We start from the raw sequence: 137,600 nt of genomic DNA on the forward strand, positions 1-137,600 counted from the left end.
CCCCGTTATACCATGAAGAGGCTGGATTGGAACTTCTCTGGTTTTCTCTGTGTTGGAACTTGAGCTGTCTTTGCATCTGTCCAAGTGGGGTGTAGACAGGGAGTTCACAAAGCGGGAAGGGGGTGCCTGGTGGTCCCTGCTAAGAAGAAATCTCCAGAACTCCAGGCCCCCCCGGAACGGTGGCAGTTTGAGGGAAACGGCAGGATGGTCCTGGAAACTAAAATTAGACCTGAGAAGGGTTTCTCCAAAAATATATCCGTTTAATCATCATCCAAATCCATTCTAGGAAGCCTGAGGAATGAAGGCCCCAGGCCTCTACACACCGAGAGCAGAGGTCAAGTGTCCAGAAGGGAGCAATCATCGGAGGAAGCCAGCCGTCAAGCAGGTGAATGTGGGGACCAGCAGGGCGGGCAGAGGCAAGGGCAGCAGCTGTCCTGGGGCCTGAGACTTGAACACGAGGCGCTGCCCCTGTTGCTGCAAGGGCCTGACATTTTCTGTCATTCTCAGTTTCTGCTCCTTATCATAGTACAGCTTCTGGGAGAAGGTGAGGATCTGTGGAAGGGATGGGACTCAGCAGGAAGTGAGGAGCAAGCAGAGCTGTGCTCCCTGCTGTGTGACCCCAGGCCATTCACCTTGCCTCTCTGAGCCCTCTTTAGTAAAGGGGCTCAGAATCCCTAGCTCTTGGATTTTTGTTTGTTTGTCTGTTTGTTTTTGGGTCCCCCCCGCCCCCAGCTCTCAGGTTTTTGTGCAGACGAAAAGAATAAGGGATGTAGAGTGCTTGGCACTGGTGGGGGCTTAGTTCCCATTAGCTTCCCTTAGCCAGGTGGACACACAGCTCACAGTTTTGAGGGCCCATAATCACTGATCACTGCTGTATTACCGCTGTTACTACAGAAGAGTGGTTCTCAGACTTGAGTGCATTAGCATCATGGCGGGGTGGGGGTGGGGAGGCTTGTTGGGCCCCACTTTCCTGGCCCCACCCCCAGAGCAGTTTCTGATTCAGTAGGACTGGGGTGAGATCCCAGAATTCAAATGTCTAGCAAGTTCCCAGATGATGTTGATGCCACTGGACCAGGGACCACACTTTGAGAGCCACTGTTCTGCAATGCAGGTATCACTGGGGCAGGGATATTGGCCCTTGGGTTCACGGCTATATCCCTGGAGCCTAGTGCGTTATAAGGCCTTGAGTACCATTGTTGAATGAATGGACTGTTTTCCTACTGTGGCTACACTGCCCCTCTCTCAGCTGCCATTGGCCAGCTCCAGCCCCTCCCCCTTGCTGACCCCTCCTCCCCCAGGACACCAGCTCCCTGCCCTCAGCTGGAAAAGTCCCACCTGCTTGCAGGGGGCAGTGTGGAAGCCTTTTCTTACAGCTCTTGCCACAGCCACCCCTCCATCCCTCAAACCAGGGAGGGAATAAGCAAGACCTTTCTTTTTTATCTGCCCCACGGAATGTCTATGGATTCAACCAACAGGACCTCAGCTCCCTGGGGTGCCCCATCCCCACCCCAGCCTGGGGGGCCTCCATGAGGATCCAGAGGAATGGTTTCTAGGTCATTGGGCAGTTGGAGGCCGCACCCTTGGCTGGGCCGGATGTACCTGATCCTTGTGGAGCTGAATGCGCTCCTGGAACACCGTCCAGACGACCTCCTCCTGGCAGTCTGGAGTGGTAAGTGAGCCCAGGTAGCGGTAGTAATGCCTCAGTTTCTCCTTCTTGGGCAGCAGGTCGAACAGGCTGATGCTCTCTTTCATCTCGGTGGTCATCTCTGGGGCGGGGATATGTACAGAGGATACTGTCAGTTGGTGGGGGAAGCAGGGGATCCCCGAGAGCCCAGGCCACTACATCATCCCAGCCCTTCCTCTGTAGGAAGAGGTCTCCTCCCCTCTCCTTCCTCCCAGCCACTCACCAGGTCTGGGGACATAAGACAGTGCCTCCACCAGGGGCTGGAAGCCATCATTCTCCTCAGATCCAGCCTGGAACAGAAGGGAAGGGGGCTTGAGAGGGACTTGTGGAGAGCCAGGAGTGACCACCAGTCCATTCTCCTCGTCTGGGGTAGGGAGGGCAGGCAGCTTCTGGGACTGAGGCCCCAAGAGGCTCTGGGCTCCTCACCTAGGGGTATACAAGTCGCTGAGAAACCGAGGGGAAGTTGGGGTCCCCCATCCCCTCCTGCCTTGCTGGAATCCCAGATCTCTGGATCCTAAGAAGCAGGCTCTTAGACCCTAGGGGATGAGGGTCCCACCTCCACCAGGAAGGCCAGCACTGCAAATTCATCTTTGGAATCCTGGGCCTCTTTCGCATTCCTCGATGTCCCTTTCTCTTTCTCGTGTACTATGTGCATCTGGTGGTGGGAAGAGGAATGGAGAGAGGACCTGTGAGGGGGCTGGAGCACCCTTCTTGCCCAAGGCAGGTCCACCCAGAGCCCAACCACGCACCAGCCTGGAAAAGGGCCCTCACCTCCATGGCAAAGCGACCCCCATCGAGGGCGTGCTCTGAGCCCTCATTCAGCTTCTCGGACCAGTGCAGGTGCAGCTGTACAGCCCGGTACTGGGCAGCCAGTCCTCCTCCAGCAATGGAGGCCTCGTCCTCCAGCAGCACCATCACTGGAGGGCACAAGAGGGGGCCGAGTCCTCGCACCTGCTCCCCTAGCCTCTCCCAGCACCCCCTCCTCCCAGCCCCACCCACACAGAAGCTTCTCCCCTGCCTCCCATCCTTCACAGGCAACAGCCCTGGGCCTTCAGGGACAGGATGGGATCGGACAGGTGGTACAGCCCAGACCTGTCCCTGGCCACACACTGCCCCCCACAGCCTGCCTCTCCCTCTGCACACCCCCGCTAGCCCATACATGTACCTCAGCCCAGTCCCGCCCCTGCTTCAAGCCCTCCCCTCATTCCCAGGCCTTCTCAAGGGAATATCCAAACTCCTCAGCCCTGGGGTCAGTGACTTACCCCGGGCCCAGTTCAGCTGCTCCTGGCTTGACTCTGGCCCATCCTAGTTCTGCCCTCTACCTCCATGCACACGGTGCCGCACACGGTGCCACACACAATTTTCTGAACACGCCAAGCCACTTCATAACTCTGCGCCTTTGCCACATTGTTCCTTTTTCCTAGCATGCTGCCCTCCTTTACCCAGACTGCTCCGATGAAAGTACTGAAGGTACTGTGAAGTGTTCCCTCCCTTCCAAAGCCCGTCCTGTTTCCCCGACCCTCCCACCCCTGGGCTTTGCAGCCCCTCCACAGCAAAGGTGAACCTGGAGGACCCCCCCCCCACCGCCCAGGTCCCCACCTCCCACCCGCCCGACACCCACCTGAATGCCCACTGTTTTGGACTTTCCACTTTTGCTTCTTGTCATAGCCAGAGAAGGAGAAGGGTCCCAGGTCTGGATCTACCTGTGCCTTTGTAGTGACAATGTTGATGGGGGATTGGCTGTTCTTCTGGCAGTCTCCACCCCACTGGCTAGGTCCTGAGCAGGGAGGAAGGGTCAGCTGAGAGTCAGGGGCACAGGGCACCTCCTCAAGTTCAAGGAGGGGAAGGGGACAGTGCTTGGAAGCTGTGAGTGGCATCCCCTGGAAGGGGACATAGGAAAAGACACCCTAACAGCATTATCTGAGGGCTTGGAGGCGGAGAAGGAGCCCTTGGAAGATGCTGATTCCCTGAACATGGGTGGCTGGGGCATGGGGAGGGGACAGCACGGTTCAGTCACTGAAACATGGCACAGGCAGCAGGACAGCAGACTGCAGGGAAACTGATCAACAGTGGAAAAAAAATAAATGCAAAGGACAAGCTCCCAGGTCCACCCGAAGAGGTGTCACTGGAATAGAACCAACTCTCCATTTTGTTATAAAAGCAAAATGTGGAGCGCCTGGCTGGCTCAGTTGGTGGAGCATGTGCCTCTCGATCTCAGGGTTGTGAGTTCAAGCCTCATGTTGGGCAGGGAGCCTACTTAAAAAAAAAAAAAAGTAAAATGTGTCTCTATATCTGATGGTACGTTGATTTGTTTGATAGAACACTTCCCCTCTTAGTGACAGTGACAGCAGATGCCAGGGAAGACTCGGGTCACTCTACCTTCCCTGTCCTCAGAGCACCAGGACTGTGTGTGTGTGTGTGTGTGTGTGTGTGTGTGTGTGTGTGTTTGAGGAACTGCTATCTGGCTGGGGGGCCATCATTACCCTTATCCTTCCCACCCTCCCTGGGTTTTCATTTTGACTTGGGCAGTCCCCACCATGCAGAAAAGCCTGTCCCCAAGACTTTCTGTACTCACCCAAGCAGGTATAGTTGGAGGCCCTGGCTTGAATGTCGTAGCACCAGTGTGACTCTGGAGTAGAGAGAGGAAGGATATGAGACCTGTGTTGGTGTATTTGTGCACACATGTGTCTAGGAATAGACTTGAGCTGTGTGCACATAAGCAACACTCGTGTGTGTGTGTGTGTGTGTGTGTGTGTGTGTGTGTGTGTGTGTGTATACAGTGGGCCAGAGACTAGGAATATCCCTGGAGTCAGAGACCCCCTTGGGTTGGGATGGAGCATTCCTGGAGTCTGGGACAGAGGCCCAAAAGGAGACTTGAGAAAATATAAGGATGATATAGGGATGGGGCCAGAAGTGGTAGAAGCAGCCAGGCGCCAGGTGTCCTGACCCATGGCTGACCACCTGGTCATCGTGCCCAGGGCACTGGTCGTCAGGCAAAGCAGCCACTCCTGAGAGGCCTGGGGAGGCCTTCTGAGGCCCTCACCTCCACCCCAGGAGCTGGCCTTGACACTGTCCTCCAGCCGCTATCAGCCTCCTCCTCCTCCTCCCTTGTATCTCCCACCCCAAACCTGGAAGGGAGGTTCTGGCAAGAGGACAGGAGGAGGATTAGGCCCAGTCTCCCCTCCTGGGACAAGAGAGCCAAGTTCAGCTTGGCTGCCTTCCCAGACTTGATCCGGGATGATGGAGGAGATTAGACTAACCCTTCCCTGGAACACACGCTCTTGCGTGAGTAAGACCCATTCTGGACTAAACTCTTACAGCCCACCAGGGAAGGCAGTCAGGCCTTTTCCCCTGTCCCACCACCCCGCAATCCTGGTATGTGGGCCAGATTCAGGTTCTAATCCCAGCTCTGGTTCCGGGCAGTAGAACCAGCATCTCTGAAAAGAGGCTGCCCTGCAAACATACTACACTAAATGCAGGATATTACCCAATGGGGGAGACTGGGAGGGCAGGGCACCTTGGAACTTTCTGTGTTTTCTGCTCAGTTTTTCTGTAAACCTAAAACTGCTCTACAATTATAGTCTATTGATTAAAAAAAAAAAAAAAAGGCTGCAGCAGTAAGGTGGACAAAACATTTGATCCAGAGCTGGAATTCTGGCTGGGCCACTTAGGGGCAAGTCACCTTCATCTCTCTGAACCTCAGTTTTCTCATCTGTCAAATGGAGCTAATAGCATCCACCTCACTGGGCTGTGGGAGGATTAAATGAGAGACAGTAGAGTAGTCCAGGCAGCCAAGAGCATAGTAAAGTCCCCAGTGGGTCTTCCTCTCCCTGGCCTCCCTCCCGCTGGCCTCAGATCAATGTGCAGATGGCCAAAGCCCAGTCTGGGCAGAAAGGAGAGAAATGAAGTGAGCTGGAAAGAACTCAGGGATGAGAAAATTCCTAAGAAAAGCACGGCTTCCCACTCAGCCTGAGCTGAGGCCTCTGAGCACATCCGCCCCCTTCTCAAGGGGCTGCCTCCATCCACCCCACCTTCTCTGGGGTCTCTGGAATGAGGCCAGGGTGGGAAGGGAGCCAGGAGGAGGTCAGGTTCTCAGTAGGGGAGGGGATGAGGGGCTCCAAGCCAGGAGAGTGAGCATCCCCAGAAAACGGGGCACCTCACTTCAGGCCCCTCAGAGCCAGCTAAGGCTTTGCGTTTCCTGACTGTGGGTCGGAGGCTTAGCCTGCCGCCTGCCCTGCTGGTCCGGCCTCTCTCAGAGTCTGCTGGTTCCTGCAGTGTCTTCCCCATGGCAGTCCATCCCCTGCCCTGGACAGGGCTTTGCTGCCCCCCTCCCCCGGGGAATTGCTGCATCCAAGGAACCCCCCATGGGGATCAGCTCTGCAAGGGGCAGTGGCCACTTCCCACCCAGGCCCCTCTTTGCAGGTGGCCAGAGCGCTGAAGTTGGAGCCTGCTCACCTGATCCAGTCCCGGCTCTGGCTCTTGCTTAATCTCTACAGGAGAATTCATTAACTTTCCTGAGCCCTCCATTCTACCTCAGGCAGAATGAACTGCCACCAAACGGGACTTTGGTAAGTGTCTGAGGAGACGATGGATGGAGCTCATTTGCAACCGTGAAAGCCTTCTTGTTATATTTCACCTCTGTCTTTCCCTCTCAAAGGTCCTGAAGGCAGAAGGGGCCTCCAAGGTTGACCGGGGAAGCCTTGCTGAATCCAGAGTCCTGAAGGGCGGACCCTCCTCTCACCCTCCCAGGGCCCATCTGGTTCAGGCTGAGCCATTCTCAGGAATGTGCTCTTCCCTGACTCTGGCTACAGCTCCTGGTTTTGTAATGGTGACCTCTGATCCACTGTCTTAATCATGGAGACTTCTGACCTGTGTGGCTGAATGCTCTTGTAACTACCCTCTTCGGGAGGCAAGAACCAGGAAAACAATGATGGTGAGGCCAGGGGTCAGGTCTATGTCCATGGGCTGAGGTGGCAGAGTCACAAACCAGATCAGGTTCCTGTATTCATTCGTGAGAGGGCTGCCCTTGCAAGTAATGACAAGCCTGCAGCCTCGGGCCATCTCCAGAGAGCCTGGGAAGGAGGGGGGCTCCCCACAGACAGATCTGGGCTCCAAGCTCCAGGTTCTACCAAGGTGACCTGCCCTGACCAGGGATGCAGTCACAGACCGCACAACCATCACCAATCACCCAGCCTCTGTCCCCCACCCTCAACTTGCCCCCCACCCACCCCCTTTCTTTGGAAGTGACCCAGGAAGTTCTCTGATGGACCTTGCTCACTCTACCCTCCCACTCTGTAGGGAAGAAGGAATCCTGGAAACCAGCTCAGCAAAACCCAAGTATGCCCTGGCAAAGTCTCAACCACTCCTGGCCAGGGTTCTGGGGCCCCGAAGAGGCCTGTGGTCCTCTCCCCTCCTCCTCCCTCCACGGCAGCAGGTGCTGTGGGTCGTCTGATGTGTATCCTGGTCACTCACCAGCCGCAAGCGTCCCAGGGATGAAACGGGTGGAGGAAGACAGATCCTGAGACAGTTTCTAGTCCGAAAGCCCCAGTGCTTTCGGGAGCAGAGCTTTTAGGAGGGGGCAGCTGAGATAGAGTCCTGGCTGGCTGGTAGAGCCGTGACAGGGATCACACATGGGGTGTCTGCCATGCGCCTCTCAGGTTCCGCACTAAGCACTCACACCCACTAGCTCACCTGAATCCTCAAAACACCTGAAGTCAGGATAACTATCTCTATGTTGTGAGAAAACAGGTGAAGTGCCTTACCCAGGGCCACACCATTACAAAGCAACCGAATTAATTGCAAAGTGTAATCTCTTTCCTCTGCCTACTGAGCCCATCCCCTTAGGTAGGTTTCAAATTCCAACTTTACATACACATTTTTTCATATCCGTCTTTCCTCCTCTCCTAGGAAGAAGCCAGTAGTTTCTGCAAGATTCCCCTCATCCCCTCCACCACCACCCCCCCACACACACAACCCCCCAGCTAAATCTTTCCTGCATAGGGCACATACTCTCTCCTCTGCTGCTGAGGGCACCCTCACCCCTCACTCCATGACTCCAAGAATGGAACATCTAGCTTTGGAGAGGAAGTGAGGCCAGCTGGACCCCAACGGGGGACCATCCGAGGGGTAGCTGAGCTGGGACTGGCAGATGGGGGCTTCCTGCAGAGTAGATGGTCCCCTGTGGGGTCGCAGAAGAGATGTCTCCCCGGATCCCTGTGCCAAGCCGTGGGGTTGGAAGCGCTTTCAACTCCTTATCAAATATTAACACACAACTCCTGCCACTTCCCACCTAGGCGAATAATTAAGAGCTCGGCCACATCATTAATCTTTAAACGAAAATCAACCTGGCCAGAAAGACCGGCTCCGCCAGGGCCTTGGGTCTCCTAGTGTTCCCCCCCCCCCCCCACCGGCCGCAGGCTCCTAACTGGACGCTGGGGGCTGGGGAGGGGAAGGGGACCCGCAGCCTCGGACGACAAGGAACCCAGGGTGAGAAGCAGAAAAGCCAGGGCCCCACCACCCCCAGTCTGTTGCCCGTGCTCTGGGCAGGGAGCAGCCACTCAGCACCGAGCCCCGGCGGGACGGACAGCGACCCCAGGACAGGCTGAGGACCAAAGGCGCGCGCAACGCCAAGGGGCGAGAACCGCTGCATGCGTCGAGGCGTGTCGGAGAAGCATCCACCCGGCAGAGCGCCGCGGGGCCCCGCAAGCCCTGCAGCCGCGCACACAGCGCTCCGCCGCCGCACGTGGCCGTTCGGGTGCTCCCACGGGCTCGCGCCCGTCGCGTCCGCCCGCCCGCCCCATCGCCGCCGCGATGCCCAAGCAGCCCGAGCCCCGCGCGCACTGGGGCTGGGGGCGCCGAGGGGCCGCCCGCCGAGGCGCCGGACGGGAGCCCGCGCTGTCACCTGCGCTGGCCGAGGGCCGGGCGGCGGCGAGGGCCAGGAGCGCAGGTAGCAGCCGCATCCCGCACAAGAGCAAAGACGCCGCCGGGCCGGGGGTCGCGTGCCGAGGAGGCCTCCGGGGGTGCCGCGATCATGCCGGTCCCGGTTTTATAGCGGAGCTGCGACGGGAGGGAGCCCCGACAGCGGGACGCGGGTAGCGGCTCCTCCCCCTGGCGGAGCCTCCCCTCCCCGCGTCGTGTCCCTGCGCTGAAATCCTCCGCTCCCCTCCTTGCGCTCCCACCCCTTGCCGGGCCACCTTGTGCCTCGTGCCCGCACCACCACCACCCCGCCCCCGCCGCCAGCTCCGCTCCTCTCCGCTCGGTGGCAGCGCCCTGCCTCCGAGATCCGCCCGCCCCATCTCACACCTGGTCGCTGGTTTGGGAACGGGGTGGTGACCTCGCGAGGTACTTGATCGATACAAGGGTGGGTGCCTGGATTCCTGCCTTCGATCATTTTGCCCTGGACCCCCGGCGCAGCCCTCTCGCTCCCTCCAGTCCGCCGGGGCCTTGGAATAGGCTTAGGTTGGAGGTGGACCGGGAGAGAGAGCCTCCCGAGGATGGTGCAGTTCAGGGATGTGCGCTGGTGTTTCTTGAATCCGGTATCCCCAGAACGAGGGCTTGCTTTTCTCGCTCAGGTTGTGGTCGCTGATTCTCTGGGTCTCTCTTCTGTTTCCTCCCAGGCTGCTCCAAACTTCTAAGCAGAACGAAGACCCCTCTTCCAACACGGAGTGAAGACTCCTCTAAATTGCTGTGCGAGCGTTTCTGTGATGGCCGGAGCAGGGAGGGGGCGGGGGGCTGGCGGCGGTGAGGGGCAGAACTGAGAAATAGATCCCAAGGGGCTCAGTGAGAGAGGAGAAGCTTATGGGGTCAGAGGGAGGGGGCTGGCACCTGTTGAGTCCCCCAGACCCCTGAGATGAGATGGGAAGAGAAGAGACAGGGGTCTGAATGGACCCCTAGTTCTCTCATCTGCCGGGATCTTCAGAGGGGTCCAGGGAAAGGAAAATTTCCTTGAAGGAAGCCCTAGCATTTGGGAAAACGGGACTGAGGAATCTGCCTTTGGTCTCATGGGGGTACTCCGCCCCCCTGCTGCCGTGCCTCCAGACTCTTTCATGATGGCTCTAGGTACCTGAGTCCCACATCAGGTGGGGGCTTCCGTGGGGGGTTGGAAAGCTTAGACTTGGGTAGGGAAGAGGGACAGGGAACCAGGCAGTGGGCCTGGGCCCCCTTCATCAACAGGAAGCCCCTGTTTTCTGGTCTAGTCGCTTCCCCATCCGTTGCCAACCTCTTTGCTCCCACTGGCCTTTGAACCTAGGCTAGGGACCTCTGAAGAAGGATTGCCTTCCCTAGAACTCTCCAGGCAAAGGGGCTTCCTCCTTGGTGAGAGTCCTGGCTCTAATCACCCCCTCCACACACACACCTCCTGGCCCAGGATCACAGCCTCAAGGAGCAGCTTTGATCCTACAGAGAGGGGAGGGGGCGTCCACATTGGGCTTAGGGCTCTATTGTCTACACTGCTTTTGAATTTAATCAGCAACTGAGACTACTGGCAGTCAGGGAAGGGATTCCACACCCTACAGGTTTTTCTGGGGAGTGGATTTATGTCCACAGGGCTATAAAAATATATCTTTCAGGACTGAGGAGTGGAGTGGGGAGGAGCCCTATTCCTGGGAATGAAATGTACTTCCAGGGGTCCGTGTGACCCCAGGCCAGCCCCCTGACTGGCAGGAGAGAATGAAAACCTTTGGTGGGGTTAAGGGGCTACCGATGGGTGACCTTAGGATCCACTTCAAAGTCCATCCCCTTGGGGCCTCCCAGGGCAGAAGAATGTGGGAGATGGAGCTGCCCCCTAGGTAATCCCACTCCACACCTGTGAGCATGCCCCCTAGTACGCTGGGGCCAGCGAGATGGGGGAGAACCAAGCTCTGTGTGGTGTCCCCCTGAGGCACGGGGCATGCATGGGAGGAGGTTAAGGATGGGCACGTCTTCACAAATGTGCCTTCTTCGGGGGCTCCACAGAGACTGTACGTGGGCTATGCGGGAGGTCAGGGCATGGCTCCTGCTCTGTATATCATCTCCCCAAGGTTACACGGGCCAAGAGGCTCCCCACTTCTAGTCTTAACATTCCCAGCCTTATCTCCCAGCCTAGCCCACCTGTCCTGGCTTGCCATAAACTAGTCCCTGTCACTGTCTAGGCCCGGGGCCCCACTCCCCTGGAGGGGACAAAGCCCTCATTCAAACAGGGATCATTAGAGCAGGGATGGGCCCTGTCGTGTCTCAGTGACTTACAGGGCCCATAAAGCTGCCAGCCCAGGCCCACTGGCCCCAGCCCTGGCGCGGGCTCCCCAAATGTCCTGCATTCAAGTCTCTGCTCTTCCTCTAACTCAGGGATGCCCTTGGGCAACTTGCCTACTCCTCTGTGATTGCAACTTCCTCATCTATAAAGTGGCGACGGCCATCCCTGCCCTCTGCCAATAAACAGTTACTGGGAACCAGCTGTGAGCCAGCACCTGCCCAGCCCTGACTTTCACAACGTGCCTCATGGTTCCTGGGTGCAGCCACTGACCCACAGCAGTCGCAAAGATGAATCACACTTCTCATCCTCTGGGGCTAGTCACCCACATGGCCCTGTCTGGAGCGGGACGGAGGCAGCGGCAAAGCTGAAGGGCTTTGAGGACAGACCACCCTGGGATCACTTCTGGTTCCATCCTCGTGCTCTGTGAGGGCAGCCGAGCCTCGGTTTCCCTCATCTGCAAAATGAAAATCATACCCCTATCTTCCTCGTAGGCTGTTGTGAGAATTCCGTGACCCACGCTTGAGGTGGGCTGGCCCAGGCTGGCACATTAGCACATTGTCACCATGACCTCCAAATGGAGGTCCCTTTACCTGGATTAAACCTGACCCTGGGCAGGTGTGGATGTGGCCTCAGGTGGGAGGGACACTGGGCTAGGCCCCAGAAAGGCTCTTCCTGGACTCCCAAGGCCTAGGGAGGAGTGACGAAGGCTGAGGAGCGAGGCGAGGGGCCCCAACTGCATGGACACAAGAATGTGAGATTCTGATTCAGCCCTTGCTGGGACTCTGGTGTGCGGTGGTTCCCGGTGTTCACAGGTCAGAGGAAGGCTGAGCGCGTATCCCTAAACAGAAAACCATCGCACCTGTGTTCAGACGGCAAGTGGGCAGACAGGGTATAAGGCAGAAGCTTAGAAATGGCTTTGGAGCAACACTGCTCAGGGTTGGCAGCCCAACCCCACCACTCACCCTTTACCTCCCTCAGGCTCAATGTCCTGATCAGGAAAATGGGGATAAAGACAGCACCTCCCTCCCATGGTTAGGCTCCAACTATGTGACGCTGGTAAAGGGCCTGACAGAGGTCTAGGCGCTCTGTAAGTGCTCGTTTAGCCTCAGCTGTAATTACTAGCCATTAAGGGCAAAAATGGCACATGGCCTTGATTGTATAGGAGCCCAGAGGAGTGGTGCCTAACCCAGCCTTGGAGAAGGTTTCCCGGAGGAGATGAGATCCAAGCCGAATATTAGAAGACAAGTAGATGTTAACCTGAAAAGGGAAGGGAAATCCAGCCAGAGGGAACAGAATGAGAAGAGCCATAGAGTGCGGTGGCTATTCACCAAGTGAGAGGTAAGGGTGCTGAGAGGTGGGGAGGTATTTGGCATCAGATGGATGGGACCTGTTTGTTGGGGTTAGAAGGTTGGACTGGTATTTCCTTTGATGAGGGGTAAATCTCAGGAGCCTGACTTTCTAGGTCAGGAAACCTCTTCAGAGAGGGTCGCTTGGCCCTAGAAAGGACAGGGATCCTTAATTACTTCTTTGAGTGACAAAAGAGGAAGCTGAGGCTCAGAGAGAGCAGTGATTCATCCAAGTTGCCCAGCAGAGAGCAGAGCTGAGATTTGAACCCTGGTCTCCTCCTCCCCTTCCCGTACTCTTTCCATGCCGTCTCATCCCCTCCCCCAAACACACACACCTCCCTCCCATCCGGACCCAGAGCCTCCATCTCCCATTGCTTTCTGCCCCCTCAGGGACTCCTCAGATTAGCAGATAATTCAAGGAAATGTTTGCAGAGACTCCAGGTTTGTGTTGCTGGTCCTTAAGATGAAACCCACATGCAGAACAAGGTTTAATCAATATTCTCCTCTCCACCACTTCCCGACCTGGCTCTCTGCCATGTTCTAGCAAAGGCAAGAAAGCTCCTTTCCTGCCAGCGTCTGTGAGAGCTGCGGGCCCTCTTCCCTTGTCTTCACGCCTCCCCTGTTTCTCTGGTCTATGGGGAGAGTCCTGGGGGAGAAGAGAGAGGGGGTAGAAAGAGTTGGAGGCTCTCATGAGGGCAAGATAGGGGCCTCCTGAGTAGAGGGGTTCGTGGAAAGTTCTGGCCCTGAACATTTTGAAATAATAACAGCTGTAAGAAGCATGGGAAATGATGCAGCAGTAGGGATGACACATGTTCTGTTCCTGCCCTGCGGAGAGTTTAGGAAAACTCCCCCAGGCTGTCCCCTCTCCTCTCAGTGTCTCAGCCACAGGAATCCAGGCTCACACCAGCAGGAGGCTGGGAGCAGAGCTGCTTTGGATTTTCGGAGTTACTCACGTACCTTCTGGTTTTGTGGCAGAAGATCCTCTGAAGAGGATGTCGAGGGTGGAACCGGGGAGAAAAAGGCAGCCTTGGGGGGAGGGGGAACATTCCCTCCTCAAGTCATGACACAGCCACATGAAGAGAAGGGGCTCTTTAAGGGGTGTGCGTGTGTGTGTGCGTGTGTGTGTGTGTGTGTGAGAACTTCTTTTTCTCTGATTATCCAGATAACACTTACTCATTATAGAATATTTGGAAAGAAGCAGGGGGAAAAAATCACCAAAAACCTTATCTCTCAGAGGCAACTATTCTACAATTGGACATATTTTTAAGAAAAAAAAAAAAAGTAAAACAATCACCTCCCCACCTTAATCTGTTTAATTTTTCTGTCTTCTTTTTTGGTCTTTATCTCTATGCAGAACCCTGTTGACATAGTGAACAGCTCAGTGTCACGCTTCTTCGCCTTCCCATTTCGGTGTGAACAGGAGCCCACCTTACCTCAGGCCTTTGCAACTGTCATTTTGTGGTTCCACGGTGTACCCAGGCCGTGTCCTCAGCTGACTTCCCATGGTAAATAACACTTGCAGGGACATCTTCCCACTGGAGGGGCAGAACCGTAGGCTGGGGAAAGAGACCAGGCGCCCCAGTGCCTTCCCCCAGCTCCTCATTGAACAGAACTGCCATCTGTTCAGGAGAGCAATTTGGAGGTGGGAGAAGGGAGAAGGCAAAAGATTTGTGAGCCCCCCCCCCCCACCGCACCAAGGGACCCTCAGAGGCCAACTGGAGAATCTGAGCCTGGAGTCTAACTCTTTGCCTTCTGGTGTGGCTGTAGGAGAGGGAATGTGGGAGGAGGGTGTGAAGATGGGGTGGGGGTGTTCTGTGTAGATCTGCAGGGAAGAGAGGCTGTGAGGAAAAGTGTGCCCCTGGGTGTGTTTGCACAGCAACGGCGCCCTCTGCTGTCCCTTTGCTTCCAACCCATCTGGGCCTTTTACAGTTCGAAGTTCTTCCCACCCACCGTCTAACTACATCAGTCTGTCCCGCCCTGGTGTTTCTTTTTCAGTTCAGCGGGGGGCATCATTTACTGACCGTGAAAGAGCATGCAGAGAGTTGGAAACCAACTCTTTAGAGCCACCCCATACCTGATTCCCAGAACTTTAGCTCCCTTCAAGAGTCTTCCCACCACGACCACCAAGAGCAACCTCATTTCACACCTCAACTACTCTCACATATCAGAAGGGAAACTGAGACAAGTAATTGAGAATGTGTCAGCAAGTGCCCCGCCCTAGCTCCTTCCTTCAGGTGTGGCCCTGGCTCCCCCGTGCCCCAGGGACATGATGAAGGTGTCAGAGCCACACATAGAAGCTGAGATTTAGCAAGGCTGCTTAGATTGCTCACCTCCTGCTTCTGGTGAGAGCTACGTGTGGGTACATATGGAATGGTTAGAATAACCTGCCCTGCCTCCTCCCTTATTCTGGCAGCCAAGGGAGGTGGGGGGCAAGTGGCTGCTGTAGTCAGTAACCTCAAAGTTAACTCTGAAATGTAGTTAAAGTTCAATGAGACCTATGTGAGATGGGAATGGGCAGGGCTGGCTTCATGGGTGCGGGACTTGGGTAGACACGGAGGGGCCGCACTTGTTTGAATATTCCACCGTTGCCCTCTTGATGTTCTCTCTCTCTTTTTAAAAGATTTTATTTATTTATTTATTTGACACAGAGAGTGGGGGGCAGAAAGCAAGCACAAGCAGGGGGTGCGGAAGGTAGAGGGAGAAGCAGACTCCCCGCCGAGCAGGGAACCCCGACGCAGGACTTGATCCCAGGACCCTGGGATTATGACCTGAGCTGAAGGCAGACACTTAACCGACTGAGCCACCCAGGCGCCCCCTCCTTGACATTCTTGACAGTTTTTGAATGGGGTGCTCTGCATTTCCATTTTGTAGCAGTTATGGGGTGGGGGTGGGGTAGATAGAGGGTGGTATGCAGTCTTCTGGCTGGATCTGCACCCTCCTAGGGCTGGCCAGGAAGCAGGCAGTGGTGCCTCAGAGAACCCATGCACCAGCAGCCCCTTGTGGAGCCCTCAGCTGGGTCACATTCTGCTTTCTTGAAGCTTGGACTCCGCGTGCTCCCGATTCAAACCAGCGATGGTTTGAACTGTTGAAGCAGAGGATGATCCATGCAGGTTATTGGACAGTGTGAATGTGTCCTAGAGTTCGGGTCGGATTCTGAATGGAGGCTACAGTGGGGGATGTGGCTCCCAGGAGGGATGGGAATAGCAGCTTCAGCACTGTGAGATGGACAGCACCCTTGAGATGCTAACTGAAGTCCTATAGAGTAGGTGACAGCCCCACTCCACCCACCGTGAGTTTTACCCTGGGAAGCGAGGCAGAGGAGTGGGCCCACTGGGCCAAGCCACAAGCCCCAGAGGCTGGATGGCACTCGGAGCCTGTGCTCAGGGCATCAGCCAGAGTTTGAGGTCAGGGATGAAGGGGAAGGAGGGAGCGGAAGAAGCTTGAACTGAGCTAGTCTGGCGAGGCTGGTGTTCCAGGGGGGCTGAGCTGGAGGCAGAGACCTGGTCACACCCTTGGGGCCTCTTGTCTGTTCGCTTGGAATCCTAGTATAGACTCTGGTTCCAGGGCTTGTTGTGACAAACCCGCGGGCCCAGGTGTGCAGCCTCTACCTCACACCCCGAGTGAAAAGGAAAGATAAGGAGACCTCTGAGGAGAAATGGAGGTGGAGAAGGGCTGTTTCGGGGGAGGGAGGCAGAGAGGTCCAGCTGCGCTGACTCGGTGACAGTGAGGGACGTTGTGGACTGTTTTGAGGAAACAGGCAAATGACCCTTTGTAGGGTTCAGATTCTGTGTCTCATGGAAGGGGAGCAGAGCAGCACCCCAGCCAGGGCCTCCTTCCAGCAGCCACACTGTCCCCAGAGCCTCCATGGCTGGTCATGGGGCACCCCCGGTCAGAAGGGGGAAATGAGCAGACAAAGGCTGAGGGGAGACACTTGAGGGCAGCAATTTATGGTCATGGGAGGACAAGCACAGTTGGTGTGCCCTGGACAGGTCACCCATCCCCACCCCAGGATCAGGATGAGGTCCTGGACTTCCATTAAACGCAACCCCATCTATACCCAAGGCCTCCCCTCCTGAGCTCCCATGCACCCAACCTGTCCTGCTCATCTCTGCGCATGGCCACTCCCCCAGGCAGTCCGCCAGCGCCAGTCCAGGGGCCACCTCCTAGCCATCTCAGTCTCCTGGAATTTCTGATTTCCGTCTACCCACAACACACTTCCCGATCAAGCTCGTACATCCCCTCAGGCCTGAAGTGTCCCAACACCTCCACTTGGGTGGTGTCTCCCTAGCTTGGGGCCCTTGGCCCAGGCTTCCTACTCTCGTGGCAGATGTCACTGGGTGTGGTCCTCTTGTCTTTTCCCTGATCAGTCTCTCCCAAACCCGAGGCCCTGAGCTCAGCCGGGTCAGGGACCAGAATGGCTTCTCCCACAGCAGAGCTACATAGTAGGAGCTCCGCAAACATGTGTCAGTGAACCAGACTTGTCTTGCTTTACTCGTAGTGGGTGGTCTAAGGAAAAGTGGGTCCCTATAGGCCAGTGGCTCAGGATCGCCCCAGGAGCGTTTCTGGGAAATGCCTGTGCCAGGACCCAGCTGCTGGGACCAATCCAGGTTCATCCAGTTGCAAGATGTATTGGCAATGTTATGAAAATAGATCTCAGGGCATTCCGAATTTATTTTACAGCTAGGGCTACAGGCCCAGAGAGGGGGCTATAATTTGCCCTGTCCCACAGCGAGGTAGGTAGACCCAGGCAATCAGAGGGAGGCTCCTCACCCCCTCCCCTGTTCTTGGAATGTGCATTCAGCTGCTTGCCTTTCCCACACTAGAAGGTGCCCAGGACACAGCCTTGAGAAAGTAAGGTGTTGTTGAGACCATCTTGATAGTGTATGTGACTGAACCCAGTTAAGGCCTTTATATAAACCCTTAAGATTCTGTCAATGGGTGCGGAGATAGACTCACCTTGCTGCCGGCCAAGACAAGCCTCATATGTAAGTTCCCTTGCTTATCAAACCTGCCACCTACCCACGGAATGCTTTGCCTCTTTCTCCCTCTCTCTCTGCCCCCTGCCTAGGGGGGCTGATTTCAGATTACACTGGGGAAGCTCCAGAAGCTTCAATTTAACAATGTCAGAGTTTTCCTTTCCTTTCCTTTCCTTTCCTTTCCTTTCCTTTCCTTTCCTTTCCTCTCCTCTCCTCTCCTCTCCTCTCCTCTCCTCTCCTCCCCTCCCCTCCCCTCCCCTCCTCTTCCCTTCCCCTCTTCTCTTTTTTCTTTTCTTTTTCTTGTCTCTTTCTTTTCTCTTCTCTTTCTTTTCTTTTCTTTTTTTAAACAATGTCAGAGTTTTTCTAAGACACCAATGGATTGGGGAAAATCACTTTTCACACCCCCCCCCGAAAATTTGATCCTTTAGCAACCCAGGAGACAGCCAGAAAACACAGTTCCCAAACTTAGCTCTAGTCTGCAGGTCCTGGTGTTGATCAAGTGCAACCATGCTTTACTCCCAAGGACTTGAGGAACATCAGGATTGCTCTATTGCTATGCTGGCCATGGGATGGGGGGTGCTGAGCACAGACTGGTTCTGTGCCCTCCGCCCCATACGTGAAAGTCTTACACCAGCGGAAAGGGTGCTGGAGAGGACCAGGCATGGGTAGCAAGCACACCATCAGCATGCGCTGGGGGAAACACATATATGGCTGGCATGGCCTCAAAAGCTTAATCATGGACTTACCATGGGACCCAGCAATTCCACTCCTAAGTCTTTACCCAAGAGAAGTAAAACACATGTTCAAGCGAAAACTTGTACGTACATGACTGTTCATACCAGAATGATTCATAGTAGCCACAAAGTGGAAATAACCCAATGTTCATCAACTGACGAATGGATAAGTAAAAGGTGGTATATCCATTTAGTGGAATATTATTCAGCCATAGAAAGACAATTCTAATATTTGCTACAACATGGATAAAACTTGAAAATGTTTAGCTAAAGAGAGGTCACAAAAGATCACACACTGCATCATTCCATTAATAGAAAATGTCCAGAACTGGCAAATCCGGAGAGACAGAAAGTGGATTAGTGACAGCCTATGGCTGGCCGTGTTAGGGGGAAATGGAAGTGACTGCTAATGGGTATGGGGTTTTTTGGAGGGTTTTTTTGTTTGTTTTTGTCATGGTCTCTGTGGGAGGGCTCACCCACTCCAGTCAGACACAGAGCCTGTGAATGGTTTGAGAGGGTGAGCCCAAGTGCCAGCCACTCTGTTGGGGCTACCACAGAGCTCTCTCTGCCCTCGCAAAGCTCAGAGTCTAGTGGGTCATGGTGGCCATGCCTGGGATTGGCACCAGGGCATGCACAGGGCACTAACTGAACCAAGGTGTCTTGAGAGGTCCTTCTGTAGCAGCTGATGATAAAGCTGAGGTTATAAGGAGAACGAATAAACAGAGAAAGTGATGTGGATGGTGGGACTGAGGATCGAGTTGCATGGTTGAAAAGCATGCCACACACACACACACACACACACACACACAAGGCATTCCAGAAGGTGAACAGCATGTACCTGGGAAGGCTCGGGGCAAAGGAGAGAGGGTGGGATATTGGAAGAAGCCACAGACCAGTTCTGGCTCAAGGTAGAGATTAGGGAGGTACCTGGGAAGTAGGAACAGGCCAGATCACAGAGGCTCTTGTGATGAGTACCTCCCCATGACCATGCCACCTGCAGTGGGCGAGGGGCCCTCACCGTGTGTCGCCCGCAGCCCCTGACGTCACTTACACCTAATGATCTATTTGCATGTTTCCTGTGTCTGGATGTCTGGATGGGCCTTGGTGCCCTGGGCTGCCCCTACACCCCGTTGGGCGTTTCTGCCTGCTCTGGGCTCACAGAGGGGGCAGAGGAGCCCATGGTACCACCTGGGTGTGTGTTCAGAGACGAGGTTATTGCTCTGTTCACCCACCGCCAGCATCGCGTTCCCCAACCTTGGCCTCAGGTCGTGGGTTTCTTCTGGTTCACGATGGTCGTATGTAGACGCTTAGGCTGCCAGTCATTTGATTTGGCGGGAGAGCTCCGACCCCGGCCTTCAGGAAAACCCTCTCCTGGGGGTCCCTCAGTTGCCCTCATTCTGCCAGGCCTGCTGGAGGTGTTTGGATTCACGTTTGTCCCAAGAAGGACTTGGCACAGCTGTGGCTCAACTCCCGCAATGAGAAGCCGAAGACGTGTTCTTGGCTCCCAGCCGGAGGGCCCAGCAGGTGTGCGAGGCACGTGCGCTTCCTCCAGGCCCCTCAAGCCGCCGCGGGGGCTGACTGGCAGTCTCCCTTCCTCACGGGGTGTCGTGCGTGTGCTTGCGGTGGCTGGCAGGCCAGCCAAAGAGGGGGGGCATAAAAGTCCTCCTGCCCCCGCCAGGAGGATTCTGTTGTTGACGACCTGGAGTGGTTGTTAATGACCCCGACAAGCAGAGCTGTTCGGATCTGACAGAGGGGATAAGATCTGCTCCTCCATGAAGTAGATGGAGAGCGAGCTACAGTGGGGAGGGTGTCGCAGGGAGCCGAACACCACAGGTTGGTCCTTGGGCTTTCTCTGGGGCTTTGGTGACAGCCCCATGCCATCTCTTGCCCCTCTGTCTTCCCATCTGCCTCATGGGTTTGTTAATCTCCACTTTGCCTTTTGGAGTCACTCACTATGTCACCCAGCAGGACACTTGTCCCCCTGTGCTATGCCAAACGGACAGAGGAAACTCAGGTCCTGGTGGGTGAGACTTGCCCAAGGCAGAGGCAGGACCTGAACCCAGGCCTTCTCTGTCTCAGTCCACACAGCCCCACGTGGGACAGATCACTGTATAAACCCTCTGACTTTTCTCTCATCTGTAAAACAGGGATACTGCTGTTTGCCTCCCCAGAGATGGGGTGAGGAGTAACGTCCGTGGTTTCATCAAGGGCATCGCATTCCAGATTTCACCCTCGGGCTTCCCCCTCCAGCCCCAGCAATGCTGGCCCTTTTGCAGACAGGACGGGCCCTGCTCCCTGGCAGTGTGACCAAACCTGAGCCCAGGCCCCTACCCCGTCCTCACATGTGGCGTCGCCCCTCAGTTGGCAGGGCTGGGCTTCGTCCTCAGAGTCGGCAAAGCGGACGTTGCCGAGGTGCAGCAGTCCGGCCAGGACCTGAGCGGGCAGGAGAGGACGCGGGGTGAGCGCTTTCTCAAGGGCTGGAGCCTCGCCCGGGAAGGGCCCCTCTCCCTGAGCAGAGTCCCGGTAACAGAATAGTAAGACAAGCTCCTAACTGAGGCCCCTGGACTACGAGACCCTGCCAGGCACAATGCAAGCAACTTGTATGCATCACTGGCGAGCAGCCTCTCGCAAGCTGGGGGTGCGGGGGCTGTGACAGTGCCTGCTGCACAGAGGGGTCGGGGGCAGTTCATTCAGTGGCGCAGACCCCACAGGAGGAAGAGCTAGGATTTGAACCTAGGACAGCCTGACTTCAGATGCTCTCCTGGCCTTCCAGCTAGTCTTCCTGGTGGGGCTTTGGTGCTCAGTAAGGCATGGCCTGCCTGGTCACCTCAAGACACACTTCCACCAAGAACCCCAGCAGGGTGGCAAGCCTGGGTGGGCAGGTCAGGTACCGAAGGTGGTCAGGTGCATTCTGGCTGACTCTGGCTGAGTGGGGCTCCCCCCAAACTTCCCTCTCAGGGTTGATCAGCCAGGAGAAGGTAGTTCCTGTGGGAAGGTGCCACGGGAGCCTCTGGTCAACAATGGTTCCTTGTAGGTCTGTGGATGGGAGAGAGCCAGTGGCAGACCGAGGGGAGACCAGGCCCACAAGGCCTAAAATTGTATAGATAATGTATGGGGAGCATTCTGGAAGTGTCTGTAGAGTAATCAGGGTGGACACGGTAGAGAAAGAAGCATATAGAGCTTTGGGGTTTCCAACCTCCTTCCTGGTGACAGCAGCCTGGATTAAGAGCACAACTCCCACCCTGGGGAGGTCACGGTCTGATGGGGGAGGTATGGCCCTTCACTGGTAGTGCAAGGACCACCCCGGTTTCTCCCTGGGCACCCAGCACCATGCCAGGGCCAGATACAGGAGCACAATATTTGCCAATGAGCAAGCCCCATTTTTTCCCTCTATGCCTCAGTTTCCCCAGAGATGTTGTCCTGAGCTGGAGAAAACCTGGCTGCATGTGTTACTGCTCGAAGAGCTTCAGCTGGCCGTGGCCAAGGTGAGACTACTGACATCAGCCGAGAGGAGGACTGCTCTGATCTTGAGTTTGCACTGCCAGGATGAACGAGGGACCATACTGCTCTGAACTATTCTTGTTGTACAGGTGGAGCAAAAGATCCAGACAGAGTAGATGACTTGCCCCAAGCCACACTGTGAGGTGGGAAGGTGGGGGGAATGGCCTCTGGGCACGGCCAGGGATGGTGTTCTAGGAACTGAACTGTTCGAGAACAACTTCCTTCCACAGCACGGAATCTCGACCTCCCAACGACCCAGGAGGCAACCAGAGGGCAAGGTCCTCCAACTTAGCAGGGATCCCTCCTTGGGGCCCAGGACCTCCCACCCATCGAATGCGCGACGCTCTGCTTCTAGGTCTCGAAGACTAAGCAGGACAATCGATTGGTTTTCCCCTCCAGGCGTTGCCGAGCGCGGATTGGCTCTGCTTTGGAAACACGGAAAAGACCCGGAGAGGGGAGAGCAGGTGGAGGCGGGTCACGAGGATGCCGGGCGTCGCGCAGCCCCAGCGCCGACGTCTGCGGGAGGTACTCGAAACCCAAACGCGGGGTCTTGTCGCGAGGGCCGGGGGTCCCCTCCCTCCCCACTGCCCTTGGTTCGAAGTCTGGTCAAGTCCGCACTTTACGTCGCCCCTGGCCGTGCCCAGAGGCCCTGTGGTCTCCTGCTCAATGGTTTCCGTAGGGAAAACTCATTAGTCTTACCCGCTCCTGCGGCCCCCGTTTTGAAGCACTGGTTTTCAAAACAAATCACAGCAAGCGGCCCTCTGTGCCCAAAGCAGGGTTGGGGGGGGGGCGTCTAGGTTCCTGAGCACCTGTCTGCACGCATGGCGGTCTTGGAACATTCACTGCCCTCCCCCCGAACTCCCCCGCCCCCGTCACCATTTCTTCAGCTGGGAAGGGAGATAGATCAGAGGGATAAGATTTGAAAAAACAAATCGCAACACCCCAAAACCATGTTACGTAACGCAGTGCCATTTGACAGAACAAGCTGTCAACAAAAATAGGACTAGTTAATTCTCTGGAAGCGAAATTAATTAAAAATTCACAGGCGATGCCAGAACACTTCTCTGGGAGGTTTTAAGAAGTAATGGGACTCTGGAAAATTCCTAGCTGTGTGGATACAAATCATCCAAAGCTACAACCCCGAAGTGCAGGCTTCTGCCAGAGTTCGGGGGCGCTCGTCCCAGCTTTCGTCTCACTTCCGCTGCGGGCTGCCTGGCCCGTACAGGGGCTGAGTGGGGCCGGAAGCTCTGGTGGGGCGTTCTCTCCCGCGGTAGAGTCGTATCATGGATAAGTTCAACGGAGGATTGGCAAGCAAAAAAAAAAAAAAAAAAAAAAAAGAGAGAGAGAGAGAGAAAGAGAGAGAGACAGAGAGAGAGACGCACACACACATACAGAGAGAAGTCATTTCAAAGTTCAGGCAATTCATTCTCTTCCATTCCAGAGCTGAGCCTGAGGCGGGAGGAGAAGGGGTTGGGCCCCCAGCCAGACTCCCCTCCTGCTACTTCCTGAAGTGAAGGCATTTCTCCAGGCTTAAGGGCAGTTGGAGGTGTGTGTTTGTTTGTTTTTAAATACCTTTCGAGGGGCACCTGAGTGGCTCAGTTGGTTAAGCATTCGACTTGATCTCAGGTTCATGAGTTCAGGCCCCACGTTGGGCTCCACCCTGGGTGCGGAGCCTACTTAACAAAAAAATAAAAAAAATAAAAACCTTTTGCTGTTTGTGCTGAGTATAGAATGTAACTTTGTGAGGAAGCATAGCACAGCCTTCATAGAAAAGAATATTGTATTACTTCAGTGTCTGGATCATCTGGTACGTGTATGTTTTCCATTTTAAGAAACCGTGGGACTCTTTTCCAGAGTGGTTGTACCATTTTACATTCCCACCAACAGCATAGGAAGGTTCCATCTCCTTGTGTGAGGATTTATAACTTGTACTTTTGTATTTTCTGCATTTTGTTTTTACGTCAAAATGAGAAAATACTACTGGTGATTACAGAAGACTCAGTAGGTCGGCATTTATAGATGACCTTAAAAACCACCTATAACCTCACCGCCCCCCCATGCTTTTGCTGTATTTTTCTGCAGGATTTTTTCTGAACACCCACAAGCCTAATGAAGGGTATATCATGATTGAGTCATTCCTCTGCTTTTAGGTATTTGGATTGTTTCTGGCTTTTTTAAAAGTTTTTTTTTTTTTTAAGATTTTATTTATTTGACAGAGAGACAGCCAGTGAGAGAGGGAACACAAGCAGGGGGAGTGGGAGAGGAAGAAGCAGGCTCCCAGCGGAGGAGCCTGATGTGGGACTCGATCCCATAACGCCGGGATCACGCCCTGAGCCGAAGGCAGACGCTTAACGACTGTGCCACCCAGGCGCCCCTTTTTTAGTTTTTAAAATAATATTGCTATGAGCATGATGCTAAATAAAGCCTTTCGATTTAGTTATTTCATTAGGAGTGGAATCAGTTCATTCTTAGGAGTAGAATTATTGGGGGCAAAGGCATGAAGGTTAAGCTTCTTGGTGCACACGGCCGTGGAGCCAGGATGGTATATATGCACACATGCATATACGCATATGTGTGTGTGTGTCCCGGTCAGGCTGACATATGAAATTAGCCATCGCAGGAGTGAATTACTGATGCACTGTTACAACAGGCATAAAACTTGAAAATATGATGCTAAATGAAAGAGGGCAGTCACAAAGGACCACATATTGTATGATTCCATTTATATGAGATGTCCAGATTAGGCAAATCTATAGAGATAGAAAGATTAGTGGTTGCCTAGGGGATGGGAGGATTTGAAAGTGATGACTAAGGGGTGCAGGGTTTCTTTTTGGGGTAATAGAAATGTTCTAAATTTGCCACAGTGGTGGTTGCACAACTCTGTGAATATAATTAAAGCCACTGAATTGTACACTTTATTTTTTTTAATTTTTAATGTAAGCTCTCTGCCCAGCATGGAGCTTAAACTCATGACCCCGAGATCAAGAGTTACATACTTTACCAACTGAGCCAGCCAGGTGCTCTGAATTGTACACTTTATTTATTTATTTATTTTTAAAGATTTTATTTATTTATTTGACAGAGATAGAGACAGCCAGCGAGAGAGGGAACACAAGCAGGGGGAGTGGGAGAGGAAGAAGCAGGCTTATAGCGGAGGAGCCTGATGTGGGGCTCGATCCCATAATGCCACGATCACGCCCTGAGCCGAAGGCAGATGCTTAACCGCTGTGCCACCCAGGCACCCCCGAATTGTACACTTTAAGTGGATGAATTATATAGTATGTGAATTATATCTCAATAAAGCTGCTAAAAGGGATGCTGGGTGGCTAAGTCAGTTAAGCATCTGCCTTCAGCTCAGGCCATGTTCCCAGCGTCCTGGGATCAAGTCCTGCATCAGGCTCCTTGCTCAGTGGGGAGCTTGCTTCTCCCTCTGCCTGCCGCTCCCCCTGCTTCTGTTCTCTCTCTCCCTCTCTCTCTGACAAATAAATAAATAAAACCTTAAAAAAAATAAAGCTGCTAAAAATATATCAGTCACTCATTGTAGCCAATGGAGTGGTATGTTTGGTATTCAGTGGGTATCAGCTCAGTGACCTTATTTTTGTCCATGCTTAAAAATTATGAAGTGGCTTTATTTTGTCTCATTTTATCATGGTCTCAGAGTTACCTTACCTGAGGTGGGTGTTGTTGATGGCTTATGTCCAAAAAGAGAAGAAAATGACTTGGCTGTCATTTTCAGTTGGTGGCAACGCTGAGGTCTAACCATGAATGTCAAATCAGTTGTGAATGTCAGCGGACACTGGGAACCTCGGTGGGAGCCTCAGGGACCCACGGGAATGCAAGTTAACACACTTGGGAGGGCCACAGAAGCTCTGGTCCCAGCCTCCTGCTGGTGTGACCTTGGGCTTGTGTGCGTGGGACCTTGGGAGGGGGGCCACAAGGCTGGAAGAGAACGTGTACCATCTGTGTTGTAAGGACTTTTTGTACTTCTTACGTCTGCTGCTATTTCAGAGTATTTAAAGGCAAAATGTTCCTTCACTCGCTCTGCCAAGGAGGCCCCGTCATACACCAGTGACTACCTCTAGCCATCTCCCTGCTTTGTTCCCTCTCCTAGGATTCCTTCAATAGCCCAGGGAGCACTTGTAGGGTTGGGGTGAAGGGGAAGGGAGGGGAGCAACAGCTTTTTCAGGCCTGACAAGAAGAGAGCTTTTCCTGTCTTTGCTCTCCATTGCTATTGATTAAGCCTTATTTTGTGTTGGGTTTAGTCTCAACAGATACCTAGGGGCACTGAGAGTCCTTGCAGACCCTTCCTGTATCACTGCCTATCAGAGGATGCAGAGGAGAGGGTCCGGTAGAGGTTGGGGGTCCCAGTGAGAAGAAGGCAGGGGGATGGCATAGAAGGAGTACTGGGAGGGGGCTTCAAATTCTAGCTCTGGTTCACTAGCATGTGTGGGAGGCGGTCAAATCTGGAAGACATCTGCGCTTCCTCCAGGCCCCCCACCCTTCCCCAAGGTCTGCCCAGCATCATCTTCTTTGGGTGCTATTTGAGTCCTTGCCTTGCCTGTGGGGCCAGCCAACGGGTGGCATGTTGGCCCTCAGGCGACATGGCCCTCCTCCTGTCCCTCTAGGATTATGTTGTTGAGAGCCTAGAGTGGCTGTTTGTTAATTTCCATGTAACCAGAGCAGTTAGGATCTGATGGAGGGGAACCTCCATTACCATCAACTTCTTGATGGATGAAGTGAAGAGCAGAGGACAGGAAGGAGAGTGTTATGGTGAGCTGAACACCAGAAGTTGGTCTTTAGGCTTTCTTTGGGGCATGGTGACTGTTCCATGCCTTCTCTTGACCCCTGTCTTCCCATCTGCCTAATGGGCTTGCTAATATCCACTTTGTCTACCTCTTGGGGTCCTTATGATGCCCAGGCTGACATTAGTTACTATCCGTTGCCAAAGGCCACAATATGGAGCCCATGTGTTGGTGGGGGGGATTGACCTTCTTATCTCCTGATTGACTGTCCACTTCATCCCACACAAGTGTGTGTCTTCAGTGGGCTGAGCAGCACTGCCCATCTTTTGACACCCACCCAGGGTGTACTAGCAAGCACCCTGGATAAGAGAGGGGCAGGTTTCAAGAATCAAGCAACATGATTCACTATGCAGCACAGTAATCAATTTTAGGAATCCTCATTCTTGGTCGGTTCAACAATCGTGAGGCCACTGCCTTTCCTTCCCCCTGGTGTGAATTCATCCCTGCACTAGTACATGGTTCCCTGTGCAAGCTATGTCCAGCCAGAATGCTCTCTGTACCCTGGAGAGCCTTAAACTGGAGTCCTGGTATTTATAGGCATGGGACCTGGGTCCTTTCATGAATCTCTGAAGAGCAGGACATGACATTTACTTCTGCCAAATGAGTGCTGACCACATGCTCAGCTCCTCTGGAGTGTTCTCTCAAAACCCTTTTGCCTCAACTGGTACTTCATCTCTCTTCCAGCCTGAACTGAGGCCAGCTGATGCTAAGGAGGTATGGCTGGGCCCTGGACTGCCATGAGGGTTGCCCATGGGATCCTGGGGCAAGCCAGGGCATATATGGGGTTGGTCATGAGCACCGGTGCAGTCATCTGACTGCTCCTTCTAGTGTCCTATCAGGCCTCTTCTCTGGACTAGTTTCTACCCTAGGAGCTATACACAGCTTCTTCATGCTGCCCAACCTTACTGCCATCATGATTATGCTGGGCAACTGTGCCATTTACTCCTCTGAGGACAAGATTCTAGACTCTAAGTTGCAGAGCCCTTCAGTGGGAACACCTGGTCTCCCCTGCCTGCCTGGACATTGGGTGGGCCGGGGGAGGGGTTGTGGGCATCCACAAAAGGTGGGGGTCATCCAGAGTGGAGGGAGAAGCATCTTCACTGCAGGGAATGTGTACAGGAGAAATTCCAGGGACTGTCTCGCCTTATCCTCTTCAGGTAGCAGGGCCTACTGGGTTTGGATGCAGGTGGGAAGAATTGAGTTCCCGTCCCCTGGGCCCAGTCTCCCTGCACAACTCATAGGACAAGTGGGGAGAGGGCAGTGGAGATGCCCGTGATGTGTGAATGCCTATTCATTCCAGAATGGAGCATGGGAATTGAGTACTGTCCACTTTCCTGTGCTGAGTGGCCCTTGGAAAACTGGCCTTCCCTTGGCCCCTCTGGAATGCTCATACCTCCAAGGGGATTCCCTTTAAACCTGCCGAGGCAGACTAGCGTCCTTGTGGATTATTGGGCCAGTGTGAATAAGGCCTGGACTCTGCTGGGTTGGGAATGGTGGCTGTAGTCAGGGACTATTCTCTGTTCTCTGGCGGCAGGGCCCAGCACATTTCAGCACCGTGGGATGGACAGCGCCTTTCAGGGCGAGCGGGTGGCGCCCGGCAGGGACAACTGTCCTCACCTCTTTAACCAGACCTTCTCACGGAAGGAACTGGACGGAGTTTCTGGGGTGGTCCCTGAGCCCACGGGGTTGGGGTGAGGGGCAGGGTGTCCTTGTCCCAGCACTGCGAGGCAGGTGTCACATGACCCAGCGCCACCAATGCGCATTAGCCAGTGCCTGAATTTACGGCATTATGCAAATGCAAGAAGCGGCTCCGCGGGGATGCTGGATCCCTGCCTAGGAAGCCACCCTTTCTAGCAAACCCTGAGACCAGCGACTGGCCCAGAGAGGGCATGAGAATCGCCCCAAGCCACACAGTGTGGCAGGGGAAGGCCAGCGCTAGGTAGGACCTGAAACATGGGGAAAACCTCATTCCAGCTCAAACCTGTGAGAAAAATCACCAAATAAGCAGCCCCGAATTTGCCCTCCTTCTATGGGAGTGTGGACCGTTGGTCTGTGTCATCTCTCCACTAACTGCCTTTGTCACAGCATCATGCAGCTGAGCCAGAACCTCCAAACATGCTCTCAAGGTCCTGGAAGCCTTGTGTACCTTCTTGGACAGTGTTCTGGGGTCTCCTGTTCCCAGAAAGCCAGCCATGAGGCAGCGAGACTGGTTCTCAGGCCACAGCTGTCCTCTCCAGTCCCCATAAGTGGAGAATGTGACTTGAGAGAGTGGTCATTTGCCAGCTAGCAGGAGAACTGGAGCTGTTTGGATCTGATGGGGAGGAAGAAGTGCAGATATCAGCTGTCTGCAAGTGTTCCTTCCCGGGGTAGCAGAGGAATCAGGTGGGGGTGGATGGTACTGAGCCATCAGTAGAGGCCTATGGGCAGCATGGTTCCAGCCTGTTTGTATGAGAGGAAAGGTCCGGAGGAGACCCTGATGCGGGAGAGGGCACTTTTTAAAAGCTATGCTAACTTTTAAGCTTCTTATTTTGAAATACTTTGAAACTTACTGGAGAAGGTGGTACACAGAACTTCAGTAAACCCATCACTCATATTCATCACTCATATTCAGTTAATATTTTGCCAAGTTTCTACTATTCTTTTTTTTTAAGGGTTTTATTTATTTGAGAAAGAGTGAGTGAGAGAGAACAAGTGGGGGCGAGGGGCACAGAGAGAGAGGGAGAAGCAGACTCCCCACTGAGCAGGGAGCCTGACATGGGGCTCGATCCCAGGACCCTGGGACCATGACCCAAGCTGAAGACAGACACTTAACCAACTGAGCCATCCAGGTGCCCCAGATACCTAACAGTTCTAATGACATTTTAATTTTTTTCCTTTTTCTGTTTGAAGCTGAAATTATTAGCAGCTAGTTCCTGGCTAACCCAGAAACACATCTGGAGGCTGCAGGTGGCTGCTGCTTTCTCCAACAACGCACAGCACAGTGAGTACCTGACTGCCCAGCCCAGGCAGGGAGGCGGACTTGGCCGCAGACGGCCCTGAGTTGGAAGGCTGGCTCTGCCACTAAAAGCTGGGTGACTTCAGGGGAGGCATTGAAGCTCTCGGGCTTCACGTTTCTCCTGTATGTGGGATACACCCGCCTTGCAGCCTTCCCTCTGGGAGTTGTCTTGGGCCGCAGGGCTCCCAGGACCTGTGCTCAGGCTGCGTCTCTTCCTGGCCTCTGTCCACGCCCATTACAGGCTGTGTCCCCTGAGCGTCAGCCGCACCATCCCTGAGCTCAAAGCCGAAAGTGGGAGTGGATTTATCAAATCAAATCCTGCTTGGAAAATACAGGTTCGTTCAATGGAGATCCACTCTAGCCAGAGACTTTTCATGGGGTCATTTTAATTAGAATTTCTTCAAATGTTTAGATGAGTTAGGGGATAATTGGCATTTTTAGTACAGGGGATTAGCATTCCATTACTTAGGTACTCTTTGAAGTTTTTCTAATTGTTGGGTAATTTCCTCCATGACATTTTCTGATAGTATTTTTACAGATTCCCCCTGAGCTTTTTGGAAGAGAACAGTGCGATCACCCAGGGAAGGCCAGAGTGAAATGTGACTGGAAATTTTGGCTGGGGAGGAAGTAGGGATTTGGCACATAGTTACTTTGGAAAGGGAACCAAACCTTAGTCTTTAATAAAGAAAACTTTGCCAAACGATATAATCTCTTATGGGGTCTACCTGAATTATGCCAAGAGCCAAATGTTTAAATACAACCATTTGGCAGTTAGTGAATGTCATGTCAAGTTTTCTTTCCACGAGGAATTTGAGCACCTCCATGTGTCTGTGGAGATGAAGGTGAAGGCTTGAGTGACTAAAGCATTTCAAGGAGTGCAGGTCTCTAGCAAACTTCAACAGGTTCTTGCCTCGGAACCGATTCCCTTTTTTCTAGGCCCTTTGAGAGATACACACGCTTTTCTCCTTAGTTCCTCTGACCCCTATTCATTTCTTGGGCTGATATCTCTTAGGAAAGTATCACACCAGAATTTCTCCCAAAAGGGAGAATTTGATGGTAGTGATCAAAAGAGCCAACCAGGGGAATTAAATGGCCCTTCGCCATCTTTTATTTGCTTCATCTCTGATGGCACTATACCTGAGTCTGGGACACGATCATTTATTCCTGTTGGATCAGCTACCGTCCTCTTTACAGGCAAAAACCTCAACTGATATTGACAGAATTCCCAGTGCACCTCCCATCAAGATTCAAATAGATTCCTCCAAACCTTTCTCCAGAATTAATCAATACCCTATAAATAGCAAACACCTTTAAGGGATCAAGCCCATCACAGAAGATGACAAGCCTCAAGGCCTCATTATCCCCTGCACTAGTCCCTGGAACACCCTTATTTCACCTGTGAGAAAACCCCGTGCCTGAGGATGGAGGTTTGTTCAGAACCTCCGAGCAATAAATAGTGTTGCTGTCTCTTGCCCCCCTGTTGTTCCCAAACCCCACATGCTGCTCACATCCATTCCCACGGAAAGCAGACTTTTCATGGTGACTGATGTATGCAGTGCGTTTTCAGCATGCCAGTTGATAAGGAGAGTCAATATCTTTCTGCTTTCACTTGGGAAGAACGGAAATACACCCGGAGAGTAAGGCCCCAGGGTTTCACAGGGTCCTTTTTACTTTTCACAAATCTTAGAAGCTGATTTGGCTGATAGAAGGATTTCTGCAGCCTCTCCTTGGTCACCGTGAGTAGATGATTTGCTTCGCTGTTCCCCTTCTCGATCCTCTTTAAAAGGAAGACAGCGTCCACCTGTTAAAATTTTTGACCTTAAAGGGACATAAAGTCTCCAAAGAAAACTACAAAGTTTGCTCAAATTCGGGTTCAGTACTTAGGGCATCTGATCTGGGAATGAGGACGACATTTGGACCCAGATGAAACCCTCACAACTTCTTAACAATGGCACATTACCTTTGACTCCCCATAGAAATTTACAGAAAACTCTAACAGATGCAGAGTATTCATAGTTTACCGATGGTTCTTATTTAAAGGATGAAAATGGTGCATTTTGTACTGAGTCTGCTATTGCATCTCCTTTTGAAGTCACTGAGTACCTTTCACTACTTCCGCCCAACAGGCCGAATTATCTGCCCTTACTCAAGCCTGTACCATAGCCAAGGGTAAAACCGCCACCATTTATACTGATCACTGGTATGCCTTTGGGGTAGCTCATGACTTTGGAATATTATGGAAACAACAAGATATCATTTTCTCCAATGGGAATAGAATTAAAAAATGGCTCCTATGTCCAAAGAATTTATTAGATGCCATCTTTTTCTGGCTGCTCCAGCTATTATGAAGGTTCCTGGGCATTCCAGATGTGACTCCGTGGGGGCCAAAGTAATCTACCTTCCACCAAAAATGCTGCTGTCAAGGAAGTCAATAGCCAAACCTCGGTCATGGTTCAAAGGGATGGTCTCCCAAATGATAATTTGGAAAGTTGACAAGAAATACCTGACAATTGTCCCAGAGAGGGAAAAATTTAATTGGAAATTCAATAATTATTGGCTCACTAAAAGAGAACTCTGGTTTGGACCAAATAGCAATCTGGGCCTACCAGAAATTCTAAAATTCCCACTACTTGCCACTGTACGTGCATTGAACCATTGGTCTCCTGACAAAATGATAGAATTCATAAACCAGTATTTATGAGGAAAAGTTAGGCCACAGAAAGTTCCCACTTCACTTGTCCCACCTGTCCAGAGTCGAACCCGGCAAAACCTGTTTGCACAAATGGATTTCATACAACTTCTCTTCCCATTATGTTTCATGATATGTTGAATAAAATGTTTTAGTCATGGTTTGTATGTGTTCTCACTGGGCCAAAGCTTCCTCTTGTAGACAGGCCAACGCTTCTTCTGTTGGAAAAGATTATCCCTGTCTGGGGAACCCCTCTCAGACTTTATGGTGATTAGGGAACCTATTTTATCGGTCAGGTGCCTTGACAAGTCGGTGCTACTTGGCCACTTTTACAACATATTTTTGTTTAGTTTTGTTTTAAGTAGGCTCCTTGTCCAGGACGGGGCTTGAACTCACGACCCTGAGATCAAGAGTCACATGCTCTCCTGACTGAGCCAGCCGGGTGCCCCTGCATTTCCATCGTGCATACCATCCTCAATCCTCACAGTTATTTGAACACGCTAAAGGCACTACTAAGACTCAATTGGCAAAATTTGTAAAGCCCCTCCAAATACCCTGGCCAAAAGCCTTGCCATTGGTCCTTCTAAATCTCAGATCTACTGCTTGGAACAGGATGTCCCATACACTTGACCCCTGCCTCCTTTGACCCACTGTTGATCAAGGAGATATATTTCAACATTGTAAAGTCTTAATTGCTTCTATTAAAAATAACCATGCTTTGGGCCGCCTGGTTGGCACAGTCGGGAGAGCATGCAACTCTTGATCTCGGGGTTGTGAGTTTGAGCCCCGTGTTGAGTGTAGGAATTACTTAAAAAAAAAAATTCTGTTTAAAAAAATTAAAAGAAAAGAAAAGCCACCTCCAGAAAGACTCTTCCACTTGCTGGAAGGGCCCTTTTCAGGAACTGCTTACCAACTTTTGTGCCACCAAAGTCCGGGGAACAGACTCATGGATTCACATGACACGCCTAAAAAAAGCACCAAACTTGGACTGGACCCGCACGCCATCTGAGGACCTGACAGTAAAGATTTCCAGGAATTGAAGCCGACGACACAGCTTTGCCAAGATGTCCAGACTAGGCCTGTATACCTTTTTCTCACTGTTGCTTCTCCTGCCTCTTCTGTGGCAAGAAAATGCCCTCATCCACGTTTCCCAAACTTTCACGAAACAGGGCACCCTCTTCTGTGACTATGGCCTTTTGGACACAGTCTCATCATGATCCTGTGACAAAGGAATTTTTCACTTGCTTTTTTTGAAGGGTTAGAAAGTTCCGAATTCACAAACGTCTTCTTTCATCTGAACTATTATCTCACTCTGGATTCTTATTCAAATTCATGGTTTCTGAATTTACATCTTTACAGACTGTTTTATTGAAAATATGTTTGGTTCTAAACAGTTATTTTGAGATAACAATAGTGTTTTAAAACGTCCTTGAAGTTTTGCTGTTTTGCAAGAAGTTCCTTAAATGTCGCTCCATGTTTATACCTGCCCCGAATCTTCCCAGGCGCACCTGGTTAGTTCTTTCAGTTCAGCACATTCACTGGTCACTGCCGTCGGGGCTGCTTTAGGCAGAGACCGCAGGAGGCATATGGGGCGCCAGGTCTGCTCTCCCGGGACGGACCTGCCCCCCTCAGTCTGAATAAGTGCCAGTGAATGTGTCCATGCGTTGCTTCCAGCCCGAGAGTCCTGGTACAGAACCCTGATACAATTTGGAACTGTTATGTGACTTCTTCCATTATGCATAATTGTTTTAAGTTTTGTATTTTGTTGCCTGTCACACTGTAAAAAAAACCAACAATGTACCCAATAAGGGGATGCTGGCTCAGTGCTTCAAGATGACCTCTGACACCGCCAACCTTGAGAAGATACGGAGTTTAGATGGGAAGTACCTGGGAGTTCTCCCTCCTGATCTTCCCTGTTACTCAAATGTGGCCTTAAGTGGCTGGACACTTTCCCTCTGATGTAGGACATGACGACCAGGAGAGGTCCTTCCTGGTGCTGAGGGACAAACCACTAAGTATGGAGAACCTTACTCTCGATCAGTGATGCTTTCAAAGAAAGATCTTGATCAAAAGGGGAAAACGTGAAAATTAATAAAAGGAAACCTTGTTTAGAATGCAGTGGCGAGGGGCACCTGGGTGGCTCAGTTGGTTCAGCGTCTGCCTTCGGCTCGGGTCATGATCTCCAGGTCCTGGGATCGAGTCCCACATCAGGCTCCCTGCTCAGTGGGGAGCCTGCTTCTCCCTCTCCCTCTGCTGCTTCCCTTGCTTGTGCTCTCTTTCCCAAATAAATAAATAAACTTTTAAAAAATAAAAAAGTAATAAAAAAGAAAGAAATGACTTAAAGGTAGAATTGCCAAGCAAAAAAGAGCTGAACTTAAAGATTCTCAGCTTACACATACTGCAAAAAATGACACAGTAGTGGGTTGACCAAGTAACCATCAGAGCAGGAGATTAACAGAAGCCAGGCACTCTTCTTCAAAATACGATGGGACAGTGGGAGGATGGGCCCAAATGCGATTCAGAGGTCAGCAGGCTGCCATGCCCACCACGGGCCCAGAGTACACGCCCGTAGACGGAGCAGTTTTCAAAGGGTGGGACTGCCTCCCTAGTTCAGGGGGGCCGGGATGCTCCCAGCCAGTGCCTCAGGGTGTCCTCCTACCCCACAGAGAGCCTCGGGCAGAGCATCAGCCAAAGGGGATATTCTTCAGTCTGAAAGTTTAATGTTTGCCCTGTTAGATTTTGGACTTTCTTGGGACCTGTTACTCCTTCTTTCCTATTTTTCCCTTTTGGGAGTGCATCAGCTCTGCCTTCTTTGGCCTTTGCCAGTCTCTTTCCCTTACAGTGGTCCTGATTTTAATCTTCGATATTCTTCCAAATCTTACCCCATACATGCGCTTCTCGCCTAGATGCTGGCGTGGTGGAGAAGCGCGGCCTTGTCACTAATGTGGAGGTAATAAGTGCCTGAGATTTGTGTTTCTTTCAGAGCAGTGCAACCCTAAATCTCCTTCGCCTATTGAGAAAAAAGTCAGTTCAGCTGATACCGCAGAAAGCTGAGATAGCGTCCATACGCAAGGTCCATCTCTTCCTGTTAGGTCTGCAATTGATGGTGAGTGATAGGGCCTGAGAGCTTTCCCTGCCAGCGTCCCTACTCCATTCTGTTTTTTTTAAAGATTGTATTTATTTGAGAGAGAGAGAGAGGAAGCACAAGCGGGCGGAGGGGCAGAGGGAAAGGGAGAAGCAGGCTCCCCACCGAGCAGGGAGCCTGATGCACGGCTCGATCCTAGGACCCTGGGATCATGAACTGGGCCGAAGGCAGATGCTTAACTGACTGAGCCAGCCAGCTTCTTTGAACCAATTCTGTCTTAGTCCACTTGGGCTGCTGTCACAAAAATACCAGAGACTGGGTGGCTTAAACAACCAATGTTTATTTATCTCTCACCGTTCTGGAGGCTGGGAAGTCCGCCATCAAGGCGCAAAAGGATATAGCGTCTGGTGAGAACCCGCTTCCTGTGTCACAGGCCGCCATCTTGCCACTGTGTCCTCACATGGTGGAAGGTGGGCAAGAGAGCTCTCTGTCTGGGGTCTCTTTTACAAAGCCCAGTCCTATTCATGAGGGCTGCATCCTCATGACCTTATCACCTCCCAAAGCCCTACCTCCCGATACCATCACATTGAGTGGTAGGATTTCAGCATATGAATTTGGTTGGGGGGGGCACAAACCTCTTTGTTTCTTTGCTCGCTAGCACTTGGTATTGGCAGTCTTTTTAATTTTAGCCATTCTACGTGGTGTGTGGTGGTATCATTTCTATCTGGTATTATTCACCTTTGGCCTGAGTAACTTTCTGGTACATATCGGCTAGTGAAGAATTCTCATGGTTTTTGTTTGTCTGGAGTCTTTATTTTGTCTTTAGTTTTAAGAGAGGGGGGAAGGCAATTTGGGGTCTCCGTTCCTCCTACCTGCTCCTCACTGAGCAGAGTTCCTGTGCATCTCCGCCACATGGCTAAGACGTTTGTGCAGAGCCCCAGACAGACTCCCCGTCCCACAGGGGACCCTGGGAGCCTTCTTGGAGAATCTGACTGGGAAGTCCTGATTCCTTTGACCTCTGTTTGTCCTAGGGAATAAAAGGTGGGATCTCTGTGGATTTGCAAGTGGGAGAGGGTGTGAAAAAAGAAAAGTGTTGGGTTTGGGTGGTAGGGTGAGTGTGTTCGTGAAACAACGGTGACTTCTTTTGTCTGTGCCTTCCCCACAGCTCTGGGACTGGGGACAGTGCAATTATTCTTTATCCCTTTTGCGGTTTGGAAGTTCTCCTTGAAGTCTAATTGTAAGTGAGACTGTTATTGTCTAGAAATTGGGAAAGAATATCACTTCACTGCTATAAAATAACATGCAGAGTCAGAAACCGATTACTCCACTCCACCCGAACCTCAGGCCTCCTTAATTTGATACCCGCCAGCAACCCCACTCACTTTAACATCTGAACTACCTAGATACCAGAGGAGAGATAGAAGTGTTAGGGCTGTAGCAAGAAGCTGAGATTTGAGGGGCACCTGGGTGGCTCAGTCGGTTAGGCATCTGCCTTCTAGTTAGTAGGGTTATGATCCCAGGGTCCTGGGATCAAGCCCCGCATCAGGCTCCTTGCTCAGCAGGGAGCCTACATCTCCCTCTCCCTCTGCCTGCTGCTCCTGCTGCTTGTGCTCTTTTTTTGTCAATTAAATAAATAAAATCTTAAAAAAAAAAAAAGCAAGCTGAGATTTGAAGGCAGTAGAGAGCCCAACCTTATGAACCTCCCGCCTCTGATAACCGGAACATGTGGCTCAAGTTGAGTGATCAGATCCCTTGGTCCACCCCATCATGGCACCGAGGAAGATGTAGGGAAGTGGCTCAGGCCCTAGTTAGTAACCCCATACTCCCCAAGTACTGTTAAACTTTTTATCAGCTAATGTGGGTGTCCAGCTTGCTGCTGGATCCCCACCCCTTGGGAATGCCAGGAAGCGTTGGGCGATAAGCATCAGGGAGTTGGCCCTGGACTGCCAGTTGCAGTTGGAGCCCTCTGCTGATACGGGTCTTGCTTTCGTGGAGGAGACACTCCTGCCCATCCTGTCGCCGGCTTCAGCACCGCGCCCTCCACGAGCTCTTTCCTGCCACTTAGCGATGTCCGGATGTCCGAGGTACGGGCCAACGCCTGGGTTTATCCTCCCCTGCTCAGTGAGACAGCCTTGGCTCTGACACGGAGTGGGGTGGGGTTTACTCGTGTCCAGCTTGAGCTCGGCTGCACCAGGCCAATCTGGACCTGGAGCGCCCTCTGGCGGTGCTGGGCGGTGGGCCTGGACGCCCACAAGCTGCGCCAGGCTTTGGGCTTGGTCCCCGGAAGGCGCTGGACAGCGCCTGCCCGGTGGCGGAGCTCTGAAAATCATTCTGCCTTGATTATTGCCTCTCGTCTCTCCAGGTCCGGCTCAGGGAGGCACGACACAGCCTTAGACAGCTGCTAGGATGGCTTTGGCGGGGGGGGGGGGCTCTCCAAGGAGAACCAGGGTGCTGCTAAGGGTGGCTACATCAGTGTGGACATGCCATTGCTGGGTCTGGAGTCATACCTGTCGTTTTTCTCTGAGCTCGCCACTGCCAAGAAGATCCCTACTGGCTTACTTAGCCTTTTGATGTTTCCCAACCTCATCACCACCGCTGAGCCACCTCCTTTCTTGGACATTGGAACAGGAGGGGTGCAGCTGTTTCGGGCCACTGGGTGTCTCCCAGAGTAGAGGAAAGGCTGTTTTTACTGTGTGGAATGTGCGTGGGAGGAATTCCAGAAACTTCTTCTTTTCACTGATGTCACCATCTCTGGACCCAAAGGTAGAGTAATCAGCATGGTTTGGATGTGGATGAGGTGGGGTTGAGCCCTGAAAATTGTGGAGACTCTCCATGACCTCAGCCTCCAAACACAACTGCTCTGGAGTGGGCAGTGGTGATGTTCACAGTCAGAAAATTTCTACTGGGTGCCAGACAGGGCGCAGGATTCAAGTGTGGCATCACTGACCTTCTCTGGCCTTCCCAGGTAAGCGTGGACCTTCTGGGACGGTTCTGGGGTGGTCACAACTGTCGGAGAATACAGGGAATGCTGCTGATTATTGGGTCAGTGTGAACATGTCTTAGATTTCAGGCCGGTCCTTGTTTACCCAGGGGAGGTCGGGATATATGCCACTTCAGCACTAAGGACTGGACAGCTTCCTCGGGACAGTTTGGCAAAGCCAAAGCAGGGATGGATGGTGGCTTACACCCACCGAGTGTGGCCCATAGAGGCTGACGACAGAACCCTTTTCGAGGGGCCTGAGATTTGGGACCCCAGCCTTGAGGGACTTGGGGCCTGACACCTGCACTCATAGGGCTGGGACCTGAGCTCCAGGAGTTACAGACTTTGGGTATCAAATAACCCCCTGTAGTGCTTCAAATTACAAACTTTAAAAAAAAAAATCAGTCCATTGATTTATGTATATTCTACATAAGTTACAAGTCCTCCCTTCTGCCATTCTGCTAGAACTTTTCCAGAAAAGCCTCCATTTCTTCCTTGATCCTGTTTTCTACCAGTAGTGGGAAGTTACTGTCTGTGTTTTGAAGGTTATAGCTGACAAATACCTGTTTGTAGGTCTTCCTGGCTAAGCGCTAGGCAAGGCCAGTGGAGACTGTGTCAGAAGTGTCTTCGAGGAGGGACATAGACACGGGGATGGAATCGTAGCGGTTGCACATGGCCACCGCGAGGTTGTGCAGGTGCGGCGTGGCCCCCACCCACAGGAAGAGCAAGTCCATCAGCTGCATGACATGGAAGTGGACAAGCTGCTCCCCCAGCCTCCCAGGAAGTTGTGTAGAAAGACGTCCCTGCCCGCGGCAGCCTGCGGCCCCTCCATGCCATCCAGCGGGCCCCTGGCCCACAAGCATCAAGACTCTGGCTCCTCTCAAATTACATACATTTTTGCACATGGTCTTTTCTCTGCTTCTCAATAGCTCAGGAAAGCAGGCCTGCACATCCACACTAATAGGTGAGAGACCTCAGAGAGGGTAGAAGTCACCCAGGGAGGGGTTTGAGCCAAGACTCGAACAATTGCCTTGTTCCTAGCAGATTTATCCACAAAAACAATGACAATCGTGTGGAGCCCCTATAGAAGTGGGATCCTGAGGGCTGATGGGCTCAACACAAGAGAGGAGGGACTTGGGAGTGAGAATGACTTATGGCCCTAGGTGGGCACTGCGCATGTGGGGTGGGAGCCCTGGTTTGGCTAGGCATTGCTTAGAGCTTCAAGGAGGCACAGGCTGCTAATGAAACATGACCGTTCCTAAAGCCTGAGGTGCCACTCAAGTCCCACCATGGTTCATCTATCCAGACTCATTAGGCCAGGATCCCTTCCTTTGGGCCAGAGCTCACTCATCTGCTCCCTGACCAAGCTATCCCACCCAGGGCTGGGACTAGGGTGAGTCAAGTGAGGAGCCTCGGGTGCAAGATTTGAAGAGGCACTCACTCTCAGGGCCGTGTAAGTGCAGGCTAGCACCGGCGGGACCCTGAGACAGAGTCTTCTCTCCCCTCTCTCCGTCCTGCTTTCAGTCTAAGCTTTGAGCTCCTAGAGGGCAGAGACTGTGCCCCCTACTGCCTGGGTGTCCCCGGCCCAGCATCTGGGCAGTGCAGTGCTGTCACTTGGAGCTCAGTAAACATTTCTCTGTGGTCAAGCCTCAGCTTTCTTTCCTGAGAGAAAAAGGGCTTACACAGGGAAGAGCACGTGTGTGTCACTCAATCTAACCGATTTTGGTTTGGCCAGGGTCTGGACTTCTCATCTGCTAGATATAAACAAGTGGAATGTCGAGGGGGAGAACCCAGTGCCCTTGCAAGATTCAGAAAGTCCAAGTCAGGGGCGCCTGGGTGGCTCAGTTAAGCGGCTGCCTTCGGCTCAGGTCATGATCCCAGGGTCCCGGGATGGAGCCCGCATCGGGTCCCTTGCTCACTGGGGAGCCTGCTTCTCCCTCTCCCTCCCCCTTCTGCCTGCCACTCGCCCTAGGGACGACAGCGAGAATTAATCCAAAGCAGCTTCTGGATGCGCATCGAGTGTATCGACTTTCTACTTATCAGGACTGGAGCAATGAGCAGAATCGATCCATTGCTTTTGACTGCCAGTGAGTGCTGCGCGCCGATTGGTCCCGGTTAAGGAAACGGGAATAAAGGGCGTGCACGTGGGACCCTGGGTCAGACACTGGCGCGTCCGGAGGGAACGAGGCAGTGGAGGGGCTATGGCGTCGCTCAGTTGCAGTGCCGTCGTCTGCGTGATTTGCTTGGAGAAACCCAAATACCGCTGCCCCGCCTGCCGCGTGCCTTAGTGAGCGCGGGGGTCGTGGGGAAGGGGACCGGGCGGGGGTGGCGGGGGGCCGGGCGGGGGCCGCGGGAGGTTCGGCCGGACCTTCCGGGCTGACGCGGGCTCTGGCCTCTGTTGTTACAGCTGCTCCGTGGCCTGCTTCCGGAAGCACAAAGGTAAGGCCCCGGCGTCTCCCCCTGACCCGCCCCTCCCCTCGTGCGAGCCTTCCCCCACGTTCCGCCGCGCTCCCTCCCGGCCTTGCCTCGCCAGATCCTGTCGGAGCCCCAGCCTGTGAATTCCTCCCCAGATTTTGAACAGTCAAAACTTGGCTCTGCCTTTACTTCTACAGACCATACCCCCCCCTTTTTTTTCTCTTTAAAAACAGGCGAATGCTTTGGCCATCAAAGTCAACCTTAGTTTCTTCATCTTAGTATTCTGACTCAGAAGCGGCGCCGGCTGTTGTTAACAACATTTTCTTTCTTTTCAATCCCTGGTTAGAAACAACAAGGTACATCTGTTTACCTTAAGGAGCGATTAGTGCTGTTAAGTCTACATTTTAACTCCAACCCGGAGCCTCTTCGTCCTTAGGGACCCTTTCCGACGATCTCATGTTGAGTTCACTCTTTGGTTCAAGTTCCTTGTTGGGGTTTTTTGCGCCTAGTGTGATCCCCTCCATCTCTGACTTAGAGGTATGTTTCAAGCTGCATCGCTCCCCCTGCTGTTTTTGTTCTTTACCCTATCTCTGGGGCATTTTCAAAGGAAACTTTTGAGTTCAAGATAGACTGGAAAGAAGTAGAACTGCTTTGCTGGGAATAGGTTTGGGGAACCGGGTTTCTTAGCTTTGCTCCTGCTGTGCAGCCCTGGGTGGCCCTTCTGGGAACCCCTAGGGCAATCCAGGGCAATCTGGAGCTCTTCAGTGTGTGGCCCTGCTGCTGCCAGGGTTTCTCCTGAAATGCGTATTTGAGGAATTCACTCCCTTGTTGAAAACTCCAGCCTCTCTAGCAAAGGGAGGTGGTGGTTCTTAGCCTAGGTATTGCTCTCCCTAGGCAGACACATTGTGACAATGTTTCTCTTGTGACAGCTGAGGAGGGTCGGGGGCACTTCTGGCAATTGGTATTGATGCAGATAAACATCCTGTGGAGTGTGAGGCCATCTCACACCATTAAAGACCTTTCCACCCTGAACATCACAGTGCCTTTGATGAGAGACAGGGTCTTGGGAAGAAAGGCCAACCTCCCGTGTGGCATTCTTCTCCTGCTTCCTCCACTTGTGCCCCAGCCACCTGCCAGGCCTGCCCTATCAGCTGCTGGTTGTGCATCCCTGTGTCCTTGCATATGACCCTATTCTTCCAGGGGTCTAGTCCAGCTGTAGACCTTTCCCTCTGCCGGTGATGCTCTTTCCACCTGGCAGCGCCTCCCCTTTGTCTCCCAGTCCTCTCAGGTGACATTTATCAGACTCTTCTTATCCAGAGCTCTAGCTGCCATCCTAAGGCTCAACCCCTTGAGGTGGGCCTGATGACTTTCATCTGTGTCATCCCAGTGGCACGTGGTACATGCAAACTCGGTATCTGAAACTGCTGAGAAAACAGTTCGCTAATTGTGTGTGCCACTTAATCTTGGGGAGAGCCCTGTGAGGTTAGGCGGGGTAAGGAGGATGGGGACAGCCCTCAGGGTGCATGAGGCCTGCTTCCTCCAGCCTCTGCCAGGCTCAGGGTTTCTTGTTTTCTGGGTGCTGCCCTTTGATGGGATCCCTCACTTTCTCTGCATTCATCTCCGTCCCCACCCGTATCCCTTACCACGTCCATGTTTCCCACCTAGATGCTGGCTCGGTGGGGAGGCGCGGCCTCCTCGCTGAAGTGGAGTGATGTGCATCTGATTTGTGTCTCTTTCAGAGCAGTGCAACCCTGAAACTCGTCCTACTGAGAAAAAAATAAGGTCGGCTGTTGCGGCAAAAACTATAAAGCCTGCAGGAAACAAAGGTGAGTTGGTTGACTTCAAAAAAACCAACCCCGGAAAGGGTTTCAAACAGAAGAAACTGAAAGAGGAGACGTGGGTTGGGACAGAGAGTCAGGAACGATGGCTTCATTAAGGAGCGACGGCTTCCTTAGCCCAGAGCCCCAGGAGTGGGGCACCTGTTGTGTATTTTAGAGCAGCCCGAGGGCGTTGTTAAGGACGAGAAATAAGGGGGCAACAGGCAGCTGGCTGTGGTGTGGGGGAGTAAGGGGTGGACCTGCTGGCAGGAGCCTTCTCCAGTCTTGGCTTCAGGTCTCCATCCCTGGGCCTGGCTCGAACGGTCCCTTACCTGAGCTAGGCTCGGGTGGGAGGCTGCCTTTGGCCTAGCTCACCTTCCTGTTGCCGGGGGCTCCTCACAGCTTATTGTGGGAGTGGGCGGGCATCCCGTCCATCTCTACAGACTCTAGTATCTTCTGGGTCCGACACCCTCCTGGTGCCAGCAAAGAGGTACTAAACATTCCCAGCATGGGATAGCCTATTTCTGCCCTTTGAGAAACTTCCTTGTTGGGTTCAGGCAGTGTCAGAAATTTCTGGCCATGTTGAAAGCACAAGGTATTCATGTTAGCAGGTATTTACAGAGCACCTAATATTTTGGCCCCCAACAGGGCTGGAGCCATAGTGAGGGGAGCTGGGGTGATAGGAATTGGAAAATCAGGCTCCTGGCCCAAAGAGAAACACATAGAACAATCATGTGAACACACTAAGATGCATTTGTTAAACTCCCCAATTCTTGGCTTCACCCTCCTCCCCCAAAAAGAGGAATGTTGGTATAGCCGCAAATTCCAGAAAAGGTCATTTTTCTTTTGTCAATACCTGCTTACCCCTGCTACTGTCACTGGTGTGCACATTTTTTATCTGTTGGAGTAGTTGTTCAAGTCTGGCACCTAGGTTTTGTTTCTAGTCTTAATTAGTTGTGTTCTGTATTCCTCAGATGATGAGGACGACGACTCTGTAGCTGACTTTCTCAATAGTGATGAGGAAGAGGACAGAGTTTCTTTGCAGAATTTAAAGAATTTAGGTAAGTGTGCTGTGCTTGCTTCATCAACCACTGATACATTTAATCCAATGTATAGAATGTGATTTTTTTTTTTTTAAGTTACTAAATACAGGTGACCCTTGAACTACGCAGGGGTAGGGCTCCCCTCCAGCCACCCTGCAGTTGAAAATTTGTGTATAACTTCCGACTCCCTGAGAACTAATAGCCTACTATTGACTGGAAACCTTACGGATAACATAGTCGATTAACACATTCTGTATGTTACATATAGCATATGCTGTATTTTTACAATAAATGAAAGAGAGCGTTAAGAAAATTACGAGGAGAAAATACACTTATAGCACTGTATTTATGGGGAAAAACTCCATGTATAAGCGGACCTGTGCAGTTCAAACCTGTGTTGTTCAAGGGTCCCCTGTACTTGAGTGTGGCACGCAGAGGCCTTCAGCCACGTGACTCTGTAAACATTCAGGGCTTCCACACCTCCCCTCCTTCCTACAACTTCCCTGGCCTGGAATCCTACTGGTTTTGTGGGTTGGCAAAATTCTCCTCCCTCAAGGCTTGGTTCAGGTTACTCTTCCTCAGCTCAACTTTTCTTGACCTTTTGTCTTTCTCAGAAGCAAGCACTTTTCACCCTCCCATGGGGCCTTGAAATATACCACTCATATTTTATGGTACCTTCTCTCTCCCATCCTAGTCTGTAGGGCAGGGGCCTGCATTTATCCCACCTCCCCAGCGCTCTGTTTATGGTCTAGCCATTCAAGCAGACAGTGATCTCAAGAGTTGGAGTTTTAGAAGGACACAGGTGTTCTAACGCCCGGTGTTTCTGTAGGCCCGCGTGGTTGGGCCTTGGGGCAGTTCTGTGACGTGCATAGTGAACGGGCCAGTGTAGTTCCTAAACACGGGAGGTTTTGTTTCTATCTCATAGTCAGGCCCACCCTGCTGCGCGCCTGCGCCCACGGCAGTGAGACCGAGGGCAGGTGTGAAGGGCTTGGTCAGCTGTAAGGCACCACACAGATGGCAGTGTCCGATCATTGCTACCGAGGCTGCGGTGCGAGGGCCACGCACTGGCTTCCGCAGCGTTCAGAGTATTTGGTGTCACCGTCTTCACCAGGGAGAACCTTCAGGCCCATGGAGAACAACATGCCAACAATTTCAGAGAACTGTTCTCTGTATTTGTGCTATTGCTTCCTAGTTGAAATGGTGTAAAGTTAATTTATAGAGCTGCCAAGAACAGGACTCATGGCGTTTAACCGACCTCACCTCATTTATGTGGAGCACTGGTTCCATTCTTGGGTTTGCAGGTGAAGGGGATGCAGCGCCCTCGATGTGTACTGACGACACTGGGCGCTCGTAGCTATCAGCTGCCTCCATCCGGTCCCGCTTGGACTCACACTGGCTTTCTTGTTCGTGTGTAAGGGGAGTCTGCAGCACTAAGAAGCCTGCTGCTCAACCCACACCTTCGACAGCTGATGCTCAGCCTCGACCAGGGCGCCGACAAGGCGCAGCTCATGAGAGCCTGCATGCAGGAGCCCTTGTTTGTGGAGTTTGCGGACTGCTGTTTGCGGATCGTGGAGCCGTCCCAGGACGAGGATTCCTAAGACGAATTCTTGGGCTGCTGCTGGACCGTGTGCGTGACTCCTGGAACCTGCCCGCTCCCCGCAGGAGAACAGCTAGCGCGGGGCCCTCAGCAAGGGTGCTGACTTCCAGGCCGGCCGACGTAGGGTGGGCCACACAAAGGCTTTCTCTACAGCACGGTAGGCGTGGGTTTCAGGCAAGAGGATATTCGAGGGACAAACCCTTTATGGAGGGAGAACTTGACATTCAGATGGTGTTTAAATACTTTAATTTTGGTACAGTGTAGACATCACACATGATTTGTCAAGTCTCATACCCATTTGAGTTAGAACTTGCTCACCGTTGCTAAATAAAATCGATGTGGTATTCTATGGTAAATTGCATTGTTTACCCTTCGTTCATAATTGCTTGAAATTACATTAAATAAATCAACATGTTAAATAGTAAGGTTTTGTTCCTTTTTAAGGAACTGAATACAAATATCCCAGTCGAAATTTGGGGGCTAATTTCAAGCTGACTTGGCCTGTTCTGTTTGCAGCGCACCGGGGGTGCCCCACTGTAGTGAGGGACTGCACTGCTGAGTCGGCTCTCTGAAGGTAGTAAGATGGGGGGAGTCCTCTGTGGCCCTGAGGTTTCTTAGCCCTGGTTTGCTAACCAACCCCTGACACGTGTCAGGGCCTGAGGTGTCGATGAGAGCCCCGGGGCCGCTAGTGCAGGGGCTGTGGCAGCCAGCACTTAGTCACAGGGGCTTGGCGTTGCTGTGGGAGTAGTTTGGCAGCGTTGTGTGGATTGAATGTCTTTGGCAAGGCAGCTGGCAGCAACAGGCCTTGTAGACACAAAGGCACCAAAGGATTGCCCAGCCAGGTGAGGCTAGAAGGTGAGAAGACATCACCTGTGGCCCAGGCTGTGTCTTTCCAGTAGAATCTGATTAAAGCCAGTAACACTGTAGGGTGAGGGTTCAGGGCAGATGTCCGCGTATGGCAGTGGAGACTTTCTGCAGTGGAACTTGACTGAGCCCTAGACGGGGAAAGAGAGAGACGTTGAACCCCAGGTCCTGGGAGCCCTCCAGGTGCCCCCTAGAGCCAAGGCTAGAAGCGCACAGAGGTGTGGACAAGCACTGGTAGAGTCAGAGCGGGAGCGGAACTGGTTCATGCTTTTTGCTCATTCTAAACCAGTGGCAAATTAAAATACATTTCACGTCCATTCGGTGTGATGGATGAAGAAGCTCCCCCCTAATAAGATACTACCTGTCACAGTCTTAAGGCTCTTAAAACTGGAATAGCAAACAATCCCACCTCTGTTTATACTCTGGCTGGCCTGTGTGTTGTCGTGGGAGATCTTCTCCAGATCACAGCCTATCGTGATTCCTCTGGTGTGGGAACTGTTTCCTTCCTTTGGATCTGCCACACAACCCTAGCTGGGACCCGTGTGGCAGGCTGAGCATCAGCCTGTTATATGTGCTGGCTGACTCCCTTTCCTCCCGCTGCCTGGGATATAAACAGAGCTCTTGGACCACTGACTGACCTGCTTGTCATCTGCGCAGCCGGAGCAATTTGAGGAAAACAGGATGCTAACTTCAGTGCCATTTGACAGAATAAGCTGTCATCACAACCCAAAGTTTTAAAAAGTGGGACTAATTAAATGGAGATTCAGAGGAGAAGGCAGAACAACACTCAAAGGCAGTTTTTATAAAGTGAAAAGGGCTCTGGAAAATTCTGAGTCATAATGACAGAAACCACCCAAACCTGCAGCCAGGTGGGAAGCTCAGGCTTCCAGCTCTGGGAGCAGGGTCGGGACAGCTCTTGTCCCAGCCTCAGTCCTGTTCCCGCTGCGGACTCATGGGCTTTGGCTCCTGTCTTCTGCGACATGTGAGGGGCCCAGAGCCGTCGCGGGCAGCACTGCTGTCCCGCCACACAGCTTACCTGAGGCAGCGCTCGGATGGATGTGACACCAGCGTGTTCTTGTGCCGTCTGGACCGTGTAGCTACTGGGGCTCCCCATGCGGAGCTGGAGGCAGGCCCAGACCACCAGCTTCCTCTGAAAGCCGCGGACACCCGCAGCCGCGTTGGCCAGGACCAGTCCCAGGGGCCAGAGGCGGATTATTGCCGCCAGCAGGCTGGTCTGTGTCTGCGGCAGCAGGAAAGAGCCCGTGGGAAGGGGAACTTGAGACAAGTGTTTTTCTTCCACACCATCCAGTTCTTTCGAAGCAAGGAAGGCCATTCCAATCTTAAAAAAAAAACAAAACAAAAAAACCCCACTTTACAGCTTTCAGTTCATTAGCTCTTAATGGAAACCAAAACTATCTTTTATAATAGAACAGCTTAACAAGGTGACCTGAAGGGCACCAGGCTGTTGAACAGCTGGATGCCTTCAAGGAGCTGGGCGCCATGTGGCTGAACTTCTTTATACCCAAGGCGCCTGTGCTTAGGCCTCGTGTATGCTACTTTAAAAATAGCCTTGAGATTTGAGACACCATAAAATTCACCACGTGTAATTCCATGGTTTTTAGTATATGCCCAGAGCTGCTGATGCCACCCTTTCTGCGTCCCAGACGCCCCGAGGGATAGGTGGTGTCTGGCGCAGGAGGAGCAGGAGGCCGTCCGGCCCGCGGGAGTCAGATACTCACTCTCCACTTCCGCCAGGCACGCTTGATGACCGTGGCAGCTGCGTGCAGCCTCCGCACGTGTCTCCGAGCGAACCAGGACCGGGTGGCTGCGTGGTTTGTCCAGAAACGAGAAAGTAAATGAAACGTTCGTTAGAACTATGTGTAGCCTGGCCCCGCAGCCACGCCCGAGCTGCTGAAGACATTTGGACCCGGCGCCTCTCCAGTGAACGGCCGGCCTGTGCCGCCGTGAGGGACGGAGCGAAGTCCGTACGGAAGCGAACCTGGCTCTCAAAGACGCCCCTCACACCGTCAGCCTGGGACAGAGCTCGCGTGGCGGCGCGGCGGGGTGCAGGCTCGCCTCCCTCCTCGGCCTCGTCGCGCAGTGCCCAGGGAACAAGACGGGTCTCTTCTGGGAAATCCTCCGTTGGATTTGCTTACTGGCTTTACGGATTCATAAACGGTGACCCCACCGTGCACCCACGTGTTGGAAAGGGGATCCCTGCTGGATGGTGGACTGATCGTGTGGCAATTTTCGTTTCCTTCTCTTGCAATTTCAGCATTTTCTGGTTCTTTTTGGTACAATCATATTCAGAAAAGGGGCTATTCCATTCAATATTAATGTTTGGATTCTAGAAAACTAAAAAGTTTAAAGACAGATCCAAATCCTGTTATCTCACCATCGCAGACAGTTCTATAGTTTCCTTACACAATTTTTTAGGCCTGTCTACACAGAAACACACCTGAGGAAGGTGGCATCACCCTCGACGTGCAGTTTGGCATCCTGGTTTGAACATCACATTGGAAAGTGGTTTTCCATTAAATTAAAAATATTCTTCAAAAACACTTCCTGGCTGCATCATAGAGATGGTCCATAATACAGCCACGACTCTACCACCATCAGCTGTGTGGCTGGTTTCTAGTATTTTCAAAATAACATTGCTGTGAACATGGTTCCTATATCTCTTCCTTTGATGAATCAAATCTTGTCAGTTTTACCTTCTCAAATTCATTGCAAGCCCTGGACCCGACAGGGAATGATCTGTCATAGAGGCAAAGGAAGGTTGCATAAACCACTCTCTAGGTCTGGGAAAGGGGGATTAAAGGCAAATTTTTAGCCTCTGCTGCCTACAGAGCACCCTTATTTGTGGTGTGACCTGATTTCCACTGAACTGGGGAGACAGTCTGAGTGAGGTGGATCGGAATTCGAATCTCAGTGCACCACAGGGTCGTGCCATCAACGTCTTGAGGCTGGGACACGGCCTTGGCATATGGGGTCTGCAGGAAACCCAGATCACGCAGGGTCTGCATGCAGGCCTGTGCGCTGGCCTGGCACCGAGCCCGTGCGCTTCCTACCTGCCTGGATGAGCACGGCCGCCCGCCTCTGCCTCTCCTGCTTGCGATGCCAGTGTCGCCTCCAGCTGCCCTGGATGCGGCGGGCACACTGCTCCAGCACCTGGGCACGTCCGTGTTCCAGAAGCTCCAGCTGGGAGAAGGCGTATCCACTGAGGTCCTCAGCCTCTCCTCCCACTGCCCTGAAGTGGTCCCAGACCCTGTCCTGCTGAGAGCACGCGGCTGACTTCGGTGAACTCCCCTCCTCATCCCCAAACCAGCTTACCATGGAGTCCGTCATGAACACCTTGGTCCTGCCACAGTGAACTGGGGCTGGTGTGGCCTCTGCTGGGTCACCAAGTATGGCTGCTGCCTGAGTCAGAGCTGGAAGAGTGTGGAGGATGTCCTGGAGGAGAGGTTGCAGTGCGGCCGCCTCGGTGCATGGAGACCATTCTGTGGGATGGACGAAGGAGGTCCTATCAGCTCTTGGTCATCTACACACTTCTGTGGACTTGAGAAACCGGTTCTCAAATCCTCAATACTCCACAGGCTTTTTTGCTGCTGTTCTTGCCTCTAACCACTTCTCCGTCCTTTTATGGGGGAGGCCAGAGGTGACCCCTCTAGACTTCCTCAGGCCCTCACTGTTCTGAGGAATACGGGAATCCCCACTTGTGGCTGTCCCCTGCGCTGGCCTGCAGCCTCCATCCCCATGGGTCCCGTGGGCAAGCTGGCAAAGGGCACTTGGTACCTGGACCCCAACCTGGAAACCCAGGCTACTTAGCATTTGTTCCAAGGCCCCAAACATGCGGAGGGCCAAGCAGGGCAGCTGGGCTGCTCCCATGGCCCCTGACCCCTTAACTCCCTGCCATGTATGAGAAAAGGGAGAACAAATCCCGGTCCCAGGGAGGCCCAGCAGGTGCCCCTGCCTGCCCTCCCGCAGCGTGCACGGCTGGCTCCTGTAGACCATTTACCTGAGGGCTCTGACCACCTTTTGCTGCCCAGTGCCTCTCTGGAGACAGAGGCTGCCAAAGAAGATGCCGCAGACGAGAAACCGCAAAATCAACCGGGGGCGAAGGGGGCTTTGGGCACGAGACAGAGCAGGAGAGCAGATCATGAAGAGGGGAAGGAAAGAGGTGAGGGAAAAGAATGAAAGGCAAGTGACAAAATAGTGCCTGAGAGAGGAGGGAAAGCAGAACTGTCCCAGGTCTGCCAGGCCCCAGGGTAGGGCTGTGTGGGAGCCGCTGCTGCTGGGCTGGGATCCTGCTGGGCAGGGGCCTCACACTCAGTCCTTGGCCTCTTCTTCTTCTACCCGTGCGGGGGTCTTACCCTACATGCTGACAGCACCCACACCAGGGCCACATGCCAGACCTTTCCCTTGTTAGAGCTTGCCAAGGGCTTTGCAGACGTCTCCACTGGATGACTCCAGGCACCTGGAGCTCAAGTCAGCCCTGTGGGGCTTAGCAGCTCCCCCAAACCTCCTTTCCACACTGGCCAGGCACAGTCTGACCAGTTTCCTCCCAACATTGCCCACTGTGCCCACATCTCTAGCTTGACTCTGACCAATGTAATAGCCTCACTCCCATGGCCTGCCATGGGAGCCCCACCGTGGTCTCCAGAAAGCACAAGGCTGACATCACTCCCTTCCTCCTCTGAGGTACCTCCAGCTGTCCAGAGAATAATGCTCGGCTTCTGTGACATGGCCTGCCCATCACCCCAGTCTCACCTCCAACTGTTCTCTACCCTTATGGCAGGCAACACTGGCCTGGAGTTCCTCACACACACAGTGTTGTCTCCTGCCTGTAGCTCTCTGTTCAATTACCTGTCAGGTGGAATGCCCTTCCCCTGGCCAATACCATCTATCTTCAGACACTACTTCCTCCAGGAAGCTCTCCCTGATTCACACCTCTCCAGCATTACCCACAGCATTCTGTTCCCAGCTCTGCCTTTCCACTTTCCCCACTGTTTGTCTCCCTTTAGTCTGTTTCCCCTAGTGAACCAAGAACCATGAGGGCAGGGCTATGTTCTACTCCGCTCTGAATGCCCAGCCCCAGCCCTGAGATGGCCCAGGATAGGTGCTCAGTCAACGGTGGTTGAACACAGGACTAGCAAATGCGCCCCACTCACCTGAGCGCCCTTCAGCAGGAGGTAGGCTGCGGGGGCCAGAGGACGTGGGAGCACGGAGCCTTCTCAGTAATTCATATCGTTCCATGAAGTTCCGGTGAGGGATCCTGGAAGCCGAGGGAGGTGGAAGAAATAGAAGTGACTTCATCTGTGAGCCTGGCACAGTGCTTGGGGCCAACGGGAGTTCCTCTATTTACGCAGCAGCGAAGACAGGCGCTGCCTGGCGGTGCCCACTGAACGGATGAGGTGGTGATTCTGGAGGGGTTACTACGGTCACTCACAGAAACCAGTTTAACCCATTTTAAACTGGGTCTGCTGCTTCCTGCTGCCTTGGTCTACCCAAACAAAGTGCTTGCTCTTTTTGTAGGGATTTGCAGCCTGCCTCCTTCCAGAGGGGCTTGCAGGCTTCTCCCCAGTTGGATGGCTCTTGCTGCGTACACGGTCAGCCCCATGTGTGGCTTCTGACCCCACAGCCTCCCTTGCTTCCTCCCGATTTCTCTGCTCCCCTTCACCGAGACACTGAGCCAGCTAGTGCCACTTCATATCTCTCCACCTCCTCCTCCCGAGTCTGCCTTCCGTCCCCAACACTTCCCATGAGGCTCTTGTTGCAGCCATCAGCAAATGCCATGCCACCAAATCCAGTGGCTGGTGCTCTGACTGGCCTCTGGGAGGTGCCCGGCTGACCCCCATCCCCCTGAGGTTCTCTAGCTCCTTTGACCCCCATGAGCCTGGCTTCCTCCTTCACCCACGACTCTCATCACCTACCCTCTCTCTAAATGTGAATGTTCCCCAAGGAACGGCCTGAGAGCACTCCTCTCTCCCCACCGTGATTTCTGCCTTGCTCATGACGCTACAACCCACCGAGGACAGATCCTCACGCTCTCCAGTTCCCAAAGCTCTGGGCCCCAACCTGTCTTCCAGCTGCCGCAAACCTGACGAAGTCACGTTCCTGACTCCCCTCCCATCCCACTTCCAGCCTGTGCCTTCCCCAGACATCCTGTCTCAGGGAACTGTCCCCCGACACATCCATTAGCCTCAGATGGAAGCCTGGAAGTTTCCTGTGTGACCTGGAAGCTGACTGCCCACACCCCATGGTCAACCAACCCACAGTCCTGTTTCTGTCGCAAGCCATACTCCAATTTCACCCATTTCTCTCCATTTTTCAGGGCTGCCCCCCTCATCTGGGTCACCATCTTGCCTGTACACCGGCAACAGCCTTCCCATGCATCTCCCTTCTCTCCTGCCTGTGTTCAGGCGCCACACAGCAGCCACAGAACATGGATCGGAGCACAGCACTCTCTCCTCACAACGTCCAGCGGCTTCCCAGCCCTCTGGACAAACTGCCAGGTCCTTGTGGGGCCTGTGCAGTCCCTCTCCCCCCAGGTCTCTATGCTCCCCATCACTTTAGCATCTTAGTTCCTAAGCTGGGAGTTTTGTGCTTGCTGTTTCCTTCCCCAAACCCTCCCTTCCCAGAGGCCTGAGCTGCTTAGAGGATCCCCTCCCTGACCAGCCCAAAGATCCTCTTCCCCCATTAGTCTACCGAGCAGCATTTTTTGTTTCTTTCTTAGCACTGATTACTTTATACTTCTTGTACGTGTTCCCATAGGAACATGGGTCCCAAGAGGCAGAGGCTAACCTTCCTTATTCACTGATGCTAGAAACAGTGCCTGGTACAAAACAGTACACAGAAAGTAAACGGATAAATGAACAAGTGAAGCCTCTCAAGTTCCAGGTTGACCTCTGCAGACCTGCTTCTTTCTCTTCACCTCCACCTCCTTCTCCAGGCTGGACAGCTCTTGTCGCGCCTGAGTGCCAAGCTCCACCCCAGCACTGGCCCTGCCCCATGCAGAGCTCGGCGCACTCACCGGATGGGGAAGCCAGCAGCACTGATGTGGATGGTCTCCACGAGGCCACAGGCCTCCAGCTGGCTCAGGACCTGCAAGGGTGGGAGACAGGGTGGGCACCTGCGGCACAGGGCCAGCAGGCCAAAAATAACAGTCCTTCTGCCCTCTCAGGCCTCACCGTGGCCTTGGTTATGAACCTGCAGGCTGTCCAGAGGTGTGGCTGATGGGGGTCTACTTCTTGGGACCTCAAGAAAATCTCCCTGCTAGAAAGGGTCCTGGTGGCCCCAGGTCCCCTCATCCGATGCCTGGCTTCTGATGCAGCTCAGGCAAGTGCTGGTCCTGCTTTTGTCTCACCCCTCCAGGCGGTGCAGAGTCTCTGCCTCACCATGCAGCCCGACCCAATTTGCTTTCCATCTGTTTTGTATTTTGTGGGCAACAGAGTAAATCATGGCTGAGAGGGGGGAGAGGTTATATTGTAAAGATTCTTTGGGACCTGAGTGGAGAGATCCTGGCCTAAAACCCTAGGCCAGTTGACTGTGGGACACTCTCTAGCATGGTGCAGCACTCAGACCTCATCCACATCTCGGAGCCCTGTACCCTGAACAAAGGGCAGCTGTTGGCCACCGACTGCTTTTGTGCAAATCAGAAAAAACTCAACCTCTGGTCAGAAATGGCTGCACTGTGCAGGACTGTAAGGCAACGCAGGCTTTCAGCAAATCACAAAACCCACCCATTCCTCGAGGCAGCTCTGTCTCATCAGGGCACATGACTGGCTAACAGAGTGTAGGCTGCAGTGGGGCCTTCCTGGCTAGCTCACTGTGCCGTGTGCAGACCGCAACACCATACATGACCGTGCTGCCAAAGCAGGGACACAAGACGCCCTAATGTGAGACTCAGCCCGGGAGACGCGCTCTGGTCACTCCACTTGGAGGATAAGTTCTGCCTTTCATCCCTTCAGGGCCTTGGCCAGATAGAGCTCGCTGCAAAGCAGCTTCGGCCCCGTGACTCACCTCCTCCTGGAGAAAGGTGTGCGCCTGGCCCTGGCTGTTGGGCTTGATGCAGCGAATGTAGTGGGGCGTGGTGCCGTGCAGAACCTGCAGAAGCTGCTCCAGGGAGGCCTGCAGGGAGACGGTGCGGTCAGGCAGACCGGGGCTGCCTGCGGCCGTCAGCCGGGCCCTGGTGAGTGACTGCCTCACACAGCCCAGACGGTCCTTACAGCCGAGACGGGGATCCTCTCGAGCCCTGGGATAATTATGGGAGGTGCTCATGGAGTCCAAGCACCCTCTTGGCCTGACCTCCCACTGCTCCTCACCCCCCCCCCCCAGGGAACTTCCTGACCTGCAGTCCTGCACCTGGTTGGTCTCTGCTCCCTTCCCCCACCCTCACTGGTGCAGCCTTCCTAGAAGAGAACAATCTCAGGAGCCACTGCCACTCATTCAGGCAACAGTTGTTCTCATTAAGCCCATCCTGTGTGCCAGGGGAGCTGTGCTGGGGCAAGGACAAGGTCAGTCTGCGGCTCAGAGCCCAGGGTCTGACGGGCCACACAGACATGGGGTGGGCCCCCTCAGGGGTCTGTCTGAGGCTAGGCAGGAATGTGCCAACAAAATCTGGGCTCCACAAGGTGCTTCCTCTAGGAGGTGATGATGAGGCTGAAGTCTGGAGGAGGAGAAGGAATCAACTAGGCCAAAGGGTGTGGAGGGTGGGAGTGGGGGGGAGGGGCAGGGGCATCGGAGGTAGAACAGAATGTGCAAGGGCTTAGAGCTGGCAGAAAGCAAAAGTGCTGGAGGAGGTGACAAATCTGCTAGGCAAGGACAGAGCTGGAGCAGGAAGCTGGAGAACTGGGAACGGACTAGGGCACAGAGGTTCACATAAGTACTGCTCTTCCACGACGGCCCTATCAGCAGTGGGTGAGAGGCCCTCACTGTGCCACCCACAAGCCCCCAGGCTTCCAATCATGTCAGTTGTATGTCTCTGTCAGTTTCCTGTCTTGGTCTTCCCCGTGAGACTACCAACTCCGCTGGACTGGAACCACGTCTACTTGATTCGTCAACCTTCCCTGGCACACAGTACCAATCCTGGGATGTGCTCAGTAAATATTTGAGATTGGTAAGTGAGCCAAGCACATCATATCGGCACCCCCCAGACCCACCTTGAACTTGGACACCACAGTCAACACAGGGGCTCTGCTCTGGCCAGAGGGCTCCTCTTGGGCCTTCTCTTCGGGGTCAGCAGGAAACATCACCTTGAGTAGGGGGTCCTGGGATTGCTGTAGGAGACTGGTCAGCTCAGGGGGGACAGGGTCCTATTGGAAAAGGACAAGGGCGGCAGGTAAGGGCAGGTGGAGTGCTACCCAGGGCTGTCCACAGGTGTGCCAGCCCTCCTCACCAGGGCCCCAGAAGATGGTTTCTTTGGGAGCCCCAGACTTCTGCGGGAGACCTCTGTGACAGGAATCATTTCTGGGCAGCTAATGCTTGACCATCAGGGACCTCAGGCAGGTAGGCCCAAGAGGCGACTTTGCATTCTGGGAGGATGTTTAGGAGAGAGTGCGTGACGGGAAACTTCCATGTTAAGTGCAGCAATGACTCAACACCTCATTTCACGCAGGCCCTCACAAGCCATGGCCCAGCCCCCACCTTGTTCTTCTCCACCAGGCCTGCGGTGTGGTACTGCACGGGCCCCGCGTAATGCACCACGATGAAGCTGGGCTCCCGGCTGAGCTTGTTGTGGCCCAGGCAGGGGCTGCCCGCCAGCGCACTCTCGATGCGTGTCTGGAGCTGGGCTGCACTGCTTGGCCGATTAAGGCGGCATTCCTGTGTGGGATGGGATGGGCAGTCGGCCACAAACACGAGACGGTCCCCATGCCCTGTGGCTGCCCCCTGACAGAATTGTCACACAGGCATCACAGTGACCCTGAGAGGCAAGGAACACAGGGATGAGCAAGCCTATTTGGCAGATGGGAAGACAGAGGCACAGGGGAGATACAGTATAGTCTCAAGGCCCCAGAAAGGCCCAAGTCTGGTGCTGAGCATACTAGCTGACCCCACCTCATTTATGAGGGAGCAGATGCTGATGGGGCTCCCCTCGATGAGATCCAAGCAGGTCTGGTTGTCCTGGTAAGTGACAAATGACCACTCCAGGCCCTCGACTGCATATTCCTCCTAGGGGACAAAGGTGGGGGTTGGGTGGCAGAAGAAGGCAACTGTGATCTGAGGCCCAGATGGCTCATCCACGGCTGGCCTCGATACCACAGCATGTTCCAGAATGGCATCAAAGAGGGAACCAAAGGCCCCCGGTAAGATGCTGGAAGGAGCACCCCACCCTCACCTGCTGCGCCCTCAGGTAGTGAGCCACAAAGTGCTGCTGCAGCTTCTCATTGGCGTAGTTGATGCACAACTGTTCCAGGCTGTTGTTGGGAAAGGACTCAAATCCGTACACATCCAGCAGGCCTGAGAGGATGGGGGAAAGCCCATGGGGCCACTGCAGGGGCAGGGGGGGGACTTGGGGGGACTATAGGAGCCTGGGGCGACGCCTCACGCTTGGCAGCCTGGAGATGAAGTTGAATGAGCAGGACACCAGCAGTGGGCACAGCATACACCCCACCCTGGGGTGGGGCCCATCGCCACTTCATGGCACCTCAGAATTCAGAGCACGGAGAAAGGCTGAATAAGGTTTGAGCGGCAGCCTAGGGAACATTTTCTGTGTCCAATCCAGTTTGGAAGGCCTTGATTTCACCAGCCCAGCTGATATCTAGGATTCCACTGTCCCTTGAGCAAACTTTGTATCTTTGAGCTTGACTTCCTCCCCTACCTATCCCACCCCAGTTCCAACCATGTTAGTGTGTCCCCCAACCCCCTCTAATCTAGCTCTTTTGGCTCTCCCCACACTGCTCTCCTGAGGCTGGACCTGGGTCTCAGGGGAGAGGAGGGGCCCTCACAGACAAGGCACGATCCGAGTCTGCCTGGAGAGAGCTACAGACGGGTCAAATGTGGGCACCGAGAGCACAGAGCTGTCTGGAGTCACGCAGTGGACTCTACTGTTCTTTTTCTGAAGGAGTGCTCCCGGAAGGGTGAGCCCCTGCTACCTATGAAAGTGGTCCAGGAGTCAGGGTCTGCACAGATGCTGCTATTGATCACGGATACCAGCCAGTCAAACAGCCTGTTGGGGTGGGGGTGGAGGGAGAGAGGACTCTGGTGAGAGGTTAGGTGAGCCTGAGGGGTGGCAAGACTGCTCCTCCAGCCAGGGCGCCACACTCTGAAGGGCCTGTATCCCAAGCCTGACAGGCCAAAAGGTCAAACCCTCTCCTCCGGGTCCCTGCCCATCCTGTCTTGCCCTACCACGAATGCAGACTATGGTTGTGCCTATTCCTAGGTACACATACACCTGGCCTGTCCTGCCAGTAAGCTGAACACCCTGGGGCTGGATAGGGAGTGGGTCTTCATCAGTCACCTAGCCAGACACCTAGCTGGTGTCTTGACTTTAGAAGGGAAGGCGCTGATGGGCAGGCCTGTGTGAGGCTTGCAAAGAACCAAGTTCATTAGACTCCCCTGCAAAACTAGACCTGTGGGGCCTAGAGCTTAAGCCCTGTCACATCTCCCCACTCGGTCCCCCACAAGTGGGCCCCGAGTCCCCTGAGGCCAAGTGGCATCCTGCACTCTGGACCATCCCCCCCCGAGACGAAGAGGCGGTCACTGTCCTGGGGACACGTTCAGCACTATGTATGGTGCTATTAAGGAGTCTCTTTCTTAGTTTTTCTTAGAGCGGCTGCTCTGCAACTTTCTGCAGTCCAGTCGCTGGGTTCTGTTTTTGCCACCAGAGCTTCAAGTACCCGTCTGAGGTACTGAACACAAGTGACCTGGTGATACAGTGACCCAAGATGTATCCTGTGTGAAATGTTCTATTTCACACAGACAGGCTCACTGTCCGTAGCCGTCATATTTATCTTATCTGCTCCTCTTGCAGTGACCTGACACAAAGGCTTTAAGTCTTCGGCCTGCAATCAGCTTCAGGGCAGTGGGAACAAAGTCTCTTGCTGAACTGGGATTAGTCTGAGCCCACCTGCCCTGGGCCATCTTCATCTCAGTGGATCTTATTCCCTCAGTAGTGCCTCCCAGGCTCTTGACTCTTCAGGAAGTTCATGAAAGCAGGGGGGCCTCTCTCCCTAGCGCCCAAGTTCCCAAAGCACCTGCATACGCACACATACATGTGTTCTGTCCCATAGTTTTGGAGGATTCCCGGCCCTTGATACCCTCACTTGGTACCCTGAAGATTCTCAGAACCCAGGGTGAGAAGTCACCCTTAACCACGTGGCCAGAGTGTGGAGATGCCCAAATAACCGGCCGGGAAAAGGCCAGGACGCCCACCTTCCGGTTCGCGGCCTGCACTTGCTGCACGCTGCTGTGCGAGACCACGGGCCAAGCTCCTGGCTCTACGGTCTATCGGTCTCCCCAGGTGACTAACATGAAGAGACGAAGTGCAAGGGCACATGGACACAGGGGAGCCGATCCACCCACAGGTCTCAAGCTGGAACCGAGAGGCCCCAGATTGCCTTTGGGGCCTGCTCCGCCGGTGGAGAGCCAGGCAGGCTTTCCTCACCCACTGCCAAGGGCAAGGCAGCCTCCCATGCTTTAATAATGAGCTGAGTCTAGCCCAGACTGTGGCAACTTCCCCACGCAGAGGACTCTGGAATTAAGGTCCAAGGCCTCGCTCGGGGAAAACGCAGGAGCCACTCCCTGCTGTCCGGTCTGGGCAGGGAGGAGAATGCGTCTGCTTCTTTGGAAGCTTTCACCACGGGCCTGGGCCTATTGCCTGATGGTGTCTGGCCCAGCTTCAGACAGGGGGAGAACCTGGAAGGAGGGCAGGGCCTTGAGTGCTCACCGTGCGTAGACTAGTTTGGCCAGACAGTCTCTGCGGGTGTCACACTCGGCTCGGGAGCAGGGCTTCCGGAACACCTGCTGCTGCCTGCCTGCCCTGATGGTTCTGATTCGCAGTGTGTCCAGCAGTGGGTCTTCTGGAAGTTGCAGCAGCAAGGCGGATGTCCTGATAGAGCCTGAGAGGGACAAATCACCTTCCATCCAAACAGCCCTCTTCACAAGACAATGTGAAGTCATCACAGTGGAACCACTACCCCACCAACTGGCAGAATAAACCTAGGTTCTGGTGGGTAAGACTTGCCCAAGGCAGAGGCAGGACCTGAACCCAGGCCTTCTCTGTCTCAGTTCACACAGCCCCACGTGGGACAGATCACTGTATAAACCCTCTGACTTTTCTCTCATCTGTAAAACAGGGATGCTGCTGTTTGCCTCCCCAGAGATGGGGTGAGGAGTAACGTCCGTGGTTTCATCAAGGGCATCGCATTCCAGATTTCACCCTCGGGCTTCCCCCTCCAGCCCCAGCAATGCTGGCCCTTTTGCAGACAGGACGGGCCCGCTCCCTGGCGGTGTGACCAAACCTGAGCCCAGGCCCCCACCCCGTCCTCACATGTGGCGTCGCCCCTCAGTTGGCAGGGCTGGGCTTCGTCCTCAGAGTCGGCAAAGCGGACGTTGCCGAGGTGCAGCAGTCCGGCCAGGACCTGAGCGGGCAGGAGAGGACGCGGGGTGAGCGCTTTCTCAAGGGCTGGAGCCTCGCCCGGGAAGGGCCCCTCTCCCTGAGCAGAGTCCCGGTAACAGAATAGTAAGACAAGCTCCTAACTGAGGCCCCCGGACTATGAGACCCTGCCAGGCACAATTCTATATGAGTTACATGCATTACCTCATTTAATCTTTTCAAAAATCAATGAGAAATGTGCTGTGATGATACCCATGACAGAGGTGACAAAGGGAAAAGTTCAATCATAAGTCTACAGGGGTCCTGGCTGGCTCAGTGGAGCATACGACTCTCAACCTTGGGGTTTTGAGTTCGAGTCCCACATTGGGTGTAGAGATTACTTAAAAAAATAAAATAAAATCTTTAAATCACAAGCCTATAGACCACAGACTTGGTAAAAGACAAAGGCAGGATGAGAACCCAGGCAGTCTGACTTCAGGGGCCTCCCGGGGCAGCCAGTGGGGCTGCTAAGTCACCCACTATCTGTCCCTGTGGGTCAGGCTCACTTGTGTGTAGCCAGTGGGGGTTTGGCCCCGGCTCCCTCTGGCCTTTCCCCAGTGTGGGGCTTCTGGCAGCTCACCCTGCAGTGGAATCTGGGAGTTTGGTCTCTGCACAGTGGGTTCCTGTCCCAGTCCACACTGCACAGGGGACTGTGCACTCACTGAGCTACACGGCTGAGGCCCCAGGGGCTACAGAGAAGAGACTTATAGGTCCAGCAACTTGGAAACCCTGAGACCCTTATTGGGAGAGCAGGGCCTCTCCTACCATCCCTGTCTGGTCCCAGGCAGGGGGTCTCCACATGCTACCGCGTTCAGGCCACAACCTACCTTGGCAGAAGACTGCTGTGCCCAGCGGGCAGAGGGTCATGACACTGACAAGCCAACACTGCTATCCAGAACCCCAGTGTTGTCCACTCGCCCGGGGCTCGTCCCCATGTGCTGTCCCTCTGGCCAAGCTGTGGCCTAATGGTGCCTATACTGGCCACGATCCCCTCCCTGCCTGAGCAGCCCCCATCTCGAGGGAGAGGTCACTTTCCACTGCACTGCCATCTCCCGGCAGAGGCTTCCCTGTGGCTGCTGCCAGCCTGTCCCAGATATCTCTCTCCCAGTGCTCTGGTGGGTCAGGAGGTGATAGGGGAGGGAGGTAGTCAGCCCTGTCAGCAGGACAGAAGGGAGAAGGGAGGCCACTAGTGGGATGAGAGGGGCCCAGCTCACTTGGGTCAACACTCCATCTGAGAGGAGGGAAAAGTTGGAAATTGGAATTACTACGTCTGGTACGAACTGTCACTTGGTGATGTCTGACTTAGGGAGGTCACTTTACCTCTCTAGTTTTCTCAAGCATAAAAATGGGAAAACCTCCATACATGCAGGACTGTTGAAAAAAACGAAGTGGACTAAAAGGTATGAACATGATTTTAAAGTCTGAATACACCAGATGAACCTGTGACAGCACTACTTATCTATTCTGATCACTGCAGTAGTAACTGACCCGGGCACCTCACCCTTCCCCCCACCTCCAGCCCACAACCACCGTGATAGGTTTTAACCACACACTGCACACTATCACTGTCCTCTGTGCCCTGTCCGCCCTGATGCCCTGTCCAGGCACAGAGGGTAACTGACTCCTTAGAGATTGCTCATGTGCCTAAAGGCCTAGTTCTTCAGAGTTCAGAGAAGGGACCTATGAAAGGGGCTGCCCATCCATCACTTCTGCTGAAGATAAGAGGTGTGCCTTTTCTTCTAACCTGAAAGATGTTGTTCTGAGTGGGGGTGTCGATGCCCAAATGAAGCATGGCCTCTCTGGTCACCTCGAAACAATCCTCTGAAAAGGAATCCAAGTCACAGCCCAGGGTCAGGAACAGAGGTCAGCAGGGGCATCGAGGGGTGAAGAAGGCAGGCCCTGTGCAGAGGGTAAGTGGGTACTGATGGGCCAGCCCAGGGTGCTGGACAAGGCTCCCCATACCTTCCAAAGTCCTCTCTGGGTTGGGCAGCCAAGAGAAGGCCGCTCCCTCGGGAAGGTGCCACTGGAGCCTCTCGTCCGTGCTGGCTCCTTTACAGATCTGTGGGGAGGGGTGGGCGGGTGGCCAAGGTGAGGGTGTGAGGAAGCCCAGGGCTGCATAAGCCTGGGGTTGCTATGAGAGGAGAAATGCTTTGATATCACAAGGCTGAGAGGTCCCTGCACAGAGCCCAGGGCAGACCCAGGGGCAAAAGCCACAGCAACAGTTCTGAATGTCTCCAACCTGTTGCAAAAAAAGCCTGCTGAGGAGACCTGTGGTCTGATGAGGAAAGCACGACTCCTGTCTGGGGAGCCCCAGGTCCCATCTGAGCAGGGAGACATACTATCCAGGCTCTGGGGGACCCCAAGGCTGATGAGAGACACATGAGACAGCTCTAGGGAAGCCTTCACTCCGTTTGAGACAGCTGCCATTCTAAGAGTCCTCGGTCTGATGAGGGGGACCCAGCCCCAGTCTCAAGGACCTTTGGTCTGATAGAGAAAGGAAATGCATCTCCATGTCAAAACCATCCTGGGAGCCAAGGTCTAGCATGAGGCAGAAGAGTTGCATAAAGTCTGCAGGAATAAGTGGTGGCATCACCGAAAGTGGCAGGGCAGGCCTGGAGCACGGAGGGAGCACTGCGGAGAAGAGGGTTTGGAGGCTCAGACCCATCTCCATCCTACATCTAGGCAGCTGCGGGCCCAGCTTGACACAAACCTGGTAGAAGATGTGGAAGTTCCTCTCACTGGAGGCTTGGCAGGCCACTCGAGTTTTCTCCAGGAGGTACGTCTGGACTGTGGCTCCAGTCATCTGCTGGGCCCTGGGCACAAGCAGGTAGCCATTTATTAAGTACTTAACTTAATGCCTGAATGCAACCTAGCCACTCCCCCCAAAGCTCTTCCAAGTAGGTCTTCAGGAGTAGGGACCACTCAGCAGGTCCTTGGGTGGTCTGGACATTCCCATGACCAGCTCAGGTAGACAGGGCCAAGCCCGCTTTATACCATTTTGTCCCATCTCAAGGCGAACAGAAGTCTCAGCTTCAAGCTCAGGGGTGCAGGCCAGAGAGGTGGTAGTTTAACTAGAAGCCCTTGAACCAGGGTAGAAGCCAGGAGAAACTCACAGGCCATGACAAGCACACTGCCTCAGGGTCTCTAAGACTGGAGTAGCTAGAATTCTCCAGGTTCAAAGATCACCCCCAGGTTCATTTATTCCACAAACATTACATGCCAGGAGGAGTAGGGTTCTGCCCACAGGAGTAGCCCAGGCTGGAAACCGCCCCAGGCATTTTCAGACTCCCCATCCCCATCCTCCCATCAGCCATTACCTGTTCAGCTGGAGCTGGATGAACTTCCCAAAGCGACTGCTGTTGTCATTCCTCAGGGTGCACGCATTCCCTACAGATCACACCTATGTTTATGCCACTCCACCACATTGACAGGGTTCTCGCGGGCCAACGTGGGGGCATGTCTCTATCCTCAAGTCACCAAATAGCCCCCTTGTGGGTTTTCACGTCACGGGGACGGGACTGGGGAATGCGCACTCGGGACTTCAGCAAACGTGTTTCAGGAGGGTTAGAACTTCTTGGCAATGAACTGGAATGAGCAAGTCTAGGTGGTCAGGGACTGTCTTCTTTGAAGGGAAAGGGCCAAAACCAACGAGCTGTCACTATTAAGTTAGACAACATCGAAGTACAACAGACCTATCTCCACCCTGCATCTGGGCAGCTGTGGGCCCACGCGGACGCATCTAAGCTCCAGTCCCGACATGGACACTATCTGATCAACATTCTTAGACAAGCCCCCTTCTTCTCTGAACCCTCGGGAAACCGTATGTAAGAACAGGATTTGAACTAGGTGAGCCACAAGGTCCTCTCCAGCCTAGGCCAGAGGAGGGGATGACTCTAATGGAAAGAACCCAAGGGTACCTAGCAGTTTGAGGGTCCAAGGCAGCGAGTGATACTCTCATCCTCCAACTCCCAGAGACGGACCGAAAGCACTACCCCTCTCCCTGGGAGGCGGCAAATCCCAGAGGAAACAGAATTGAGGTACTGTGCAGAGGACACCGAGCTCACCAAAAGCTTCCATGACAGGGTTGGAATTCAAGATTCGCTGCTCAATCCTCTCGGCAATCTTGTGGCTCTCCCAGGATGTGGGAGAGGTGGCCACCACAGCGTAGAACTTCATCAGGCAGCGCGACGTCCACGTCTGTGGCAGAAACAGCCCCGTGAGCCGTGTGCACGTTCCCTCCGACCACACCTCGCGATATGGTGCCCACCAGAGCCCTCTTCTCCACCAGGCACATGGCTGACCCAATGGGGGAACGCTGAATTCAACTGTGTCCTTGGGCAAGGCACTTGCCCCATCATGAAATGGGGGGCTGCTCCCTTCGGCTGCTCCTAGTTCCAGAGGACACCCTTGAGAAAGGAAGCCGGAATGGAGAAGGGACAACTCACCTTGAGCTGGGCGGGCTACTCAGTGTCTCTGAGGGCTCACAGCTAATACTGACTACTCTGGGGCAGGCACTGAGCTAGTAAGGACGCTTTCTGTGCACTTTCTTACTAAACCTGTGATGCAGGTACCAGGATTTACCTGTTTTTAAAATGAAACTGAGGCAAAGAAAGATTTTTAATTTTATTGGAAGACCACACATCTAGTACATGACAGAGTTCTGATTTACACCCAGGCAATCTAATTAGAAAATTCTCACTTGTTAATCAGCTGAAATGCACATTTTCACTTCCAACTGTTTGCTGCGAGGGCACGGAAATACAACAGATTTTTATATATTGACTCTGCAACCTGTTACTTTGCTCAACTCTCTACACACCTCACTACAACTTTTTAGTTGTAGTACAATTCTTTAAATTCTTTTAGGCCTTTCTATGAGGTGGGAGATGTTCCCTTCTATTTTACGAAAGACTTTGTGTAGAACTGGTAACATTATCTCCTTCGATACTTGGTAGAATTCACAAGTAAAGCCACCTGGGCCTGGAGCTGTCTTTGCGGCCAGGCTTATTGCTACGACTTCAGCACCTTTCATAGATAAAGGCCCATTTACATTTCTTCTCGTGTGAGCTCCAGCAGTTTGGGTCTTCCAAAAGATTTCTCCATTTCATCTAAATTGTAGAATTTATTGGAATAAAGTTGTTCATAATAATCTCTTATCAATCTGTAGGACCTATAGTGGTGTCTATTTTATTTCTGATACTGGTAACTTGTGAACTTTTTAAAGTCTGACTGCAATGATATCAATTTTATTAATCTTTTTGAAGAAATGGCCTTTGACTTATTTTTGTTTCCTAATATATTGACTTTTCACTTTCCTTCTTTTATTATTTTTAATTTAAATTCTACTTAGGTGACAGCTATTGGTTTCAGGGGTAGAATTCAGTAGTTCATTACTTAAATACAATATTCAGGGCTCATCAAAACAATTGCCCTCCTTAATCCCCTCGACCACACCTCCCTCCATCAAACTTCAGTTTGTTCTCTACCTTCAGGAATCTCTTATGGTTTGTTTCCTTCTTTTTATCCCCCCTCCCATACATTGTTTCTTAAATTCCACGTATGAGTGAAATCACATGGTATTTGTCTTTCTCTGATTGACTTATTTTGCTTAGCATAATACACTCTAGCTCCATCCATGTCACTGCAAATGGTAAGATTTCATTCTTTTTGATAGCTGAATATTCCATTATATCTTTAGGTAGTTAACATACAATGAAATATTGGTTTCTTTTATTTCCTTCTTCCTTATTTTGGGTTTATTCTTTTTTCTCCTAGTTGCTTAAGGTGGAAGTTTAGATCACTAATTTGAGTTCTCTATTCTTTCCTTATTAAGCACTTAATGCTACAAATTTCCCTCCAAGCACTGCTATTTTTTTAAAGCAGATTTTGATATGTCCTGTTTTCCTTTTCATTCAGTTCACAGTACTTTTCTAACATTCTCTGTGGTTTTATCTTTGCCCAGAAGATATTTAGAAGGTTGTTAATTTCCAAATGCTTTGGATATTTTCCAAGTATCTTTGTTACTTATTTTTAGCTTATTTCTACTCAGGACAGAGAACAGTTTGCATGATTTTAATCTTTTCAAATTGAGATTTGTTTTAATGCCTCAGAATGTGGTCTGTTGGTGAGTGTATCGTGTACTTGAAAAGAATGCTCAAATCTCAAATTATAATTTTGATTTTATCATATTCTTTCAATTCCAATCAACTTTTGCTTCATGTATTTTGAAACTGTACATATTTAGTATTATCTTCTCTTTTTTAAAGTTTATTTTTTTAGTAATTCTCTACACCCAATGCAGGGCTTGAACTCACAATCCCAAGATCAAGAGTCACATGTTCTTTCCAACTGAACCACACAGCTGCCCCTAAAATGTTGTTCTGTATTAATATAACTGCTTCAGCTTTCCTTTGATTAATGTTGGAATGACGTACCTTTTCCTGTTCTTTTACTATGAACCTACCTGTATAATTATAGTGGGCTTCCTGAAGACCTATAATTTGAGTCTTGCCTTTAAAAACAAAACAAAACAAAACAAAACACCCCAATCTGACGTCTTTTAATTGGAGTATTTAGTCTATATTCATTTAATGTAACAATCACTATGGCTGGGTTTAGACCTACCATCTTGTTATTTCTCTGTGATTTGTTTCATGGGATCTTTACTTTTTTCTTCTTTTATGGTTAATTTAGTACTTTAGGGATTCCATTGTATCTCCACAGTAAGTTGTTACTATCTTTTGCCTTAGAATGAATTATCTTTTAAGATTTTTTTTTTTTTAAAGATAGGGAGAGAGAATTGGGGGGGAGGTGCAGCGAGAATCTTAAGCAGGCTCCATGCACAGTGTGGAGCCTGATGCGGGGCTCAACCTCACAATCCTGAACTCATGACCTGAGCTGAAACCAAGAGTCAGATGCCTAACCAACTGAGCCACCCAGGCTCTCCTAGAGTGAATTATCTTTTAGAGATAAAAAATAAGATATCACATCCCCAGTGTTCTTTACTCCCTTGTATCAATCCAAATAGTCACCTGGTTTCATATTCCTTTGACCTAAAGAACGTCCTTCAGTGTTTCTTGTAGTACAGGTCCATTGGCAATGAATTCCTTCAACTTTCATTTGAAAATCTTTTTTTCACTTAGATGGTTTTAAAAAATTAAAAAAAATAATCTCCATGCCCAATGTGGGGCTTGAACGCACAGCCCTGGAATCCAGAGCTGTACGATCCACTGACTAGTGGTTTTAATTTTTTTAGATATTTTGCTGTTTTTGCTGGTAATAGAATTCTAGGTTGACAGATATTTTTTTCTTAAGAAAAAGAAAAAAACCAAAACCCAAAACAAAACCAACTTTCTTTTTTATTAAGTAATCTCTATGCCCAATGTGGGGCTCAAACTCACAACCCTGAGATCAAGAGTTGCATGCTCTTCCAACTGAGCCAGCCAGGCGCCTCAACAGATACTTTCTCTCAGCACTTTTTTTTTCTTTTAGCACTTTAAAGATGTTGCTGTTACCTTTGGGCTTGCAGTTTTTGTTTTGTTTTTGTTTTTGTTTTAAGGATTTATTTATTTTTTGAGAGAGAGGGGGGGAGGGAGAGGGAGAGAGATTCTGAAGCAGATTCTGTGCTAAGCACGGAGACCGACACAGGGCTCAATCCCATGACCCTGACATCATGACCTATACTGAAACCAAGAGTCGGACACTCAACTGACTGTGCCACCCAGGCATCCCTGGGCTTGCAGTTTTTGAAAGATGCCCGTTGTCACTCTTATCTTTGTTCCTCTTTTTGTAATATTTCTTTGTTTTTTCTGGTTCCCATGAAAGTTTTCTGTTTGGTTTTCAGCAATTTGACTATAATGTGAGGTATGTTTCTTTGTATTCATCTGCTTATTGTCTTCTGAACTTCTTGGACCTGTGCTTGCCATCTTTTGTTCATTGTGTAAGATATTGCCACTGACACACATGTTCTTTCTCCTGGCACACCAGGAACAACTATGGTAGTCCATGGGATATTGTACCATAGCTCTCAGATGTGCTTCTCTCTTTGTTTCTCAATCTGAATTATTTCTATTGATTTACTGTCAAATTCACTGATGTATTTGTCTGCACGTCTGGTCTGCTGATAAGCATGAAGGAATTATTCATTTTATTTTTAATTTTTATCATTTTCATTTAACTCTTTATAGTTTCCATATCTCTGCTAAAGAATGTTTTCTGGAGACATTGACAAGCTCATGAGAAAAGTTATGGACATTCAGGGTCCCACAGGTTTAAAAAGCTACCTACAGTGAGGCTCTGGTTGACAAACCTATCCAAAACACAAAGATTCTAGTCAGTTGCTTAATGAGGCATTTAAGAATAATGCCTTATTCTTAAATATGAACAGAAACTTAATGATCATTTGATAAACCTCTTTTACACAAACGACAAATATCACAACAAATGAAGAAAAAGGAACTAGATGGGAACAGAGTCAATGCAAGGAGCAGAAGACAAGTAAAAATAATGAAGTATCCTCAAAAATAAAATGCTGAATCTATGAAATAAGACCAGTATGGTGGGAAAGCAGGGAATAATATTCAGAGAACAAGAGAGAACTCTTAGAATTAACCTTTTTTAACAAAAATTCAAAATTCAAAAAATTGGAAGGTAGAGAATTATCTCCCAGAAGGTAAAACAAAATATTGAGACGGAAGAATAAGTGAGGAAAAATAAGAATATTAGACAATTAATCAAACTTCCTTCTAATAGGAGTTTCAAAAAGAGGAAACAGAAGGGAGGCCATTATTAAATTACTAGCTATAATACTAATTTCCCCAAACAAAAGAACGTGAGTTTTCAGGTTAAAAAGACCCACGCAAAATAGCCAGCACAGCAAATGAAACAAAACAAAACAAAGCAAAACCAAACAACCATACCAAGACACAGCACTGTGAGTTTTAATACCTATGGATAAAAACGAAGACTGTAAAAGCTTTTGGAAAGAAAGAACAAATCGCCATTATAGAGGGGACTCTATCACAACACTCCAAAAATACAGAAGAAAAAAACCTTACAAATTTGAAAAGAAACAGTCTCTAAACTGGAATTACAAAATCCAGCCAACATATAAAATTTGAGGCAAAATAAACATTTTCAGAGGTGCAACAACTCAGAAATCTGCCCTGCAAATACCTTTTCCAGGAAGCTACTAAAGAAAGTGCTCCATAAAAACGGGGCCATTAAGAAGTTGAAGCCATGGACTCCAGCAATGGGTGTGTGCGTGGGGGGTGTTGTCATGGGACAGAGGGCAACTGGGGGATCCCCAGAGTGAGGCAGAGAAGCTCCCAGGTACTAACTGTGTGGCAACAGCCCTTGGCAGCCACCAGTCAGGGGGGTGGGGGGCAGAGGTCTGGGAGCTCTGGGAACAACATCACCAAGAAAAAAAAAGGACCCAATGTACTTGTCAGTGGACAGGTGTTATCCAGCTTTGCTGACAGGTTTAGTAATGACTGAATAGGTATACAGAAACTAAACAAGTGAAAAAACGGGGCAATTATTACGTAGAGGGAAAGTAAAAATTATACAAGAAAAGATAGTATATTACACTGCTCTTCTGTGAACAATACATACATGTCTGTAATACTGCATATTAATTAGAAATCGTGATGTAATTATATATGTATTTGGGGGCAGAGAAATAGGGCTAAATCCTTATCATAGTATGAAATGAACGGGTAAGGTAAAAAACTAAAAAATTAATAGCAATATAAGGATGTTGTTTAGAAATACGGATGCAAACACCCAAATAAACTGCTAGAAGATGTGAAAGTAGTTGCCTCTGGAGAGAAGGAATAGTCTTGATAGATATGGGGTAGGGCTGCTGTTTTTCTTTGTAAGCCTTGCAGTATTACTTGGTTTTTGAACTATGTAATTATGTTACTACTAATTAAAAAAAAAACACAAAAAACATACAGACCAAGCAAAAGACCATAGCGGCTGCTCAATAAAGGGTTACTGAGCTCCACTGGCGTAGGTTTCAGGCCAGGTCCCGCCTCAGCAACCCAGAGCAATTCTGGAGGACACTGGGTCTCCTCTAGGAGCTGGGTATGAGCCACCGCACTGGCCACTTTGAAAGAGCTCTTGAAGATCCTCTCCACACCCAAGTCCAAGCTGTCATCCCTGCAGCAGCTTACCGTCTTTACCTGTTTCCTTGTCTGTCTTTCCCGGTGGACTAAGAGCTCCCTAAAAGCTGTATGTTGCATTTTGCATCTCTATTCTTCCCCTGCCACTGTTCAGTGGCTAGCCCGCGGCCTAGAAGCTGTCAGGTACTCGGTGCTTGGCAATTCTCCCATATGTAAGTATAGGCAGAGGCAGTGTATGGTCTAAAAAAAATCCCTTGTGAAGGTAAAAGCATTGTGGAAAGGATGGGGTGGCTCGGTGAGCCTTGGCAAGAAGGTGGTGAGGCCTGGCCTGGTGGCGTCCTCTGACCAACTGTGCCACTCCTTAACCATCCTTGTGCAACATTCTGTCTCTCCTGTTGTGGTTCTGGCACCCAGGGGGCCACATGACTGCATCAAATGCTTCTGTCCTTCCCCACAGCTGGCCCAATGCACTGTCCTTGCCCTCATGGGCAACCCAGAGGGTACGGGTGGGCTACTCCAATAAACCCTTTCCCACAAGTAACCTCAGCTAGTTTTAGAGGAGTGCTGCCATGTGCCAAGCATGCCATCAAGTGCCTATGTGCACTGGTCCATTTAACTCTCATAGGAGTCCCATGACTCACATGTTGGTCCTCCTGTCCCCGTCATGTTACAAATGAAAGAACTGAGGTTTGCAGAACCTAAACACCTTTCTGATGTGCTCCTAACTATATTCTGGAATCCCTAATAGCTGACTTTTGTTTCCAGTGGTGTCAGAGCTGAGACCTCTGAGAAGAAAATGAAGGCGGAGAGAAAAAGTATCTCACCCAGGGTTACATGGAAGAGCCTGGACTAGAACCCCATCTCTTGATTTCCTGCCCAGTGCTTGCTCACCACTGCACACTGACGCCCTGCTTGAGCCAGCCTATCTGGCAATGACTAGGCAGCAAACGACTCCAAAAGGAATGACCTCCTTCCTCTCTGACCACCCCACCAGTCACAAAGTTGACAGGGTGGGAAAGAGGCCCTCCTACCTTTCCAGCACCACTCTCTCCGCTGACAACGATAGACTGGTTGACTGGTTCCATCAGGCTCTTGACATTCCTGTAGGTCTGTTCACCCACAGTGAAGATGTGGGGCTTCAGTTTCTGAAACATCAAGGGGTGAAAGGTCACATGAGGGAATGCCTGTCTCCAAGGAGTGGTTGATCCAATGATGGCTGAGATGGGGAGAGTGCCAACAGTGGTGCCAGGAGGGTTCCTCTAGAAAATCTCCCGGATGTAAGTGTTAGACCCAACTGTGGGATCCCTATGATGGCTATATCCACCCATCTTCTCTTAGTGTGGAAGCAGCGCTGGCCTTGACCAGTCTATGATTTTATCTTACCTTAATAGTCTTATTCTACCGATTATTTTATGTTACTTTACTTTGCAGCATGCAAAGAGCTTCCCTACAAGTTACTGCCTAAAAAATCTGCCCGTTAGTTGGATAGCTAATCCTATTTTATAGAGGAGAAATCTGAGGTTTGGTGGAGTTAAATAACCTTCCCAAGGTCACTCAGTAAGTAAATGCAACCATGTGATTTGAATTCCAAGGCCACTGTTCTTCTTTCCATCAACAAATATTAGTTATCCTCAATGTGCTGGGCATTAAACTGGGCACTGGGGGAACAGGAAACCATGACATGGTTTTTGCCTTTGAAGAGGCTGTCAGTGAGATATGGGCTCTCAGGGAAGACTTGGACACTTAACCATGCATGAGCTTCTGGAGGGCCAGGCCATCTGCACAATGCCTAGCGAGCCCAGCACTGCCCACCCAGCAATCATCACCTACCCACAGGTTCCCAGAGAGAAGGTACTGTTGTGGATGGAATCAGAGCCATCCCTCTCTGCACCTGCCTCTGCCCCAGCCGCCTCTTCCCTGAACTGTTAGAAGCTTCCAACTGTTCTCCCTATATCTTGTTTCACCTTCCTGAACTTGACTCCCCTAACTTCCAGAGTAATTATCCCCATGGTGGGCTCTAGTCAGTTCCTCCACCCGCGGGGAGCAGCACTATGGATACATTCTGCCGCTGTCGTGCTTCAGACCCTTCGCCAGCAGCCCTGGCTTATCTCACCTTCTCATCTCATCTACGGTCTCTCTCCTTGACAGCGCCCTTCCTGCCAGCAAGTTTGCTCTTACTTCTCTCTGAAGACATGCACTTAAACACCAGCTGGCCTATTCCCCGCCTGCACCACCTCCAACGCCATCAAAATTTATTCCTCTCAGTAGAGAGAAACACATGCTGAATTTTCTAGGGCACTCATTATATGTCATGTTATTCTCTCCCCCCCAAAATGGTTCATTAAATACACAAATACACCTTTGTAAATCCTTCCCTATTAATAAAGTCACAAACAAGGAAAAAATCCATTATCCCATGTCCTTATTTTAGGTTCCAAACTCAGTTAAACAAACATTTATTTATCTCTCACTTTGCACCTACTGTCATGTGTCCAAAATTCTTCAATCGCATGGTGGGCAGGGCCATGGCACCAGCAGATATGAATGACTGCATGGCAGGTGAAGAGATGGATAATGACGGGGAAGCTGGAAGGAGGCCTGGAGGGATATGGCGGAGCCGTGAGGCCCAGAAAGTGGCTGAGCCTTACCTGGGGCTGAGGAGCACTGTGGTACTCTCTCATCAGTGCTGGTGAGTAGAGCTGAGGGACGGGCTTGAAGGGGTTCAGAGCGACCAGGGTGCAGCCAGCATTGGTGTAGAACGTGTCTACTGCGTACCGAGCCTGCAAACACCTCAGGACTGAGGCAGAAGCACCTTTAGCAAACTCTGGCTCAAATATAGACACAATTGCCCACACAGACAAACGCTGGCTTAACTCTGCTACCTCTGCAATTAGCCAAGTGCCTTTAGATCCCAGCAGCTCCCTGATGAATAGGTACAAGATCTAATTAAGATGAGCCCCAAATCTGGAGCAAAGTCTGCCCTGGGGAGCCTGGGTGCAGCTGCCAGGCAGCGGTCTGGAGCAGCCTATTTGGCTCGAGGTTAGGAGTCCTGCCTGCCTTGGTCTGGCCAGGGGAAGCTGTAACCACATCACACCCCCACCCTCTTGGAGCCGGCACCTCCCCCACCCCCCCACGATTTTATTTTTAAGTAATCTCTACACCCAATGTGAGGCTCAAACCCACAGCCCTGAAATCAAGAGTCGCACGCTCCACCAACTGAGCCAGCCAGGCACCAACGGGTGCTTCGGAGACAGCATTCTTGAGGAGAGGGAGGCCCATACCTGTCTCCAGTGTCACGGGATTCACCTTGGTGAGGTCATCCAGCTGGTGTAGCGGGGCTTCCCCGCTCAGGAACTCCTGCAGGTCTTCTCTGAGGGGTTCCCCACCTTGGGAACTGGAGTCTGAACTGTGGCCATTAACCTGAGAGGCCATGAGAAGAGGGCCATGAAATCTGGGACTGAGACCAGCTGGCAGCAATGTAGGGGTGGGGGCCTGAAGAGCAGAAAGAGAACAGTCCTCTAGTATCATTGTCTGATTGGGTTCAAATTTCAGTTCTGCCACTTACTAAGCCCGTGAGCCTGGGTAAGTTGCTTAACCTCTCTGAGCCACAGCTTCTTTATTTGTAAATAAAGGAAAATAAAACCAGCTCGCAGGGCTATTGGACAGAAAAATAAGAGCTACACAAACACTTAGTGCCTGGCACACAGTGTGTACTCAATAAGGGAAAAATGCTATCCCCTCTCCTCTGAATGAGCTCCAGCTTCCAGCCTTACTGGGCCTAGCAGGGTTGGGACCCAAGGTGGGGGGCTGCTATAGTGGAATCACAACCATCCCCAAACAAACAAACAAGCCTTTTTTTGAAAGAGACCATTTAGCTTGTGATGAAAAACCAGCTGTGAGGTAGCCCCAGGCCTTCATCACCTGGCTCTTGGGGCTTAAATTTAGCCTGGCTCGTTAGTTTCCTCTGCCTGGGTCTGCTTGAGAGGGAGCCTGGCTTGGAAGTTGGATGAGGTTAAGAATAGGCACCAAGGGGGAAAGGTCATTTCTCCTTCGCCCTTGCCGATCCTTGATGCCAACACTTTTCACATGTTTCCTCTTTCCATATTCCTCCCATGGTCTCATTTTTCCTCTTACCTCTCTGGAGATTGCAGGAAAGATGGGGTGGGGAGTAGAAGACAGCAGTACCTGGCTGAAATCTGCTTTTGGAGAAAGGAGTCTGTAATATGACTATGTAGGCTTCCAATGAGATTAATGAACCCTAAAAGTTCAAACCCCTCAAGCCAAGGTGGCAAGTGTCATCTGAGAGGCCCAGCAACAAGTTTCTTTCCAAAGATGTTGCTCGTTCTCTGAATTTGGGCTCACCATAATCCACAAGGCAGGCTCTTGGCCTCCAGGATAAATGCTGAGGTCAGAGCATGGCTGGATCCATGCAAATTCCTCTGCTCTGGGGGTGGGATGGGGTGGGGAATCACAAGCTGAGCCATAATTTATGATCAACTCTGATCCAAGCAGAGAAGTAGCTGAGTATAATGGTCAAGAGCCTAGATCTTAAAGCTAGATTCCCCGGATCTGAATCCTGATTCTACCACTTACTAGTTGTACAATGTTATGTAAATTTCTTAATCTCCCTGTCCTTCAATATTCCTCATCTATAAAATGGGAATGCTGGTAGCACCTACATCAGACACTAAAAAGCATATCAAGTATTTAGAGAAGGCACCTGGAATATGCACCCAAAGTTAGCTATTATTAAAAACAGGTCTTCTTTAATTAGGCAATGATATATCAAGGCCTAAAGAGCACACATGCCTCTTTAGCCTGCAATTCTTTTAGAAAACGATCCCATGTAAAGGCCATAAGAATATTCAGTATATATTGAGCTATTTATAAATGTAAGAAAATTGAACACAACCCACATGTCCTAATGGTGGACAATTTATAGTATATCCTTACAATGTAATAAAGCAGGTTACAAAAAAGTATGAAAGCTTCAAATATTTTTAAAATATATATTTAGGGAAAAGATAAAAGATATTTTCTAAAATGTTATCTCTGGGTAGTATAATTATGGGTAATTTTAATGTTCTTTTTGCTTATATTTTCCACATTGCTTATAGTGAATGTGACCCTGAATTAGTCACATAACCTCTCTGAGCTTTATCTCCAAAATGGGGATACAGTAGCACTGTACATACAACACTGTAGCTTGCTTACGGACTAAACAAAATTATTCATGTAAAATGCTTAGACTAGTACCTACTACTTAGGTAGGGCTCAATACAGAGCAGCTGCTAGTATGGTTATGATGAACATTACTGCTTTTCTAATAAGAAAAAAAAAAAGTTAAAAAACCAAACAAACAAAAGCCCAGAGCAGACAATTGTCCCGCCAGCATCTCTCTAGTCTCAAGCTCATTTCATAAGACAAAAGTCTGGAAGATGATCAAACAGTAGTGTCTACCCGGGCTCCCTTGAGGCTGGCTGGCTTTCCACTTGCTCATCCTGATAAGTCTCAGGCACTTACCTGCCTAGGACTCCACTAGACTGTGAGCTCTTGGAGAGCAGGTATCACCTTAAACATCTGCCTCAGCCCAGTGCCTGGCCACATTTTATAAATAAAAATTCAGCAAATATCTATCTACTGGCATTCTCTTTGGACTGAGAGCTGAATGAGAAGGATGACATGGATAGGAGATGGGTGATTTGGAATCCTGAAGGCCTGGGGCCATAGTAGCCTTTTTAGAGAGGCAGAGGCCTGGGGTAAGGGCAGGTTTCATGTTGCAATAGCAAACCCCCACCAAGCACTTCATGATCCATTCGTCAGACTCCTTCGCTATTTCCACATAGGCATCTTCACCCACATTTTGCAGTGACCTCTCTGCTTGGACTGCTTACTTCCCTTCTCCACCTGGCTAATTCTTACATATTCTTTAAGGTTCAGCTTCAAAGAGTATCTTCCCTTGGAAGCCTCAGGCTTCCACTGTACCTCAACAGTTCAGACTGGCAGGGACATCTCTCAGGACTCCCTCACTGGTTTAGGCTTGTGAAGTCACCAAAGTGCCTTAAGGATTCCCCTCCCCATCCCATTTTACCAATCCCATCTTACTCATTCCAGGGAAAACAGCTAAGACCACAATAGGAGAGATTCAAATTAGGTATCAGGAAAAGCTTCTCAGTGACAGGTGAAAGGCACTGGAGTGAAAATGTGAAGAGAGAAAAGACGACCTTTAAGGGATTTTTCCCTTCCTTCCAGGTCAGGGTAAGTGGAATCTTCCTTCAGCGAAGTGACAGATGGGAAAGTGCCTTAGATGCTTCAGGGCCCAGGTTACCTAAGGGTGAGGTTTTACCTGCTGGAGCATCCTGCTTCAATGTGGTCAGCCAGGGTTCTGGGTCACAGGCACAAGGAGTGCTATCCACCTGGTCATGGGGGCACAGGTTGGAACATGGATCCAGCAAAGGCTCAGTTCTGGAAGAATCTGCGATGAGTCACCTCAGAGCCTATGACATGAGAGAGAAGACAAGGGCCGAACACGGGTAAGGGCTTCCTCAGGGTGACTCACTCCTGTTCCTCCCGCCAAGCAAGAGGAATCAAAATAAGAATCAAGGCGAGCCTGGGCAGAGAGGGAAAGTCTGTCCTACCCCTGCCAATTAGGGAACAGGGGAAACTTTTATGAGAGCCTCCAGAGGCTGCCTGGGCTCTTCAGGGCCAGTTTTACTACAGAGGTTTGGGGTGGGGCTGCATATATTCTGAGTGCTGTGGAGGATGGAGACTGGGAGACAGAGAAGTCTCATGCCCTACCCTCTCCAGGAGACAGAAATATCCTATTTTTGTATTGCCAGTAATTGATAGACCAGGAAGACTGGAGTCAATTCTTGACGCTCTAGGAGAGTTGTTGTGTGGGCGCAAAATCACAGCTCATTCACAGGAAAGCCGTGTCACCTTCCTGGCCCACCTTATCCTTCATCTTGAAAACGGGGGTAGTAAAATCTACCTCACAAGGAGTGGCTATGGAGGTCAATGATGTCACAGAGTACAAATCTGAATATTTAGTCAGAGGGGGAATATTGTTATTATTAGTAAGGACTACTGAGGACGGATAATCCATTTGGGGACACTAATCAGGTAGAACAGTCCAGTGTCAACTTTAAAAAGGCAAGGATTTCAGAGGAGGAAAATCTGAGAGGGGTGTGTTGTGAGGCTATACCTAGGCCAATCTCTGAAAACCTGTAAGTGACCCTAAGACTCACAATTTCCAAGGCCTCACCACCTCCCTAGCAAGGACGGATGAGGATGAGGGGTATCTGTAATGGACTGACCCTGGCGGACACGTTTGAGGCTCTGAATACATCTAGCATGTGAAAGAATTCAGGGATAGGGACTTCATGCAGACTGGAAAAAGGACAGAGAAGAGCATCAGGAATGTGTTGGGCACATTCACCTTGGACACTGACCATACGCTGTCGAAGGGACAGCCATGGAGAGCGCACCCTGAGAGTCAAGGAGAACAAAGCTCCCTCAACCGGAAGCTCATTTGAAGAGAGGATCAGGTTGTGTGGAATTAGAAATCAAAGCCCACAATTCCTCCAAGACAGATCACAAGAGCTCTCTAAACCTTATTCCATTTACTCGTTTGCAAAAAGGAATACTGTTTGCAAAAAAGAATACTAGTACTAATACCTACACCTCAAAATACTGAGTTAAGGATCAAATGGGCTAATACCTCAGAGAACGCTTTGCAAATGTTGGTTATTATGATGCAGCGTCCGTCGGTTCCCAGCCAGAGTCAAGTCAGATGAGAGCGGTTTTCTCCAGTTCTCCCAGCTCTTGCTCTCCTCCAGCTTCGCGGTTACCAGCCGAGAATTTCTGGAAAGGGTGTGACCACTGTGGGCAGAAGGGAGATGGTAATGAACAGATGAAACACCAAGTCCAGGCAAGAGGCAACCTGATCACTAGCTCCTCCTCCTCTCCAACCGAGGGTTCGTCCTCCCCTCGGAGGACAGCGCGAGGCGGGAAGAGCTGGGTCAGGGTCCTGGGAAACCACCTGGGCCCGCCCCCAGGTTTCGTGCGGGAACCAGGACTCCCTCTCTGGACGAGGTGCCCGGTGGGACTAGGGCTGGGATGCCGCTCCGGAAGCACCTGGCACGGAGAGAGCATGCCCTTCCCAGAAAGGTGGATGTGACCCCAGCCAAGGGCGCGGCTGCCCTGACGCTTACCCGGGCCAGCTGCCCCTTCCCTGGTCCCTAGGAGTGAGAAAAGAAGGGCAGGAGACGGGACTCAGCCTCCCAGGGGAGACCATTCCCCGACCCCGAGCCGCCTCCTGCCAGCAAGGTGGAGAGGTGGGGGGGGGGGGGGGGGACCATGAAAGGTTCTCGGTCTAGGCAAGGGCCAAGAGCTGGGCGACCTCCTGCTGAGAAACGAGATAGTCGAAAAGGAAATGGGAAAGGGTAGGCAAACGGCGCTTTGGAAAAAGGAGAGGAAGACGCCCCCCGTTCCTCCGCTCTACGGGGGCAAACCGGCCTCCTTGCCCTTTCGGGGTCGCGAAGCGCTTCGGACCTGGGCTGGGGGTGACACTCACCGGTCCCACGGCCTCAGCCGCCGAGTGCGCGGCCCCCGCCAGGCCCGACTGGAAAGGCAGACGGGCGGGCTGGGTGAGACGGCGGGAAGAGGCCGGGGAGGGGAGGGAAGAGGAGGGGGCGGGAGCGAGCCGGGGAGGAGAGGAAGCCGAGACCGCCGGAGCGCACCGCCCGGCTGCAGCTCTGGCCCAGTGGCCGGGAGCCAGGCGGCTCCTCCCCCGGGGTGGGGCGCGCACTGGGCGCGGGGCGCACGTGGGCCGCTCTGGACGCCGGGGTCGGAGTTAGGTTCTCCAGCTAGGACAAAGTATTTGGAGAACCTGGGGTAAGATGGGGTTGAGACGCCGGCCTCCCGTATTCCGGCGGCAGAGGCGCGGGGGACAGGGGCCTCACAGGGCCTGGGGTCCTTCAGTAGAGGACGCCGTGGTCGAACACTGAGCCGGGTCCTCTGACCCCACCACTCTGAGAGACAAGTCGTGGGGTTCGAGGGGCGGCGGTGAAGCGCGTGACGCGTCTGCTCCGGTTCCTCGGACGGACCTGGGCGCAGCAAGCCCACCACAGGCAAGAACAGACGTGGGGAACTCTCGCGGCTGGGAAACGGGCTCGGGTCCTGGGTGGGGCGCGCGCGGGCGCGCGGAATCAGCCGGCCCGGAAGCGCAGGCCGCCCCACGTCGGCCGGAAGCGCGGCTCGGTAGGCGGAAGCGCGTCGCTCCTTCATGGCTCTGCGGCGCGGTGGGAGCGGTGCAGCCGAACCTGCGTAGACGGCCGGCTGCCAGGGCGCCGGGACACCGAAGGCACGTGAGGTGTAAGGGCCGGCGCGGCCGTGATGCGTGTCAGTCAGGAAAAGGACTCCTTTATTCCTAAAAGCCAGTCGATTCAGATCGGTTTGTTATCGTGAGGAATTGCGGCTGGCTCAGACAGGCCGTCAGGCATGCATGCATTCATTTGTTTTACATGGTTCTGATTTGGCCAACAAACGTGTTCTTTCTGTATGTCACTTTATAGACATTGAAATATGAGAGAGGTGTTTTACATACCTTAGAAACCACGAACACTAGCGTGTGCTATACGCCCAAGCCTCCCCCCTCCCCTTCCCCAGGATTAGCGTCGGTTCTATCCGTTTACACCTTAACATGAAAGCCTGGCTGTCAATGAGGTAGGGAGCAGCCTAGGGCTCAGGGTGTCGCCGAAGGACTAGTATTTTATACTGGAGGCAGCGAGTTCAGAGAGGCTCTTCACACAAACCAAGGTCTCCCAACTCCAAGGTGTACTTACCTTCTCTCTCCCTGTCCCTCTCTGATTCGACTTTAAGTCATTAGTTAAATGTATTCATTTTGCCTTAGAAAATTTTAATAGCATATCCTATGCTTTATAATAGGAATTCCTATCCGACTGTGATTCCATTTTCAGGGTCCTTATCCCAAATTAACTTTGTGAGTCTCCCTTATAGACAATAGCTACAGCTTTTTAACCAATAATTGCATACTATTAATTAGCATGACATTTTTACCCTTTTTTAAGATTTTATTTATTTACCTGAGAGAGCACAGAGGGAGAGGGGGAGGCAGGGCTTGATCCCAGGACACTGGGATCATGACCTGAGCCCAAGGCACCCCCCCTCCTTTTTTTTTTAAGATTTATTTATTTGAGACAGTGAGAGCACTAGCGGGAGAGAGGGAGAATTTCAAGCAGACTCTGTGCTGAGCGCAGAGCTGGTGGTGGGGCACAATCTCTCAGGATCCGAACTGAAACCAAGAGTGGGATGCTTAACCAAGTATGCCACCCAGGTGCCCCAACATTCTTATCCTGATGTATGTTAGGCTTCTTCCCACAATCCTTGGGAGGGAAAATCACAAATTTTAGTTCCTGCCCTGATTTGAAATCATTAGACCTAAAGTTCTCTGAAATCTAGGAATAATATTGGGGCCCCTGAGTGGAGCAGTTGGTTGAGTGCCAGACTCTTGGTTTCAGCTCAGGTCATAATCTCAAGGTCTTGAAATCAAGTCTCCCATGGGGCTCTGAGCTCAGTGAGGAGTATGCTAAAGTTTCTCCCTCCCTCCGCCCCTCCCTGCTCTCTAATAAATAAATCTTTAAAAAGAGTAAAATTAAGTCGAGTACATATATATGCCTATTCCACAAGAACATTGCTTTCCCAATGCATCCCTTTGCTCTTGTTTTCACAGGAAGAAGAAAAAATGTCTCAAAAGCAGATGAAGGAAGCTTTTGTCAGCAACCACAATGGAACCAGCGTGCTGGAAGTCACCCAGGGCCTGTGCTTACCTGCATTCTGTATTCTGTGCAGAGGGCTCCTGATCATTCTCTCACAGCTCTTGTGGTCTTCACATACCTGGAGAACTAGATTCTTCATTGACTTTGTTTTCCTAATAGTTCCCCTGGTGGCCACTTTGACCATTTTGTCTTCATTTGTCCTCCTTGAGCACCTTGCTGTAATTATCCTTGGGGCAGGGCTATTTTATCAAATATACTGCAGGAGAACTTGCTGTGCCAGAATGCCTGTCCAGAAAATACTTGACAAATTCTTGAAAATCAGTCTAGAATCGGAATACGTTCCAGCCATTTCTTGTTTCCGTGTAATTAACAGTGCATTTACTGCTGTTGCCATTTTGGCTGTGGACTTCCCACTATTTCCCAGAAGATTTGCCAAAACTGAGCTCTATGGGACAGGAGCAATGGATTTTGGAGTAGGAGGTTTTATTTTTGGGACTGCAATGGTTTGTCCAGAGGTTAGGAGAAAATACACGGAAGGGTCCAGATTTTATTATTTTACAAAGTCACTGTACTCTGTTTGGCCATTAGTCTTCCTAGGAGTAGGACGATTAGTCATTATAAAATCCATAGGCTATCAGGAACATTTAACTGAGTATGGAGTTCACTGGAACTTTTTCTTTACTTTAATAGTTGTGAAAGTGTTAACATCGCTGCTTTTGATTATTCTTCCTCTAAATAAATCCTGGACTGTGGCCATCATTATTATTGTGTTGTACCAGCTAGCCCTTGACTTTACCCCACTGAAAAGGTTAATTTTGTATGGCACTGATGGTAGTGGTACAAGGATTGGCTTATTAAATGCCAACCGAGAAGGAATAATCTCTACCTTGGGGTATGTGGCAATTCATATGGCTGGTGTGCAAACAGGGTCATATATGCTTAAAAAAAGATCACATGTCAAAGACTGGATAAAAGGAACATACTATATTCTGCTGACAGCTATTAGCCTCTTCATATCTCTCTACATAGTTCAGGTAAATGTAGAAGTGGTATCTCGGAGAATGGCCAATTTAGCCTTTTGTATTTGGATAGTTGCTTCTAGCCTGATCGTTCTTAGTAGTTTATTACTGGGTGATATAATTTTGAGTTTTGCCAAATTTCTAATTAAAGGGGCCGTAGTACCGTGTTCTTGGAAACCAGTCCAGTTGTCTGCCACAAATAAAAAGCATTCAGAATCTCTAGTCTCTGAAGCTGAAAGAAAGGAACCCAGTCTTTGTTTAATCACAGCTATGAACAGAAACCAGTTAACTTTTTTCTTGCTGTCAAATATAACTACTGGTCTGATCAACCTGTTGGTAGATACATTACATAGCAGTACCTTGTGGGCCTTAATTGTGCTCAATCTCTATATGTTTACCAACTGTTTAATTATATACGTGTTACACTTGCGAGATAAGACTATAAAATTTTGGTAATCAGTATAGGTACAAAGTACCTGTGTTAACAAAAATATTTTAATGAGGAAGAATATTAAATGTGAAGAAAATGGGCTTTTGGCAACCCAGTGTTAACTATATTATAGAGTTGAGTTTCAATCCTCTAAAATAGTAGTGATGCTTACTGTTTTAATGTATCCCAACACCATATAATTTTAAAGAAACTGCAGTCGTGACACTGAGACTAGATGGTGGGAAGGAGGATATTTACTTTCCATCTTCTATCACAAACCATTCTGTATTTTTTTATTTTATGACTTTTATAATAAAATTTACATTAAAACATCTCAGCATGATCGTGAAATTGTCAACACTTATTTTTTTTAAAGATTGTATTTATTTGACAGCATAAGCACGGGGGATGGCAAGCAGAAGGAGAGGGAGAAGCAGGTCCCTCGCTGAGCAGGGAGCCCCATGTAGGGCTCAATCCCAGAACCCCAGGATCAAGACAGGGGCCAAGGCACCCTTGTCAACACTTCCTTACTGCTCAATTTTAACCTTTTCTTGTATTTATTTTTTTTTCCTCAAGATTTTATTTGTTTATCTGACAGAGACAGGCAGCGAGAGAGGGAACACAAGCACGGGGAGTGGGAGAGGGGGAAGCAGGGTTCCCATTGAGCAGGGAGCCTGATGCGGGGCTCGATCACAGAACACTGGGATCACGACCTGAGCTGAAGGCAGACGCTTAACTACTGAGCCACCCAGGCACTCCTCAATTTTAACCTTTTAAAAAAAGCCTAAAAATAAGAAAGCAGGCGTTGACAAATACTTATATACTATATAAGTCAGAAAACAAATGTGCCAAAGAATGGACTGAATTGTACAATGTAGTTTACACGAGTAGTAATTATGAGACAATAATTGGGACTACTAATTTTTTTTAGCCAACTCTGCTAGGGATGATAACTTTCCTGGTATCTTGGAGCTTGTAAACCTGTGGGTAAACAAGACATTGAACAACCATTATAAACTCTGTTAAGTCATTAAGTATAGGTTACCAAGAGTGTCAAATTAAGAGCTGATCTAGCATTATCAATGTTTTCCCCACAGACGGTATTTTTAAGATTTTAAAGTAATCTCTACTGGCAACATGGGGGCTTGAACTCACAACCTAAGATCAAGAGTCATGCTCTGCAGACTGAGCCAGCCACGTGCCCCCAGATTTTTTTTTTTTAAGGTAGGCTCCACACCCAGCACAGGGCACAACGTGGGGCTCAAACTCACTGACTTTGAGATCAAGACCTGAGCTGAGATCAAGTCTGAGGCTCAACCGACGTAGCCACCCAAGTACACACACCCCTGGATGGTATTTTTTTGAGCAAGAGCTGATGGATGGGATGAGTTAAAATGTGGTAAAGGAAGGGGTAAACAGCATTCTAGGTAGAATGAATCCTTCAGCAAAGCTCCTGGGTTAGGAGGGAAAATTGCACATCTTGGAACTCAAGGTTGGAGCTCAGAAAAAGGGAAAGCGTGGGTTATAAGCTAGAGAGGCAGGCAGGGACCATATCAGGCATACCTCATTTAATCTACCATGTAAAAGGGAAAGAAAAACCAGTGAGAAAGTCAAGTACTAGGCTAATTTAATGCAATGAAGGCTATATTGTTTAATATCCTACTGGGAATTTGAGTCATTTAAAAGTTCTAAGCAGACCTTTGAACCAGCTGTTCAAAATCTAAGATTTAAAAAACACAAAATCTTTAGTTTCCAATTATAATGTTCTTTGTATATTGTTTAAAGTGGACAAAAAAAGGGGGTGCCTGGGTGGCTCAGTTGGTTAAGGGTCCAACTCTTTTTTTTTTTTTTTTGAAGATTTTATTTATTTATTTGACAGACAGCCAGTGAGAGAGGGAACACAAGAAGGGGGAGTAGGAGAGGAAGAAGCAGTCTCCCAGCAGAGGAGCCCGATGTGGGGCTTGATCCCAGAACTCTGGGATCACGCCCTGAGCTGAAGGTAGACGTTTAATGACTGAGCCACCCAGGCGCCCCTAAGGGTTCAACTCTTGATTTCAGCTCAGATCTTGGTATCAGGGTTGTCAGTTTGTGCTGGTGTTGGGCTCCACGCTGGGTATGGTGCCTACTTAAAAATAAAAAATAAATTAAAATAAATTAAAAAGTGGGCAAAAAAAAGAATCAACTAAAATCTGCCTTTCTGTTGTGTTCTATTTTCAAGGAAAAATCTGATCTTTGCAGAAGCAGTCAAGGGTCAGAACGCTCAAGTTAATTTTATACTTGGTAAGGAATCTGGGTTGTGTGGTGTAGGTAGAGCCTCCTCTAACATTAAATTTTGGATTTGCTGTTTTAATCAGTTGCCTCTAAATTGGTTAAAAACTTATTTTATTCCCGAACTTGTTAAATATAGTCATGTTATTACACTAATTAGTTTACTTCAATTTGTTACATAGAGGATGGCTAATTTAGTATTTATGTGGCATTTGTGCCAACTATAATCAATGATATTTGGAGTTTATCTATTATTGAAAGGAATTTTCTCCCTAAAGAAATCAGTATGTTGAGCAGTTATGCAGCTATAAAAACAAAAATAAGATTCTATTTTCAATTAAAAAGATTTTTGAAATTTAACCATTAAGATTACAGCATACAAATTAAGCATGACTAGGAAAGGTGATTGGTTCTCTTGCAATGTCACAGTGCTAATACCCCACGACTTACCTGTTCAAAGCATTCAGAGGAAGGACGAGGAGACTAAACATACTGTTCCCTCATTTAAAAAAAAGTAATTTAAGGGGTGCCTGGGTAGCGCAGTCGTTAAGCGTCTGCCTTCGGCTCAGGGCGTAATCCCGGCATTATGGGATCGAGCCCCACATCAGGCTCCTCCACTAGGAGCCTGCTTCTTCCTCTCCCACTCCCCCTGCTTGTGTTCCCTCTCTCTACTTTTTTAAAAAAAAAAAAAGTAATTTAAATTATTTGATGACTGAATGAACATGTTGTCTAACTGGTCTGCTGCTTGTCGGTAACTGCTCCATCTTTTCGAGATTTACATTCTCTCAAGTTTATGTCTCTCAATTATGGATACTGAATCATAACTTAAAAGAACAAAGTGTACTGTTTTTTTCTACCTCCAATTATGAAAGTCATGTAAGAGAAAGCTAATGAAATAGCATTCATAAAAAAAGAAGAATTAGTTAAAAAAAAAAAACCACCATTCTGACTAGGCTCTAGTTTACAGAAAAGATCATTCAGCCCAGATTTATTGAGCTCCAATGTACTAGGTATAGGTGCCAGAGAAACAACAGAAAATAAGACAAAGTCCCTGCCTTCAAGGGGCTTGTATTTTAACTTGCGGACATTATTTTCCCTTGAAAGAAATTTTTTTTCAGTGGGGAAACTATGTCTCCATTTTTAACAGACACAACAAAACTTCCCACTGTCAGCTCATGAAAAAGAAAACCAAATTCACAGATTCTCAGATTTGGACAACCATGGTAATTTAAATAACATTCTGCAATTGACTGTACTACCACATAAAACAACGTGGTTATTATAGTGAAACCAACAAAAGGTATTCTAATTGGCTAATTCCCTTTTCAACTACCAATTTTTTTAAAAAGATTTTACTTATTTGAGAGAGAGAGAGGGAGTACAAGCAGGCAGAGCGGCAGGCAGAGGGAGAGGTAGAAGCAGGCTCCCCGCAGCAGGGAGCTTGCGGAGCTCGATGGGGGGCTGGATCCCGGGACCCTGGGATCATAACTGGAGCCGAAGGCAGACGTTCAACCAACTGAGCCACCCAAGCGCCCCTCAACTATCAATTTTTTAAAAAAGATTTTAAGCAATCTCTACACCCAAAGTGGGGCTCGAACTCACAATCTTGAGATCAAGAGTCACATGCTCCACTGACTAAGCCAGCCAGGTACCCCTCAACTATCAATTTTTGAGGACAGAGAAGGGAGGGGGATAGAGAAGGGAAGAATATAATCTGGTCTATGACTTTATCCTATTGATGACCTCCAGGAAGTGACTCATTCATATCACTTTAATTTTACACAATTTAAACTGGAGTTATCTACCAACACATATCAATAACTTGTGTTTAGAAGATGACGTTTTATTTTTATTGAGCATTGGTGTTCAATATGATGTATAAATCATACAAAATCTTATTTTGCTCCCTAGGAGTTTATGTACAGTCTATGAATATAGGAAATAACATAAGGAATAAATCAGTACTCTTCATTTCTTTTAAACCTAGGTTGCTTGGAAAATAGTCCTATCTCATTTATGCTTGAGTTTTGTGGCTGGCTCTTGCACGCTGGGAATCTAATAAGAAAAAGAAAGGTATTTCGTCGATAATTTATTATCTCTCCATCACTCCAACTGTTACTACGTACCAGCAAAATGTCCTCTCCTGTTGATTGGGTTCTCCTGGCCTTTCAAATCCTTCAACCTTGCCTTTCACAATGCCTATATTGAAATGTAAAAATCGGCAACAGCTGGCTTTTTTATGTAGTAATAACTTATTTTGTCAATTAGAGTTAACCTCTCTAAAGGCAGATACTTAGTCATGAAATATTTGCTTCAGCAGTATTTGTTTTAGCAGAAGCGAGACCAATAGTGAAAATGAGTGCCTACTCTAAAACTAAGAAAATACGCAGTTAAAACTTCTAAAAGCTGTTTTCCAGTGAAATAATTTTCCAAGCATTTCTCCTCGAATATTTTTTATCATATTTGGAGCACTCAGGCTATTGCCTTACCTCCTCAAGAACTTACATAGAAAATTATCCACCTTTTTAACCTTACAGTGAATATTCGTTGAATACCTATGATACGAAGTCCAAAGATACGAAGCAGCGTACTCAGTGGATTTAAAAGACAAATCCAGGGGCACCTGGGTGGCACAGCGGTTAAGCGTCTGCCTTCGGCTCAGGGCGTGATCCCGGCGTTGTGGGATCGAGCCCCACATCAGGCTCCTCTGCTATGAGCCTGCTTCTTCCTCTCCCACTCTCCCTGCTTGTGTTCCCTCTCTCGCTGGCTGTCTCTATCTCTGTCGAATGAATAAATAAATAAAATCTTAAAAAAAAAAAAATAAAATAAAATAAAAGACAAATCCAGAAGTGCCTGCTTGGCTCAGTTGGTAAAGCATATACAGCTCTTGATCTCAGGGTTGTGAGTTTGAGCCCCACACAGGGTGTAGAGATTACCTACAGATAAAAGACAAATTCGGATCAGGGAGAGTAACCTCAGATGGAAAGAGACCGTTGTGGTATCATTATGTTTAAATCTGGGCTTTAATGCTTTTTCTAACTTAAGATTTAAATCCCCCAGGGTGAAAACTCTATTCTTTGCTAGTACCCAGTGCGTACTCAATAATCAAAGTTATTTAAATTAGCACCTATATATTGAGCTTGTCATTTTCAATGTCCTTTACCAACCACAACCCAGAAGACATTTAGAAGGTATAAGGTAGGTACGTTAATTAATATAGTCTTTATAAGAGCACCTTTAGGTATTAAAAGCCACAGTACTCTTTTTTTCCTTAGAGGAATATTTTTACATAAAACACAAGATTCTCTCAAAAATCCAAAGTCTGGCTATGTAGTCTAACTTGCCAGAAGCTGCAATGCTCGTCCTATATGCCTATTGGATCTAAGATAACGATCACGTTGTTCGGCTCTCCAAACATGACCAAAAGACACAAATAATACTTACTGGATGATCACACCTTTGGGACTGAACAATGGTTCTTCCAGTTTATTATGTCAGCTAACCTAACAGTGACAACACAATGTCATAAGTCAACATGGCTAAAGATGCGCTGCGGGGTTTTTTGTTGTTGCGAGTCTCTAAGATTTCAGGTGTTGCGAGTCTAAGATTTAGGTGATGACGAAAATATTTTTTAAAGACCAATATCATTGCTCTAGCCCATTCTACCAGGAAATACCGATCTGTCATCAGGATTAGTTAATTCTAAGAGCAGCAAATGGACTTATCCTTAAAATCATCAAGACTTTCATAGGCCAAGTACTTCCCAACAACTGTTTTGAGTTTACAACAGGCCTCCAAAGCCTTCAAGGTAAGAAATGGGTACACGGCAGCACGCAGAGCGTAGATGAACTGCCTTTACATCGGCTCTGCTTCTCAGGAGAGGGTCAGAGGGAAGGGCCTTTGGCCCGTCCCAGTACTTTGCCCAGGGGAATCCGTGTCCCAAGTCCCTAAGTTAATATTAACCCGGCCCAAGAAGTTTCTCTGGCTAGGGGGTTTACGAGCCTCCTCTTCCCATAGTCTTCCATATGCCTCTAGTGTAGCAACTACAACGCAAAACCGTCAGCACTTCAATAGTTTCCCTCGGCGGGATCTTGACGCAATCGCAGTCAAGGAAGCAGTGATGCGGCAGGCTCCTGGTGAATCAGGGTGTTCAGGGAAAGCGGCGTCCAGTACCTGGAAACCAAGCCCGGAGTTTCTCGCTCGCCCTCCAGACGCTCGTCTCCCCTTCCCTCACTCCTGCTTTCCGCTCCCACTGACTTGGGAAGCCTCAGCTCCTCCCCACTTACCGAAGTCCTCCCAGGGCCTCGACCCTCGGGTGGGCCCTGAGTCAGCTTGGCTCGGCACCCTTCGGCCATCGGGAGAGCGGTTCCCAGGCCCACGCGGCAGGGGACAGAGGTTCGGGCCTATTCACTCCTCCTGGCAGCCCCACTTCGGATTTATTTGGGTAGCTAGATTCGGGGGAGGGGGTCGATAACGCGTTCGAGATACCCGAGGGAGCACCCCCCCACCCCCGCCAACAGGGTTTCGAAAGAGGAGACCCGGGAACGGCGGTCTACAGTCTCGCGAGAGGAGGCGGGGCCCCGCCCGGAGTTCTCGGCCCCTCCCTGCCCCACCCTCCCCACGTCCCCCGCCCTCCCTCCCCCACTCCCCGTGGCGCGAGCGGCTGACTGAGCCTGGAGAGGAAACGGCATTCGGCGCCGCGCTCCCGCCCAGGCCGGCCCTGACGCGGGCCTCGTCAGCCGGTAACGGGGAGCAGAGGTGGGGGTCAGGGAGGCGACCAGGAAAACGGTGAAGGTCAGAACCGACAGGCCTCCTCCGAGAAGGGTGAGGACAGGGTCTGAGCCTCCCTTTACAGACTCCGCAGAGCTGAGGCGGGGTCGACCCCTCCCAGGGGCGGGGTCGCGCTGGGCAACTGCAGCCCTGGGGACTGAATGGGCGGGGCGCGCCAAGAAAGGGGAGGAAGGGGTCAGCTGGGAGTTGAGGGCTCCCCGGCGGCGGGAAGCAGGAGGTGGGCAGTGGAGCTGCGGCCGTGGGTGGGGTCCTGGAGCTGGGACTCCGGTGACGGGCTGGGGAAGCCCCGGGGCCACCGGGTCCCTTCCGCCTCGCCTTTGGACCCTGACTGGAGGCCGGCGGGGGTGGGGGCTGGGGAGGGCGAGCGGCGCGAGGGGGCGGGTCCCGGTCCTGCTCGGCGCTGATTGGCTGAGCGCGTGTGGAATCGGGTGATGGGAAACGCAGCCCGGCTCTCCCGTGCCCTCCTGCTCCTCTCCCTCCCCCCCGTGGCGAATGTGCTGCGCGGCGGCGGGTGCTTACGCTCGCGGGGTTTGGCTGTTGCAGGCAGGAGCTGGGAGGAGGCGGCAGCGGCAGGAGCAGCAGCGGCGGCGGCGGCAGCTGGGAGGAGGTGGTGACGGTGGCAACGGCAGCGTCGGGGACGATGGCGCGACTGGTGGCAGTGTGCAGGGACGGGGAGGAGGAGTTCCCCTTCGAGAGGAGGCAGATTCCCCTCTACATAGACGACACCCTCACGGTGAGCGGGCCGGGCCGGGCTCGCCGCTCCCCTGGCAGCTGTTTCCCTCCTCCCCCTCCCCCAGGCCGAGCGCTGCGCACTGGAGAAAGAGTGTGTTGCAACTCCTAGGCGAGGCCTTCTCTCCGGCAGGCCCCACAAACTCGCCTTTGCAGTGTGTCGCACGGTAACCTCTGCGGGCCCCTAGCCCAGCGCTCCGTAAGCATTTCGAGCCTCTCTTGCCAGATTTTCATTCCTTTTTGAACCCTCTTCCTTTACCCCTGTCTCTCAACGAGACGCTGCTTTTTGCCAAAGCACGCGCCTCGGAGAGGGGTTGAAGGATCTCGGGCGTTTAGGGCCTATCCTTTACAGAATCCACCTACCCTCGGGGAAGCTTAATTATCTGGAAATGTCGCAGCTGCACTGCTACCTGTGTATTTTTTCTCTCAATACTATAGCTCACTACAGAAGCTTAATTACTTAGGGCAGAGTGACATGCTCTCGCACGGTAAAATTCCACTAAAATGATTTGGTTTCTTTGCAAATAGTGTCATATTGCCTAGTACACTAAAACTCTTTGAAATGATTGTATTGCTAGGCCATGACTCTTCAAAATGGGTTTTCTTGGCAATAGTTATTTTTTAGTGTACAGGTAACCTTTTCTTTCTTTTTTTTTTTAAATAAAGCAAAATTATTGAATGTGTAAGAGCGTTATAAAATTATAAATTGCTCATCTCGAGTGTCAAAACCCAGTTCTGGGTAGTTTTCTTTTTTAGAGTTGATGGTAGTACAGCATTGCTGACCCTCTGCCCTGTGTTGCTGTACTATTTCCTTTGAAAGGAAATGGCAGAAATTTGAATTGAATCTGAACAGGAAATGAGTGCAGTTGCTTGCCACTATTTCTTAAGAAATGAAATGAACCTTTTCTGAATATCTCTTGAAATCTGCATATTGATGATGCTGAAGCTTTGGATGGATTATACATTTGCTTATTTTGATAGGTGTAACTCAGTCTCTTCATCGGATTACCTTTGCCTTTTTGCTTTTCAGAGACAGTTCTGTTTTGTTCTTGAATTTTTTTTTGCAAATACCTATTGAAGTTTTTTCAAATTTTATGTAAAATGCAAGTCATTGTAGAGCTGCCACTCTATGCCTTTCTGTTTGCCAGTCTCAATTAAGACTTGATTTAGCTGCAGTACTTTTAAAAGGATTAGAGGAGCTATTTGGTGACTTAATTAGAACTTTTTATGTGAAAGCATCTTTTTTTTCATGGAAAGAAAGTGCATTTTTTTTTCATGGAAAAAGGATGATTTGGCCTGACATAAGGTGAATAGAGTTTGTGTTGATGCATTAGAAAGTGCTTGTATGCCTTGGTTATGATTTCTGTATTAAAAGTATAATGGAATTGTATTTTAAGTTTAAAAAAATCTAGCACTTTGATCAAATTAAATGATGCATTTCTCTATTCAAAAACTCCTAATATGAGTTCATTTGTTACTTTCTCTTCTCACACAAACACTTTTCTAGAGCATATAATTTGGTATAAGCTTTCTGTGATTATTGTCCCAGAATGCCTTTGAAGTTTAAAAAAATCAATGGGTTTAGACATAAGATTATGTTTGAGTGTATAATATCAAAACATAGGGGAAATCAACATAAATTTGAATATTTACAGTGTTTTAAAGACACTTCCTGACACTTCCTTATGGTCACATAACCACCTTTCGTTTGAGTGCACCATTGATATATCTGTCATATAGCACTTTAGTAATACTAATATTCTAAAATTTTCCATAGAAAAAGGTGTAACCTTGCACTGTGATACATTATTTGGACTTATTTCTCTAGAGAAGTTGGGATTTGACTGAACCTGGTAGTTGAGTTTTGCTTTTATTGTACTGTGGACTTGTGACCAAGGCAAATAAAATTTAGGGTTATTTAATTTAAATATCTTAAAATAACATTTTATTTAGGAAAAGGTGCGTGGTTTTTAAAAATTTATTTATTTTTAATCTTTAGAAGGGTTTTTATCGCTAAGAATGAGTGGGACTGTTTATTGCTTTGTCTTGGAAATTGTGTATAATCATTGAATGCTGGTTAGTGAAAATTCTTGTTAAGAATCCATTATATTTAGGGAAACAACTTTCTCTCAGAACTTTCTGTCAAATACTACTCAAAAGAAGAATGCAGAGCAAACACCTGTTGGGGAAGAGGGAGGGATGATGCCTGTAGCAGAAGTTTATGTTCTGCACTGGTCCACTGATAGTTTGATGGCAGTGTATCCCTGAAGTTAACATTTGATCTGGTCTTTGTTCTTAGGGTCCATAGGTAATGCATTGAAAAAACATTGTGTGATCTTTTTTTCAAGTAGTCTTAGAATCTTTTTAGGGCCTACATGTTAAGTCTGGTTACATCTTTCACAGTTCAGTTACAATTGTTGTATCGTTTTAGTAACAGAAGTTGAAACCTCTAGCGTTAATTCTGTTGGTGATTTTAGGTTGGATTTGTAAAATGAAATTGAGAAGCTTGTTTTGTGAGGAAGTAGTCTCCTCTTTTATGTGGTATGTTAAATCCGTTTAAGACTCATTTGGTAATTTAGTGGGTTTGAAAACTTGAGTACAGCCCGTATTGGTGTATTTGAGAAAATCCCAAAGAAGTAAGTTGGCGGAATATTTAGGAAAGTGGTGTGCTAGGTGGCCAAAATGCTTTTTGGTGTTAAGGAGTTGTAAAATAGCAAATGGTTAGAATACGGATTTTATTTTAGAGATATTTTTGGAGTAGTACAGTTTTTAAGTGAGTAGTTTTTTTAAAAAAGTTGATAGAGTCAAAATTTATACCCTTTATAAAATAATCTTGAAAAATAACAGTATAACAAAGAAAAAAATTATCCTTAATCCTACTTCCCAGAGATAACTAAGGAGATAGCAGCATTTGCTATAATTCTAGTCATAGACGCACACTTAGATGCAGAGTTGAGATGTATTGTCTTCTGTAATATTTTATATCTGGTTTTTTTCCACTAAATGTAATACTGAGAACATTTGTTCTTGTCATTCTTTTTTTTTTTTTTTTTTTTTTAAAGATTTTATTTATTTGACAGAGATAGAGACAGCCAGCGAGAGAGGGAACACAAGCAGGGGGAGTGGGAGAGGAAGAAGCAGGCTCATAGTGGAAGAGCCCGATGTGGGGCTCGATCCCACAACGCCGGGATCACGCCCTGAGCCGAAGGCAGACGCCCAACCACTGTGCCACCCAGGCGCCCCTCTTGTCATTCTTAAGCAGCTTTGTTAGCCATGTAATAATTTGTTGTGTGACATTCCGTAATTTAATCACTCTACCTTTGTGGATATAGGGGTGATTCTGCTTTTGACTATGAATAATACTGTGTGAATACAAATAATGCATAAATCTATGCATTAAAATTTTTTTCTCAGGCTTTGGAAGTACAGTTACTGGATCAAAGGAGAAGAGCCGTTTGTAAAGTTCTTGGTACATAGTGTCACATTGCTATAATATTGCTGGGAAGCAGTTTACCCTCCAAATAATTCAAATAATCTAAATGGACTAGAGACTCTGATAATGGATTTTAACAGAGACATTAAAAGATAGCAAATGGTAGCATATCCACTTGGGGATTAGGTGTTTAGCATTTTTAAATTTAGTATTTAATGTTTTCTTTTAACTCTTAAGTATTTAACTGATTTTACCAAAGGTGATAGATGTTACAAATAGCTGTGAGGATGAAGTAAAAAAGTAAAGCTAAAGTGACAATGACTTTCAATAAATACAAATTTAATATCGTTGGTTAGAGCTTGTGAGAATGTGCTAAAAACAGATTATTTGTGGTCAGGAGAAACCAGGACAGATATTTAAGAGTGAAAGTGGGTAATGGATTCAATAAACTTTATAAAGCAGTAATTGCAGGACAATGACTGGTTCTATTTTTGGTCAGCTAGGGAAAGGCAACCTCATCATGAAGCAGAACACTAATGATTCCTCTGTGAAACCACACCTGAAATACTTTACATGACCGTCTTACTTTAGGTAACCTAGAATCTGAAGATTAAGTCAAGGAAATGATTTTAAAGAATGGGGAAAAAAATAGACCTACTTTGCTCTTTGCCTTCCCTTTTTCCTTTTTTCTTATTGTCCTTTTTCAACATTAAAGAGCATATAGTGATTGACCAGAAAACAACAAGGTAGAAAGTCCTGAGTGTTTGAAAGGCAAGGACAGAATGATTCAGTGTGAGTGCAATTTGTAACCAGGGTGGTATAGAGTAAGTACAAGAGAAAATTTAGTATTATCCAAGCCAGTGAAACCCAGGAAAGACACAGTAATAGACCTAATCTTGACATTTATCTCTACTAGTTAGGCGCAAGTCAAATGATCTGAAATGAGGATTTAAAAAAACTTTTTTTTAACCCTGTCCTTTGTTGTACCTTTTAGAAATGATTCCTAAAGCAGGTATTATCCATTAAATTATATATATTTGAACATCACCTGTTAGATCTCAAAATGTTAGATTTGTTCTTTGACCTCTGCTTTAATTATTAAAACAATAAAACATAGTTGATAAAAATAAAAATTCATTTATACAGAGTCAGAATTTAGGATTTCACCTATGAACCAGACTGGAGAGACCTTGATTTGGTTAAATAAGAAGCATTCTTTGTTCCTTAAATTAGTAGCTTTGATTTTAAAATAGTATAGGTAATTACTTTTTTTTTTAATGGTGGTAATTGATATGTACTGAAATGGTGTACATTTGTATCAAACAAGTGAAAATGCAAATCAGAGTGTTAGTTGCTTAAATGGTAGATTTGGAGTGACCTGCAGTGTTCTGTTGAGTTACATGGCTTTAAAAGTTTATCCTAAACCTTTTTTCTGACTTGACATGAAAGTTCAGTTTCTTTGTGTTTAAACCATGTAGTGATGACAAAAAACATGTGAGTTAACTGTACAGTACTATTAACTGTTTTTATCTTTTATCAGTTTTCGTGGACCAGGATTTGTAATATTGGGATTATTAATTTTTAGAAAAAATTTGAGTAGACTCTGTTAAATATAAGTACAGTGGACGGTATGGATCATTAGATTTTTTTTTTTTAAAGATTTTATTTATTTATTTGACAGAGATAGAGACAGCTAGCGAGAGAGGGAACACAAGCAGGGGGAGTGGGAGAGGAAGAAGCAGGCTCATAGCGGAGGAGACTGATGCGGGGCTCGATCCCATAACGCCGGGATCACGCCCTGAGCTGAAGGCAGACGCTTAACCGCTGTGCCACCCAGGCACCCCGGATCATTAGATTTTTTGCCCATTTATTTCTGTTATCCTCACCAGTTAAAGCCACCATTTAGAACCACCTTGTTAAAGCAGACCAGTGACTGGTTTTACTTGGTGCTATTGGTAAAGTTAACATGTGAAAGTGGTTAGAACAACACTCAGTATATATGAAGGTACCCTAAATGTCTTTATTATTACTATACCAGTCTTTGGAGATATTAATAAGACTATAAGAGGGTAGACTAGAGAGAAGTCAGTAAACCTGAAAATTGGATAATTGATCCTTGATCCTATGAGATTTGGACATAATAGTCTACGTGTGTGGAAGAAGAAACTTCCAGAACAATAAAAGCTCTTGAGATGGGATCATGTCTCTGAATATGATATAATGAACATAAAATTGGAAGCAAGGAACACTAACTTTTCCCCTTGGTAATAAACAGTATATGTGCATTATAATAAATTTGGGAAAGGTAGGAACACAAAGGAAAAAGTCCTCTTACCTTTTCACTGCCTAGAAATAGGCCACATGTAACATATCATGTATTTTCTTTTTCTGTAGGAAAGTACCCACATACAAACATTTGAATCATTTTATATATGCAGTTTTTGGTTCTGTGAAATACAGTGGTGTCCCAGGTTGTTGAGTTGTCCATTCTTGGTATCCCCTTGTCACTACTTCACATATCCTGTATTCCCCTCTTATCAAATCAAGAAAAGATCTATCTATTGCTTGTACTTGTCTTTATTGTTCAGTCCTTAGTTTATGGTTAGAACAAGCAGGTTTTAGGGCTGTTATTTCTAATGTGGAGGAAAAAGAATGATCAAGTCTATTAAAAAAGCAGGTCTTCGTGGTGCTGGTTGGTGAAGAAGGAATCTTTTTAAGATCATGTTCAACTGGTTGGGGTATTTTTAGTGTTTTGTTTTTGCCTCAAATGGGTCTTTATCATGACTTCACTCTTTGGGTATGTAGGAGTCTTTGGTCCTTGTCATCTGGAAATAGAAGTTTGTCCTAGCACAGTATGTTTAATACCTTTAACAATGTTTTAGTTAAGATATAAATGTGTTACTTTATTTCATTGTTTTGTTCATTGTTCAAAGGCATACTTTTTTTGCCCCCACATTTTACCATCTTTTAAATTGGGACGTTTCTTTTATTTGGTGATATCTAACAGTTATAAAGGCTCTTTCCTAGTGGTATGTAACCCTGTTACTTTCTAAAATGAGTGGTGTCACAGCTCAGTGACATGTGCTAATTAGTAATTCCCATTATCTGATACGCAGAAACATCTTTAAGCTTTATATTCCTCTTCCTTTGGTAGGGAATTTTGATAATTGAGTAAATATCTCTGTATCCTTTTTGTCCTAATTGGAGCAAACATTTAGTATTGTTCGGAGTATTTCATTATATATGGTCCATATGTATATGGCCATTTGCATTATAAAATTTACTATATTCCATAATTAAGAGGAATAACTGGAAGCATGTATATTTAATGTAAAATATCAGATTGTTTTACTTACTATTGGCCACCGCAGCAAACATTTTTAAACATAATTTAATCTTTACAACGAAAGACATTAAAAATTATTACTTAATCTCATTTAACAAATGAGGAAGCTATAAATCAAACAGGTTAAGTAACTTGCCCAGAGTTAAGACATACTTGTAAGTGGTGGAGCTGGGATTTGAACTCTTGTTTGCCTGACTTCGGTGTCTTTGCTTCTAATGACTATACCATTCCTGGCTTTAGAAACTTGTATAACTTGGGTGGTGGTTGTTGTTGTCTTCTTTTGACAGGGCAAAAGCAGGCAAATCCTGCTTTAGGGATCTATTTCTGTCCTAGGAGTTTATAAAATAGTTTGCAGCACATGTTCAAAGAAGATAAAATAATTGATTTTCATTCTTTTGCATATTAAGATGGTGATGGAATTCCCTGACAATGTGTTAAATCTCGATGGGCATCAAAATAATGGTGCGCAATTAAAGCAGTTTATTCAGGTAATATTTTTAAAAAATATTTTTAAATTAATGTTTTAAATGGGGTGTGTGTGTGTGTTTTGAAGAGTCATTTAAAATACTAGCTTTAAATATTAATTTCATTTTACCTGGGCCTCTCTAGGTCTTAAGATTGCACTGAAATTGCATTCTTTCACTATGGCTACAGTGAATATATTTATGTACCTGTTGTGTGAAAGAGATTTGGTGGTGTTATGTTATCATTGTACATGTCCCTGTGGCTTTAATTTCACCAAGCCATCTTTCCCTGTTTTTGAAAGATAGGGTATACAGCTTTTCATTGAGAACTTGGTTTTCTTCTGTAGTGATTGTTTTGTTCAAGTGGAAAAAAAAATCCTATATGTGAACTTAATGATTTTCATTTAATTTTTAAGCAATATGATACCTTATAAAACCCTGTGTGTAATGAAAATAATGGAAGGTAAATTGTTACTTTACTTCAAAATTCTATTTCTACTTTTGGAGAAAACTTTGAATGAAAGGTTAACAGTAAATGTGAGAAAATTCTTGGGAGTATCTTACCCATCTTTTTTGGTAAAGCTAGAAACATTATTTGTAGTGTAACTGTAACTCATTCAGACAGAAGTTATTTACTAGAGTTTTGCCCACTTCTCTAGAGCTGTGGTTCTCATTTTTCTACCTCGTCATAACCAACAGATAACATTCATATGCACCACCATATTAGTTAATCACTGCAGGTTTCTACATAGGTAAGATAGGCCTTGTTCTCGCCTACTAATCCTGTCCATACCTCCAGGCTGAGAATTGCAGCTTTACATGATCACCATCCTAACTTGATTCCAGTAGCTAAACATACTGTGTTGTTAAAAATTAAGAGGAAGACATGGCAAAGCTGCATTCCATCTTTATTTTTTTCTTTGTTTTAAAAAAATTTTATTTATTTGAGAGAGAGAGAGCAGAGATAGCAACAGAGATAGCGAGAGAGAGCCTGAGTGGGGAGGAGAGGGAAAAGCAGGCTCCCCGCTGAGCAGGAAGCCCGATGAGGGACTTTATCCCAGGACCCTGGGATCATGACCTGAGCTGAAGGCAGGTGCTTAACCAACTGAGCCGCCTAGGAGCCCTAAAAATTTTTTTATTTCAAGTGAGTGTAGTAAGCTTAATAGTCACTGAACAAACTAAACTTCCAGAGGCAGGGCTTCTTTTTGCTATGCTGAGGCACATACTGCTTAGCCTTGACATCCTAAGCAGAGTTTTAGACCTTAGATTCTAGAACAGAGGGCTTTGTGGAGTAAACTCAGTACAGCATGGGCAAGGCTGACTTGTTTTTCTGACTCAGTTGCAGGTAGAGATGGCAAGCCCTGCCCGTATTGTACTTAATATACAAAGACAGGAACAAGAAGTAGTAATGAAGAGAAATTTTATGTCTTTCTTAAGGACTGTTCTTCATTTTTCTTTTCCTCTTTTTCAGCGACATAGCATGCTTAAGCAGCAAGATCTAAGTATTGCCATGGTGGTGACATCACGTGAAGTATTGAGTGCACTTTCTCAGCTTGTCCCATGTGTTGGTTGTCGTCGCAGTGTGGAGCGCCTCTTTTCCCAGCTTGTGGAGTCTGGAAACCCCGCACTTGAACCCCTGACAGTAGGGCCCAAGGGAGTCCTATCTGTAACTCGAAGCTGCATGACTGATGCAAAGAAGCTTTATACCTTATTTTATGTACATGGGTAAGTATAATCAATGGAGGTAGATGACCTTGTTAAACATTTTTAAACTTCAGGACAGTGATAGCTCTTTTACTGAATTTGGTAGGGGCAAAGCTTGAGTTCAAAATCAGTAATTTTATTGAATATCTTCTGGGTACCAGTGACTATACATATTCTCATATGGAGAGAGGCAGGCAGTAGGCAAACAACATGATTTGTCAGCTAAGTTATACATAAGGGAGATGAGAATGGTAGGGTGGAATTAATAAGGAGGATGGTCGGGAAGGCTTCTGTGATAAAATGACATTGAGTGTGTAGACTTGAATGAAGTGAGTAAGTAAACCATGTAGATATCTGGGGGAAGGCACAGTAGGTGGAGCAAATGTAAAGGTTCAAAGTTTGGAGTTTTCCTGACATGTCCGAAGAACAGTAAGAAAGCCATTGTGGCTGGAGCCAGGTGATTGAAGGGAACAGTAATAAAAGATGAGATCAGAGGAGTAATAAAAGGCCTACTTATGTAGTACCATCCTGAGTTTTTTGTTATTGTTGGGTTTTTTTTTTTTACCTGGAGTAAGACCGGAAGATTTGGGGTCTGTTTTTTGTTTTTTGTTTTTTTAAAGATTTTTATTTATTTATTAGAGAGGCAGCGAGAGAGGGAACACAAGCAGGGGGAGTGCGAGAGGGAGAAGCAGGCTTCCCGTCGAGCAGGGAGCCTGATGTGGGGCTCCATCCCAGAACACTGGGATCATGACCTGAGCCGAAGGCAGACGCTTAACGACTGAGCCATCCAGGCTCATATTTGGGGTGTTTTGAGCAGAGGAGTGACATGGTCTGACTTGAAGTTTGCTTACTTTGACCTCTGTGTTGACAATAAGTGGAAGGGTGGTGGAAGGGGAGAGAAACAAAGGCTATTTAATAATCCATGCAAGAGTAATGGTGACCAGTATGGTAGTCACACAGACCAGTATGGTAGTAAGAAATGGTTGCATCCTGGGTATATTTTGAGGAATGAGCCGGTAGGATTTTTGGATAGATTGGATATGGAGGAGGACATCAAGGGTGATTCTCAGATTTGGGATCTAAAGAACAGGACCGATGGTTTTCCATTTACTGAGATGGGTAAGAATGGGAGGAGCAATTTTGCAGAGCTAGCTTTTGGACGTGTTAAGTTTGAGATACCGATTGGACATCTGGCTAGAGTTCAGAGAGGTCTGCTCTAGAGATAAAAATTGGTGTCATCAGCATATGTATAGTATTTGAACTGTATATAAACTACACACACACACACACACACACACACACACACACGGACATAATTTAAATCTGTGAGATGAAGTAGTCACCAAAGATTGAATATAAGTAGGAAATGTGAAGGGGTCTGAAGACCAAAGCCCTGGGCTTTTCTGTTTAGAGGTGGTGGTAGAGAGTTAGGATTTTCACTCTGCCTGAGAAAAGGCTTGGAGGGTTTTTGAACAGAGAACATAATGTGATTTTTGTTCTGAAAAGATCACTTCAGCTGCTGAGTGAAACCTAGAATGTAAAGGCAAAGGGTGGGAAGCAGGGAGACCATTTGGGAGGTCAGCTATTGTACTTGGCTAAGCTAGAGAGGCAAGTTGAATATGGATAGTAATGGTGGAGGTGATAAATGACATAATTCTGGATATATTCAAAAGTTAGAGATGACAGCCTTTGCTGATTGGTTGGATGTAGGGTGTGGATATTAGCTGTATGCATTCATATATTTGCATAAAATTTCTGTTGGTAGTTCCTCATCAAGGATAGTGTTTATTTAGATATTGTTTGAACAGGGGAAGATGGCTGAGAGGTAGCAATCAGTCAAAATATTTGAGTGTCAGGCACACTGCTAGATACAGTGCAGATAACAGGGATGAATGAGACTGATGCAGCTAGGGGAATGAGTACATTGAATAGAACAGATCTCTTTCAACATACTGACTGACTGGGAATGGAATGGAGAAGATAAGTATACACCTTCTTCTCGGTTAGAATTTGTTTGATGAGGAATTTTCAAGGTAAGTGATGTGTCTGTAATACTTTAAACATCACACTAAAGGGTAGTAAATAGAGATTTTGAAAATTCTAAAGAAAAATGAATATTAATCAAACTTTTAATGATTTATTTTTGATTAGGTCCAAACTAAATGACATGATAGATGCTATTCCAAAAAGTAAAAAGAACAAGAGATGTCAGTTGCACTCCTTAGATACGCACAAACCAAAACCTTTGGGGTAAGTAGAATCGATTATCAAGAAGCTTTGTAATTGTTAAGATTATAAATGTTGATTGTATTTAGTAAAAAGAAAAAAAAACACTGCTAGTTTTATTTTATTAATTAGTTACACTGTAACTAATCAATAAAGGTAAAAATAAATCTGTCTCCTGATTCTATAAGGCCTTTTTGCCTTATAGACAAAATATAGTGTAGGGGCTCAATATAGATTTGATTTTTCTTTTGGAGTTTTTTTTTTTTTTCTTTTATTAAATATGTTTCAGAGGAAGGAAGTTGAGATCTTTATGGAAATTTATTTAGCCAATACTAAGTTTTTCAAAGTAGTAGTGATAACATTCGTTGATCTATATAATAGTCACAATGTATAAATTATTTTTCTTGTCTTTTCTTATCTCTAGGTCTCCCTAATAATTTGTCAAGGATTAAAAAAAAGTCTTGGATCAGTTGTAGCAATGTGTATTCATGTAACTTAATTTGCAGTTTTGTTCTGGTTAGGTGATACAATGCCCAAGGCTGCTTTTGTCCCCATCTCCCAGCACATTGTTACATTGCCCCCTACAAAATTGCTTGAGGTTGGGGGTGGTAAGGAAAAGCCATGGAATTTGAAGGGAGGGTTCTAAGAAGTAACTTGTGTTTTGAGGAGAATGGGATGATTTAAAACAATACTGGATTGCTTTAAAAAATTAGTTTTTGAATATCTCATTAGTAGTGTTGACACCATTGTTGTATAGACCTTTTCTTTCCTGATGAAAGACATGGATGATTAGGTGATGGTATGTTAATTATCTATTAACAAGTTTGTTTGTTTGTTTTCCTATACTCACGAACAAAATTTTTTAAAAAACTTTATTATGAAAACTGCCAAACACATAGGAAAGTACAGAGACTATTCAGGAACCTTCCTTCCTACCAAATATCTTAACCCAGATTCAGTAGTCTTATCAAGATTTGTCACATTTGTTTTATTTATCCGTCATTTTCTTTGCTGAAGTATTTTAAAACAAGTCCCAGAAAACACGCTTTTTTACTCCTACGTATTTCCACCATCCATCTCTAAATACATGGACATTTTCTTTCATAACGACAGTCCATTATTAACACTCATCACAATTAACTATAATAAGCTAATACCCAGTTTAGATTTCCACAGCTTTCTCTAAAAGTGTCTTTTTACAAAATGGGTTTGTTAGAATCAGGATCCAGACTGAACCACAAAGTATATGATATCTAAATGTGAGAGTACTCTGAACCTTCAGTAAAGCTCTACACAACCTAAAGTGGTTATCGAAAGAAAATTGTTATTTTACATACCTGATTTACCAATATCTGTAGAGAATTCTTGTCTTTCTAAATGTAAAATTCAGTCTGGTTTCCTCATTAGACAAAACCTTTACCTGAATGACCTGTTGGCTAAAGCCACAGAGTAGTATTGTATTATTAAAAACCTGCCTTCTGGTTTTTTTGTTAAGAATATTCTTCATTGCGGAACCAAAAAGCAACAGATATCTCAACATCTTACACATCTGCTTATTGGTACCTTCCTTCAAAGACCAGTTCTTCTACTTTTGCTCTGGGTTCCATTTCTTCTTATTCTCAGTGACTTTGCTTTATCAGTTACCTACTTTTGTTAAATTGGCATACAGTTATGTTTTCCTATCTTTCAATTTAAAGACAAAAACAGACTTCCACAGACTTCACATTCCCCTTCAGCTACAGCCCCACCACATGGGAAGCCAAACATTTTAGAAGGTTGTTTACTGAATTGTGAAATCAGTATGAGTTGATCTTGAGCACTGTCTCCTAAGGTAGCCTCAGTTATTCCCACACGCCATATGAATAGCAGGCCAGGGAGTACAGTGTGCTTAGCCAAGACTCCCTCTCCTCCACTTTGGATGGCCACTGCCATTGTATGATACTGTGACTCTCCATTTTACGTATTTCCACTGTTATTTACTCCCCTTTTTTTCTGTTCAGACTTCTCCAGGGAAGTGTTAACAATTGATTAAGGTTTCAACCTAATCAGTGGCAATAATCCAGCTCAGCCTTCCTGAGACTGTTCTTATATGATGCAAGTAAACCCAAGTTATTGGCTTCCTGGGAGTATGGTTGAGATCCAGAAGAAAAGTATAGGCTACAGTTGTTGGCCTCTAGCTGATGACTGATGATTATCAAAGAGAATAGTATATAAGGTCTACCCAGAGAGAGAGTAAGAGAGAAGAATTCTGAGGAATTAAGTATATTGGTAGAAAAGAAGCTAATAAAGAAACTTGAGAAAGAGTGGCCAGAGAGGTAGGAGGAAGCCAAGGGAAAAGAGTGTTTCAGGGGGGTCTGGTCAGCTGTGTGGAATGCTGCTGAGTCAAGAACCCAGAAGTGTCCATTGGATATAGCAACACTGTGATAATTGGTGATCTTGAGGACTAAATCTGTGGTTGAGTGGAAACAATCCAGATCAGAATGGGTAGAAAAGTGATTACAGTCTAAGGTTGTAGTGGATTAAGCTATGAGAGGAAAGTACAGGAGTGGAAAGATTTCTTTTTCAGAAAGCTTGGTCTTGAAAGGAAGATACAAAGACAGTCAGTCTAGAGAGGTTATGGATAAAATCTTGATTTGAACTGTAGCATTTTTTTAAAGTATTTTTTAGATTAACGCTGTCATGTTCTGATGATACAGTAATCATTGTCCAGCTCTAATTTCATGAACCTTTTCCTCAATTGTGAGAACTTGAGTTTGAGAATTAAACAGTTTTAGGAAATTATGGATCACTCACACATAATCAGAAAAGGGGGAAATATGGGCATTGAGTAGAAGGATAGAACATGGAAGACAGAGCGGTAGTTGAGGTCTTTGTTTCAAATTGGAGTGCTAAACCTTGCTTGAGCCCTTGTGACAGGAAATAGGTGACTTGTACGGATGAACTTAAATGGTGGGCAGGGAGTTGAGAAATACCTGTTCAGCTGTATAGAGTAGCTTAAGTAAAGATTCAGAGGTTTTTTCATCTCAAGCGTCCAAGGTAACGAATTTCTAGGACTGTAGTGAGACCTGGAGAAGAACAGGCAGGAACCAGTTGTTCAGAATCATGAAATATCAAGAAGACTATCAATGAGTGGAATATAGACACACATTTCTCTTGGAATGCACATCTGCAGACAACAAAGGAAAATGCATGACCAGCGCCACATTGAAACCTGTGGGGGAGGGAGAGTCTGGGAAGTGTTTAGTAAGTTTTTAATAAATTATTTATATAGTACTTGTAATTGATACAGGCTGTGTAAAGTGTTCGTCTTAGTGTGCTCTCTTTATTTTAGTAAATGTAAAAATCTGTTCACTATAATTAGATTAATCTGAATTTTTTTTCCTCAGCTACTTATAAATGTGAAGGTAGATAAGAGTTTTGTTGCCATGGGTAGATATAAAACCACATTAAGTAGATCAAAACTTATTAGAATTTTCAATTTGTGGAAGATTGATCTATGTTTATAGGTGAAAATAAATTTTTTTTTTTAGTCCTGTTGACTTTAAAGCATTCCTAGTAGATTTGCTCATAAAATGCTTAGTATCTTAATAAATTGGTATCTTGATAAATGTAAATGTTGTTAAACTGTGTCAGATAAACTTAATAGTTGAACAGAAATTTTTATGTAAAGGTATGAGCATATGTTTAAATAATATTTTAATATGGTTAAAATGAATATGTAATTATATACAAATTTGTAAACTTATTCTAATATAAATGTATTAAAGAGTTCATGATTTTAATTTAGACTATAGAAATTATTCCTTCAGATTATCTCAGTGTCACTAAGCTTTGTGCTATACTGTACTACAGTGAAGGGAGCAGTAGCAGTGTCAGTTCAGAGAAGTTAAGTACAGATAAGAGAAGTAGTGAAGACCACAGGAAGGACAGCAAGTGTAGGATCATTTTCCATTATGGACCTTTCCAGGGAACAGCCAGGTAAAATCAAGCAATCCTTTACTCTGCCTTTTTTAATGTTTTACCCTTATCTGTTCCTCCTTTCACTAATATTTGTTTCTTTCTGCAGAGGTTGTTGGATGGACGTATGGGAACTAATGTCCCAAGAATGCAGGGATGAAGTAGTTTTAATTGACTCTAGTTGTCTTTTAGAAACACTAGAAACATATCTGCGAAAACACAGGTAAGTCTAAAGGTCATCATAGTATAGTTGGAAGGTGCCTTAGTCATCTAGAGTGACCTGTCACCTCCTTCATATAATAGTACTCCAGTCTTCCATTAATACCTGGTGCTAGGCAGAGCTTAATGTTAGGGCAAGCAGTTCCTTTATTGGACGACTCTCAGTGTCAGCCTTCTTGTGTTGGGCCAGCATCTCCTCTTTCTGTAATTTCTACCTGTTGGTTCTGGCCAATAAAGTGTACTTAATTGAGTAAAGTGTACTTGATCACTTTGGAAACTCTAGTATTCCTTGTTTTTGTGATAGAAGCATTTCATGTTGTCATTTTCAGAATTAAAGTTTAAATTAGTTTTCATTTAGCAATATTTTGAGTGATTTCTTCTATAATTATTTGTCAAGACCTAAAAATAGAGTTGTAATTTGTGTTATGTGGTTCATGTACTAAAAAAGTAACTTCAGGTTTTTCTTTTTAGAATACTACTTTACAAAGGAACTCTTTCTTTCTTTCTTTCTTTCTTTCTTTCTTTCTTTCTTTCTTTCTTTCTTTCTTTCTTTCTTTCATTCATTTATTTGAAAGAGAGAGAAAGTGCACAAGCAGGGAGAGGGACAGCGGCAGAGGGAGAAGCAGGCTCCCTGCTGAGCAAGGAGCCCATCGCCGGGCTGGATCCCAGGACCCTGGGAACATAACCTAAGCTGGAGGCAGACGAGCCACCCAGGGGCCCTAAAAAGGAGTTTTCTAAGTGTCATAAACATTTGGAAATTTGTAGGGAGCGAGAGTGCATGCAGTAGGAAAGGAAACTGGTAAGGGAGCCATCTAGAGATGGTATTCTTGGGGGGAGCTGTACTCTTTTAATATAAAATTCGTCATGTGTTTAGTGTGTGGTTGTGTGTTCTTTGACCTGGAACATAAATACTTTGGGGATACTTCTAGAAACATACATGAATGATAAAAACTAGCATTATTAAGATTGGTGTTGATATGGCAGTGAACTAATGACTTAATCTGCATACAAAGTTTATTCACTGTTATTCTTTTTTCGGTTACAAACTTTCTTGTTTATTTGCCTTTTTGGTTGATTATACCCGAGAGAGTAGAGAAGAATATGTCAAATATTTGCAGTTTTGTTGGAGAGGGATTATACAGACACAAAACATTTAAATATGTAGGTCCATTATAGATTCCTCCCTCTTTCAATATGAATTGATCCCTATACTCAATATTAATTGATCCATCCGAAAGATAGCTTTTTGGGGTGATAAATTAGTAGGTACAAGAGCTAATGTTTCGGATTTTCCTGTAATGGTTGTAGATATCCTGTATTTGGATGGCAATATTTTATGCCTGTAAGAAGGTGGAATCTATTTGTTAGATATCTGAAGGGTGGGGAGAAACGATTGAGAGAGATTGCTTTGAATCTGGGTTCTACTGATTATAACTTTGTACAAGTTACTTTTCTGTGCCTCCATTTTTTTCTGGAGGCAAAAATAATGATAGTACTGATTAATTGTAGGATTAAATTTGTCATGGGGATAGACGATACGCAGTCAGGCTTACTTAGAACAGTATCTGGCTGGCAATGCAAGCTGGTGCAGCCGCCCTGGAAAACAGTATGGAGGTTCCTCAAAAAGTTGAAAATAGAGCTACCCTACGACCCAGCATTTGCACTACTGGGTATCTACCCAAAGATACAAATGTACTGATCTGAAGGGGCACCTGCACCCCCATGTTTATGGCAGCAGTGTCCGCCATAGCCAACTATGGAAAGAACCCAGGTGTCCATTGACAGATGAATGGATAAAGAAGATTGGGGGGGGTGTCTATACAAATATATATATATGTATTTTTTATATATGTATATATATATATATATACATACATACACACACACACATATACACAAAATGGAATATTATGCAGCCATCAAAAAATGAAATCTTGCCATTTGCAACAACATAGATGGACCTAGAGGGTATTATGCTAAGCGAAATAAGTCACTCAGAAAGACAATTATCATATAATCTCACTGATACGTGGAATTTAAGAAACAAGGCAGAGGATCATAGGGGAAGAGAAGAAAAAATGAAACAGAGTGAAACCAGAGAGGGAGACAAACCGTAAGAGATTCTTAAGAAACAAACTGAGGGTTGCTGGAAGGGAAGGGGAGTGGGGGAGATGAGGTGGCTGGGTGATGGAGATTGGGAGGGTATGTGTTGTGAGCACTGGGTGTTGTGTGAGAGTGATGAATGACCTTTACCGCTGAAACAAATAATACGTTATATGTTAATTTAAAAAAATATATATAAATATTTATAATATAAAATATATATTATATATATGATATAAAATTAAAAAACACAACAGTATCTGGCATAGTAAGCACATTAGTGAATGTTTGCATGCCAGATTTGCAAGTTCTTGTTATTCCTATGTATCTAGTTCTTGTTTTAGGTCCAGTTTGAATTTTTGATGTATGTATAATCAATTGAAAATAATTCCTGAATGGCTGAATAGTGTACCTTTTTAGCAGTTCTGTTTTATTTAGTGGACTTTTTTGAGTACTTTATAATAAAGATTTTTTTTTTTTAAGATTTTATTTATTTATTAGACAGAGATAGAGACAGCCAGCGAGAGAGGGAACACAAGCAGGGGGAGTGGGAGAGGAAGAAGCAGGCTCATAGCGGAGGAGCCTGACGTGGGGCTCGATCCCAGAACGCCGGGATCACGCCCTGAGCCGAAGGCAGACGCTTAACTGCTGTGCCACCCAGGCGCCCCTATAATAAAGATTTGATGGGGAACTGGGGTGGCTCAGTCTGTTAAATGTCCGACTCTTGATCTCAGCCCAGGTCTTGATCTCAGTTGTGTGAGTCCAGGCCTTGTGTTGGGCTCCATGCTGGGTGTGGAGCCTACTTATTTATTTATTTTTTTAAGATTTTTTTTTTTTCTAATTTATTTATGTGACAGACAGCCAGCAAGAGAGGGAACACAAGCAAGGGGAGTGGGAGAGAAAGAAGCAGGCTCCCCGCGGGGCTCAATCCCAGGGTCCTGGGGTCACGCCCTGGCTGAAGGCAGATGCTTAACGACTGAGGCACCTAGGCGCCCCTGGATCCTACTTATAATAAAGATTTGATAACACTAGCCAGTTAAGTATTATGGTAGTACATTATTAGAAATAAAGTGTTAAGAAACTGTGAAACCTTTGCCTTAAAAAATTTTTACATTTATGTGCAAGGTTACTTTTGAAGACAGAAAAAAATCACTTTCATTCTTGCAGCTTCCATGTAGTTTTTTTTTTTTTTTTTAAAGATTTTATTTATTTATTTGACAGAGACAGGGAACACAAGCAAAGGGAGTGTGAGAGGGAGAAGCAGGCTTCCTGCCGAGCAGGAAGCCCTCTGCGGGGCTCGATCCCAGGACACTGGGATCATGACCTGCGCCGAAGGCAGACACTTCACAGCTGAGCCACCCAGGGGCCCCTCCATATAGTATTTTTAACTTGCTGTTTACTTATGCTTATGTTACTTATGATTATGTATGAAGATACATTAAATTACTATGACGATTTAAAGTCGTAAAATAAGGGGAAAATATTTCAAGTTTTATTATTGCCACTGTATGACAGACATCTAACCATTTACCTGAAAATGTAAACTTTTATAACTGAAAACACAGAAGTATTTGTTATTTTTGCATCCAAGTCTCTATTTTCCCCCTGAAGGGGAAGACTTTTTTTTTTATTGTGGTATAAAATAAAAACAACGTAAGTTTACTTCTTAAACAGTTTTTAAGTGAACATTACAGTATTGTTAACTATATGCACATCGTTGTGCAGTAGATCTCTAGAATTTTTCGTCTTGCATGATTGGTACTACACCCATTGCACAACAATTTCCCATTAACCCCTTCTCCCAAGCTCTGGCAACCAGGGTTCTGTTTTCTGTTGTTATGAATTTGATTATTTTAGATAACTCACATATATGGAATCATTTGGTATTGGTCTTTCTGTGATTGGCTTATTTCACTTAGCATAACATCCTCAAGGGTTCATCTATGCTGTAGCATATGATGCAGAGTTTTCTTTTTTTAAAGCTGCATAATAGTCCATTTATGTATGTACCAATTCACCTATCATTCACCTGGACATTTAGGTTGTTGCCCCTATATCTTAGCTATTTCTAATACTACAATGAACGTGAGTGTGCAGATACCTCTTTGAGAGCCTGTTTTCAGTTCTTTTGGATATATAGTCAAAAATGGGATTGCTGGATCATATGATAGTTCTGTTTTTAATTTTTTTAGGACATGCCATACTCTTTGCCATTATTGGCAGCACTATTTTACAACTTCAGCAACAGTAGTGTCAAGGGTTCCAGTTTTTCCACATCTTTGCCAACACATGTTTTCTATTTTTTTATTAGTGGCTGTGCTAACGGGTATGAGGTAGTATCATGTGGTTTTGATTTGCATTTCCCTGATGATTAGTGATGTTCAGCAACTTTTCATATGCTTGTTAGCCATTTGTGTATCTTCTTTGGAGAAGTGTCTTTTGCCCAATTTTTAATTGTTTTTGTTATTATTGAGTTGTAGGAATTCTTTATAAATTCTGGATATTAACTGCTTATCCAGTATGTGGTTTGCAGATATTTTCTCTCTGTGGTTGTCTTTCACTCTCTTGTTTCCTTTGCTACACAGAAGTTTTTGAGTTTGTTGTAACTCATTTGTCTGTTTGCTTTTGTTCCCTGTGCTTTTGACATCCTATCCAAAAAATCATCGCCTGTTCAGTGTCATGAAATTTTTCTTCCTGTGTTTTCTTCTAGGAGTTTTGTAGTTTCAGGTCTTAATGTTTAGGTCTTTAGTCCATTTTGTGTTAATTTTTGTATATTTCTGTGTTTTTTGAAGCATTAGTGAAACAGTGATTTAACTTTACTTGTCAACACTATTGCCTGTGTTTACTAATTGGGCTTAGGGACTCTATTTTAACATATATTCATTTCAAGAAACATACTTTAGATGTGTGCATCAGACTGATGTGTGGAATATAAGGGTAAATACATTAAGAAGTGTAAATTGCAAATATAGGAACACAGAGTAAGGTTGAATTCTAGTTATGGGAACTGCAGGAGGCGTCTTTAAAGATGGACCTGAGTTAGGCAAGTGGAGAAGGATGTGGAAAGGGGTGGGGAGAAAGCAGAAGAAACAAGACCTTGAAGTAGGGACACATTTGCTATGTTCACAGTAGTCCGTTATCTGTATGGTGTGTGTACAGGAGCAGGGTAAATTGTCTAGGCAGTTTAAAACAGGGCAGGGGGGATTGGAAAGAAGACCTGTAAGAGATGTAATAAATAATTGATCCCAGTTGGCTCCACTGATGTTTTCTTCCCAGGTGACTGTACGAATGGTGATGTTCTTAACAGGTTTGTATGGGAACATTCATGTTGCCCTTGGTTTTAGAGAGGAATTTCAACATGTTCCCTATTGTACATCTGTGATGTCCCCCATTATTCAGTATGGGTTTAGCCCTCAGGCAAGGGCAGAAGACTTGAACAAGAGCTGTAGAGATAAGAGGTACATGTGTTGGCTGAAGCCATTGGAATAGAAGAGGTCACCTAGGGAGATGAATTTAAATTAAAGAGATCGAAATTTCCTCATCCATCCACCACAGCTGATCTCAGAAATGCAGTTACTAATTTTATGAGCCTGGCTTTTTTATCAGACCAAGTTCGTTCTTGTTTCAGGAAATCAGAGCTAAAGAAACAAGGCTCTATTTTTTCTTTCTGTTTGAATAATGTTTGGTTTCTAAAAGAAAATGTCATCATCTTCTACATTCACACTCTCTTCTACACTTTTTTTTTCTCTTCTACACTTTTTCCACTGAAATTTATAGACTACATTTCTATGTATATGTTGTCAATATTATGATTGTATATTGAGAAACACGCATTTTCTTAGAAGAAATTTGACTTTTGGAAATTACTAGTAAAATAAAATTAAATGTGCCACTTTCCTGTTCTTGCCCCCACCATCTCCCAATGTTTAACTAGTGAGGTGTTAAAATGTAGCAAAATTTGGACTCAAGGTTTACTGATTGAAGATAGCAACTATTTTCAGAGGCTGAAAGGAGAGGGATTCTTTGAGTCACTGGTTTGTGGCCTCTTGTTTTATTTCTGACCTTTACAGATAGCTCTTGAGGTGAAGATATGCTAGTCCTTGGCAACTATTTTCTGGACATGTATTTTATGAATGAACTGGTATATATCCATCTCATTCTTTTAGGTCCCTGTGTCTCTCTCGTTTAAGAATCATTTGCAATTGGAGATCTACCTATACTCTAATCCCTAACTTTGTATTTCTCTTACATGTGTATGTTTTAAATGTGTGTTTGGAGGATTTTTTTTTAATGTTCCATATGGTAGGGGAGTGTCATTGTCTAGTACACTGTTCTATGTTTCATGAAATAATTACGCAGCTAGTTCTTAATTTTGAGGTTTTTCTTTTCAATAGGTTTTGCACTGATTGCAAAAATAAAGTCCTCCGAGCATACAATATCCTTATTGGCGAACTTGATTGCAGCAAAGAGAAGGGCTACTGTGCTGCACTTTATGAAGGTTTGCGGTGCTGTCCACACGAACGGCACATACACGTTTGCTGCGAAACAGACTTCATTGCACATCTCTTGGGTCGTGCTGAGCCAGAGTTCGCAGGAGGGTATGAGTATGTAATTTGCTAGAATGGGCTATCTAGCGCTTTGCTTCATTTTATTACTGAAAGTTTATTTCCATCACCTTTTTGCCTCAGTACATATGATATATGTATAAATTAAAATGTGCCTGTAAAGATTTTGCTTTCTTTAAAGTATGCATTTCTTAATTGCTTGAGTAAAAATAGGGAGAAAGTGTTGTGTGGTGTTCATTTCAGTCGTCTGCTCCTTGTTGCTTGAAGTAGACGGGCTTTTTGTTTTTTGTTGTTTTGTTTTCATTATTATAGATTATCATTTTCATTTGAAAATGATTAGAATGGATTTCCCCCCCCCCTCCATCCATGCATTTCCATGTTTAATTTTGTTCATAATGATGATTTTTGCGTAGGAAGAAAGGTCTTTGCAGCAGGGGGTTAAGTACTTTATTGAATGTAATTCATGAACTGTGTATATTATTATTGAATTGTATAAGAACCTAAAATTTTATCTCTGGCTTTGTTGTGAAAATAAAATCAGAGAAAGTTGTTCTAGAATAAATTGAACCCATTTTCCTTTGTGTTTTGTGTATCAGCTCTCATTTGAGTGCCTACTTTCTGCTAGGCATTTAGAACACGAAGACTGACCACTGAAATTCTGAACACTTATACAGAAGACTAGCCTGGAGGGCTTTTGTCCACGATTGAATCACATTGGCATTTCTCCATTCCCCCTCAAAAAAAAAAAAAAGCAGCAAGTAGGCATTTGTTATAATTGGAAGGTGAAAGGAGCTGTCATGCCTACCTATGAGCTGGACACATACATGACTTCTCTGTGCCCAGAAAACCATTTCTTCAGGGCCAGTTCCTGAATTATCTTATTTTTAGCAGTATTAGGACTGAGTTCTGCCTGCATGTGTATTTCTTACTGGTTTTTTATACGTGTGTGCTTGTATGTTTATATGTATATTGAACTTGAATGTATAACTGGCTTGTTATTAGATATGCAAATTGTGTTTAAAACCTGAACTTGCAGAAGTCTTTCCTGTCTTTTACTGTTTCAGTAAAGGGTATTAGGAATTCTATGTGATTTATTCTCCTTTACAGGCGAAGAGAAAGGCATGCTAAGACAATAGATATAGCTCAAGAGGAAGTTCTGACCTGCTTGGGAATTCATCTTTATGAAAGACTGCATCGAATCTGGCAAAAACTACGAGCAGAGGAGCAAACATGGCAGATGCTTTTCTATCTTGGTGTTGATGCTTTACGCAAGAGTTTTGAGGTAAGAACAGTGGGCTGCTTCAGTACCTAGGATTGCTTAGTCACATTATTAGACTGAATGTTAATATATTAGCCACCAGTCTGATTTTGCTTCAGAGGCCTGTGGTCCACTGATAGTGTCATTGATTTGGAGGGGTTCGAGGAGGGGAATTGGAATTTAGAAGAAGTTTGTGGATTTTTCTTTCTTTTTTTAAATCCTCTTCTTCTGCCGGCTTTGGTTTTTAGACTTTTTCAGAGTAGAAAACTGAAGTCGGTGATTATTTAGCAAGATGTTGCTATCAAATATATCTAATGAAAAGTTAAAACAACCCCAAAATAGCAACAAAATTAGAAACTTTTAATGAGTCTCAGCTTGCCTGCTGATGGCCCGTAGCCTTTTTATATTGCTGGTATTGGGTTTAGTGCTTGTGATTTGGTAACTTTTTTTGAGGGGGGGGTTCTCTCAACACATAAAATTTTGGCTAGTGAACATTTTGTTACATTCTAGGGCATGGTTGTAACCCTTTAACTGGGTCGCAGATCCCTTTTGAGAATAGTATGAAAGCTATAAACCTTTTTTTTTTTTTTTTTCAGAAACCCATCCATGAGCTTTAAACATTGTTCTGGGGAGTCTGAGGAGATTTGTACTAGTTCTTGCTGAATACATTTTTGTTTCCTTTTCTTTCTCTTATGTTTGTGACTTCAGAAACTAGATCATCTAATCAGGTTAAATAGTCTTCTCATTGTGTGAAGAAATGTTTACTCTGCTGCATGAAAAATTTTTGAAATTTGAAACTAGAATATTGCTGATTTGGATTAGGGGTGTGTATAAGTCTACCTTTAGCTGTAGGGATTAGTGGTATATTCACTTGCTGTGGATTTTAAGATGTCATCTTTTAAAGTATTAAAATTGAAGATTCTTTGCGGGGATGCCCGGTAAAATTGCAACATGAATTACCTGTCCGTGTGTGGTGTCATTTAAAATTAGCAAGTGAGGGACACGTGGGTGGCTCAGTTGGTTAAAGGTCTGACCCTTGATTTCAGCTCAGGTCTTGCTCTCAGTCAGGGTTTTGAGTTCAAGCCCTGAGTTGGGCTCCAGGCTGTGCATTGGAGCCCACTTAAAAAAAAAAAAAAGTAAAATTAGCAAAGGAGAATTTCCATGGAAAAAAAGGAAGTGTTGACCAATATTCATTCTCAACTTTGTTTTTATAATAGATGACTGTGGAAAAAGTACAGGGTATTAGCCGATTAGAACAACTTTGTGAAGAATTTTCAGAGGAGGAACGAGTAAGAGAACTCAAGCAAGAAAAGAAACGCCAAAAACGGAAGAACAGACGAAAAAATAAATGTGTATGTGATATTCCTACTCCCTTACAAGCAGCAGATGAAAAGGAAGTAAGCCAAGAGAAGGTAATATTCCTTAATTTTGACTCATAATTATGTAGTATTGCTTTTTGCTAGATTTTGGCATTTTTACTATGCTTTTCCAGAACGTGAAGAGCTGCAGCTTGTATATTGGCTTTCTTCCTACTGTAATTGGTAAAAGCCAACATTTTTAATGTCATGTATTCATTTTATAATGTTCAATAGTTATCTTTTTACTTGATCTTAGTATGTTGTTACATCAAATGTGGAAAGTTAACTCCATGCATGACCCAGAGCAGTTCTTTTTTGTCTCAGGACCCTTTCGCATTCTTAAAAATTACAGTGCCCAGTGTGCTTTTTGTTTATATAGATTATACTTATCAAAATTTACTGTATTAGAAATTAAAATGGAGAAATTTAAAATTACTAATTCTTTTTATACAGTAAGCCCTATTATATGTTAACGTGAATAGCATTTTCTGAAAAATGTTATTTGAAAAAAAAAAAGGAAGTGAGAAGAGTGGCATTATTTTATATTTTTGCAGATCTTTTTAATATTTGGTTTAAAAGGAATTAGATGGATTCTCATATCTGCTGCTGCATTTGGTCTGTTTCCATTTGTTGCGTGGTTGAAGCATATGAAGGAGGTCTGGCCTCACACAGAAAAGGGAGGAATATTTTAATATAAACTTTTTCAGATAGTTGTGGCTGTTATTCTTTAACATTACAACTCCACAAGTGGTAGTTTCTTAAAGATTACTTATGATGTGGAACCTGGCATCTAATGACCTTCTCATAACTCAGTTAAATCCATTAGTCAGTCTTGCACTTTGAATAGATCTTTTCCTCATGCATGATTTTGTAACATCATGCATTGGTCATTTGAAAGATACTGGTTTACTGAGTTATGCAAATCTTGCCAGATACTGACATTCCATTCCGTAATATCACATAATCACGTTAAAACCACTACTGATCTCATGAGAAAGGTATTGGGAAGCTTCAAGCTCATTGTGCTTGTGTATACAAGTTTTCAAAATTCTAATTGTGATTTGAAAGTTTGAATTGTATCACTAACAAAAAATACTGTCCATTGTTTTTCTTGAGGTGATGGGCTGACTTCAATTTTGGGAAAATGTCTCTTAAGTGTCTTAGTCCGAATAACCACGGTTTGTCTCTCATTCTTTCAAGCAAAATTGATGTTCCAGGATAAAAAAACACCTAGTTCAGTTTATAACTCAAACAGTTGCTTAAGTGCTCTTCCTTGAGACGACCATTGTACTTTGGTATGCAGCAAAAGTGCTTTAAGCGTACTTCCCGTTTGTCACATAGACTATTAAAAGGCATCTACCTGTGAGTTGATACTTAATAAAAATATTTTTACTGTCTTCATCAAAGACATTCATAAGTGAAGTGTCTACTTACTGATTTTCTAAGAGTGCTTGACAAGTAAAGAATATAGTGACTGTTAGTACACTTTCATTGCCACTGCTTTGATTTGTGCTAAGTACCAGTAGCTTTTCCCCACCATTGCTTTTGTACCATCAGTGTACGTGTAAATACAGTGAAAAAGGAGAGTCACATCTTAGTATTCTGATGAAAATAGTTTTGACCTAGGGAGTCAGCAGACTACACTTTGAGAACTACTCTCCTACACTTTCCTGATAACATTAAGTCTTAACTTGCTTTTAGTTGCTTCATAGTCTTGATCAGTGGGTTAGTGATTTTTTTGTGAGAATAGTTTTTCTTCCTTCCTTCCTTCCTTCCTTCCTTCCTTCCTTCCTTCCTTCCTTCCTTCCTTTCTTGAGACAGCCAGCGAGAGAGGGAACACAAGCAGGGGGAGTGGGAGAGGAAGAAGCAGGCTCATAGCGGAGGAGCCTGATGTGGGGCTCGATCCCATAACGCCGGGATCACGCCCTGAGCTGAAGGCAGACGCTTAAGCGCTGTGCCACCCAGGCGCCCCTGTGAGAATAGTTTTTCAGTTGTTAATCACTTAGCTCCTATCTAACTGGTTGATGTTATGGAAATTAAAATGTACCCATTATGAAGGTAAGACTTTTTACTATCTCTTAATATTGATCCTTAAAGGAAACAGACTTCATAGAAAACAGCTGCAAAGCCTGTGGCAGCACTGAAGATGGTAATGGTTGTGTAGAAGTCATTGTTACCAACGAAAATACATCCTGTACCTGTCCTAGCAGCGGCAATCTCTTGGGGTCCCCTAAAATAAAGAAAGGTAACCAAATACAGTTTTGTTTTGTTTTTTTTTTAATTAATTTATTTATTTTAGGGAGAGCATGAGTGAGGGGCAGAGAGAGAAAGAGAGAATATCCAGCAGACGGATCCCACGACTCTGAGATCATGACCCCAGCTAAAACCAAGAGTCTGATGCTTAACTGACTGTGCCACCCTGGCGCCCCTCTTTTTTCTTTTTTATGTAGGCTCCATGCCCAGTGTGGAGCTCGAACTCACGACCCTGAGATTGAGACCTGAGCTGAGATCAAGAGTCAGATGCTCAACCAACTGAGCCACTCAGTCACCTCTACAGTTTTTCTTTTTTTTTTTTTTTAAAGATCTATTTGACAGAGAGAGACAGAGAGAGAGAGGAGAAGCAGACTGTCCTGATGTGAGGCTCGATCCCAGGGACCTGGGATCATGAGCTGAGCCGAAGGCAGATGCTTAACCAATTGAGCCACCCAGGCACCCCACCGCCCATATTCCCTTTTCTTTTTTTTTTTTTTTAAGGTGTAAGAGGTTTTTTGGGGCACCTGGCTGGCCTAGTTGGTAGAGCGTGCAACTCTTGGTCTCAGGGTCGTGAGTTCCAGCCCCACGTTGGGGATAGATATTACTTAAAAAAAACATGAAAAAATTAAAAAATAAAATAGATAAAAGAGGTTTTAGAGATCCTGTAACTTAGACACTTAATATTTGCTTTTTCTTGGGGCGCCTGGGTAGCTCAGTCAGTTATTATTTGATGAAGACAAAAAACTGTAAGCCCCTAATCATGTTTTCATTATTTAATTTACTATTTTCAGTAAGCCATCAATTTTGAAATCTTTCTATACTCTTCAGTTGGTTCAGTCTTTGTGTAATGTATTTATTGGTATCTTAATTGTAACTCTCAACTGATTTATTCTCAGGCTTATCACCACACTGTAATGGTAGTGATTGTGGATATTCATCTAGCATGGAAGGGAGTGAAACAGGTTCTCGGGAGGGTTCGGATGTTGCCTGCACTGAAGGCATCTGTAATCATGATGAACACGGTAGGTTCAGATTAAGCTTCCCAAATATTTCTACTGCATGGCTGATTTAAGCACATAAATAAGAGATTATTGATTTTTGCAGGTGACGACTCCTGTGTTCATCACTGTGAAGACAAAGAGGATGATGGTGATAGTTGTGTTGAATGTTGGGCGAATTCTGAAGAGAACAACACCAAAGGAAAAAATAAAAAGAAGAAAAAGAAAAGCAAGATGTTGAAATGTGATGAACATGTAAGTGTTATAATTCTTAAACCTTTGCTGTTGAGGGGAGAGCAACTGATTTTCCTTGGAGTGGCAAGTCTGCAGCTTAGTTGCTAGTATTTATTATTGGAGAATGAGTACCTTTAGAATGCAGTTCCCTTTGGTTGCTCATCTTGTGAGTTTTGTATGCGTGTGTGTCTGATGACCAGCAGTCCGTGTGAGTCATAAGTCCAATTCATTCTTTTCATAATACTTTTTTTTTTTAAGATATTATTTATTGATTTGAGAGAGAGCAAGAGCACGACAAGTGAGGGGCAGAGGGAGAAGCAGGCTCCCCGCCAAGCAGGGAGCTTGATGTAGGGCCTGATCCCAGGACCCTGGGACAATGACCTGAGCCGAAGGCAGACTCTTAACCGAAAGAGCCACCCAGGTGCCCCATTTTTTGTAATACTTTAAAATGAATTAGCAATGTAATTTTGAGCAGGTTGCTTGATGTTAGTTGTCCCATCTGTAAGGAGAGAATAGTCCCTATCAGGTTAAGTTCTGCGAAGATGAAATGAGATTACACTGATGGGTTAGCATAGCATCTGGTATGTACGTAAGCGCCTACTAAATGCCAGCTGCTGCTGTTACTCAGCATTCCTTCAAAAAAATTAACACACTGTTAGTTAACCCACCTTTTTTTTCCATTTCTTTAAAGAGTAATTGCTATTATTTCCTGCCTTTTTACCTGGGACATCCTTTGCTGTGGTTTCAGATCCAAAAGCTTGGAAGCTGTATTACAGATCCAGGTAATCGTGAGACCTCAGGAAATACCGTGCACACAGTGTTTCACCGTGACAAGACCAAAGATGCACATCCTGAAAGCTGTTGCAGTTCTGAAAAGGGTGGGCAGCCACTGCCTTGGTTTGAGCATAGGAAAAACATACCACAGTTTGCAGAATCTACAGAACCGTCATTTGGTCCTGATTCCGGAAAAGGTGCCAAGAGCTTAGTTGAACTCCTTGTAAGTAAGGATATCTTATTGTGAATAACTGATTGCTCACGGGGTAGAGGAGGGAAGGGATTATTTGAGAATTTTAAGTTGGGACTGGGAGGCTTTTAAGAAATTACGTGCAGTCTTTCATTATTTTTGGTGACTTCATTTCTGTTCTTCCCCTCCTGGTTTATGCAACTGCTTTAGAGCACATTTCCTTGTCCTCCTTTGTCTCAAAGGTAGGAGAGAATAGTTAGGAGAGGGGGATAGAGTTAGCGTTATTGTCCAGGAAGTCTGCCTCCTTGAAGAGGGTTATTTGTAAGCAAACTGCCTGAGTGGCCATTTATGGTGGCCAGTCTTCCAGACCAGGAGAATGCGTAGAAGCTGAACTAGAGCCCACCCACTCTTCTGAGTTACTGCCTTTCAGTTCATGTAGGATAAAAGCATCACTGAACTTGGAAAATCTTTTATATTGACTCTAAGTCTTGATACTTCAGATGAATTATGCCTGATTCCAAGCACCCCAGTACCTAGTTTGTGTGGAGCTTGGAGGAGGGGGAGAAAAAAGAAGGGTGGTATATCTTCTCTATAGTAGTTCAGCTCCTAATGGAACCAAATCCTTTAGAATAGTGTTTTCTTTTTTACGTGGTCGTTAAGTTTCAAAAGTTTTAAGAAGGTTGTATTTTACTTCATTTGTAGAGATAAAAGTTTCAACATAGGACCAGCCGGTTAAAAACCAGATCAGTCTGGTTATTTAAAATTTGGTAACTAGTTGTAACCATCTCTAGTCATTTTTTAAGGCAGAGACATGTTGGTAGTCTGTCAGGCTCATGGTTCTTCTAGGACAAATTACAGATTCAGTTTCAAACCAAGTTGAGTTGGATTTTATTCTTACTACTTTCTAAGACAAAATGACATGATGTTTGTTCTGTAAACAGTTCAATCAATCAAAGACTTGATGTGACTAAATTGAAATTAAAAGGCTAGACTGCCTTAATTTTTAGCTGTCCTCCATCAGCATAGTATTTTGCATTCTTAATATAAGTCATAATCTTAACTACTGCTTTAATTTGCAGGATGAATCTGAATGTACTTCAGATGAGGAAATCTTTATCTCACAAGATGAAATACAGTCATTTATGGCTAATAACCAGTCTTTCTACAGCAATAGAGAACAATACCGACAGCATCTGAAGGAGAAATTTAATAAATACTGCCGCTTAAATGATCACAAGAGGCCCATTTGTAGTGGCTGGTTGACAACGGCTGGAGCAAATTAAATAAATAAAATAGCTCTGTCTTTCAATGAAACACTCAAGATGACTACTGCGCCTTCTCTTTCAAAAAACTCTTAATTTAGTGACTTATGGCAAAATTTTATCTTAAATCAATGTGATTCTTTCTTGTTTTGGGAGACGGTGGAGGTAACCTCATTAGTTTGTTCTTTCTTCAGGCTTGTGTCTTTAGTTGCGTGGCTGCGCAGGCCTGCCATATGATTTAAGCCATCTCTCTTCATTAAATGTTTCTCTTCCTGTGAGACTTACTAAAGCAACTTAGTGGCAAAAAGTAATGTTGTACTTATACTTCTGTACAGAAATGACAATGAGCTGAATATATGGTTTTACAAAGTAGACATCCACTTGCGAAATGTTTGGATGTAATGTTAAAGCGCAATGTGCAAAATTTAAAATAAAGAATATTTATTAATACGCATAGTAAAAATTGGTGTACATGTTTCTACTTAATGTGTGGCAGTATTTTAATATTTGCCACTTTTGAACTCGGTAGTTGGCCAGTATTGATGTCAGATGAAGTGCAAATAAGGTTAGAGATTCAGATTGTTGAGAACAAAGTTCTACCCTTGACCAGAGTTGACAGCCAAGAAAAGCAGTTTCCAGTCTTCTGTTCTGAAAGAATAAATTTGCTGCAATACCTTTAAATACTGGCTAGCTAGCATCTTTCTCATGACATTGTTAATTGCTATTATTAAAAATTCCCTGATACCTAACATAAAGCATCTTAAATTCAGAGATTCGTATTGAACTAGAAGAATGAAAACAGAACTTGGCAGAATTTCCACCAGGGGTTGCCTGAGAAGGAATTACTCTAGCATGTAGACCTGGGACTAGAAGGCTGCACCCAGGACTAACTACATTGCAGTCCGTAAGTGCATGCTCCTTATCTGGTTTCCAACAATAAAGTCACTGTGGCATTACTGTTTACTGCTTCCATAAGCTGTTTGTGAATACTGAAGGAGAGAGAGTCTCCCAAGACTAGCATTTGGCTGCCATTTAAAAGGTTGAGCCAGTAGTTCAGTAAACACATGTGCTTAGAGCTTTGTGTCTGCATGTTGATAATACTCGGTGGGCAGCAGGCGGCAAAGAGTGGGACAGTACCTCTGTGCAGTGGGGATGGAATGAATTTTATGGGCTATTTAATCAGATTTCGGGTGGGCAACAGCAGAAGCTTAGATTTAATTTTTATAGATGGTGGCATTTCTTTGATACACCCCTCAGTTGTCTTTTTTTTTTTTTTTTAAGATTTTATTTATTTATTTGACAGAGAGAGAGACAGCCAGCGAGAGAGGGAACACAAGCAAGGGGAGTGGGAGAGGAAGAAGCAGGCTCCTAGCAGAGGAGCCTGATGTGGAACTCAATCCCAGAACACCGGGATCACGCCCTGAGCCAAAGGCAGACGCTTAACGACTGTGCCACCCAGGCGCCCCTTCAGTTGTCTTTTCAAATCTAAGTGTTATATAGGGATGGGGCAGAAGTAAAATGAGTCTGACCTTTGTTCACTTTCATCCTGGAATCCAGAAAAAAATGATCACGAACCCCCACAGCCATGGGCTCTGAGCCCAAACCTCTCTTCACTGCCTTTGCAGTTAAGTTTTCTCTTGAGATCCCTAAAAGCAAGGGCTGGTTTTATTTTATTTTAATCTTTATCCTTGGGCCAAACACATGAGTACTTGGTGAACGAAGCTGCATTTACTGCTTATACCATTGCTTGCAGTGAAGGGATTCCTTAGAGGTGTTTTTTCTTTGGAAGGATGACTATATTAAAAATGCAGAGGTAAGGAAGGCAGTTCCCAGAGCTTTGATGGAACATCCTGGGTGGTCAGAGAGCAAAGTGAATTCTGAGCAAAACCGAAGAAGAGACAAAGGGAAGAATGAAGTGAAGGCAGTTTAGGAGCATATCCCCTGACCTAAGACTGGACAGTTTGAAGTCCAGACCATGTTTCACCCCTTTCTGTCTCCGTATAGTCATTTATAAAAAGAAGACTAATAAGTAGTATCTTATAGGGCTGCTGTGCATATTTGTTAATATACTTAAAGGGCTTAAAAGTGCCCATTATACAGCGCTCAATAAATACTAGCTTCTTGCTTTAATCTTTGGTATACATAGTGATTTGTTTCATCGGGGGTGGGAGGGTCTAGGACGGTTGGAGACAGGTCAATAAACGTGTATTTGGGGATATTTCCATTTTTAACTGAGTTCTCATTCTGGTAACGCCGAGGGATCAGGTAGGTTTGAGAGTCTCTCAAGGTAACTGGGCGGTGATAGCTGAGACACTCAGCCTTTTCTGGGCTGAACCCTTCCCATCAGCCACCGGGGGCGTTGGAGTCACCTTAAGTGCCCTTAATTTCTCTTCCTGACCTTAGGGCTCAGGAACTGGGAAGGGAGACTGAACACTGAGCAGGGGTACGTGCGGCCTCGGGCCTGGGGCAAACCCCCACTAAACCTCGGTTTCCCTGCCTCTGGGAAGCAGAAGCACAAGCTCCCAGGACACTGCAGCGCGGGCCGGCGCCGCGGGAAGCGTGGTTTCCCACCTCCCGCCAGGCTTGGGGCGGGGCCGGAAGGGGCGGGGCGGCCAAGCCGCGACAGTCCAGCGGCTGGATGTGGCGGCGGGTCGCGGGGGAGCGGAGGGTGGAGCCCCAGCCTGGGGCCCGGCAGAATGGAGGCGGGTTCAGGCGCGGCTCGGAGAGGGCCAGATCCGCGGCTACAGCGGCCGCGGCGGTAAGCGAAGAGCTGCCGAGCCCCTGCGACCCGGGGCGGAGCTCCGCGATCCAAATGTCCGGCTCGCGGAGCGAGGTGTGCGGGCGGCTCGGGACCACCGCCAGGGCTGGCATGGAGCGGTGGCGGGACCGGCTGGCCTTGGTGACGGGAGCTTCGGGGGGCATCGGCGCGGCTGTGGCCCGGGCGCTGGTCCAGCAGGGACTGAAGGTAGTGGGTTGTGCCCGCACCGTGGGCAACATCGAGGTAAGTCCCCGCCGGGGAGAGGGTCGTTCTGGGAGGCGTCGTTTCGGCCGGGGTAGGGTCTGGGTGGGAGAGGCGGAGTGACCGGAGCCAGGCTGCGACGCTGCCCTCCCCTGCCCTTCCCTGCCTGCCACCCCAAGGCCATTTGCAACGGGATCAGAGGGGGAGGGATGGATACCTAAGGCCTCCTACTTCCCTTTTATAAAGTCCCGTCTCTTAAGGAGCCCCCCTACCTACCTGACAGCCTCTACTCCACTGTACCAGATCTCTGACTCCTTGGCATCTTTCTCCCTGCCTATCTGCCTGCCCAGGTAGGTTGAGGAAAGGGGAAGCCAGAGATCAGGGCCTGCTAGGCAGCCAGGGAGAGAAAGAAAGCTTTCTGGCCTCAGGGGTGAATTGGCTACTGTATTGTTTCCTCTAGTCCTCGCCCACAAAGCCGAGCAAAGTGGCTGGGCAGCCAGATGAACAGCGGCTAGAGGTTTTGGTCATGATGATTTTTTTTACCCAGGGCAGGGTGGGATTGGGGTGGGAATGGAGCTTCTCGGAAGAGACTCTCCCTCTCCTTCCTCACCCCTACCCAGTGGTATGTGCACAGATAGACCTTTCTCCAATTTCACTGTCCTAGGTGGGACTGAGGAGGTGAAATAGGGTGCGGAATATGTGAGCCCTGAGGGGACGAAGCAGTGTGGAACTCCTGGTTTTTCTCTTAACCTGGGGTTGGGAGCCCCAAGATGTGAGCAACAAGAGCTCAGAGAAAAATGAAATGAAGTTGGCCATGTTGTAACAGGAAGGAAGAAGACTAGAAGTTTCCATCATAGGTCATCTTTGGATTTGCTCCTGGCAGGAATCACTCGGGGTTTGGGCCAGTGCTTAGCTGCAGGGCATTATCTTCACCATTGCTCAAAGTCCCTGCGTAAGGAGGCCTTGGGTGGGGACAGAGGGAGAAGGTGTACCGGAAGGAGGGCTGTCCCCTCCCCTGCTGCTGACCAAAGGTACACTTTATAACTGCCTAGATAGTCCCAAGGTCACCCGGCTACACCACTGCCCTAGTCTACCCCTCCCTTTCTCCTAATCTGGGGAGCTCAGGGCCCAGCCCCAGCCTTAGAGCCTAGACGATCAGACCAGGACTTAGACCGCTGGATTCCTTAATTCTAAAGCCACTGCTGCCTTCTCTTCTACTCCCCCACCCCAAACTAGCCAGAAAAGGGGGTCCCTGAGCTCCAAGGGGATCCTCAGCCTGCTCACCCAGCCCCAGGATGACTCCTTTAATGAGGGGGAAATGCCTGTGCTGTGAGGGGACAGACATGGTTTCCGGTCATTTCTGAGGATAGATCTGGACAGGTGGGACAATGAGAAGGCAGTGACAGGGAGGGATATGTCCCCAGGCCCTCCAATGTGGCTTTCCTGCGGGGATTTGAGTCTGGAGGTGGAAGGGAGAAGTTGCATGCCAGGGGAAGGGAGAATCCCAGGCTTCCTTAGTTTGCTTTTATTGGTTGATACTAAGAGTGTGAATTCTGGCCTCTGACAGAGAGAAGCCCTATCTCCTGAGGTGGTTGTGAGCAGGTGGAAGGGGGGTCAGGGGGCCTTCTAAGTCCCAGAGGACCAAACCTTTTGAACTCTTGGAAAGTTAAAGCAGAAAAGAATCTCTAGGTCACCTGATCCAGCCCTTTAATTCCCATCTTGATTTGGGGAGGAAGGGGTTCGAGGCCAGGGTGGTTGGCCAAGCTCGCCTTCCTCTACGGCACCTCCTACCCCCCAACTCTCTCCCTCCCACACATGTCCGGTCACCTTCACAAGGCTCAGGTGCCCAGTCACTGGCCTTCAAGGCCACATAGCTTGGTTTCTTCCTGCTTCTGAATGTCCGCGTCCCTTACAGCTGCCTCCCAGGGGCTCTGCTTCCTCCGGTGTTTGTCTCAGGGCTCCTCAGTGTGCTGACGTCCCTGTTGATACCCTGGGGCTGCCCAAGGTCACCTGCCACCCGACTTGCCTCATCACATCCCCAGAAATTTGGGGGTGGGGGACGGTACACTGTGGGACAGAGGGAAAGAATCTGGCCTGACTTCCTCAGCTTCCCTAGAGCTAGGCTGACGGGAGCCTGGCAGTTGGGCCCAGCTTGAAGCCAACTGGCTGCACTCTGTGGAGGGAGGATGACAGTTCAGACCTAGGCCCTCTGGGAGGGACTGGAGGAGGCAGCAGGAGAGGAGAGAATCCCGGAGTGACCAGCTCAGTGACTCTTGGCACTGGTGGAAGAAGCATGGGTGGGGTGAGAGGTGCAGCTTACCTGTGAGCAGAGAAGGGGCTCCTGTTGGAGGAGAGGCAGAAGAAAGAGAGGTCATGCTATTCCTAGGACCCCTGGCTCCCCTCTCCCTTCTCTGAATCGAAGACTCGAGTTTATCAGGAGATTCCTGCACTGATGATCTCAGCTCCCCTGGGTCCCCCTCAGGGGGTGCTCATGATCCCCTGGACTTTGACCCAAGAGGACCAGTAGGCCCAACATCTATGTGGCTGGAAGGTGGCTGCCAAAGGAGCGAGTTCTCTGAGTGGTGACAGCGGAGGAAGGCTGTCTTGGGCGGGAAGGTGTGGGAGTGAGCAGCTCACCCCAGTTAGCCCCCTGTTGGGTTTCATAGGAGCTGGCTGCCGAATGTAAGAGTGCAGGCTACCCCGGGACTTTGATCCCCCACAGATGTGACCTGTCCAGCGAGGAGGACATCCTCTCCATGTTCTCGGCCGTCCGCTCTCAGCATAGCGGTGTGGACATCTGCATCAACAATGCTGGCTTGGCCCGGCCTGACACCCTGCTCTCAGGCAGTACCAGCGGCTGGAAGGACATGTTCAATGTAAGGGCTGCAGGCCTGGAGGGAGGGGCTGGGGGGAGAGTGAGGAGCCAGGGCTTTGTGAACCAGAGGGCTGCTCGGGGGGCACATCTCGCAAGAGTGATCTTTGGGTTCCTACCTAGAGAACCTTGACTCTCCCCTTGCTTCTTTCCTTTCCAAAGGCATAGTGAATGGATGAATGGCCATGTCTTTTGTTCTTCTTTCCTTCGAGCCCCTTAAAGGGGCAGTTTGTAAAGTCCAGGCTGATTTCCTTCTACTGAAAGAAAGACTGGTAGGGAAGAGAACTGTTCATTGAATGCCCCCACGTGTCAGTACCACGCTGAGTGCTTGGGAACATGGTCTTACAGGCCGCAAAGGAAGCAAGAGGCGGGAGATGAGGTTCTCACCCAGCCCTGCCGCTCACTGTGCGGCTTCAGGCAGGACGTTACCCTCTATGAGCTGCAGTCTTGTCACATTTAATTGGGGTGAACACACCTATACCATCACTATCTAGGGCCGAAACTCCAGTGTCCCCTGGGGCCAGGTAAATACCTAAATGAGGGAGGTGAGTCAGGTGGAGTCTGCAGTAAATGGGGGAGCACACGGCCAAGTGCAAGGGTGGCTGCTGACGTCCAGCTTCGCTGTGGTGGTGCAGTGTGGGTCCAGCGTGGCAGATCTGATGGTTTCTTTGAGAGGAGTAGAGAGCCTGGGTTTTTAGATGACATCCTACCCCTCCCATGTACCAAAACCTCAGCTCCATAAGGGAAAGGATTTTTTTTTAATGAAGATTTTTTATTTATTCATTTGAAAGAGACAGAGCAAGTGAGAGCACAAGTGGGGGGGAGGGGCAGGGGGAGAGGGAGAAGCAGACTCCCCGCTGAGCAGGGAGGGAGCCCCGTGTGGGGCTCGATCCCAGGACCCCGAGATCATGACCTGAGCCGAAGGCAGAGGCCTAACGGACTGAGCCACCCAGGCGCCCTAGGGCAAGGCTTTTTGTCTGGTTTATTCTCTGTTATATAGTCTCAGCCCATCATAGACACTCAGTAGATAGTAGATATATTTGAGGGAATGAAACCTTCCAGTACATGTTGGGAGTGAATTAAAAGTGTTTTAAAATTTTGTATGGACCAAACACAGCCTTCAGGACATGGGTTTTCAACCCGTAGACTATATTATGGGGCAATATTAGGGTATAAAAGTATCCTGAGAAGTTGGAAGCAGTGTCTACATGGGGATGCTTCTTTTCCCATGATTGATTGAGCACTCAAGAGGTGCTTGGGCCTGGAAACGAACAATGAACGTTGAGACAATGAGCCGTGAAAATGAGGCACTACCCCTGTCCTCAGAGAGCCCTCTGGGAAATCTGAGTTGTGGTCCTCACCTGCAATTAGTGGGTCTCTAAACCTGGACTTCAACTTCCACATCTGTAAAATGAGGGACTTATATTGGATCCTTAAGACCCTTTCAGGTTCAACATTATATATCCTATTAGGATCATCTTCTGAGACCTCTACCCCCACTCCACCAGACGTAGGAGAATCACTCCCCCTGGTCCCAGGGGACTTGTTTCTCCTGCTCCATCTGTCCTCAGAGTTGAGTTGTCTGCCTCAGAAACACGTTACTAAGAGGACCAGAAACAGGGCTGAAAGCCTCTCGTGTCCTTCTGCCATGAATGCTGAGCCGGGTTCACGCCAAGTGTTCTGTCCCAATGCCTGGCTCTGACACCTGATAAAGAGAAACATCTAATGTCCTGGCTGGTCTTGTGTCTTCTCGGGAGGAGAGACGTGAGGACCTGCTGAAAGCTTTATCTCTGCTTGTCCTCATGGGGGAGGGGTGGGGCTCAGCAGGAGCTTTAGAGCTGAGATACTTCTTCAGGCCTTGGTTCTATGAAGGGTGGGGATTTGGGGTCACCTCTGGCACAGGCCAAGGAAGACAGAAAGCCCTCATGTGCTTGGGAGGTCCCCTGCCATCCTGTGACCAGTTACCCCACCCCTGAAGAGTCTCTGCGCCGAGTCTTGTAGATGGAACGGAAGGGGAAGGAAGGAAGGGAGGGAGGGAGGGAGGGAGGGAGGGAGGGAGGAAGGAAGGAAGGAAGGAAGGAAGGAAGGAAGGAAGGAAGGAAGGAAGGAAGGAAGAAAGGAAGGAAGGAAGGTAGGTAGGTCTCTGCTTGTAGTCGGCAGGGGAGAGGACAGGAAGGCAGCCGAGAGTACTCGGTAGGGCGGGGAGAGGCTAGGGTCTGTGTGCTTGAGGAGAGACATTTTTAAAGCCATCTTAGGAAGGGTTTTAGGTTTTTTGGAGAGAGCAGGGCCAAGGATGCTGACGAAGGGAAGAGAAAAGAGAAGAGAGGAGAGGAGAAGAGAGAAGAGAGAAGAGAGAAGAGAAGAGAAGAGAAGAGAAGAGAAGAGAAGAGAAGAGAAGAGAAGAGAAGAGGTGTTCGGGGAAGAAAAGAAGATGTTCTCTAAGGCCCATGTTCTGTTGTTTGCAGAGGAGACAGCCAAGACAGGGAGGGTTCTGGGGTCATGGATGGGGTTGGGGGTTGTCCATTCCTGTTTACAGAAAGTGTGAGGGGGTTCACCCGGGGAGAGGAGCTACCACGGCTGTCAGCTGGGGCTGGTGGCTTTAGGGGGAGGCAAGGTACCCTGGAGCCACGGGTGGTCTCTGACAGGACCTGGACACTGTTTTGGAATGCCACCCTCCCTGGGCGGGGGGTGCTCTGCGGCTCTGTTACCTGCTCGGATGGGGCCAAGCTGGAGCCACCCCCTTGCCCCCCCGGCCTGCAGGTGAACGTGCTGGCCCTCAGCATCTGCACCCGGGAGGCCTACCAGTCCATGAAGGAACGCGAGGTGGATGATGGGCATATCATTAACATCAACAGGTGAGGCAGGTGGCTGAGGGCTAAAGCTAGATCACCACTCACCCACCAAGCCGGGTGACCAAGCGGAGTGATCTGTTGCAGCTCATTTGACCTCTGCGGAGGTCAGTTTCACTGGTGGTAAAGTAGGGATTTAATACCTGGTTAATAGCCAAATGGGTCAATGATGGTGAGGGAAAGAATAAGGTATATCAAGTGCCAGCCCCTAACTGGACTTCCAGGGAGCACAGGGACTGCAGGAGCTGCTTGAATCCCAGAAGCTACCTTAGTGGGCCCCCAGGGTGTCCTCCAGAGGTCCCCTTGGGCAGGCTTCTGTGTGGCACCCAGGTGGCGGGTCTGACTGGTGCAGCAGCGGGCATGGCTGCTCTCTCAGCCACTTCACTCTCTTCTTTCCCCTTCCCTCCGTCCACCCAGCATGTCTGGTCATCAAGTGTCACCCCACTCCGTGATCCATTTCTATAGTGCTACCAAGTATGCCGTCACCGCGCTGACAGAGGGACTGAGGCAAGAGCTTCGGGAGGCCCAGACCCACATCCGAGCCACGGTGAGGGTGCGGCCTGGGCCTGGTGGGGACAGTGTGGGCACAGGTCCTCCCCACCCCGTGCAAACACTGCTCAGGGTGTGCTGCTGGGAGCGTGAGGGGCACAGGCTCCTGGGCTCTGCCGCCGCTTGTATGACCCTGCCCAGTCCTTGACTGTGAGGGGGGAGGGGGCTGACTGGATGGGCACGCAGTGGGTGAGACTGAGGGAAAGCAAGGGGGTGGGAAAGCATGGCTAGAAAGCCAGACTCTGGGCTCTTTCCTCCAAGGCCGCAGGACCCTGGGCAGCTCACTCAGCACCTCCAAGCCTCAGCCTTCTCACTCGTAAAATGGAGACAGTGACCCCCTAACCTGGCTATGACATTTTAAGGGACACTGTCCTAAAACCCTCACATGATAAGGGCTCTGCAGGTGGCAGGTGTCACTGTGATCATCGCAGCTTTGGGAGGACGAGGTGGCTGCCGGACATCGGGCAGCTATCACTTGGAAGCAGGGGCCTCCACAGTCTCCATCCCTCCCTCCCCAAGGCCTGGCCTGTGATTGGGGTGGAGGTGGGGCTCGGCTCAGCGCCTGAGCAGGCCCTCTCTGTTGGTCCAGTGCATCTCTCCAGAAGTGGTGGAGACACAATTCGCCTTCAAACTCCACGACAAGGACCCTGAGAAGGCAGCTGCCACCTATGAACGCATAAAGGTGGGGCCTTCCTCTGGGACGGCTGAGCCACTCCCTCCGTAAAGGCAGAGGGAACCCTGGCCTTTAGACCGCACCCTTCTAGCCAGCCTGTCGCCCCTTCTGGAGGGCAGGGGTGGGGACGAAGATGTCGGAGAGGAGGTCAGAGGTGGGAGGTCCATTCTGCCCTCCCTCACCCCTTTCCTCTGCTGCTCTCCAGTGTCTCAAGCCCGAGGATGTGGCCGAGGCTGTCATCTATGTCCTCAGCACCCCTCCACACGTCCAGGTGAGTCTGGCCTTGACTGCCCACCCCCTGGAAGAGCCCAGCCATCCTCAGAGGAGGACAGCAGGGAGGCCTTAGGGGGAGGGGAGAACATCCTGGCTGCCTCAAGCCTTGTGCCTTCCAGCAGATTGGAGACGTCCAGATGAGGCCCACGGAGCAGGTGATCTAGTTTCCTGTGGGAAGCTCTGCCTTCCCTCCCCGCCCCTCATGGCTTGGCTCCTGCCTCTGGATTTTAAGTGTTGATTTCTGGACTCCTGGATTCTGCTTCCTTTCCCCACCCCACCAGGGGCTAGAAAATCTGTTTGAAGTTTTTCTATCTCACAAATCATTTCTATCACAAATACGGACAGTGGGCTGGGGAGAGGAGGTGGTGTCCCTGATTTTTTTACCTGTTAACTCATTCTTGGTCCCCTTAGGCTCCTTGGCCTCTGTTTGCTCTCTTCGGTCTCTTCCTTTTGACCTGGGGAAGGGACTGTGGCCAAAAAGGGGGCTTCCCCCTGTCCCTCAGGGAGGAGGTGGCAGAGAGAAGCCCTCACCTTCTGTCTGAATGGTTATCCAAGGCTCCAGGCTTCTTCCTCTCCCGGCCCTACTGCCCCCGTCGCCCCTTCACTTCCCTCATCCCAGTTCTCCAGCCCAATCTTGGCTTCTCAGCTCCCGCTGGGGTCATCACTCCACACTGACTATGGCAGCTGAATACTAGGGCCTGCCTCCCAAGTGGATTTCACTGTGATAATTAAAAAAGAAAAATTGCAACAACCTACCTTGGCTTCCGGAGTGTCTTTCAGTTCTTTGTCCTTTTCCGTGATCAGGGGTGGTTGTGCCTCAGAATTTCTTCCAGGTGAGTGGGAAGGTGGGTGGATTCGGGGCATCACTCCTGGAGTGTGGATTGCTTTAGGTAGCAGACGTAGGTTTGGGTTGGGTCTTGAAGATGGGTAGGAGTTTGCCAGCCAGGAGAGGGGACAACAGTGGAGAGGAGGGTGGGAGGCTGACTGAGCAGGCGGTATTGTGGGAACAGCACGGAACGTCGCGCGGAGGTGAGATGGGGCTGAAAAGAAAGCTCCTACCTGGATCACCCGAGGTCTGAGTGCTGAGCAAGGAGACTGCGCATTACCTGTGGGCGGAGGGCATCAGTGGGCTTGTCGGCAGGTGCGGGACAGGCACAGAGCTGTCACTTAGAGAATCAGCCGCCACGGGATAGGAAGTTACTGCTGGGGTCCTGCTGACTGATGCTGAGGGTTTGACAAGGCAGTGGAGGTGCAGAGGAGGGGCTGGATGCAGAAGTTTCTACGGAAAATCACCAGCGCCGGGTGGTGGCCTGGATGCGGGGAGGGAGTCACCACGACTGACCTGGTTGAACACATGCCCTTAAAATGGTCTTTGCTGGTGCCTGGGTGAGACCTCCAGCCTCCTGGAGTGTCTTGGGACCTGGAAGGGCGCAGAATGAAGTCGCCGGTAGGGGAGGCTCGGCGGGGGGCGGGTACAGAGAAGGCCGCCGCTCAGCCAGCCCTGCTGGAGGCGCTGTGGGCTCGGCCTGGCGGCCGGGCATGCGCAGTGCGTCGGCGGGCCCGGGGTCAGCAGCCTGAACCCGGAAGCGGGGTAGCCCACGTGGGAGGCGGGGAGGGGCCGCAGGGTTAGGCTACGAGGCTGTGGGTTGTCTGCGGTAGTGGGCAGGCCGTTCGTCCCCTTCTCCCGTGTTGGGGACCGGGGAGCGGGCCCTGGCGGGAGTGAGCGCTCCTGATTACGCTGCAGGGGCATTGACCATGGCCCTGCTCTCGGCCGTCGGGGGCGCGACCTGGCGTTGCTCAGGTCGCCTCCCCGCGCGTCATTTCTCCGGAGCGGCGCGGCGTGGGGAGCGGCCAGGCGGGGAGGAGCTGAGCCGCCTGCTACTGGATGACCTGGCGCCGACCCCGCGCTCTGCGGGGAGACTGGAGCTTCTGTTTGGCCTGTCCCCTTGTCTCCTGGCCCTGCGGGCAGCCCGTCGCCGCGTGGCCAGGCTCCTGCTCCAGGCCGGCAGGTCCGGGTTGCAGGGGGAGCGGGCCGAGCTGCTCCGGGCGGCAGAGGCGCGGGACATCCCAGTTCTGCGGCCCAGAAGGCAGAAGCTGGACGCCCTGTGCCGCTCTCAGGTCCACCAGGGTGTCTGCATGGAGGTGAGCCCGCTGAAGCCTCGGCCTTGGACAGAGGTCGGGGAGGCGAAGCCAGGCGACGACCCCCAGCAGCTGTGGCTCGTCCTCGAGAGGATCCAGGATCCCCGGAATTTTGGGGCCGTGCTGCGTTCTGCTCACTTCCTCGGAGTGGATAAAGTCATCACCAGCGGGAGAAACAGGCACGGACGTCCCTTAGTCCCCACGTGCCCTAGTTTGGGGCACAGCCGAGTTTCTAAGCACTTTGATCCTTGATCCCCTCAGCCAGGCCTCCCCATCGGCAGAATTCTCACTCTTAACCCTCGGGGGCCAGGGGGAGGGCAGGGCACCGGGTTTGCGATTACCCAGCTTAATGCGAGGCGTGGGGAAATTTGCAGCTGCCCCCTCACCCCAGTAGTCAGCAAGGCCAGCGCGGGAGCTATGGAGGTGATGGACGTGTTCTCCACTGATGACCTGGCCGGTTTTCTACAGGTAATGGCGGGGAGAGGGGCGGTGGGTAAAGGAGAAGAAATGAGCCAAGCTCAGTCTCTCCAAGGGTACTCATCCAGCAGCTGATGGAGGAAGGAAAGGATGCCAACATCCTTTCCTACGTCCTTCTAAATCCCTTTGGGAAGGGAAGGATCCTGGAATTTTTGAAACGATAAGTAGAGCAGAATCTGAAGTTGGAGACTTCTTAGCTTCATTCCCCTTACCTCACTCCTTCCCCAGGCATAACTCTTGGCCCCGGAAGCTAGCGTACCTCAGAGCCTCACTGCCTTCTCAGTAGTTTGTCAGTAAATGTTTTTTGTTCAGCTATGAGAAGTGGGATGGCAGGAGTCATGCATTCGCTGAGTAGAGGCGAGCTCGAAAGGCACTTTGAACAAGGACAGACTAATCTATGCCTTTCTCCTCCCTCCACCCCCACAAAAAACCAAAAACCCAAACAAACTACCACCACCACCACCACCACCAACAACAACAGCAAATTTTAATATTCAGGAAGGGGTAAACCAAAGAAACTCCTCTTCTGGTCCAGGTTTTGGTTTTCAGCTGTGCTTCTCTTGTTGGACACAAGGGGGCAGTCTTGCCTTGCATTTGGCTGCTCCCTTGCGCAGCTGCCCCCTCAGGGCAGTGAGGCCCAGTCCTTGGATCTCTGTCCTGTTAAATGTGTTCATTTCTTAGTCTCATCCAGTCTCAAGGCTTTAAACCCATATGTACTTGGATGCCTCCCAAATGTATATCCTAGCCTGGATCTTACTCGTGAGCCCCAGATTCAGCAGCTGCTTTTGTGGTCTGAGGGGCATTTCAGACTTCACATTTCCAGAGCTGAGCACTTCCTTCTGTAGACTTGCCAGCTCAGTCGATGGTGACTGCGTCCCGAAGCCGTGGTGGCCTTGATTCTTCTTCCTGCTGTCACACCCCGTGGCCCAGCTGTCCTCAGTTTCTTTTTGGTTTTACCTTGAAGTTATTTTTGTATTCCCACCAATCCTCACCATCTCTGCAGCTCTCCCACTATGGAACAGGCCACTGTCCTCTCTTGCCTGCTTATTGTGGAAATGTCCTCACCAGTCTCCTTCTGCTGTTGGCTCTCAGCATAGCCGGCAGAGTGATTCTGTGGAAACATGCCAGACCATCTTACTTCTCTGCTCAAAACCTTTCACAGCCTTTACAGCTCTCCCAGAGCAAAGCCAGAGTCCTTCCAGTGGCCTTTGTTCCCTCTCCTGTCCCCACGGCTCCCTCCCTGCGGGCCACCACCTTGCCCGTCCATCGCTCCTCACATGTGTCCCATAAGCACCAGCCTCTCAGCCTTTGCATTTACTCATCTCTGCCTAGATTAATCCTCCCCCAGATGTCAACACAGTACTCTTCATCCCCTTCAGTTCTGCCCTCCGGTGTCACCTCAGTGAGGCCCTCCCCAATCACCTTTCTGCTGGGTGGCTGGGATTTTGGCCTGTTTTGTTCCCTGCCCTGTCCCCAGAGCCTAGAACAGAGCCTGCCCATTCTAGGGGCTTAATAACTGTTGACTGAATTGAGTGGATCAGCGAAGGAATGACTGTATGGGCAAGTCTGGCCCCTTGCCTGGGGCTCTGATGAAGGTTTGGTGTGCTAGAACTTGATTTCTTCTTGTCAGGCCAAAGCCCGGGAGGGCTGGCTCGTGGCTGGCACGGTGGGCTGCCCAGGGCCTGAGATTTCCCCGTCCTCTGAGATCCCCATCACAAGCTGCTTGGAGTTCCTCTGGGACCGGCCTACTCTCCTAGTGCTGGGTAGGTACACTCCCCCGCTTTTCTGTGTTCAGATGTGCATGTCCCAAGTGCCTGCGCGTCCAGCTAGGACATCCTTAACCCTGTGCCTCCGTGTCCTGCAGGTAATGAGGGCTCTGGTCTGTCCCTGGCAGTGCAGGCCTCCTGCCAACTTCTGCTGACCATCCTGCCTGGCCGGCAGCTGCCTCCTGGACTTGAGTCCTTGAATGTCTCCGTGGCTGCAGGTGAGTCTACTGTTGCCCGACTTCCTGCCCTCTGATCACACGGGTGCAGCTCTTTCACCCCAAACAAGTTTCTCTGTCTTTCTCTGTCTCAGTCACTTTATGTGCCAAATGGGGAAAGTGCGTCCTTTTAAGGATGAAATGAGGAGCGCTGGTGTGTGGTCCTTCCTCTTCTCTGTCCTCTCCCTTCCCTTTGTCCTTTTGTCTGTCGGTGCAGGAATTCTTCTTCACTCCATCTGCAGTCAGAGGAAGGGTTTCCCTGTGGAGGGGACGAGAGAGCACCTTCTCCAAGACCCCCGAGAACCCTCAGCCACATCAGAAGGACCCGGAGTGGCGCGGCACCCAGGACTGTCCTCGGGGTCAGAACAAGAGAGGCAGAATGGGAGCTGACTTGGACTGAGTTGTGTGTGCTGGAGGGCACACATTCCCACACGCTCGAATGTGCGGAGTCTCTTGCCCGAGGGTGTACAAGCCCCCTGTAGATGAACCACTGTCTTGGGGGGCAGGGAGCTCTGCAGTAGAGACCAGAGGAAATTTGTTTCCTCTTCTGATTTTGGACTTGGGGTTGGAGGTGGCGGCTGCTTCATCTCCAGGGTGTGCTGGGTCTCTCCTGGGCCCTGCCTGGAAGTTGACATCAGAAGGGAATCAGGCAGCCCAGTCCAGGTGTCCTGTGCCTCTTGAACCAGTGTGAGAATATAAAAGGAGGCCCGGATTCCTCTTGTGGGTGAGACAGGTACAAATCCAGGCTCAAACCCTGCCCCACTGGGGGCCTTGAGCACATGGCTTCCTCCGTAGGCACCTGCCTCCCAGGGCTCTTTGTGAGGATCAAATAAAATCACCTGGGCCGTTCTGCCCTGTTCCTCCACGAGGTGGCAGCCTCGCTCTTTGATCCACAGTCTCTTCTGGCAGCTTTTGCAGCCTGCTAGGGAGATGCTTGGCGGTGGCCTCCGGAGAGGCAAGGGAAAGATTAGCAAACACCTCTCACCTCACTGGCCCTCCAGAACCCCTCACCAGCGACTCATCGGTGCACCTCTGAGCAAGGATCGGATGAACCAGAGTCCTGGCCTTTGGTTCTGTGAAGTACCACAGGGTTGCTGTGGATTGCACAACCCGGATGGGTTTGGTCCTCCTCCCACGGGGTCCCACAAATGGAGCAGAAGCGCCCAGTATAAGTGGTTTAGAGCAGTCTTGGCTGCACATTGGAACCATCTGGCAAGCCTTCAAAAACACCTGACACTGGGGACCTACCCCCAGAGAACCTGATGTAAATGGTTGGGGGGAGGGGGCAGCCTGGGTATTGGGATTGTTAAATCCCCCAAATGGGTCTGCTGTGTCGCCCAGGCTGAGAACCACTGGAGCGGGAGTTCTGGACCTTGGCAGTCTTGACATTCGCCGGGACGGCTTGTCCTGTGCATTGTAGGGTGTTCGGCAGCGCCCCCGGCTTCTCCCCCCGCCCCCCCCAGATGCCAGTAGCAGGCCCTGCCCGTGTTGTAACAACCGAACATGTATCCAGACATTGCCACATGTCCCCCGGAGGACACACTTGTCCCTAGTTGAGACACCGCTCTGGAGCCTGAATCTGGAGAAAGCAACCTAAGTTCAAGTCCTGATTGCTGTGTGACCTTGGGCAAGTTCCTTTCCCACCTGAGCCTCAGTCGCCTTGTCAGTGAAGGGGAATCACCCTCCCTTCCCAAATTTGGGAGGACAGAGAGAGCAAGTGAGCTCAGCGCCTCCCACACAGTGCTCAGTAAATTGTAGCACCCTTTTCTGTTTGGAATGAATTAGCTTGGAATTTTGACGGCGATGTCAATTTAGAAAGACGTTAAAAAGGCCTAAGATTGTTCTAAAGTCAAAGTTTTTCGTCTCAAGAAAGAGGAAGGAACCCTTTTGTAAAACTCCACAGATCTCTCTACCACTTGGTCCCCTTGAGCTGTCTGTCCTCGACTCCCACACCGATTCTGACTTGTGGCACGTGTCAGCCTTGGGCATGTTACACGGCCCCCCCTCCCAGCTTTGTTCTCGGCCAAGAGCCTGACGTGGTTTTGAACCTTGGCTCCACCTTAGACGGGGCTGAGGATGCGCGTGGTGGTGGTGGGGACAGCTTCAATAGTCCGGATGCCCAGAGGCATCGGGCTGGTTTCAAGGAGAATCTCTGGGGAAGGAGACCGGTCCCATGTTTCTTAGAGCTCCGTTTCTTGACACCGGTGTGCCGCTGGGTTCGAGAATCACCCATCTTCGAACCACCTTCTCATGTCCAAGAAACTGCTTCTAAATCGTTCACACCCGTGCTTTTGAGCGCATGTCTGAAAGTTTGGGCCAGTTGACCTTTCATCTGTCCCTACGGTTCTTAAGAAGGTGCTGGGTCCAGCCCTGGCTCCATGGCTTCTGGCCTGGCTGGCTTCCCAGACTCCGCATCTGTAAAATAGTGCCTTCAGTACCTGCGCCAGCAACCCCCCGCCCCACAAGGATTTGTAAAAATAAAATGAGAGAGTATCAGTAGAAAGCATTCTGTAAGCCTAAGCACTGCGTACCCCAGGACTAGCGCGTGATAATGCAGACCTGCATGTAACCGCTCAGTTTATGTATGGAGTTGCCTGGGCCATGGGATACCCAGGTGTTTGGTCAAACCTTACTCTGTTTCCGTGAAGGTGTTTCTGGATGAGATGAACAGTAAAGTTGAGGGGCGCCTGACTGGCTCAGTTCGGAGAACATGTGACGCTTGGTCTCAGGGTTGTAAGTTTGAGCCCCACATTGGGTGTAGAGATTCTTAATAAATAAATAGATTACTAATAAACTTAAATTGGTAGCCTGAGTAAGGCAGAGCACCCTTTTTCCAGTGTGGGTGGGCCTCACTCAATCAGTTGAAGGCCTGAATGGGGCACCGGGGGCGGGGCGGAAGGGAAGGCTGACCCTCCCCTGACTAAGAATTCTTACTGCCTTTTGGAACTGAAACATGGGCTCTTTCTGGTCTCG

General features: G+C 48.4%; 8 protein-coding genes, 1 long non-coding RNA gene and 1 pseudogene across 26 annotated transcripts; 6 read left to right on the top strand and 4 right to left on the bottom strand.

Moving 5' to 3' along the window:
* Positions 1-234: 234 nt before the first annotated feature.
* On the bottom strand, positions 235-8,727 carry CA4 (carbonic anhydrase 4). Of its 2 annotated transcripts, none has more exons than XM_045773192.2 (8): positions 8,586-8,727; positions 4,260-4,313; positions 3,306-3,461; positions 2,456-2,601; positions 2,241-2,339; positions 1,908-1,974; positions 1,600-1,766; positions 235-552 (listed from the first exon to the last, which is right to left on the bottom strand). In XM_045773192.2, the coding sequence occupies exons 1-8, from the start codon at positions 8,641-8,643 to the stop codon at positions 358-360; spliced, it is 942 nt and encodes a 313-aa protein (XP_045629148.1). In that variant the 5' UTR covers positions 8,644-8,727; the 3' UTR covers positions 235-357. The 2 variants fall into 2 exon arrangements, with proteins under 2 accessions (XP_045629148.1, XP_045629147.1); XM_045773191.2 differs by lacking the exon at positions 8,586-8,727 and adding an exon at positions 7,694-7,808.
* Positions 8,728-8,954: 227 nt separating this feature from the next.
* Positions 8,955-37,975, top strand: LOC123776867 (uncharacterized). 5 transcript variants are annotated; one of them, XR_015721341.1, is made up of 7 exons: positions 8,955-13,764; positions 20,117-20,427; positions 21,371-21,454; positions 21,870-21,995; positions 29,162-29,252; positions 29,509-29,602; positions 29,795-37,975. XR_015721341.1 is itself a non-coding variant. In XM_087854586.1 (5 exons), the coding sequence occupies exons 1-5, from the start codon at positions 13,762-13,764 to the stop codon at positions 29,520-29,522; spliced, it is 318 nt and encodes a 105-aa protein (XP_087710712.1). In that variant the 5' UTR covers positions 8,955-13,761; the 3' UTR covers positions 29,523-37,975. The 5 variants fall into 5 exon arrangements, 1 of the variants encoding a protein (XP_087710712.1); XR_015721340.1 differs by having other exon boundaries at positions 8,955-12,251; positions 13,614-13,764; positions 29,509-37,975; XR_015721339.1 differs by having other exon boundaries at positions 29,509-37,975.
* A 507-nt stretch (positions 37,976-38,482) lies between these two features.
* LOC123777039 (proteasome assembly chaperone 4 pseudogene) lies at positions 38,483-38,853 on the bottom strand (annotated as a pseudogene).
* Positions 38,854-40,147: 1,294 nt separating this feature from the next.
* On the top strand, positions 40,148-45,314 carry ZNHIT3 (zinc finger HIT-type containing 3). 2 transcript variants are annotated; one of them, XM_045773491.2, is made up of 5 exons: positions 40,148-40,308; positions 40,429-40,460; positions 42,176-42,262; positions 43,228-43,314; positions 44,713-45,314. In XM_045773491.2, the coding sequence occupies exons 1-5, from the start codon at positions 40,223-40,225 to the stop codon at positions 44,892-44,894; spliced, it is 474 nt and encodes a 157-aa protein (XP_045629447.1). In that variant the 5' UTR covers positions 40,148-40,222; the 3' UTR covers positions 44,895-45,314. The 2 variants fall into 2 exon arrangements, with proteins under 2 accessions (XP_045629447.1, XP_045629449.1); XM_045773493.2 differs by lacking the exon at positions 40,148-40,308 and adding an exon at positions 40,783-40,973 and having other exon boundaries at positions 42,181-42,262.
* Positions 45,123-78,203, bottom strand: MYO19 (myosin XIX). Of its 4 annotated transcripts, none has more exons than XM_045773478.2 (26): positions 78,051-78,203; positions 77,196-77,356; positions 75,822-75,972; positions 72,757-72,895; positions 72,124-72,272; positions 70,507-70,620; positions 63,416-63,548; positions 62,669-62,738; positions 62,062-62,164; positions 61,314-61,410; positions 61,096-61,172; positions 59,247-59,337; positions 58,644-58,815; positions 56,851-56,924; positions 56,094-56,215; positions 55,814-55,927; positions 55,403-55,579; positions 54,919-55,071; positions 53,780-53,887; positions 52,791-52,861; positions 50,929-51,032; positions 49,091-49,257; positions 48,829-48,958; positions 47,497-47,582; positions 46,794-47,096; positions 45,123-45,888 (listed from the first exon to the last, which is right to left on the bottom strand). In XM_045773478.2, exons 3-26 carry the CDS (start codon positions 75,831-75,833, stop codon positions 45,760-45,762), a joined length of 2,895 nt encoding a protein of 964 aa, XP_045629434.2. In that variant the 5' UTR covers positions 75,834-75,972; positions 77,196-77,356; positions 78,051-78,203; the 3' UTR covers positions 45,123-45,759. The 4 variants fall into 4 exon arrangements, with proteins under 4 accessions (XP_045629434.2, XP_045629431.2, XP_045629433.2 ...); XM_045773475.2 differs by having other exon boundaries at positions 72,757-72,967; XM_045773477.2 differs by lacking the exon at positions 72,124-72,272 and adding an exon at positions 71,958-72,073 and having other exon boundaries at positions 72,757-75,972.
* A 2,037-nt stretch (positions 78,204-80,240) lies between these two features.
* PIGW (phosphatidylinositol glycan anchor biosynthesis class W) lies at positions 80,241-82,060 on the top strand. The gene has a single exon (XM_087854585.1). It carries the CDS (start codon positions 80,241-80,243, stop codon positions 81,747-81,749), a length of 1,509 nt encoding a protein of 502 aa, XP_087710711.1. The 3' UTR covers positions 81,750-82,060.
* Positions 82,061-88,668: 6,608 nt separating this feature from the next.
* GGNBP2 (gametogenetin binding protein 2) lies at positions 88,669-120,318 on the top strand. Of its 4 annotated transcripts, XM_045773482.2 has the most exons (15): positions 88,669-88,815; positions 89,326-89,515; positions 96,698-96,778; positions 98,226-98,479; positions 100,610-100,708; positions 104,537-104,662; positions 104,751-104,864; positions 111,358-111,567; positions 112,636-112,810; positions 114,004-114,198; positions 116,242-116,389; positions 117,294-117,419; positions 117,502-117,650; positions 118,378-118,626; positions 119,673-120,318. In XM_045773482.2, exons 2-15 carry the CDS (start codon positions 89,423-89,425, stop codon positions 119,874-119,876), a joined length of 2,223 nt encoding a protein of 740 aa, XP_045629438.1. In that variant the 5' UTR covers positions 88,669-88,815; positions 89,326-89,422; the 3' UTR covers positions 119,877-120,318. The 4 variants fall into 4 exon arrangements, with proteins under 4 accessions (XP_045629438.1, XP_045629435.1, XP_045629436.1 ...); XM_045773479.2 differs by lacking the exon at positions 88,669-88,815 and having other exon boundaries at positions 111,358-111,561; XM_045773480.2 differs by lacking the exons at positions 88,669-88,815; positions 104,537-104,662.
* A 2,143-nt stretch (positions 120,319-122,461) lies between these two features.
* Positions 122,462-130,785, top strand: DHRS11 (dehydrogenase/reductase 11). 4 transcript variants are annotated; one of them, XM_087854587.1, is made up of 7 exons: positions 122,465-122,856; positions 125,481-125,690; positions 128,447-128,541; positions 129,001-129,082; positions 129,674-129,766; positions 129,963-130,028; positions 130,153-130,785. In XM_087854587.1, the coding sequence occupies exons 1-7, from the start codon at positions 122,494-122,496 to the stop codon at positions 130,192-130,194; spliced, it is 951 nt and encodes a 316-aa protein (XP_087710713.1). In that variant the 5' UTR covers positions 122,465-122,493; the 3' UTR covers positions 130,195-130,785. The 4 variants fall into 4 exon arrangements, with proteins under 4 accessions (XP_087710715.1, XP_087710713.1, XP_087710714.1 ...); XM_045773287.2 differs by having other exon boundaries at positions 122,467-122,856; positions 128,953-129,082; XM_087854588.1 differs by lacking the exon at positions 129,674-129,766 and having other exon boundaries at positions 128,953-129,082.
* Positions 126,462-131,573, bottom strand: LOC123776920 (uncharacterized). 3 transcript variants are annotated; one of them, XR_006775533.2, is made up of 4 exons: positions 131,373-131,573; positions 131,090-131,136; positions 130,787-130,899; positions 126,462-127,391 (listed from the first exon to the last, which is right to left on the bottom strand). It is a non-coding gene; the product is annotated as an uncharacterized LOC123776920 (long non-coding RNA). The 3 variants fall into 3 exon arrangements; XR_006775532.2 differs by having other exon boundaries at positions 130,787-130,914; XR_015721342.1 differs by having other exon boundaries at positions 130,787-130,946.
* A 36-nt stretch (positions 131,574-131,609) lies between these two features.
* Positions 131,610-135,492, top strand: MRM1 (mitochondrial rRNA methyltransferase 1). Its single transcript, XM_045773286.2, has 5 exons — positions 131,610-132,348; positions 132,544-132,637; positions 134,277-134,409; positions 134,511-134,630; positions 134,845-135,492. The coding sequence occupies exons 1-5, from the start codon at positions 131,786-131,788 to the stop codon at positions 135,015-135,017; spliced, it is 1,083 nt and encodes a 360-aa protein (XP_045629242.1). The 5' UTR covers positions 131,610-131,785; the 3' UTR covers positions 135,018-135,492.
* Positions 135,493-137,600: the final 2,108 nt, after the last annotated feature.

The sequence above is a fragment of the Ursus americanus genome, chromosome 23 (assembly GCF_024610735.1).
Source record: "Ursus americanus isolate L20-20 chromosome 23, mUrsAme1.1.p, whole genome shotgun sequence".
In the NCBI taxonomy this organism is placed as follows: Eukaryota; Metazoa; Chordata; class Mammalia; order Carnivora; family Ursidae; genus Ursus; species Ursus americanus.

Coding starts and splice junctions, on each gene's coding strand:
- CA4 (XM_045773191.2), bottom strand. CDS start 7,754: ATGTTCCATTCTTGGAGTCATGGAGTGAGGGGTGAGGGTGCCCTCAGC. Junction 2,602..3,305: donor CCAAAACAGTGGGCATTCAG/GTGGGTGTCGGG, acceptor TGTGCCCTCCAG/TGATGGTGCTGCTGGAGGAC. Junction 1,975..2,240: donor TGCTGGCCTTCCTGGTGGAG/GTGGGACCCTCA, acceptor CTTCTGTTCCAG/GCTGGATCTGAGGAGAATGA.
- LOC123776867 (XM_087854586.1), top strand. Junction 21,455..21,869: donor TTCAGCTGGCCGTGGCCAAG/GTGAGACTACTG, acceptor TTTCCCCTCCAG/GCGTTGCCGAGCGCGGATTG. Junction 21,996..29,161: donor AGCGCCGACGTCTGCGGGAG/GTACTCGAAACC, acceptor TTCTGTTTGAAG/CTGAAATTATTAGCAGCTAG.
- ZNHIT3 (XM_045773491.2), top strand. CDS start 40,223: ATGGCGTCGCTCAGTTGCAGTGCCGTCGTCTGCGTGATTTGCTTGGAG. Junction 42,263..43,227: donor AAAGCCTGCAGGAAACAAAG/GTGAGTTGGTTG, acceptor TGTATTCCTCAG/ATGATGAGGACGACGACTCT. Junction 43,315..44,712: donor GCAGAATTTAAAGAATTTAG/GTAAGTGTGCTG, acceptor TTCGTGTGTAAG/GGGAGTCTGCAGCACTAAGA.
- MYO19 (XM_045773474.2), bottom strand. CDS start 73,003: ATGATACTAGAGGACTGTTCTCTTTCTGCTCTTCAGGCCCCCACCCCT. Junction 56,925..58,643: donor GCCAAACTAGTCTACGCACG/GTGAGCACTCAA, acceptor CCACCCCAACAG/GCTGTTTGACTGGCTGGTAT. Junction 55,072..55,402: donor GCCTGGTGGAGAAGAACAAG/GTGGGGGCTGGG, acceptor CTTTTCCAATAG/GACCCTGTCCCCCCTGAGCT.
- PIGW (XM_087854585.1), top strand. CDS start 80,241: ATGTCTCAAAAGCAGATGAAGGAAGCTTTTGTCAGCAACCACAATGGA.
- GGNBP2 (XM_045773482.2), top strand. CDS start 89,423: ATGGCGCGACTGGTGGCAGTGTGCAGGGACGGGGAGGAGGAGTTCCCC. Junction 96,779..98,225: donor AATTAAAGCAGTTTATTCAG/GTAATATTTTTA, acceptor CCTCTTTTTCAG/CGACATAGCATGCTTAAGCA. Junction 112,811..114,003: donor CTTTACGCAAGAGTTTTGAG/GTAAGAACAGTG, acceptor TTTTTATAATAG/ATGACTGTGGAAAAAGTACA.
- DHRS11 (XM_045773287.2), top strand. CDS start 122,494: ATGTGGCGGCGGGTCGCGGGGGAGCGGAGGGTGGAGCCCCAGCCTGGG. Junction 129,767..129,962: donor CCACCTATGAACGCATAAAG/GTGGGGCCTTCC, acceptor GCTGCTCTCCAG/TGTCTCAAGCCCGAGGATGT. Junction 130,029..130,152: donor GCACCCCTCCACACGTCCAG/GTGAGTCTGGCC, acceptor GCCTTCCAGCAG/ATTGGAGACGTCCAGATGAG.
- MRM1 (XM_045773286.2), top strand. CDS start 131,786: ATGGCCCTGCTCTCGGCCGTCGGGGGCGCGACCTGGCGTTGCTCAGGT. Junction 132,349..132,543: donor ATCACCAGCGGGAGAAACAG/GCACGGACGTCC, acceptor GGAAATTTGCAG/CTGCCCCCTCACCCCAGTAG. Junction 132,638..134,276: donor ACCTGGCCGGTTTTCTACAG/GTAATGGCGGGG, acceptor TCTTCTTGTCAG/GCCAAAGCCCGGGAGGGCTG.